This window comes from Pipra filicauda, unplaced genomic scaffold, assembly GCF_003945595.2.
Source record: "Pipra filicauda isolate LSUMZ 115617 unplaced genomic scaffold, ASM394559v2 scaffold323_size1005334_pilon, whole genome shotgun sequence".
NCBI classification, from domain to species: Eukaryota; Metazoa; Chordata; class Aves; order Passeriformes; family Pipridae; genus Pipra; species Pipra filicauda.
In genome coordinates, this window is record NW_024104447.1 from 26,449 (window position 1) to 143,261 (window position 116,813).

At 46.5% G+C, this 116,813-nt stretch overlaps 3 protein-coding genes, 1 long non-coding RNA gene and 1 pseudogene across 14 annotated transcripts; 2 read left to right on the top strand and 3 right to left on the bottom strand.

Moving 5' to 3' along the window:
- The first annotated feature begins 7,006 nt into the window (after positions 1-7,006).
- LOC120323705 lies at positions 7,007-8,383 on the top strand. Its single transcript, XR_005564457.1, has 2 exons — positions 7,007-7,113; positions 7,474-8,383. It is a non-coding gene; the product is annotated as an uncharacterized LOC120323705 (long non-coding RNA).
- ST14 (ST14 transmembrane serine protease matriptase) lies at positions 7,703-28,665 on the bottom strand. Of its 5 annotated transcripts, none has more exons than XM_039383754.1 (19): positions 28,563-28,665; positions 18,093-18,252; positions 17,738-17,865; positions 17,105-17,175; positions 16,511-16,671; positions 16,047-16,082; positions 15,396-15,633; positions 15,128-15,267; positions 14,611-14,708; positions 14,015-14,124; positions 13,068-13,198; positions 12,718-12,822; positions 11,559-11,666; positions 11,049-11,162; positions 10,726-10,854; positions 10,189-10,375; positions 9,783-10,057; positions 9,368-9,504; positions 7,703-8,873 (listed from the first exon to the last, which is right to left on the bottom strand). In XM_039383754.1, the coding sequence occupies exons 1-19, from the start codon at positions 28,566-28,568 to the stop codon at positions 8,712-8,714; spliced, it is 2,496 nt and encodes an 831-aa protein (XP_039239688.1). In that variant the 5' UTR covers positions 28,569-28,665; the 3' UTR covers positions 7,703-8,711. The 5 variants fall into 5 exon arrangements, with proteins under 5 accessions (XP_039239688.1, XP_027596347.1, XP_027596346.1 ...); XM_027740546.2 differs by lacking the exon at positions 28,563-28,665 and adding an exon at positions 26,376-26,566 and having other exon boundaries at positions 10,726-10,851; XM_027740545.2 differs by lacking the exon at positions 28,563-28,665 and adding an exon at positions 26,376-26,566.
- Positions 28,666-35,891: 7,226 nt separating this feature from the next.
- NFRKB (nuclear factor related to kappaB binding protein) lies at positions 35,892-53,723 on the bottom strand. 3 transcript variants are annotated; one of them, XM_039383751.1, is made up of 26 exons: positions 53,674-53,723; positions 52,879-53,020; positions 52,270-52,471; positions 52,063-52,190; positions 50,837-51,011; positions 50,539-50,640; positions 49,946-50,019; positions 49,478-49,562; positions 49,065-49,245; positions 48,756-48,864; positions 48,199-48,325; positions 47,273-47,323; positions 46,224-46,303; positions 46,099-46,139; positions 45,613-45,670; positions 44,713-44,887; positions 44,280-44,386; positions 43,697-43,820; positions 43,313-43,389; positions 42,453-42,673; positions 41,661-41,937; positions 40,771-40,989; positions 39,543-40,322; positions 38,598-38,704; positions 37,712-37,847; positions 35,892-37,015 (listed from the first exon to the last, which is right to left on the bottom strand). In XM_039383751.1, exons 2-26 carry the CDS (start codon positions 52,999-53,001, stop codon positions 36,890-36,892), a joined length of 3,885 nt encoding a protein of 1,294 aa, XP_039239685.1. In that variant the 5' UTR covers positions 53,002-53,020; positions 53,674-53,723; the 3' UTR covers positions 35,892-36,889. The 3 variants fall into 3 exon arrangements, with proteins under 3 accessions (XP_039239685.1, XP_027596312.1, XP_039239684.1); XM_027740511.2 differs by having other exon boundaries at positions 45,613-45,673; XM_039383750.1 differs by having other exon boundaries at positions 45,613-45,673; positions 52,879-53,014; positions 53,674-53,689.
- A 3,518-nt stretch (positions 53,724-57,241) lies between these two features.
- Positions 57,242-100,564, bottom strand: PRDM10 (PR/SET domain 10). Of its 5 annotated transcripts, XM_027740512.2 has the most exons (25): positions 99,250-99,436; positions 92,607-98,577; positions 91,153-91,342; positions 89,227-89,394; positions 87,613-87,672; positions 84,743-84,862; positions 83,580-83,787; positions 82,972-83,213; positions 80,586-80,789; positions 78,598-78,670; positions 77,866-77,983; positions 76,793-76,922; positions 74,541-74,765; positions 72,025-72,036; positions 69,205-69,552; positions 67,310-67,465; positions 66,457-66,636; positions 65,463-65,573; positions 64,033-64,233; positions 63,129-63,272; positions 61,927-62,097; positions 60,605-60,745; positions 59,804-59,972; positions 59,071-59,183; positions 57,242-58,301 (listed from the first exon to the last, which is right to left on the bottom strand). In XM_027740512.2, the coding sequence occupies exons 3-25, from the start codon at positions 91,243-91,245 to the stop codon at positions 58,077-58,079; spliced, it is 3,612 nt and encodes a 1,203-aa protein (XP_027596313.1). In that variant the 5' UTR covers positions 91,246-91,342; positions 92,607-98,577; positions 99,250-99,436; the 3' UTR covers positions 57,242-58,076. The 5 variants fall into 5 exon arrangements, with proteins under 5 accessions (XP_027596313.1, XP_027596318.1, XP_027596319.1 ...); XM_027740517.2 differs by lacking the exons at positions 92,607-98,577; positions 99,250-99,436 and adding an exon at positions 100,372-100,564; XM_027740518.2 differs by lacking the exons at positions 92,607-98,577; positions 99,250-99,436 and adding an exon at positions 100,289-100,564.
- LOC113998121 lies at positions 99,430-114,621 on the top strand (annotated as a pseudogene).
- Positions 114,622-116,813: the final 2,192 nt, after the last annotated feature.

Below are 116,813 nucleotides of genomic sequence, written 5' to 3' on the forward strand. Positions count from 1 at the left end.
GATTTTCCTGTACTGGCTCCAGTTTTCAATGACTCAAGGCCAGGGTTTTCATCGTTTCCCTCAGGAGCCTGGCAGATTGCTCACCATGAGAGATGCTTTCCTAAACCTCCACCTGATCTGTTCCCCTCTTTGATTTCAGCCTTGAATTGAAAGAGTGGTCAGCAAAAAGTTACAGTGAGTTAATGCCGATCAAATGAAGTACTTGAGTACCAGTAACTCTTTCTGGGTCACTTTGATGCAGGTCCTGAATAAAAATGATTGAAACAAAGCTGTCATGGTGTCACTTGAAGGCTGACAAGCACTGAAAAGCACAGACAGTGTAGGTAGTGAGGTCCTTCTAGGAGTTACAGGTTAGTGGAAAGTTTTAGTCTATAGAATATAAATGTACCTGCAACTGGTGGAAACTGGAAAGATTACCCCTGAAATATTGAACTACATGGCCAACTGCAGACATGGCAATTGCTGGTTTTATTCTAGGCTTTGCTTGTGCCTAGTACTTAGTCAAGAAGCTTGACTTTTTTTCTTAACAAGCTGAGGATTTTCCCATGCATTGCTTTCTGTTATGCTGCCTGTGCTGTCAATGCTGTGCAACCAGTAGCTTGACTGTAATGCTGAAGTAATTCTTAAAATATCGTCTGTGAAACAGATCAGGCATGACGGGATAAAGCCCTTTTCCATGAATGATGAGTGGGACCAGACCGTGGATTCACTCTCAAACGGGAGCCCGCACAAGAAGGGAGAAATAAATTCCAAAGCATGGCCATACAAGGGACAAAACTAGAAGCAAATCCAATGTCCACCACTGAGAATTCCAGAAATATTTAGGGCAGGATGGAAAGCCGGTAGTGGTTAAGAGGTCTGTGGTAGGATGATACATCATGGGATGGGAAGCTCTGTCTTTTGGTTAGATTGCTTGGGAAGCTGGTTTGTGGTTTATCTGAAATGAGCAGTGGGCTCTTCAAACCAGGGTAGGGAATAAGGATGATGCTGCACTTGCACCTCTACCAGGGAGATGGAGGGGGGTTAGTTAGTGCTTCCTCACAGGCCCGTGCCACACACCAGTCCTGCCAACCTCCGTGTGCCAAGGGAGGAACTACTGCTTCCTTGGGGAGAAGGGGTTTTTGTGCTCTGACAGCACTGGCTGTGCTGGGGGGGCAAAGAGCATGACTAAGGGTAAGATACAGAACCAAGCTCTGCACCCTGATTCACCCCATCCCTGTACAGCTTCGCTCTTCCCTCCAGGAATGTCTGATAATGCAGCACACAGGGCTGAGATCACCCTTCTGGCAAGTGCCTGCTGTGGTGTGAGACCAGTCATCTGACAGCATGGTGTTACTGCAGTCTCCAAGGCAACCCTCCTCGCCGTTCCCCTTTGGAAGCTCTGTGTATTCCTGAAGCTGCAAGTACAGGAGATGTGAAAGACACCTGTGCCAGTGAGCTCTAGACCAGGAGGCTGTTTCTGCCTTGGGTATTTCCTGCTGGGAGGTGCTGCCTGTCCACCCTTCATGTCACACAGTCTTTTTCTCCTGCTACTTCCCTTCTCTGTGTGCTGTGTGTGCACCCAGCTGTGCTTGCACAAAGTCTGGGCTGCCATGAGGATCACTGGAGATCTCTGCTGAGGTGAGACCTTGCATCATTGGCACGTGCCGGAAAGAGAGTTCCAGAGGAGGGTCCCAATTTGCCAGCTCTGCAGTTCTTAGCAGCACTAAAATACTCTTGGTGTAGTGGGTTTCTGTGGCTGGGTTTTGGTAGCGGGGGGGCTACAGGGGTGGCTTCTGTTAGAAGCTGCCAGAAGCTTCCCCTGTCCCGTGGAGCCAATGCCAGCCGGCTCCAGGACGGAATTCCTGCCGCTGGCCAAGGCCAAGCCAGTCAGGAGCGACAGTAACACCTCTGGGAAAACACATTTAGGAACAGAAGAGTGTTGCACAGAAAGAATTCCAGCCAGGGAAGAGCAGAGTGAGAACATGGGAACAGCACTGCAGACCCCAAGGGCAGTGCAGAAGGAGGGGCAGGAGGTGCTCCAGGTCCCTGCAGCCCGCGGGGCAGAGCAGGGGGGGCAGCTGTGCCCCTGTGCCCATGGGGGAGCCCACGCTGGAGCAGGGGGATGCAGGAAGGAGGCTGTGACCCCGTGGCAGGCCCAGGATGGAGCAGGGTCCTGGCAGGGACCTGCAGCCCGTGGAGAGGGAAGCCCAGGCCCCGGAGCAGGTTTTCCCAGGCAGGACTCGTGGCCCCTGTGGGGGACCCACGCCGGTACAGCTCATTCCTGAAGGACTGACCCCACGGAAGAGTGACCCACGGGACAGCAGGTTGGGAAGAGCTGCTGCCCGAGGGATGGACTCACGCTGAGAGGTCCATCGAGGACTGTCTGCCCACGGGAGCAGGGGAAGGACTCCAACTCCTCTCCCTGAGCAGCAGCAGAAACAACTGACTGTGACCCCCATTCCCGCCCCCCTGCACTGCTGGGGGGGAGGAGGAAGAACATGGAAGGAAGGAGGGGTGGGGGGAAGCTGTTTTCAAGACTGGTTTTTTTCTTGCTCTTTGGCTCTTATCCTGTTAGTAGTAAATATAAGTACTATCCTCACTTTGAGTCTGTTTTGCCCGTGAAGGTGATCAGTAAGTGACCTCTCCCAGCTCTTACCTCTACTCATGAATTCTTAGCTGTTTTTTTTTTCTCTCTCTCCTCTGTCCAGTTGCAGAGGGAGGGTGAGAGAGCGGCTTTAGTGGGTACCTGGTAGCTGGCCAGGTCAACCCACTACACCTGGTAATGAAACAACTCACCTACAGTTCACCATTATGTCCCAGAGTGTCTTCCCTGGGCTTCTCTTCAGCAGTTGTGAGGAAGGTCAGGGGAAAACTCCTTTGCTATTTGTGTGGAAGAACCCCCCTGTTAGGTTGTACATGGAGCTGAGACCAGCTTTGTCTATTTAAAAATGGGCATTTCCTGAACATTCCCGATCTTGGGGTCACTGGTGTGCAGTAAGGGACTCCCATCTCTCAGGAGAAAGCCAGAGCTGCTCTCCTGGCACAGCTGAACCATCTGACAGCTGGAGAGAAGTGAGGTGATGGGAAGAGCTGGCTCAGCCCAAGCATCTCATGTTCCCTGGGGGTGACAGTGCTGCTGACTTATAGAAGTTGCTGTCCCTTTTGCCCCCCACTGTGAGCCCTGGGAAAGTGCTGGATTAGGTGCAAGCTCTGCTTCAGCAGGCAAGTGGTTTGTTTGTCTTTTCTGTGTCAAGTGGAAGCTGCTGGGAACCTGCTCCCCTGGAACACTTCTACTACAGCCTTTCTGTCAAAGTCTGTGCTCCCAAACCTGGCCAGAGTCTCCATCCAGCACCCCTCAGCCCCCACTTGGCTCTCTCAGCCCTGGATTTCTCCTGAGATGTCTCTCAACTGCACCACACAGTTGCTGGCATGTGTTGGATCAGGTGCTTTCCAGGAAGTCTGGCAGCTGCCACGTCTGTAAATAGTGTCACTTGATGGCCCCCGAGGGCTGGAGGGGAGAAAAGGTGTTTCCCTCTGGCTCTCTGATTGATGCTGCAGCACTCAGGACATGGGAGCTGGTTCACCCAGTGACTCCAGGATCTGGGGTGAACTGCCCTCACAGGCTGTGGAGCCCCAGTTTAGCAGCACAACCTAGACTGGAGTCACTGAGCAGAGAAACCAAGCAGGGCTGAGGCATTCAGCATTTAGTGAACCTTCAGCCCTGACAAGAGTTGGAGTAACTGAGAGGCAGATTCTGCCTGGTGGATTGAGATCATTGCTGTTGAAGGATATGACGGAGACAATCCACTTACAGGCCTGGCTGCTGTGCTGGTTTTAACTCTTTCTCCCCTGCTCATCTCCCCAGTAGCAAGTTGGGGAATACGTGTGGGAAACAAAACAGCAGCAGACAGTGGCATGTGAAGTGATTCTCCTCGCTGGTACAGATGGGGCTGGAGAGCAGAAATACCCGTGGTGATTTAAAGGGCAAAGATAACTTGCTGCTTTCTCACTTGCAAGGCCTAAAATGGTTTGGAGGAAGGAAGAGAGAACCTGAGCCTGCTGGTTTGTGAGAGATGTTGGATACTGTACAGATGGGTTTTTTATGTACTTGATTTCTTCAGAGCTCATGAGTAGTGGGGGACAGGCTGTTACTGGTGGGAACTGGTGCTTAAGTGGTCAACAAGCACAGGTGTCTGTGTGAAAGGCTGTTGTCTCCCAGATAAGACAAGTCCCAAAATGACTGTAGAGGCTTTTTCCTCCCCTCTTTAGCACTTCTCAGGTAACATTCAGGCTCTCCAGCCCCACTGGCTTGGCTGTGCATGTGTTGGATAATGAAGTGAGGTCTAAACCTTGCCATGCTCAGCTGCAGGAGTGAACAAACAACACCTGGTGTAATGAATGTGAGGAAAGATGTGATTCAGGATGGTAGTGGGGGCTGGTTTTGTGAGCACAAAGGAGATCTGCTGGTGGAAGGGCCAAGAGTGAGTGCAGGAGCCAGGGACTCACAGGGAGCATCGATGCCTGGGACCAGCCAAGAAGGGCAGGGGGCAGAGAAGTGGGGACTGGCAGAAGAGGAGACAATCCTTGATGCCAAAAGGACTTTTTAAGCACCCAAGACCGCTGTGGGTGTAAAGGTGCCTGGAGTGGCCTGTGGTATCCAAAAGAGAAGGGATGTGGGGCTCAGGGTGCAGAAGCAGAGCCCCAGCCTGATCCTTTTGCTGCCATTCCATGGGAGCAACCAGGGGGTGTGAAAGGTTCTCCAAGCAATGTGTGGGATTTCTTCCTTTGGTTCATCAGCTGTAAATTCCTCCTGGAGATCTGGCATGCCTTCCTGGGGGCTTGTCTCCTTTAAGTCCCACTGGGGAGCTGACTTCTGGGCAGCCTTGCCTGGGTTCACTTCCAGAGGATGCGCCTTTTCCTCCCCCCCCCCCCCCCCCATAACTCCCAGCAGCACAAAACCCTCTCTGCTCCCTGTTTCCTGACCCTGTTGACTGTGTTGGCTTCCCAGAGTGAGAGATTGCCCTCAGTGCGTGTGTTGGGCTCCCTGATCTCTTCACTTTTCTCACAGTTTCTAAGATGACCAGTGCAGTGAGACACAAATGCCAGCCCCTTGTATTTTGTGTGCCTGGGGACAAGCCTGAGCCGCTGCTGGATTACACAAACTCCTGGTCATTGCCACCATGTGATGTGACTCTTGAGTTTGTATCCCCAGTTCAGTGGTGTTTTGCCCCTACCAGCTCTGAGCACAAACTGGGATTGGTTTGTGTTCCTGAAATCCTGTGATGTCAGAAGTGTGCTGCATCAACCTGAAATGCAGTTTCTGGGGTCTGACAAGAGGGCTCTTTTAACATGAAACAAGTGAAAGAGTTTTCTCTGATGCCTCTGAGTGCTGAGAGAGAGGGGGAAGAGCCTGCGAGCTGCTGTTTGCAAGAATGAAACTCGAGCTGGTGACTTCCAGTGGACTCTTGGACCTTTAACTGAGGGATGGGACTTTCCAAACTGATTCAGAACTGCTGTTCCCCCCAGAGTCCTCACTTGGGCACCTTGCAGGCAAGGCCAGCTGCTCTGAGCTGCCTGGCTCAGTTCTCCATCCTGCCTACGCTTGTTTCCCTTTCCTGACCGCTCATTCTTTCTTTCTCCTCCTGGCCCCCTCCTCTCTGGACTTCGGGAGAGGGATCTGGAACTTGCAGCCTGTTCCTTCCCGCTTCCCTGGACCTCCTTCCTCGTGATGCTGCTTCAGGAGCCCTTCCCTGGGCCGAGAGGGACATCTAGTGGGGCTGGAGCTCAGGGACCTGGGGGTTTCTGTATTTCTTGCATTATTTATTTATTTATTTATTTGTAATCCTTATGAAGGACTGGTTCTTGTTGGAGCGGGAACTGAGCTTTCACATAGTCCTGCTGTACTGATGGCCTGGGGGCAAGGTGTACCCAGTTGGTGGGATGTTTCTCTCTTTTCTGGGATGTGTGAGGGGAAATTGTCTGTTCTGTGAGGCTGGGGAGCAGCAGGATCTGTGCAGGGGAGCAGTCAGGTCAGCCTCTCCTCCAGAGCCTGCAGCTATCTCTGTCTCTAAGGTGCCTCCCTGAAGGAAGCAGTGAGGTTTCATGGTTACCTCTTCCTTTCCAGTGTGATGCTGTACAGGTGCAGCCATTCCTGCACCGTGGAGCCTGAGGATGGAGGGAGAAATGTGGGGTGAGTGAGGGGCAGCTGCTGCTCTGAAATCAAACACAGAAGAGTCAGGCATGGCGCTTGCTGCTTTATTTGTGCTTTGGTTGTAAGAATATTTTTATCCATGTCCATCCTTGTTGCCCTTTTCCATGAGCACAAAGAGCTGTGAAGGGAGGGATAGCCAGTTCATAGCTTTGTACTTGGCCAGAGGGAAATGCTGTGGAAGCCTGAGCCCTTTCATTGCAGGTGTAGGACTGAGGATGATGTCGGACAACAGGCTCTTCCTCTGCACAGTAGAAATATTATGATGACAAGAACAAAAACAGTGGGTTTTTTGTCTCTGCTTCTGCATCAAGTGATCTTACACAAGGCTTGAAATTGTCCCCTCGAGTTGTGTTGAAACTGTGAGCCCACAGCAGTGGGAGGAAGGAGCTCTTCACCCCAAGTTCACTGAGAGGTTGCTTGAAGAAGCCAGTGTGCTCTTCCCAGGGAATTGAATCTCAGTTTTGTGTGTGTTTGGGGCTTAAAGGAAATACACTGGCAAAAACAAGGATGAATTTGATGCCTGAGCCAAAAAGGTATTTAGGAAATCTCCCCCAGACCCCAGTAATTCAGGGCAGGTGATATGAGATCCGAGGAGCTCTGCTGGTCTGTGCACTCCAGCACACACAGGGCAAGGAAAGGCTGCAGGGCTGAGCCAGCCCCTCAGAGCCCCCCCTGGCTTCCTCAGAGCCCCCATGTGCTCAGTGCCAGCCTGGAATGGGGCTGTTGGGGAGGAAAGAGGATCTGTGGTGAGTGACACTGCTCTTGGTAAAGCAAAACCTGTCTGAACACACTTCTCTTTCAGATTCGGTTGCACAGGATTCACACTTCTGTCTGGAAAAGCATCTCCTGTACCCTTGCTTGGCTCAACAATCCTTCTGGATGTGGCAGGATCCCCAGACCACGTGTGGGCACAACAGAGAGTGAGTAGACACCGGATCTTGTCCTCAGCAGGTGATGGAACATCCCACTGCAGTTCCCCCGGGTGCAGGTGCCAGGGGCTCTTTACTCCTATGGCACCCTGTTATCCCAGGCCACTTCTGGGGATCATCATCCATAATACCTCAAATTTAGGGAAGCTTTTTGTGGGGCTTGTCTGGCAGAGCTACCTACAAACTGGGACATTGGAATTAAACCATCTGTGCCTTATTGGCTGTGACAGCTCAGTGCTGCAAACGGCTGCTCCCTGGGCAACAGTGACCACATTAAATGCTTCTTTTATGCTGCTGCAGCATCATGTAAGCACAGATACAAAAATGTTCCTTACCTCTGTTTCTCTGCAGAGAGGGCTGGGGCACAGACCATTCTCCTGTGAGCCCTTACAGCTGGTTTTTGTGAGGATTTCTCCCGAGACTCTTCTTCACCACAGTGGAGCTGCTGTGCACAGGGGTGCAGTATTCAAGTGTTTTATGTGGAGCAGCTCCACTTCCTCTTAGCACTGGGGGTCTGTGCTGCTGGTTTCTGACTCAGGAACATTTGCACAGAAGCTCAGGAAGAACCACACAGGCACAGTACTAGAAAATATCCCAGTTTATTGGAGCATCTCACTTCAGAGAGTTTTACAAAACAATGTATTTACAGGTAAGGAAGGTACTAACTCAACTCAACTGGAGTGGGCTCTGCTGGAGCAAGGAACAGGCTACACAGGAGAGAGGAAGGAAATCAGCACATTCACAAGTCACATTTTTCTTTACAAAAGTAGGAGTGTAAGGCTGGTGTGGGCACAGCTGACCCATGTTGTCCTTGCAGGGAGCACTCCAGGACGGATTCAGTGCAGCCTTTGTGCTCTCCACCATCGCTTCAGGTACCTGGAGCTCAGCAGAAGCTGTATCAGCTCAGCCCAGAGTGGAGTTAAGGCACAGTGTGGGGATGCCAGTGGCCCTGGGGTCTCCATCTGTGCAAGCAGCTCTTCCCATGGCTTCCCTCAGGGTGAGTGATGGGTTCTCTCTTTCTGGCCTCCAGCTCTGGACTCAGCCAGGCCAGAAGCTGAGTTGGACAGAGGACAGAAGGAGAAGACCACAGCATGGGACAAGAAGGGGACCCCCCCTAAAACGATGGTAAGACCTCCCTTCTCCACCCCTCACAACTGAACACCACATGTGGATGGCCATTTGAAAACAAATGTAGGACTTAGAATATATTCTGAAAGCATGTTTTTGAACCTGTCCAATAAAGTTTGCCTCTAAACAAAAAGTGTTTGCCTCTTTTTTCTTTAAATTTAATTTTTTTTTTTTTTTACTTCTTAAGTTTATTATTATACGTAATCTTGAATGATGGCTCATTCATGGGAGCTGCACTAGCTTACCCACCAGGGGAGAAACTTCTCCAAACATGAATTTCTAAGTTGGGAACACTAAAGACTGAACCAAACCATCAGCTCTGGTGCACAGGGAGTCCCAGGCGCTCGCAGCGAGGTAGAGGGAGGGTTGAAGTTCACAGTAGAGGCTGTGCATAGCTGGCAGTGCCAAGTGTCTCCAGCCAGCACTGTCCAAGAGGTGTCCAGGCAGGAATCCATCCATCCCTAGAGGCCTGTGTGCTGCTGGATCCAGTCTCGCAGGCTGGTGAGCCGGCTGTACACTCCAGGCTTGTTCCTCTGGGCACAGCCATCCCCCCAGCTCACCACTCCGGCCAGGAACATCCGACTGCTGGGCTCCACACTGACCAGGGGGCCCCCGGAGTCTCCCTGCACACAAACACACAGGAGCATGAGCACCAACCCCCTACAGCGTCCTAATACAAAGTGCTGAAGTCAAAACTGAGCAAAAAATAATCAGTCAGTAAAACTCCACATCTCAAAAACAATTCTAACTCAGCACAATTTTTTGGCCGTTCCCTGAAACAAATATTTAAGTCTGGCAATAAGAGTTACAGGGCCAGAACACAGCTATAAAATCAAGCAGTCTGTCTTGCTAACTAAGAATAACGAACAGCCAGAAGCTGGATGGGGTTGTATCTCCTACTTGGTCAGATGTTTTTGAGTGTAAGTCCTGCACTTTTTGAGACTAAGTCATGTGTCGACACAAGTTGCTGCTGGCACCCATTCCAATCTGTCCGTTGTCTGAATCCAGGAGGATTCACATACATTTGGTGTAGGCTAAAAGTGTAAATATAAGTGAAAATGGCCTGCCTCCCTAACGAATAAACAGCAAAGAGCACTAACTCCAAGTGCTGCCCTACCTGGCAGGCGTCCACACCCCCAGTCAGGATCCCCACACACATCATACGTGGTGTCAGCTGGTCCGTCAGGAGCTGGTTACACACAGTCTGGTTGATGAGCCTGATCTCTGCCTTCTGCAGGATGGAGGCTCCAGTGCCTGTGAGGGTAAGTAAAATACATATTTTGAAGCAGCTCCCACTTTTTTACCCTCAAGAAACACAAAAATCATAGAATCACAGAATGGTCTGGAAGGGATTAAAGCTCATCTTGTTCCACCCCCTGCCATGGGCAGGGACTCCTTCCACTAGCCCAGGTTGCTCCAAGCCCTGTCCAACCTGGCCTTGGACACTTCCAGGGATGGGGCAGCCACAGTTTCTCTGGGAAAACTATATAAAATACGTAAGTGCAGCCCCAAATTCCCACACCAGCGCTCACCTCCTTCCGCGGTCGCTCCCCAGCCAGTCACCCACAGGTCCTTGCCCACAGGGAAGTTGTGGGTGGCATCGGGCAGGCAGATGGGCTGGACGACGGCCGAGAAGGTGACGGGGCTCTGCAGCTCCAGCACGGCAATGTCGTAGTCGTAGGTGTAGTCGTTGAAGAAGGGGTGGGAGATGACGCGCTTGATCTTCCGTGTCTGCACGTTCGGGCCGCTGAGGTCGCCTTGGTCGGTCAGGCCCAGGTAGGCTGTCCACAGGCTGGGGTCCGAGTACCTGCACGAGACACAGGGTGAGGCCCCATCTCACAGCTCGCTGCCTTAAACAGTTTCCTCAAGAAATGCCTCTCAAAATTGGTGGTTTCCTATTGAAATGCCTGAAAAGGGATGGACCCGGCTCTCCTGTACCTGATGCCCTGCAGGGGCAGGAAGCAGTGAGCTGCTGACACGAGCCAGCTCTCCGAGACCAGCGAAGCCCCACAGATGTGGCCCTGGCCCTTGACGTGCAGGCTGACCTGCCATGGCCACTCTCCCACGTCCGAGTTCTGCCCGCCGACAATCCGCGACTTCCTGACGTAGGAGCGGGTCCCGCAGTCTGGGGTGGGGAAGGAAAGGGGTGCTTGGTTACTCCTGTTCTGATTCCATACCTCCCCTCTGTTCCTTGGGGATATCTGACAGCACGAGTGCCCCATTACTCATGTCAGGGAGGGCTGATGCTACATTAGCTATAATATTTACTTCCTAAATACATAAATGTGCAGATATTCCTGTATTCCCCATCTTGAACAACGCAGACACTCCCCAGGTTGATATAGAATACATCCTGGTATTTCCAGATCAAGCCACCGCACAGAAATACCCAGAGGCTCTCTCTGCCACACTGGGGTGTTTCTCTAAGAGGCCCAGCCTAGAATCCAGTGTTCCCCCCATTCCCAGGGCACTCACTGCAGTTGTCCTCGTCAGAGTTGTCCTCGCAGTCCTGCTCCCCGTCGCACTCAGGGTTCTGTTTGCTGATGCAGTGCCCGCTGCGGCACTTGTACGTGTACTCCTTGCAGGGCACTGTTGTCTGACCTGCTGCAGGCAGGACAGAGAGACAGGGGTCAGACCCAGTTCTGGGGAGGTCACACCGCCCAGGAGCCCATCACCTCTTCCCCCCATCTCCAGGACATGCCAACCCCATGAGAGAAAACACACGCCAGGATGCCCAACCACCAAGAAATCCATCAGAGGCTGCATCCGAGGGAGGTGCCCCCACAGTCCACCCTCACCTGTGCTGCAGCTGCCCTCGTCGCTCCCGTCCCCACAGTCATCCTTCCCATCACACTTCCGTGCGTTGGGGACACACTTCCCGTTGTCACACTTGAAGCTGTCGGCTGCACAGCCTGGGGACAGAGAGCAGCTCCTGAGGGCAGGGCAGGAATCCTGCAGCGCTTTGACATACAGCTGTGTCCACTGCCTTCCCCAAGTAAAGCCTCTGCAGCTCCAGCATCCTGTGTCTCCAATCTCTTCTTCTCCAAACTGCACACCACCCCCCAGTTACTCAGTCCTTTCTTTCCCCAAAACCCACGTTTCCTACACCTCTGCACATCCTTCTTTCCTCCAAGCTCTCGCTCGGGGCTCAAGGAGGCTGCATCAGATAAGTCCTTGCCACGCCCCGTGCCTGGCTGTTATTTTGGGTTTCTTGCCCACTCTTTTCCAGCACAGCACTTGCTTCCCTCCATACCACAAGCCCCCACACTCCCAGTCCCCTTTACGCCAGCCCTCAGCGAGTCACTCACTGCACTGCAGCTCATCACTGTTGTCACCACAGTCGTTCACGTTGTCACAAACCCAGAACTTGGGCTTGCACCAACCATTCTGGCACCTGAACTGCTGCTCAGTACAGCCTGGAAAAGGGCAGTGAGAATCACAGAATCATTAGGGCTTCAAGACCATCGAGTCCAGCCTGTGACCGATCCCCACCTTGTCACCCAGACCAGAGCACTGAGTGCCATGTTCAGCCATGTCTTAAACACCTCCAGGAATGGGGACTCCATCACCTCCCTGGGCAGTCCCTTCCAATGCTAGAAATCAGGGGAGAGACCTGCAAAGGCACCTGTGGAGTCACCAGCGACCCATCCACCATGACAGTTCTCCCAGTGGGTGTGCAAACACTCGGGAACCCGCCAAACAGCTCGAGACCGTGCGCATGTACATAGATACACGACGCACTCGGGCTACAGCACAGTATTTCCATTGTTCTGGAGAACCAAACCATTTGGAACTGTCCTGTCTCGGGCAGCAGAGGCTGAAGCTGACATCACTGCAGGACAGCCTCAGGCAACAACTGAAGCAAAGCACTTGCTACAAGCAGCAAGAAAGCACCTGAGAAACTCTGATCATGGGCCACTCTTCCTCAGAAAACTACCACTCCCCTGGGAACCAGATCCCAATCTAGGGGATTCCATCCTCTCTAATGAACCGCAGACCCTGGACAGTAACACTAACTACAGGACAGCTCTGCTAATTCAGGAGGAAAACTTGTTGCACAAAGACACAACTCCATGTATCCCACAGGTTTTCCAGATGTGCTCTGCAAAGCCTGCCCGGTTGGGTAACAAAAGGTGTCCCTTCACAACACCCAGCTCAGCCAAACCCACAACCAGGAGGATTACACAGAAAAACACATTCCCAGCTGAGTGGGACTGGAAATGGAGAGAGATGCCACTGGGAGAGGGCCGGATTAGCAGGAATTCACAGCTCCTAGGCTGGGAAAGGATCCCAAACAGATCCCACATCGAGTGCCTCTCACTGCAGTCTGGAGAACAGCGGCAGCGCTGGTTCCAGGCAGCACCGAGGCACACTGCCCAGAACAAATACCCCCAGAACAGCCACCCCAGGGCATCATGACCCTTCCCATGCCATGCCATGCCAAAGGGAAACCAAGGATGGACTTACTGCAGGATCTCTCGTCGCTGCCGTCCACGCAGTCCAGCCACCCGTCACAGCGCATGCTCCGGTCGATGCAGCGACCCGTGTTGCAGGTGAACTTGCCAGGGCAGGCTGGGAGGGAGAAGGGAGCAAAACCGCACATGAGCCCTCCAGGTGTCCCCTCTACATCACCTCCCCAAAGCACACAGTGCTCCCTGTGCCAGCCTCCAGCAGAACATAGCAGGGACACAATGAGGTTTGCGGTAAAATAAGACAAGCTGCTATGCCCCTGGAAAAGGCTAGGGAAGCACGGAGGAGGAGCAGCTCTGGATCTCAGGGAAATCAGTTTCTCCCCCAGCCCCAGGGTTCCAACTCACGGTCGCTGGAGTCGTAAGACAGGTACTCTGCAGAGAAGCCCGTGTCTGTGTAGGACTGGTCTGAGTGGAACCGGACCTGGATTTTGTTGGTGCTGCTGGCCACTACAAACTGGGAGCGCTCCCCACAGTACCTGCAGGGCAAAGGGGAGTCAAGTGCTGTAGCAAACTTCCTTCCATCCCTGACGTCCCATCGGCACAGAGCTGAGGGGGCAGGAGAGCAGGGAGCAGGTCTGATCCCAGCACAAACTGCCAGGTCTCAGGGTCCAAATTCTGCTGCCACTCACAGTAGGATTGAGCCAGTTGCAAACACCAGCTTGTGACCTTAAGAACGACTGTGAACAAGTTTTTCCACATCCCTGCCTGCCTCAGTGATGTGTCTGATCTCAGATATGCTGGACTTGTGCAGGATCCCATCCCACCACAGGCAGGTGTGACCATGTACACAAGCAGCACTGCAGGAACTCAGGACTGTAGAGGCAAGTGCTGCTACTCAGAACCCTCTCTCTGAGGCAGGGTCAGCTTCCTTGCCCAAAACATTGCAAAACAAGACTAATCATGTCCCTGTGCAGTAACAAGTTGTCTGGCCCAGGTTCCATCACGCTGTGTAACAGCACATGGCCAATACATCAGGAAATGCATCACAGAACACAACGGAACTGTCCTGAGAACAGAGATTTGCTCATTCAAGCAAACCCATCCCAGAAGTTTCTGCCTTCCCTCACATAAGCCATGTGCCATGACAGAATCTGGGGGGATTCAGCTGCAGCTGGGTCTCATCCCCAAGCTTGGGGTTCCCCTCTCACCACAGGGTAAATCCCAGCACCCTCCTGCCTCATCCCATCCTAAAGAGCACCAGCACACTTCCCACAGCAGGTTTAAGGAAAGCACAAAGTTCTGTGTTACTAAACAAAGCCCCTCCATGGGTCAGAGAGCACCCGACAACCCACCTTGTGCTGTTGATCTGCACATAGTCCTTGGTGCAGGAGCTGACGGGGATCCCGGGCTCCAGCACAAAGAACATGTTGAAACGCACCTTCACATTCTTTATAGAGGGAACCTGCAAAAGCAAGCAGAGTCAGTGGGGATGCTGTTTTCTGGAGCAAGGAAAAGGGAATAAGCTTCATGGGAAGAGGATAGAAGATAACTGAAAACAGGAAGAAGTCAAGTTTTCCAGAAGGAAAAGAAACACCTTCATAAAAGTCACTATGAGCCACCCCAGTTGCAGGATCTCTGATGGAACAGGCACACAGAGGGGGTGGAAGCCAGACCTCTGGTCACCAGCCAGTGACTGGACTGCCCCAAAGCTCCCACTCTCATGCTTTTTGTGTGAAGCTACAGTTTTTCGGGGGGCTACTATAAGTGTCACGTGGGGTTCAGGCCTCTCACTGCCTCTTCAGCCTTTGCCCCCAGCTCTGAACACCTCCCTCAGCCATGCCAGACTCAGAGCCTCTGGGCAGCAGCTGCTGCGAGCTCCCTTGGACTGCGTCTGTACGACCAGAGTCATTGGACAGCCTAATGAAGGGACAGAGAGGGCCCACCTCACCTCAATGTTCCACACACAGTCTGTGTCTGGGGGGTAGTGTGCCGGGTAATAGGGAGTCGTGAAGGTGCCACTCTCTCCCTTCAGGGTCCCACCACAGGCTAAAGATAAACACAAGACGAAAACAGGTTAGAGATTCAGAGATGTGGTTTGCCCAAGCCTCAGCTGGCTGTCACCCGAGGCAGGAAGGGAGGCAGAGGCAACAGTGTCTAACAAGGTTAAGTCACCCTCTGGAGAGACCAGCTCTGCTCCAAGGCTTGAGAGAACCCAAGAGATCAATTAGGTGCTTCCTGCATACATCAATCTGCATGTCTAACCCAACCTAACACCTATTTTGGCCTCCTCAGGGACATCATTACAGCAGCCAAGAGCACTGTGGGCAAGGCCAAGATGTGACCTGTTTCCAGGTGCTCCAGCCCTGGAAACATCCCTGACAAACTGACCGCAGCCACACCCACCTCCCTGTTCAGCTGCCCCTGGCAGGGAGAGGTGGGGGAAACAGGCCAAGGGCTCTGCTCACCTTTCATCTTTGGGAGCTGGAAGAACTCAGCCTTAAAGCCAGGGAATCGCCCCTCCTTGTTGGTAACCAATGTGATGAGCATGACGTTCTGGGAGGACAGGAAGGTCAGGTTGTAGGACGGGGCGTAATTCCCACAAAGCCTAGGAAGCAAAGGACAGAATCCATGAGGCACAGCTGCACAGGTCAGCTCCGAGCAGGGACAGGAGCTCAGGTCCCAGCAGGAATCTCAGTGCTCAGTGCTGTACAGGAACATCCCGGGGACACTGACCTGACCAAAGTGTGGGGCTCCACGGGGCTCAGGGAGTCGTAGACCTTGATGTAGTCACTGTCATCTCTGCAGGGCTCCAGCTCCAGGGTCTTGAAGGTGAGGCTGATCCTGGAGCTGGCATCTGCCCTCAGTGCCCAGTAGCAGAGGGCATTGTTGGGGTACGGGCTGTTGGGGAAGCCTGGCGTGGTGAAACTGGTGACCTGCCCTTCCTTGGCGTGGAGGGAGAACATGCAGCTGTCTGCCCGGAGAGCAGGGAACAGTTAGCAAGGTGTCCTGGTTCCAGCCAGGGTACAGGTCATTTCTTCTCAGTAGCTGTTACAGTGCTGCATTTTGGATTGCGAATGAGAACAGTGGCTCCAGCTGGGCTTAAAACCAGGAAACAAGGCAAACGAGGAGCTTCTGCCCTGCCTTTCCCTGGGATGCAGAGACTAATTCCTCCTCTGCCTGCAGGCTGTCCCTGAGCAGATGCCTCTGCAGGGAACATGCTTGCTGGATAACGGTTGTGCCACACTCTGTCTGACCCCACACCAGCTCCAAGGAGCACACTGGGGTCTGCCTTGCATGCAGAGCACCCCTCTCCAGACCCTTCCCCATCCTGCAAGGGAAATCACCACCCTAAAGAGGCCACTGAGATTAAAGAACTGTACTTACTGTCTCGGGCCGAGTGAGCTATGCTGGGGTCCACAGCTGCAGGAGAAAACAGAGCTGGTGTCATCCTTCGGGCTATGGAAAATGCCTGGGCACATAGCTGAGGTTGTCCCCAGGACCTGCACTGATCTGGCCTTGCCTGTGGGGTCTCTCCCCGCAGGCTGGCCAGGGCAGGCTGCTCCTGCCCAGGCTCTGGGGAGCTGAGGGACTGAGCTTTTCCTCAGCAGATGGAGGATTCACCCCTGTCCCTCTGCACTCAGCTCAGAGGAGAACACAGAGCAGGTCTGTGCAGCCTTCCCCAGTCTGTACATCCCATTAAGCCATGCTGTGAAATCCAGGTCCTTACACCCACCCTGAGGGTTGTCTGAAGGCCCCCAGAGGAGGGCTGTGGCCAGCACCTTCCCTCTCCAGTGACATATCCCCCCAGTCCCACGCGGAGGCCCAGGGACGGCGGAGCCAACACTCACGGAAAGCGATGACCGACTCCACCTTCAGCAGGGGGTTTCGCAGGCGGGGGTTCCACCTCTGCACCAGGCTCTGCTTGTCGGCCATCGCCCTGTCCAAGCTCTGCTCCCGGTACTTGGGGACAAGGAATTCGGACCAGTAGTAGGCAATGACGCTGCCTTCGCTGTGGGAAGGGCAGTTGTTGGGTTGAGGGCAAGGACAGACATGGGAAGGCTCAAGTACCACTAGAAGAAGGGGCCAGGCTACTTGATGAGACATTTTTGGATTTTAGCCATGGGGAAGGGAGAGTCTCAAGGGTAAGTTAAGAAAACCATGCCCAGTAAAGGCCACTGCCACCCCGGGGAGTCCCTCTCAAAGCTGCCAGGTACCACCCACTGCAGTTCACTTCACCACACCTTGATTTTCCCAGGACATCTGCCAGAAAACAACACACTTTCGGGTCGCTTTTCACTGCCTATCCTTTCCTGTGTCACTCACGGTGACTACTGGGTGCCTCCACCCACAGCACCCCGGGAATGAAGGTAAATATCTGTGTGATATCCCAGCATTGCCCTCCTCCACTCTCAGACCCGGCTCAGGCAGCACTGAACACTCACCTGAAGGCAGTGATCACTGTCTCTTTGTGGTAAGGGCCAATATCTGCATGATTCCTGTATATCTCCTCCACCTGAAAGGGTTGAAGGGAGGGTTCAGCACGTCTAGAAGTGAGGAAGGAGGAAAGGCTACAGACAGACAGAGCTTCAAGCCCACTGTGGAAAATCAGGGCACATACCCGGCATCCCTGGCTGCAGGAACCTGCAGAGCCAAAGAGAGGAAGAAGGAAAGTTGAGAGTCCCAGAAGAGCCCAGACCCAGCATAGCACAGCCTCCTCTGACTCAGCTCTCCCCACTCTTCCTGGGGGAAGCACAAATCCCTGACTCTGAGGGGAGAGGCAAGACCAGCCACGGCTTCAGCATGCAGGGCAGACACCCTCCTGCCTCAGCTCCCAGCCCTGATTCATCACTGACCCTGGGATGTGCCCTGGCAGCTCCTACGGCACCAGGCTGGAGCTGGGATGCCAAGACCCAGCTCCAAGGTATGTCCCTGCTCCCAACCAGTGTGTCAGAGGGAGCGAGGAAAGCTGAGGGGAGCCAGGAAGCTCCAAGGAATCTTACACGAAATATCCCCATGGCCACAGGGAAAGAGGAAAATTCCTGCTTGCAGGAGGAGGGATGCAAGAAGCCTCTTACCGTGCTTTTCACCTTCTGGGCCAACATGCTGAACTCTGGAGAGCTGGAGTCCTCGTAGGCATCCAGGAATTCCCAGTTCAGAACCCGCAAGTGGCCATTGAAAACCTTCCGGACGGGCGCGTTCCTGTCTGGAAGGGAAGAGTTCAGGGTCAGGAAGGGCAGTGAGGGCTGGGATTATGGCACAGCAGGTCCCCAGTGACAGCAATCGGGGCAGGGGGGTGGAAGTGGTGTCCTCCCACCTCCTGGAGCCTTCCCAGAGCTAGGAAGGGCACATGTGAGCAACACCAGTAAAAAAGCTGGTAACAACACCAGGGTATCACCCTCGATGCCACCACCCTCCTGATGTCACACTCACATTTGAAGTGCCAAATCAGGAGGCCAGTGGTGAGGGAGACGAGCAGGAAAACCACGACCAGGACGGTGACGACCACGTGTCGCTTTGGGCCACGCTTCTCCACCTTCTTGGAGTTCATGGCAGGGAGGAACTCCACCCCTTCGTCCAGGTGGTTCATGTCCTGGGAGAGGAAAGAAGGCAGGACGGTGAGACGGCTGTTCCCAAAGCCTGGTTTGGAACCACAGAGCAGCCTGGAGCAGGTTTGTGGACAGGGAACGCGGCAACTCCCCAGCACTGAGGGCACAGGCAAACCTCGGCGTCGCAGCTCCACAGACACCCCACAGCACCCTGAAGGCTTCTCCTTTGCTTTTCCGCACACACCTAATTCCTTTCTGGACCTAACACAAGGTCACGCGCTCAAGGGGCACGTCCACACGCCCTCCCGTGACCATGGCAGGTCACAAGCCCACAACCTCTGAGATGTGCCTGCCAGCAGATGAAACGGCAGAGAAAAATTCACCGCTTTGCTGGTGGAAGGTGTGTCACTGCAGCTTGTGGGGCACAGCACACTATAAATAGCATTTCTCTAAAAGAAGAAATCAAGCCACTTCCTCCCTGAACATTTTCACAGTGCTCTGTGACATCTCCTGGGCCAACAGCCCTCCTGTGTTTCTGCTTGGAATCTCCCATCCAGCAGAAACACCCATGAAAAGAAACAAACCAAAAATACTAAGCTGAACACACAAGACAGCTGGTGGTCTGCCCCACAGACCACAGGCAGCCAGACTCTCAGGACAAGATGTGGAAGAGCAGATCCCAAAAAGAGGAGGAATGACACCCACATCACACAGCTCTTCCTTCCACCTACCCCACACTGGGCTGGGTGAAGAAGAGGAAGGCCTGTGTGGCATCAGCTGTGAAACCCTCGGTTCCCTGGGGTTTCACTTTCTCCAGCCTTTGGTTCCCTCCCTCCATCCTTGCCCTGCTCATGTACCTGCATCTCCAGCCCAGGGGGAGTCAGAAGAGCTGCAGATCCAGATGTTTTCAGAGGATGCCACACAGCATCCTTGGCACAGGCTGATGTCAGGGGCCCGGACCCACACCCACCCTGGCACCTCCTGTCCTCCCAGAGCTGGCAAACCCTCGTGGGCAGAGCTGACCACATCTTCTACTTTCATTCTGTGCCTCTCTCAGGGAGGAAGGGTTCCGTACCTGCTGCAAACAGCCCAAACCATAGGGATCCCTCAGCTTTCTGCTCACTGCCCTCCCATTTTCCCCTTACCAGGCATCCAGCAGCTCCCTGGGCTCTGATGACAGCAGGGACACAAAGGGCTGACTCACCCAAATCCATGGCAATCACACACCCCCCTGTGCCCCGGAAGGGGTAAGGCTGCCCCACAGACATGACCCTGGGTCAGACACTGCCTGTCCTCTCCCAGCCCAGAGCTGACACAAACCTACTCTAATGGCTCGTGTTCATTTGGTGCAAATGTCACAAGCCCCTACCGGTCAGAAAAAATAGGGACAAGGGGGATATGGCTTCATAGGACACGGGGCAATGGCTTTACACTGGCAGAGGATGGGGTTGGATGAGATATTGGGAAGGAATCCTTCCCTGTGAGGGTGGTGAGGCACTGGCACAGGTTGCCCAGAGAAGCTGTGGCTGCCCCATCCCTGGAAGTGTCCAAGGCCAGGATGGAGTAACCTCGTCTAGCGGAAGGTGTCCCTGCCCTTGGCAGCGGTGGGGGGTGGAACAAGGTGAGTTTTAACGTCCCTTCCAACCCAAACCAGCCTGTGATTCTAGGAAAAACAATCAGCAAAGGGCATGCTGTTGACAAAGCCTTCTGCATTCTCATGCAAACTCAAGCAACCTCACTGCACTTCCCTTACGTGCTTCACCATCTTATCTTTCCCAAGCCTCACCTGGCAGGAAAGCCCAGCTCCCACTTGCACCATTCCCCCACTCCTTTTGGCCTTTTCTTCACCCAACCCCTGTCCTCTCCTCCCACCTCCCACAACCCACCACAGCCCCTCCTCCCTGTGGTATTTGCCCGGGGCCCTTCTCAACAGAAATTGAAGTTACAGGCACCTTACCCTGAGTTTTTGTTAAGGACTACAAGTTTAATCCTCTGCAAACACCAGAAGGCCACCACGACCAGAGCAACAGACCAGTTTTCACATCACCTGCTCTCAAAATCCTCTGAGTTTATCATTTGGCAACACAGGGAAGGAACCTTCATTCATATGTGGGATTTACTGCCTAAAGCTGGGCTGAAAGAACTGTTTCCATCCCCAGAATAAACAGACCTAGCAGGGCCACAGAGGACAATCCCATTGGGAGTACTCTGAATGCTGTTTGGCCTCTGTGATCACACAGGAAAAGCTTGACAACATAACCCAAGGAAACTTTAAAACGGTCAAGATGCAAAATAAAGCTTAAATACATACAGACATCCTAAATAAAGAAACTCTTCAGTCAAAGTCAAGACTATCTGAAGTTTGACATATTGTCTTCCAAACAGCCATCTGGCTCCCCTCAGGTTTCCAGTCATGCAATAAACCCCCCCCCCAACCAGGTAAAGAGAAGAAATTGGCCACAAATCTTGCAAGCACCTCCCCTCTCCCACCGTGGGGCTGCTCCCAGTGCTGAGCCTTCCCAGGACTTCCAAGACATTGCTGTTGGTAGCAGAAAGCAAAGTATTTAATTCCCTATTAACATCTGCAGGAGCCTGTGGCAAGAAAACCACCTCAGGGGCTTAAATGATGTATCTGTTCACACAGCAGCAACTTCCCCACACTTCCTGGGGGCAGTGAGGAAGAACCACAAAGAAAACCCTATTTTCCAATAGAAAACCCTTCTGCTGAGGGGACACTCTGTAGAATTCCCAAACTTGAGTTTCACCAAACTGCCAGAAAAAAACAGGGCTCAGTGGCAAGCAGGAGCTGCTGCTGTACAAGGCCAGGCTGCACAACACTGGGGCTGATGCATTTTAACATCCTCTTTGAGCTAAGGTTGTGTCTTTGCAATGAAAAATCTCTTAAAGGGAGAAACTCATCAGTGGGATTAAATTAGAAGGCAAACAGAGGTTCCCTCTGCCTCCAGCATGAACAAACGCACACAAAACACACGCAGTACTCCAGTGGCTGAGGTGTGACCAAGGAATTAGGCAGGAAAACTCACCATCTGATCTTTCTTTAGACAATTCCTCTGCTTTTCTTGGAAAAAATGAGGATGAAACCTGTGAGTTTACAGCACACCTTTGTTAGTTTGCTCTTGCTCCAAAGGTGAGACAGCAGCAACACCCACAGCACAAGAGAAATGACGGGAGTGTGGGGACTCCTGGGGAGCTTATTTTTGTCTCTCCTCCCGTACAAGGTGCACAAGCAGCCACTGACGCTGTTACCTGCCAGAAATTACCCAGTGATTGGAGGCAGATACGAGACCGGATCCAAAGAGGTTTCCCTCCCTCCCTGCCCTCTGTTTCGTATTCCAGCTCTCGTCCTCTCCCATCCCAAACCTTATGGAGGCCATTATGTTCCCCGGCCAACGCTGACACTTGTGTGAAGCTGCTTTGAGGAGCTCTCACCCACAACCTGGGTAAGCAAGAGCCATTCCTGCAAACTCTCTCCCCACTACCCCGAGGATCTGAAGCATCCCCCAAACACTACTGGAATGCTGAATCAGGCCCTGCGGGAAGGTCTCAGACGAGGCCCCGTGTCCCAACCTCTGAGTAAGAGGCTGAATCCTCCCTGCCCACACTCAGCACGAAAAACACCCGTTTGACCTTAGGACCAGACTTGTCTGAGCCCAAAGTGAGTGGCTCAGCCTCTGCCTTCCTCAACCCCTGTGCTCCACATTCCCTTCACTGCCACCACTCCTGCTTTGGGGAAAAATTCCTGGTCACCATCCTCTGAGCTGGGTGGAGACCAGATAGAATCACAGGCAAGGTCGGCTCAAAGATCATAGTTAAACCAAGAAAATAATGACTACAATGTTAATCTCCTTTAGTTAATGGCTGCTGCACATTTCCCTCACGTCTTCGGAACAGCCCAATGCAGCAGCTCTAAACCAAGAGGAGCTGAACATGTCCTGCTCTCACCTTGTCCATGGTTCCTGCAGAAACCATCTCTAGCCCGAAGTGACTCAAGGTCTGACTCTCTCGCCCTTCTCAAGGAAACTGCTCCAATAAACATTATTAACAGAAAACCTCCCTTGATATTCTCTCTGTCTTAGTCACTGGAGCAGTTACTTCCTCCTGCTCCTCCTCGCTCAGCCCTCACTGGCACTGCCACGGCAGGGTTGGAGGGTTCTGGTCACAGTGGCAGGAAAGCCACATGCCAATCCAGTGAAAGGGTCAGGCAGACACTGCCCTAGTTCTTCCATGCCTCAGTTTCCCCTGGAGTAGTGACTTCATAAGGAAAGTTGGAAAAGGAGCACTCACAGATTTATAGAGCTCTCAGAGGACTCCTGCACACAATTCCTCTATGCAGAGTCCCAGTTCATTCCTGTGAAAAGCAGACCTCCCACTCCTCCTCTGTAAGCCACACAATGTATTTTTAACTGTGCTCTGCCAGACTGGACAAACCAGATGCAGAAGTGACTAATTCTGTCAGCAGGAAATTCAGCAGGCACACAGGGATGGTGGGAACGGCCACACAGTCAGTTCTGGAGATCTTCCCAGAAAGCAGAGAGATCCTCCTGCAAAAGGGGGATCATGGAAACGCTGCGACATGCCACGGAGTAAGAAGATTCCTGGGATGTATACAAAGCAGTGGTCTATCTGGGATGAGCATCCCCCACAGAGGCTAGTTTCTGGCTTGTTTGGCAGTTCCAGCAAGACGATGTGATGTGTCCCAGGCACCCAAAATCCTCACTGCTCCCCTCTCGTCCAAAGCAGCTGCTCCATCTCTCCCTCAGTGTCTGCATCTGTTCACAGGACCCCGTCTCACAGAAGGACTCGACTCCCGACCATTAGTTTCATCTGTCCCTTATCACCACCAGATAACTTGTTTGTATAGAACCAGACTACGAGATTCAGCTTCTTCCCTTGACCTTTCCCAACTCCAGACTCAGCTGGTCTGCCACAGGGCCAAAGCTGCACAGATCACAGAAGGTAGGAGCAGGTGTGCAATCAAAGCAAGTCTCACAGCAAAAAACCCATTGTCTGACACCAATATACACGGTCAAGAAAAGAAACCCATAAAATGCCACGTTGGAGGTGGCCTGGGGAGGTCTGAGATGAAGCAGAGTCACGAGACTCTGTTAGGCTCTTGAGGGTAATTACACCCTGCAGATCCTAGTCCATGTGTCCAAGAGGCAATTCCCACCTCCCTCTTTCCAGCCACACCCGCCTCAGGTGGTGTTCAATAAAAACTAAAACAAATACCACATGAGAAACGAGAGGAATGAAACCTGTCGGCTGATCAAGCAGCTCAGGACATGGGCTCAGAGCTTGGGACGCCCCAGCTTTGAGATCAACAGGGTGGGCTTGTGTGGCAAAAAGAGCCAAGAAAGTTAGATTTTCAAAACCTGAGTTTTCCTGGATCACACTGAAAGCCAAAACATGAGGGGAAACAGCCTATTTCTCACAAGTAGTGAAACAAATCCAAAAGCTGCTGACACACGGTGTTTACAGCAGCAACTCACTTCACCCAAGGAGCTCAAGTACAGCTACACCACTCTTGAATCAACTCCTGAACCAATTCTTGCTGCAAAAAAGATCTGATAAGAATCATCTCTTCACTTGTCCTCTTACTCTTGATAAAGAAATAACGTGAAAGCAGCATGAGAGCGAAGCTTCCCCAAGGCGTATTCGCGCAGTGCTGCCCCACCACGGGCAGTAATGCACTGAAGAAACTTTGCCAATGTGTTATTTTTCATCTCCAGTTCTGTATTAAGGGCAATGGAGCTATAAAATGATGAATAAACAGGGAATATGGGGCAAGAACTCAAGGCCAGAGTCCTGCAGACTGTGTATGTCCCAGCAGGGAGGGCAGGTGCCAACAGTGAAAGATATGTCACACACACCTACTTCACGCACCAATTTTGAGCTAAACCCTCTACAGCATTCGATTGTCTTGTGACCACCCTGAGTCATACGAGAAACCAAATTCCTTTGGGTTTATTACAGAAGAAACTCAAGTTAATGTTTGCAGAGACAGCATAGGCTTGGCTTGAGCCCCGCTCCAGGCTTATCACTGCAGCTGTGTCCTGCATCTCAGCAGCTCAGAAAAAGCCACCACACTTTTGTGTGTCTGTGGTAGCAAAGAACTGTACACTTAAGTCTTAGCAATTCTTGGGAAGAAGTGGGGAATAAAGCTACATTACAGCCCTGATCCGTGTAGCTATGAGCCATGAAATTCCTCCTTACAACACATTGATGTCCCAAGAGCTGAAAGAAACATGCCACAGATGCAAACAGCTTATTTAAATCACTCATATGTCTTTCCCGGTACAGACAGCACTGTCTGGAAAACAAAACTGCCTCCAGCAGCTGAACTAAGGCAGCTGCACCCCAGACGTGGATCAAACGCTCCTCTTGACATTTCACTCACGCTCTTCACCAGCCCCTACAGTTCTGAGGTGGATCTGGCCCTCGAGTTTTCAAGGTTTGGATCCAAGAGCAAGGAAAACACCAGCACCTCTGACAGGGCAAAGCCTCTGCCTGGCAAACCCATCCCTGTAGGCTGCTCCCTCTCCACCCCAGCCCATGGCCCAGATAACACAGGCTGTTATTTGCCTGTCTAATCCGTGGCCTTTGGATGGAAAAGGCACATTCTACCCTGGGCAAGGGGAGAACTTTGCTCCAATACCTTCCCCACAGCCAGGCCCTCAAGACACTCTCGCTGCTCCCTCAAGGGTTTTACAAAGTGAACTTTTGTTTGCTGAGCAAAGGTCTGGTGAACTCTCAATTGGCCTCAGCCCTTTTCTCATCATGTCTTCCTTATCCCTGTTTGCCTTTGGCACCAACAGCAGCCAAACTGGCCTGAGCAGCAGCTCACCCACCAGCCACTACCCCAGAGAGACACTCTGCACCTTCCCAAGGAAGACGAGCAGCTTCTCCTCAGCCCAAGAACTGTCACAGCTCCTTCCCCGACGCAGGAGGAGACAGACATGGCAAAAACACTCACATTTCCTCCACTGTCATGTTTATAGGGGGCCAAGTCCGACAACAGCCAGTCCACGAGGGACAAATTCCTCAGGCTGTTTCCTGCCAGGAGGGCAGATACCATCTTCAGGGAAGTCCTCCTGGATCAGATCAGTCCCTCTTGCACTGATGCAGGGGGAGAAGTGATCCAGAACCAGGGAAGGGACTCGTTCGAGCCCTCAGCCCTGCAACAAAGACACACCGGAGCACAAACCTACCCCCTGCCAGGAGAACAAGGCAGGCAGGGAAGATCATGTCACACAACAGTGTCACCCCGACCCAGCTGGGAACAAGGAGCTCCAGCTGAACCGTATCAGCGAGAGCATCTCCTTCCCACTCCTGGCAGTGCCTACGGCCCTGGCACACCTTGGACAGCGGAGCTGGAGGCAAGGGAAACGTCTCTTGCTGTAGGCCAATTTTCTGATCAGTGCTAGAATGGCAGCTCCTTTGTTGCTGCCAGATAACAACCGCTAAACCAGGCCTTGGAGACACCCAAAGCCTGCAGGTGAGCTGGGAAGTGCTGCTGTCCTGCTTTAACCTAAAACCTGGTTTGAAACAGCTCTGTGGCACAGAACAGGCTCTGGAGGTGCAACCCAAACCCACCAGGCCCTGCCCAGCCCTCAGCCAGGAAGACCTACATAAAAAAGCCAAGACTGTGATTTAAACTCGCTCCGGTCTCCAAACACACTGATAAAGCAGAGGTTAATTAGCAAAGCCCCACAGCCCTGCGTTAAAATGAGCCCTTCCAACGCTCGTACAGGTTCAGGTGGATCTGTTGCTAAACAACCCGGCCCCCACGCTCTGCAAACAGTTCGCCTGCGCCGAGTTTCCTTTTAGTCCCAACCCCAGAGCCCAGTTTAAGGCGAAATCAAAACCTTGGGAGCGACAGCAGCGCCGACACCGAGGAGATCCAACACCACCACAGATGGGTGGAGATTTCCACTTTCCCAAAGCTGGTTTCCCTTTTCCTGCCCCGCTGAGCTCGGCACCGTCCCCCAAACAGCTTCCCCTGCGAGCTGGAATCCCCCCCTTCCCGAGGGATGCGGAGCCGCCCCGGTCAGCCCTGACCGGTGACGCTCCAAGGGGCCGGAGCGAGCGGAGCCGCGGCAGCTCGGGAAAGGCTGGAGGCTGCGTGGAGCCCCCGCCGTGCCCTCACCTGCGGCTGGGCGCTGTACCTCATGCCGGCCCCGGCGGCCGCCGGGCCGTGCTCCATGGCCAGGGCGGCTCCGCGGGGCTCAGGCCGCCATGGCGCGCTGGCTCCGGCCTGGGCACCGTGCCCGGCTCCTCCTTCCCTGTCCTGCCAGGTGTGGAAACGCCCCGTGGGCCCTCCGAGGCTCTGTGTCCCGCTGTAGCTCCCGCCTTCTCCTCCTGCACAGGGACGAGTGTCCGCAGGTGCCCCAAAAGCTGTGCCCAAAAGTCCCGCGTGAGCTCTGCGTCATCCAAGGGACCCTTCAGCCACGTGCTTTGCTTTAGGAAATGAAACCAAAGAAATCTTTCATCACCAGAAGCGGGAGGGCTGGCTGGCACCCAGGAATTCACAGCTCCTTGGGAAAAGCTTTGTGTACCCATGGTCTCATCCCTTCTGGGGTGACAGCACTGTCACACTATGAAACCCCCCTGCAAAGGGGATTTTACTCTGCTGTTCCCAAAAACATCGGTGCACTCAGAGCCTACCAAAGCAAAAAGTTCCCTTTATGCCAGCCTGAAACCTGCCCTCAACCAGGCTGCAGCACTGTAGGAAGGAACCTTCTCTCGGCAAATGCAGACCAGATGCCAAGTGAAGGACAGAGTGTGCTGCAGAAACTGCACGTGTGCCCAAAGGTGGCACCCGGAGGTGGTCAAACATCAGCAACAGCCCCCGGCCCTGTGTGGGTTAATATTAAACGGAGAGGAGAAGGAGGGACCAGCAGCAAAGACCGGGGTTCTGGGAATGATCTAATGCAGGTTTGAAAGAGGGTTTCTAACGCTGAAACTGCACTGGCTTACTCCATCGTTTTCCCCTTCTTGGAAAGATGATTTCCCCACACACGCTCCAATATTTAGGTTTCTCGCACTCAAGAGCAAGTCAAGATTAAAATATCTGGATCAAACTTTCATGGAAAAGTTCTTCCCTTTTCTATCTTATATATGACAATCGAAACCAACATGTGATATGCCCATCCAAGATTAAACTGGCCATCCCACTGCCGACCCAAACCTCTTTACACCAACTGCATACAGCCCTGAAACTGACTTTTTTCCACATTTGAACACTTAAATTTCCCAGAACTCTCGTTCTGGTGTAACAGGAGCTGCCCACTGATCACACCCCGCAGGGGTGTCACTTGCTGGGTCACTTTTGTTTTAAAATGTCTCCTGCAGAGCATAAGTTTTGCAGCCCTTTTGCGGGTGTTTTTTTTGGGGAAAAAAAGAGATGGTGTGAGTTCTGTGGTCCCGCTGTTTGTTAAAAAACACAACGTAACTTCTGGGCTCTTGTAGAAATACATCCTCCACCGCCTTCCCTGCCCCCTCAGCAGCTGCCAGAATCCCACCCACCGCACAGCAGGAAATATCCCTAAATTTAAGGTATTCCCCTTCAAAAAGGTGCTGTGTTAGTCAGCCTGGTGATGTCAGAGTATTCAGCCCTCCCGCTGGTGCCCAGCCCTGCCCAGCACTGTTTTTACAGCCACTCCCTACCTGCCGGACTTAATACCCCCCTGGGTACAAAGCAGCTGGTCCAGGCTGAGCCACTGCCCTTGGATTCTACACATTTCTCCTATTCAGTGTACGGACTGATCTCCACCCGTGCTCCGGGATGTGGCTGATGAGGGCAAGAGGCAGATTCACTCTGGTATCTCCTGCAAAGATCCACAACTCCTGACTTTCCACAGAGCTGTGAAAACTCAGCGTGTTCTGTCGTTCACACCACTGACATTTTACAAACTAATTCACGAGCCCAACTGAATCTTTGAACAAGGGGACGAAATCGCCGTGGGGAAAGACAACAAACAATATAAATTGTGCTAAATATAAATATTATGTAGCTGGGAGGCTGTTGGTTTAGAGTCCTAAATAATGCCAGGATTCCCGTTTCTCTGCTGCAGAAGCACAGGCATTTCCTTCTGTGATTTACAGGCATTTCCTTCAGGCTGTGCTGCAGCAGTTGCAGAGTCACCGTGTTAGCAGCGGGTCCCCTCCTTCTGGGCACTGTACAGCCCTAAAACACAAAGCAACGATTCCCAGCCTGTCTGCCATGTGCTTTTGTGGCGAGATTTCCCTGTGTCCCTCCAGTGGTACTGAAGGATGCTGAGCCCAGCCAAGGCACTTTGAAAATGTAACAAAGCATAAAGTTCGAGGCACTTACCCACATGCGATGGCAGCAGTCAGCGACAAAGTCTCTGCTTGTTCCCACTGGGACCAGTTTATCCAAGAAAAGCCGTCGCCTCCCCCTCCTCACGTTGTCTCAGTTTGGCCACAACAGCATCCTAAGAGCAGAGCCGGGCTTTAACACGCCTTTGGGAGGAAGGAGAGCCCTGAAATCTGAGAACCAAGTCCGGCTTGGTCAGAACCGCGTGCGAGTTGCAAGAGCTAAACCGCACTGAGCTCGAACCCCAGGAGAATCCCAGGGGAGACAGGGATCAGCTGCAGGAGCAGCAAACTCTCGCTGGACAGGCGGGATCCTTCTGCATCAGCTCCCAGCCCTGGGAATGCCATCCACGTGAAAGAAGGGAAGAGCGTAGCTGCTTACATAAGAAATGAAGGCCGGCTGCCTGCAGGGGAAAAGGCTTCTGGTGGAGGCAGTTCCCAGGAATTCTAGCAAAGGAGCACCATCCATCCACACCAGGTTCAGTCAGTGCCTAAAGCTTTTCCTCCCGCAGTGTGGCTCAAGGATCCTGCTCTCAGTGTGACTCCCAAATTCAAATTTCACCGGCAGTGCCCTCCCACCCAGATTCCTGCCAGACAACCCCGAAACCACCCCATCTCAAACGCTCAATCCGGTCCGGCAACTTCCACGGCATTACAAAAGATTGGGAGAGAGATAATGCACACAGGGTGTCCTGTTACTTTGCATTCCAAAGAGTAAATAAAAGGCTGATTCAGTGGGAGGAGGGGAGAACGTCACCCAGCAGCGCTGTGGTTTCCCGCTGAACCGGCAGCCCCCGAGAGCACAGGGGAGCGCTGGGCTCTGCTGATGGGCACAGCGGCAGCAATTCCTGCTCCGGGGCCCCAGGCCAGTCATCTTGGGCTGATTCAGCCTCTCCCTCTGCAATGCAAGGGGAATAATTACTGGCTGTGGAGAATGGGAGCTGTAAAAGTGCAATGAGTTGCCTTCAATAGGCCACACGCTGCTTTTGGGCAGAGCAGGGGTGGTGCTTCCCTTCCGAAGGCTGTTCAGGGATTACGGTGTCATTTGGACGGGAACTTCTCCCTTGATCTCGAATGCTTCTCAAGAGCTCAGGAGTGAGTCCTGCTCACAAAACATGGATCAGAAGTAGCTTTGCCTTGCTGAGATCATGAAAGCTGGGCAGAGCCAAGGGCAGTAGTTATCTGCTCCATCCCGGGGATGACACGGGCATGAGAGGAGGCAAAGGATGTGACTGTGCAACCAACACCCTCAGCCCTCCAACACACCCCAGACAGCTTGCTTTCCAAATCCAGGGGGATCATTTCCCATGCCCTTGCTGCTGGTGCCAGCCACTGACAGCCACAGGACTCCAGAGGGAATCCAAAGCCCTAGGAAACACTCCGAGGATGTAAACTTGCTCCCAGGCCTACAGAGAGAGCTAGGTCTCTTTCTTCAAAGGCTCGTGAAAGCAGAGGACCCCTTTTGTGAGCTCTGAATCAGCAGCAGCAGTGTTTGCCTGGCAGAGTGGCCAGGCCTGACTGCCTGGTTTCTGGCACTGCGTGTTGTGAAACCCGGCTGCACGCTCGGGCACGCCCAAAACTCTAAGTCAGGTAAGGTCCTCTCTGCTAACGAGCTGCGAATGTCTCAACTGGTTTAGCTGGGCAGAGAGATGCAGACAGTGTGCTGGAATTGCCCATTTCTCTTTGGTTTATTAAAACCAAGTAGAGCTGACCCGGCTCACCTGCATTGCCTCCTTGTGCTCCACACAAAGCACAAGTTTCCACTTAGCATTGGTGTTACCACCAAAGAAAAAGCATGCAGCTTTCACTTTTCATCTATTTTCTTTCTTATTTCCCTTATTATTCCCTTATTGCCATTTATTATTCCTCTTATTTCCCTTGCTTTGTTGGTGCAGAGGGCCAGGGATGTGGTACAATATGGGGGTTTTTGCTGTTTTATGGTCCAGCTCTTGCTGTCTTTCAGACAACGAACTGCCTGACGTTCCAGCTGCCCCGGTAGCAGGGGACAGTGACGCTGGGGGGTACAGTGACACTGCACATGCTGTTAATGCACCCACCTAAAGCAGGAGAATGTCAGAGGTGAGGAGCAAACCGTGCGCCCCTGGATGGCGCCAGAACTCCCTGGAGGAAATGTCAAGCTGGAACAAGGACCCCCCTTGGCTGGGTCAGGCTTGCAGACCTGTTCTAGGCCATCTTCCACCCCAAAAGCAGCATCACGGGGTATAATTGTCTGGAAACTCCGCTCCTCTCAAGACAATCATTAAGGGGTCTTTACTTTCTGTGACTTTTCCTAACATCCCAACTACATCTTCCTCACTGCATGAAAAATTGGTAAACTCTGATGAATTCTCCAAATGTCAGGCACTTGTTGCTGGCCCCAAGTACTTGTGGGGCAAGGGTTGTCCATGGGCTGAAGGAGAGCCCTCGGATTCCTTCCCCCAGATGGCAGGGAGATGTGGGCAAATCTGCCTCACCTTGCAGCCCATCCCAACTCCTGAGGGAAGAGAGCACTGCCCTTGAAGAATCAACGAGCTAGGAACCACTGTTCCCACCCATTAGTTGTTGCTCTCTCTTATGCTTGTCTCAGAGCACAGAAAAGCAGGAAAAACATAAACAGGGGTTAAATCCAGCCCTAATTCAAACTCTGTAATTCTCGACAAAACTGTTAAAATCCAGGTGGGGGACATAGTCAGTGAAAACTTTATTCCCATTGGAAGGAGTTCCTGGGTTTGCTCACTCTGAACAGATCCTTTCACCCTGCCCACATCACTTTGACTCACCTCCACAACACAAGTTGAAAAATGAAAAGGGAATAAATCCTATCAACCAGCACTAACTCACATTCTGATTACAAAGGACTCCTCCCTCTGGCCGGGGCTCTCCTGCTCATAGAAGCCTAAAAACACGGGCAAAGCTTTTGAGTTGCCCTTCAAAGGAAGAAAGTGCGAATTTTGTGCCAACCAAACACTTTGGACTTTTGGAGAAATCCTGAGCTTTGCACATTAACACCTTCCCACTCCCAGCTGTCCCAGCACAGGTTGGAACAACAATACAGTCAAGTTTTTGATTTTTGGTAAAGTAGCAGTTTCCTACAGAGGCGGCACGTGACATTGCAATGCTAAAACTGACAGAGAAGATAACTTCATTTTACCAAGATAACTCTCTGTTTTTCACCAGCACCAGCTTTAAAACCCTTTCTGAGCCATTTCAGGGGCCAACTCAAGTTGGAAGTTACTCTTAGTACAGCAACACTGACAGAAGCAAACCTCAATACAACAATTTATGAGGTTATTGCTTGTCATTGAGCTACTCAGGCCACCCCAGCCACGAAACAGAACTTATTTCCTGACACAAACAAAGCAGTGCAAAGGGAGGTCAGTAATTCATAAAGCTGCAGTGACTCGAGGGCTTGTGACTGTCTCAAACCCATAATTTCCCTGTATAACTGAGCACACAGGAACAATTCTCACCACAGCCTGACTTAAAAGCAACTTGCTTAAGCACTTTAAAAGTCCTCAGTGCAAATACTTTTTTTTTTTTGAGTAATCAAGCATATGATATGTATATGATATATATTATATGCTATGTATAGCAGCACATTTTTCTATGTATGTCGTGTAAATACCAAGCAGCCATTGCTTTCCTGAGCACAAAATGAAAAATCTTCTGTTGTTGCTAAAAATTAATTCAGAATGACACAAAAACTCGTTAAAGACATTCACCAGGTTTCAAACACTGCCAGGACCTTTGCAGGTCCGTGTTAAAACTTCAAGAAGTATCAGCACACAGGTAGAACAAAATGATGTTCTGTTTTCCAGGCTTTGACCACCTTGCCCTGGGTCAACACAACCACTTAGTGATGCTCCGCCTGGATTTTATTGGCACGTTCTGCTCCTTCTTTAAGTGTCCTTGTGGAACCTCCTGATCCTGGAGCTCTGAAGGACCAGCACACTTCTGCTTCTGGAAAGTGTTCTCATTTGCTGTCAAAATTAATGCAAGGCGCAGATAAAACAACTTTTACTTTAATGGGAAAAGTACCCTATGAGAATCCAGTTTTTCTTAACAATTTTTTGTTTACTTTTTAACTACTGACAGTTTTTGCTCACTAATAATGTCTCAAAAGGCAGTTAAACACCAAAATATTGAGATGCCCAGTCAAATTTTACTTTATTTCCTTCCTCATTGGCCTATGCCAATTGGAAGTTTCCTTTCTTTTTCACTTCCCTTCAGAACTGGTAATTTACTGTGTTTCATGGACACAGCAGCTTTGATAAAAACAAACAAACAAACAAACAAACAAACAAAAACTGTTGTTAAGAAATCTTTCAACGAGGTGGTAGTGCTTTCTGTCAAGTTACATCTTGGAGGTGACACCCTTTGCCCCTTTAATTAGAGCAGAATTTAAGGCTTTTTTTCTTTTCCCTCTTGAAATACATGGTGCAGGTCCATCCCATTTTCTAACTTACAGATTTTGACTCTAAGTAACACAAACAGCAGGGCTTTTGGGAATTAGAATGCTTTCTTTCAATTATTTTCATATATGATAAATAAGGATTTTGGTCCTGGCAGGTGAGTTATTTTGCTCCAGGTGTTGCAAACTGGAGGACAGTGAGAAAAAAATAACATTAGAAGATATGGATGCAAAGGCTCACCAGGTTGGTTTGGTGAATACCTCCAGACATAAGGAAACAAATTGGTTCTTAAAGTATTTACCTCTGTGTAGCAGTTTTCAGGTCTCAGTGCAGGATGCCATGTACAAGATTAATCAGGTTCAAGTGACCTAATCCACATTGAAGGGGTCACTTGACAGATGCTGTGTCATCCCTAAATTAAATCATTAATTACCACAATTTGAACTACTCATGCAGAATTCATTCTATAGTCCACAAGACAAAGTGGTTATACCCAGAGAGTGATCCACCTGCAGGAACAGGAGGGAGCTCGAATGAATTGACTTCTGGAGGGATCAGCAGCTGCAAATGCAGTGTAGGGTGAGAAATGCAGATTTATCTGTTGAGAAGTTCAAAGCACCAGTTAAGAAAGATGATTCCAGCCTCCCTCCTCTGGATCTACACACATCTGATCCACCCACATAACTAGGACTCAAGTAAACCTCAGACTGAGATAAATCAGCATTAAACCATGTGAAAAACAAGTAACAAGGTTTTGTGTTTACTGAAAGCTATGCCAGTGTTTTCCAAGGTATTTGGAAAACAAAAATCATCTGCTAAAACATGCAGGTGGATGTCCAATTAACCATTCATTTGAAGAAACACTTGAGGTAACCTCTAGGTGTGTTGACTGGGTTATGAGGGTGTCCTACTGAGGTTCATAAATACAGGTTTTCCCCATGGTTTAAATAAAACAGAGCGGTTGTCAGAATAAGGGTTTGAAAGGTGTTAAGTGGCCTGTGGCTGTTTGTATAGCGTGCTCAGTGCTTGTTAAGCAGGGCTTACACAACATCCTCTTGGTAGAAATAAACATCTAATCGGCATGTTTTAGGAAATAAGACTCTTGGATAACTGGAACATCTCACTATGACAAAAACAGGCTGTACTTCTTTTTTCAGTTAAAAAAGGTAATGGCAAATGTAGCACTAAATCTGATGAGAAACTTGTTTAAACATGTCTTGGCTCTTTGTGGTCTCTTTGCAAACACATGTTTCTTCTTTTAAGTGTTATCTCAGGAATGTCCTGGGGAAGGTGTCCTGAGGTGTTTCCCATTGGACCTTGTTAACCCCTTCCTATGATTGGGTGTTCCTGTAAGCCCCTTGAGACTTCTAATTGGTTAACCTGTGATTCTCCCTAACCCTATAAAAGTAACATTCCCAACAATAAACGCTCTCTTGCCTCCTCTCCAGCCGGTGTGCTGTCTCTGTGCCTGCCATGGGACCACGTGGGTGCTGGGGGGAGGGGAGGGCACCTCTCCCCTCCAGGCTCGGGGCCAGAAACCCCTGAAGAAACCCCTGGAGTTCCCTTTCCCCATCCCTCAAGACGTGGGAATGGTTCTTCAGATGGAGATGGAACTAGAACTGGGCTCCCCCACGCTGTGGGTGGGGAAAGGGATCCAGAGGCAAAGATGCATCAGGCTGATAAGCCCTTTAGTTTCAGGCAAGACAGATGGAAAATGGGTAATGGCAGTGCAATACTTTCTCCAGGCCCTCTTCCCCCTTCATGCTGCCCTTGCAGCTCTTCCTCCAGGATGGCTTTCAGGCTCCAGAGCAAGACAGAGGAGCAAACACTACCTTGGAACACAGTTCAGCTTAAATATCCCCTTACCCAGTCCCTGCCCAAACCACTGGAGCCCCTCTCTGCCCTTCAGCCTCCTGGGTAAAAGTTATGTATTAAAAACAAGGGCTCTTGACTTGCAGTAGTTGAAGGGTTATTTTTCAACCAGGTTGTTTTTCAGCTCAGCAGACGAGTGGCAGCTGAACCATGACAGGCTGTATTTTGCTCTTGAAAGTTGGGAGCAAACACATCCTACCTAACCCAGCATCTGCCCATTCAAAATCAGAAGCATCAGAGCCTGATGCTCGTTCCCCAAAAATCAGACTTCAAAAGCGAAGAGAAGGGACCTAAGAGAAGCAGCAATAAATGTTCTTGTTGGCAACCAGTTTAGCAAAAGCAGGATGGTGATGATCAACAGCAAGACTCTTCAAAGCAGCAGCAACCACCTGAGACACACTAAACTCCTGGGATTAGATGCAGGTTTCTTGTTTTGTTAAACTTAATTCTGCCAAAGCCTCCTGTGTCCCGTGAGAAATACAGGAGGATTGACAGAAACTGAAAGGGCTTCACCCTGTGACCATTTTTCAGCACTTGATTGTAGGTTAATATGAACAGAATGTAGCAGGATTATCTTGATTTTGAATTTAGAGGCTTTTTCACATAAGCAATACTAGGAAGTTGCTTGTCTCTTTAATTTCTTAATTTAACTTCCCAGCTAGAAGGATTTAAGAACATCCCCACCTCCCTCCCAAACCACTTTCTGGTGGCTCCTTGAATGTACAAAACAGGTACAAAACCTGACAAAGCAGGACAGCTGCTCAGAAAATCTTTACCACTCCAGATTCCATCCCTGAAGCATATAAACCATAATTCCAGTGCTTGCTTTCACATGCTGACCTCATGTGTCCTGCTTACCCAATATTTACACCCAGACACTTCTTGTGGAGCAAACCACATCTTCAAAAAGAAAACTACAAGAGAAACTGGGTTATAAAGAACCATCTTACCAAGAAGATGGACAATCTTTTAGCCAATGGCAAGCTGGACAATGACTGTACACAAAACGTGCTGCACAGAACTGAAAGGAGATGGCAGAGATCTGTAAGGCGTTCTACATTTTTATTCTTCTCCTGGTCCAACACATCTTCAAGGTCATGTCAGAACAGTCACAAATTCATCTCTGGTATGTGCAAAATTCAAACAAATTTACAAAGATAAAATTGGAAAGGTAAAAACAAAACTAAAGGTGGGGGTCACCGGTTAAAGTATTTCTTCAGAATCCAAGAGACAACAGTTTGGGTGCATTTGAAAACACATTCCAAACTTTTAAAATAAACTGCAGTTTGCTTCCACTGGGTTTATTTGTTGAGGAAAAGAGGATCTTTCTGGTGAACATTCCTTTCTGCTACATTCCCATTTGCTGGCAGACTTGTTCACACAACAGTCTCCTCCTCCCGTCCCTCTCCCCACCATGGTCGCTCACTTTGTTACAGCAAAAACCATCTTGACTCTCATCCTGCCTTGGACAGAAACCTGATGTGGATGTGGGAGCTGTTCAGGAGTATGAGGTCAGAGAGAGGGGAGAGGGATTTAAAGGTCTATAAATAGGACACTGAACATGTCAGGGATCTACATCCAGGTAATGTTACAAACTCTGATGTCCAAGCCACCGTAAGTCACTTGATAACAGCAGAGACAGCCAGACTCCAGCAAAAGGAGGCATCTTTTCCATGGCTTTGAGAAGCCACTGAATCACCCCTCCCAAGTGAGTTTCCCTGCTTAAGGAAGACCAGAGGCAACTGATTTGTCTACAACCCAAATGCACAGAAACAGTATTGGCCAAAAGCCCTTTGGATGGGAACAAAGATCAGGAAGACATTTCTTCATGCCACAGAATCTGGCTTTACACATCTGGACTGAACTGCAGGTACAGCATCTTTTTCTGTGGAATTTCTACCCAGACATCCCAGTGCTGAGCCCAGACAAGCACGGGACAGAGAGCCCAGTCCAATCCTATCCATGACTGCGGTTGGATGGATGGAGGAGGACAATGGGCTCGGGGAGGTTCTCAGAAAGCAATCCATGTTCAGACCAGTGTTCACAGCTGATCCTGGGTCTGCTTTGGAGACGGAGCTGTTGTCACAACCACAGTGGAAACTGCTTTAGTAGAGCCAGAGACTGTTCCCTGCTGGAGATGGGAGGCTGGAACTGTTTGAATTCGCACCTGTTTGAAATAGAAAGCAAAAACTCAACTCGTGTCAAGAACAACCTAGTGACACAATGGCGGCACGTGCATCATGCTCTGGTAAATGATCTGTTTCTGCTGCCAACAAAAACTCCATTATATGAATAAGACCGAGCACTAAAACACCTCAGGAACAGAATCTGTCACAAGATCATTCCATCCACTGTCCACAAGGGATGGTGGCAAGAGATTTCCAGATTAGAGGGGAAGACTTAAAAACTGGTTTGAATAAAAATCTACAGGTCAACTGCTTTTACAAGTTTTCAGAAGGACTTGGATCCACTGGATCTACAGACTTGTTACTAGCAGTTCTCAATGCAGATTAATTCTTTGGAATTACTGAACACTACTTTTCCAGACGGATGGATTTGCACAGCAGTGATGTGTTTTCTTCAAGAAACAGTGACCCATAGAAGCCAAAGCACAAAGCACTATGAAAACTGTTGAGTGTAGAGAAAAATCCTGACAGGATTTTTGGTTTTACAATACTATCAATGCTTAAAAAACATTTAAAACCTTTATTTGGATGGAGGAAATGAATAGGTAATGATGGACTTCATGTGCCAAGCTGTGTGCCTGTTCTTTTGCTGGAACCCCATGTATCAAGTGTAAAGCTCTCATGGAGATGTTAAGTCATAACAAAGCAAACAAAATGATCATTCTAGGTGCCCTTACCTGTGTGGCCTGGCCTTGTTGCTGCAGCTGCTGTAGTTGCTGTGCAGTCAGAAAACTCACAGGCTTGTTCCCAGCAATCAGTTTAGTCCCTGCTGGCATCGTAGTCAGGATGATATTTCTACCTAACCCACTGATGCTAAGGAAAAATAATTGTTGAAAGGTTAGTAAACAGCACAGCAGGATCACAAACCGTTCTGCAGTTGCTAGGAGATCACAGTTCTTGCTTCATTTACTAATGATTTTAAGTAGTGGGGGTTTTTCCCCCCACAAAAGCAGCAAATACAGAAGTGACAAATTTATGCCAATATTTATCATTGATAGAGAAATAATTTATCACACGAATTACACCTCTGACTCTGGACTGAACACATCACTGGGTTAATCTGATCCGACCTGAACCCTTCTCAATGCAGAAAACAGCTAAGCGCTCACTGTTCTGCCTTGAAATATTAACTAAGGGAGACACGATCAGAATTCATGGAAGAATAAACAAGAAGACTTCGACGTCTGAATGCCAGAGGAATTTTCACCGAGGCAGTTAACACTTCCCATGCCTCCTGAATGGAGAGATGGTTTCAGATTATATACGTTTTCCAGTGTGTCCCTGGGTTAATTCTTGCTCAAACCCACAGAACTAATCTAACAGTTGGTTTCAAAGCAAAGAATGTTTTTCTTTGGTGTACTTGCTAGAACCTACATCTCAGGGCACCTAAATAAAGACTATAATCTCATTGCAGACACCATACTCAGTTTCTTGCAGCTAATGGACCTATTACAGACAGCAATTCTATTCCACCCTCTGCTTGCTCGCTCCCCAGGAACCTACTGAACACAGACCTTCCCCAGCCTACCTCTGAAGCAGAACTATGGGATGCAAAGCACTCACTTGGCTCCGAGGTTGCCCTTGATGATGGGGGCAGTCACCACGCTCTTGCCTTTCACTGGCTGGCTGATCACCGACAGAGGCACCGTTATCCGGGCTGGCAGTTTACCCTGGGGAAGTTGAAGACACGTGAGGAGCCACAGGGAGTTCGGCAGAGAAACTGCCTGACAACACACAATTACCACTCAGCTGCTTTGTGGGAGCCCTGGGAGCGCAAACCAACAACAGCTTTGCTGATGAAACCTGTGCTCCATTTCAGGCTTATTAAAATTCACCTCTATTTCATTCACTTCACAGCTGCCCGAGCCCTGAAAACCCACATCATCTTTGCACTACAGTATCCACGATTTTTATCCTTAGTAAATTATCATAGTGTCATTTAGCTTATGTAACTACCATGATACAGTTTATGGTGCCTTCAGCTTTGGGCATTAGAGGAGGACATTGGTAAAAAAGTCAATACAAGCACTTCTAGTTCTGAGTATTCTATGACACCATTCCAAGGGAAATTATTCCCAAGGCGTGAGGCAAGACACTGAGCTGCATGAGGCAGAACTTTAGATACACAAAGTTTATTTCATTCACTTGCAAGAGGGGATAAGAGAAGCTGCATCTGACTTTTCTGGGGCATTTAGCTACAACTCCAAGACCATGAAATGAATTGCAGACCCACATCCAGAACACAACTTGTGGCTGCCCCATCCCTGGGAATGTTTAAGGACAGGGTGGACAGGGCTTGGAGTAACCTGGTCTAGTGGAAGGTGTCCCTGCCCACGGCAGGAACGAGACAAGATTTAAGGTCCCTGCCAACCCAAACCATTCTATGACTCTACCGTACTTAATTTGAGCCTTTGTGGATGTAAAGAGAAGTTTTTGGCCATACACCATCAGTACATTTTGGTGCTCCCCTTTGCCTCCCGCCCCCAGTGAAAGCCCAGCATTACTCACTGCCTGGGACGTGGACACCACAGTGGTGCTGACAGGGACCTGCCGCACGGCCGTGGCTCCTGTGCTGAGGGTGATGGGGGTCCCTGCAGCTCCCGAGGCCACTGCCACTGCCTTGGACACCGTGGCACTCACAGTGGGCAGGGACACAGCTGAGGTGTGGGCTGTGCCAGCAACGCTTACTGCTGAGGATGAGGGCTTGGCGTGAGTAGCTACAGTGATGGTCTGCCCAGCCTTGGGGGGCATCACCCCCAGCCCCTGCACGATCCTTATCGTGGCAGCCGGCTTGGCCTCCGTGGATGCCACCGTGGTTATGGCTTTGCCCTTCTGCTCTGCCACAGCCATGCCCAGGGCAGGCATCAGGCGGAAAGCAGAGCTTGCTGGCTCTGCAGTCTTTAGGTCAGGAGTCACTTTAACCACCGTGCTCCCAGCTGGGCTGGAGGAGGCAGGAGTGGCCGTGCTGGTCTTGGCTGGAGAGTCAGCAGTCTGCACAGGGTTGGATGTCACGTGCAAAGTGGCAGAGATGCCTTTCCCACCAGCACTGCTCCCCGCTGCTGCTGTGAAGAGGTCCTGGGTGAGTTTGACAGTAGTGACCTGGGACTTGGCCAGGGTGGCCATCATGTCCGGGGTGATGCGCAGCACTGTCTGCCCCTTGGCGTCCGTGGTGATGGAGGACGGGGGCAGGCGCAGCACGTCCTTCCCCTGGATGCGGAAGTTGGTCGCTGTGAGCGGGATGCCACCGCCAGCCTGGGCCTTCATGCCAAGTTGTCCTGTAATAGCCACCTGGGAGAGAGCAGAGAAACGGCTCTGTCAAACCAGGACACAGCCCAAGGCACACTCAAAGCAGAACCTCCCAACAGGATGATGTTTGCTCACATCAGAATCAGGGTGGAGTGACACTGGCACGCAGTACACTACTGAAAACAGTTCTGGTTGTGTATCAGATGGCATTCCCAAACTCACATAAAATAGGAAATACCGTGGTGCTGGTTTCTTTTCCAAGCAAGACGAATGAGAGATCACTAAAGAACCTCCACAAACACATCTTTCACCTGTACATGGAAACAGGGCTCAAACACAACCAACCAGCAATGCCTAAATCTGCACAGTCCATAACTCACGTACCACTCCAGCTCACACCCGTGCTCACACCTGCATAACACATCTGTCCCAACAAACAGGCAACAGCGGGGTTGTGGAGCCCAATTCCTTGTCTCTCCCTCCCTCTCACCTGCTTGATGATGTTCTGGCCAGCCACATTCTGGATGACAGTGGTGGAGGAGGTGCTGGCAGCAGAACTGCCCGGGGAGCTGGTCACTGGCTTTACAGCAGGACTGGGGGCTGCAGGCAGCCCTGTCACAGTGAGACCTGCCTGTCCTGCCACAGAGCCTCCTGCTCTCTGCACCTGCACAGGGCTGCTCTGAGCTTTTACTGGCAGAGTCATCACAGCCTACAGAAGACAAGGAGGAAGCCTATGAGCAGAATAACACACTGTGAACAGTCTAGTAATTCTTTTTTGTATTGTGCCTCAGCTTGCAAATTCAGGGAGACCTTACTACTTTCTACAACTATCTGAAAGCAGGTTGTAGTGAGGTGGGGGCTGTGCTCTTCTCCCAAGTAACAAGTGACAGGACAAGAGGAATTGGCCTCAAGTTGCACTGGGGAGGTTTAGGTTGGATATTAGGAAAAATTTTTTCACAGAAAGGATTGTAAAGCATTGGGAATGGGCTGCCCAGGGCAGTGGTGGAGTCACCACCACTGGAAGTGTTGAAAAAAACATGTGGATGTGGCACTTGAAGACATGGTTTAGTGGTGAACATGGAGGTGGTGCTGCGTTGATGGTTGGACTCGGTGATCTTGGAGGTCTTTTCCAATCTTAACGATTCTGTGATTCTAAGTTCTATGGACTTTCTGTGTAGTGCACAATTTAATGATGTCAGATAAACAGGCAGAGGGGTGAAAAACAGAGCACTGAACAATACTATTTATGTAAAACTGTTTCTGTGCTCTTGCTCTGCAGTTACTGCATGCTCCAAGTGTGCACAGAATCCCTGTACCCACATCAGAACATCAGAAGAAGTCAGATTAGATGTCAGAGCTCCTCCACCGCTTCCAACTCACCTGAGGGAGCACTTTGGTTTGCGTGGCTGTAGCTGGAACGCGGATTTGAGGCACTGACGTGGGCTGCTGCTGCTGGGTAACCACTGGGGCCTGCTGGGACACCGCTGGGAGGCTGGACTGGGCAGAGACCACCCGCACCTGTGGCAGCCCCGAGGAGCCTCCGTGACTCACCACGCGCGGGGCGGGCGGTGCCGGCCCCGGCTGTGCCTGAGAGCTCTGAGCTGTGGAGAGCAACGTGCCCAGCTGTGGCATGGTGGGGGACGATACCAGAAGGACACTGTGGACAAGAGAGAGGCACAAGGTCAGCAAAGAAATGTTGGACATTCACAGAATCATTTAGGTTGGAAAAGACCTCTGCGATCATCGAGTCCAACCTTTGCCTGATCCTCACCTTGTCACCCAGCCCAGAGCACTGAGTGCCACGTCCAGTCATTCCTTGGACACCTCCAGGGACGGGGACTCCACCACCTCCCTGGGCAGCCCCCTTCAGTGCCTGACTACCCTTTCAGTGAAGAAATTCCTCCTGATGTCCAACTTGAACCTCCCCTGGCACAGCTTGAGGCCGTTCTCTCTCATCCTGTCCCTTGTTCCCTGGGAGCAGAGCCCGACCTCCCCACCCCCCGGCTCCTCCCTCCTGTCAGGGGGTTGCAGAGAGCGAGAAGGTCCCCCCTGAGCCTCCTTTTCTCCAGGCTGATCCCCCCCAGCTCCCTCATAACTGAATTACACAATTTTGAAATTTACTGAAAAACAACCACCAACATTCCCAAGTGATGTAGGAGACAGAAGCAGTACCTCTGGCTGGGTTTTGCTGGCTCTGCCCCAGCACTGGATACACTCTTGCTGACTGCAGACACTGGAGGGGGTGAAATGGGTGTTGGTGGCAATGCTGGTGCAGTTGGTGTCACAGGCGTCACGGGAGTTGGTGGCATGCTGGAGTCACTGAGGCTCAGCTGGCTGGGCTCTGCTGTGCTGCTGGGGAGGGCTTTCACAGCACCCTCCTTGCTGCTCGACTTCTGCAAAGGAACCACGGCCAGCATCTCAAAAACTGGTACTGCTGCACCCTGGAGTGGGCTCAGCACTTTAACATGAGTTCTGTATGGCTGTGAGTGAGGAAATCAAACATGGCTGACTGCTTTCCCCACCTGCAGTCATGGATCACTTGGGGTGTTTGGCTGCTCCTGTTCTCAGGGAAAAGTGCACCTCAGCTGTGACAAACATTCAGATTTCCACCTTGGTTAATGTGCCAGCAGAAAGGACTTTAGAGAGATTTGGTATCAGTAACAACCAAAAGATATCCAGACCCTGGCAGCTCCAGCGCAGCAAGGGAGAGTGTGTGTTCCATACACTCTGCTGCAGATTAACCTCAAAACTAGATCTGAAAGACCACCCCTACAATAGGGAGCAAAATGAATTCCATTGCCCTTTCTGCTGAGTTAACAAGGATAGCAGTGGAAGCTGAGTGGAGGAGAAGTTCCCTCTTTCCCTCTTGATTTTGTGCACTGGTGCCAGACATTCATATGCATCACGAATTGCTAACTCAAATGTGGCAATTTTCATCACCCACTATGGATGCAGAATTTATGGATTAATTTGAGCCCAATCTCCTTCCCAATCCCCAAAGCAGCTGTGCAAACCTGAGCAAAGAAATCTACCATTTTAGCTGGAGGTTTTGGCTTTTGAAGAGCTTTCTTGGCCTTTGCTGCAGCAGCTTGAGCGTGATGGATCCGTTCTGCAAGGACAAATTAATAGTTAGAGCTCCTGAACACAAGCAAACTGATTTAAGGAGGAGGCTAATTCAGACCTGTAAACTCATCTTCAGACAAGGAATTACACAGCCTTGTAATAATGCAAAGGAAAATACCAAGTAAAATTAGTCAAAAAGGCTAACAACAAGACATAAGAAGTTGTGAATGATCATACACCTGGAGTTCCTGTACATGGGATACTGTTTTTCAAACAGACACTTCAAAGTGACACACTGCTCTACAAGACTGGTTATAAACATTTTCAATTCTTATGGGATCCCCAAGGCTTACCAAACTCTTCCTCACTCCTGTCCCGGTGCAGGTAGATCCACAACTTGCGCCCAATGTCGTATTTCACACAGGGATCTTTCTCATAATGCAATCGATCCAAAGCACCACTGACAACAGTGTTAACCTGGAAGTTCAGAATTCACACATTACAAGATGTCTCTGGCTGGCCTGGCCAAAATTCATGAATAAAAAAGCCATCCTATTTGGCAGAAAACCTGTGTAAGCTGTGAGCAGTGTTAGGACCAGCTGAGAGCAGATGTTGCAGCACAGGATGCTGTTTGTCATCCTGGATTAAATGGAGCTTCCACCAAAGCTAAAAGCTTGGAAAATGGACTGAATCTAAAATGTGAGCAGCTCTGTGACAGAGTGTTAATTCTGTGGCTTTTCTAGCTGTTTTTTCATCATCCAGAGTTTGGTGCAGATTTGCAGCAGCTCAGAGTGGTACACAGTTCTCTTCTGCTAATCAGAGCAGCATAAAATTACTGGGCCAATAAAATTATTGGGCCTCAGACCCTGAATGCTGCCTGGGTCTGTGCAGTGTATTTTTAGGAGAATCCGAGGCCAGACATGACATCCAACTTACCTGAGCACTGGTGACATCTGGAGCTAGGAACTGGGAATCTTTGAGCAGCTCACAGATTTCAGCACGAGTTCCTTCTCCATTAGGAAGGCGAGCAGCAGCATCACGAACTGGAACACAAAGCCAGAGCTTAAACTTCCAGCTGTAAATAGGCAGCTGTATTCAGGTCCTCCAGCAGGTGCATTTTTGGGATTGCTCTATTCCCCCTGCTCTCACAGTGCCTACTTGCTCACTAAAATCTAGTTCCTAAAATCCCTCAGAAATATGAGAGGTTATAAAGGACTATTTTAAAATACATCAACTGTGCCAGCTTTGTGCTAGGAGTGATAAACTTGAGTAACAGCACTCAACACCAATTTAGATTCCTTAAGTCCTTGTTCAGAGGGTCGGGGGAATATTTTTCTTATTTAAAGTAAATTTTTGGCCATCAACTTACCAAGGGACAGGATGGTGACATATGCGGGTCTGTCTGAGCGCAGGAGAGAATGTTCTCGAGCTTTGTTTAAGGAGGTTTCCTTGTCAAACACTCCCTTCACAGGACCAACAACTGACTCAAAGCCATGCATGCGGAAGGTGAAGGCTTTGTGTGGTTGGCTGTAACGGTAACGCTCCTGGGTGGGGGACAAGAGCACTCAGTTTAGCAGGCAACATACACAACAGCCTTATATACTTGTTACCATTCTCTAGAGAAAGCTTTTTTAAATTTAAGGCTCAAATACTGCTGTATAAACTTGTTTTGGATCAAGAAAAGCACAAACTACTTCAAACAAAATACTAAGCACCCCCTAACCAAGGTGTGCAGGTGCAATACAGTAGGTTTATTGTCAAGCAGCTGCTCAGATTAGAGGTGCCAGAGATACAAGAGGATACGCCTTCTGCCTCCCTTCCCCCTTCTCCTCTATTCCAGCAAAATTTAAAGAACCCCCATCACGTGTTTATCCTGTAATTCCCACTTGCATCTACTGCAAACAAGATAACTCAATGTATGGGTGTACTTATTGACACTTATTTTCTGCCCAAAAAAAGAGAAACAAGTCATCCTCCTATGCTGGGGGATGGAAAAAAAAGACAGAAATATTGGCACTACCAACTAACACCACCAATTTCAATTAATTTTGCCCAATACCCACTGGAAATACTGGTTTTGAAGCAGCTACATTGTCAGCAAGTTTTATGTAAGGCCAAGATACCGACTTCAAGGTAGAAGAAAAATACTAATTTTTCATATTAACAAGTTTGTGTAGAGTATAAAACTGCCATCCCACACAAATTCTCCTGTTTTAGTGGACAACTGTTTCAACATGTGCCTTTAAAATTAAGAAGATTCACTTCTTACCTGCTCCTGAAACACCCGTTTCTCCTCTCCAGTGCTAGGCCGGACTACATAGTCAGTCCTTCTGAAACAAAGGGCACCATCAGCTCTGAGCACAACAAGCCCACAACAGTCCTAAAGACATCCCAAAGGATTAGTCACCTCATCCTTCTGCAGATTCCTCTGAACAAATTCTGGAAGCATTTATGGTAACATAAAGTAAGCCCTGCAGAGATCTTAAAATATGCACCTGAAGGCAAGCAAGGACTGTAAATAATCCCATTATCAGAACCTAAGGTAGATTACAGCTTTGTTTGATAATCTATACGAAGTTGGAGAAAATCAGTTGACTTTATGAAATCCAGTTACTGCATTTATAAAATCAAACTATCAAGTTTCCTCCTGATCCATGATGTAAAATTGTTTTATTTTAAGATCCAGAGGTGCAAGGACCAAACCTCCCAGCTTCAGCAGCACTGCAAAAGCTTTCAACGAGTGTTATACACTTACACTCTGGGCAGTGGCATGGCATCAGAGCTGTCTTCATTTTCCTACAGAGAAAGAGAGAAATGTCAGTGTTGGAGAGAACTCAGTCAGGTTTTGTGCTGCTAGGAGGTGATTTTTGTCTGACTCACTTTGAAGAAAGTCTGGTCTTTGGTCTCCAACCAGAGGTGAAAGAGTGCTGCCAGTTCCTTCTCATGATCTTGGTATGTACCTAGTAAGAAATCAGGAAAAATTAGAAACAGAAGTCTTATTTGTTACAAAGCCAATTGCTTGTACCTCCCAGTCATCTCCTGCTCTTTCCCCCCCTCAATGCATGACCAGTCACAAGGCATCTTCCCCACTTCACAAATGCTCCAGTTGCAACACTTGAACACATCCAGGCTTAGGAAAGTACTAAACCCCAGTGATTCTCCTGTGTTAGTACAAAGGATGAAGTTTCAACTCCTGGCACAGCAGGCAAGATGCTGTTTGAGACACAGACACCTGGTTCCCACTCTCCAAAGTAATCCCAGTCACTGAGTCCATGAGCAGAAACACGTGCCTACAAAACCTCCACCTAAATTAGGGGAGGAACCAGAGGAATATATTCCTGACTCCAAATCTCTGCCAGTTTAGGTCTCCAGATATGATCACTAGAATCACTATAGTTAAGAAAGAAAAGCTCTGCCTAGTAGCTAAAGGAATGAACATAAACATAAGACATCTGTTATTCAGTCAGTATGAGCCTGGGCACCTTAATCGTCAGTTTGCTCTTTGGTGTCCACTTTTAAGAATTGGAATAGTATCAGTTTGCTCCACAGAGAAGCATAATTAATTTGTAATTGTAATAATGAATAATTACTCTGAATAGTCAGAAAGTACGCTCTACAGGAGGGAAAATATGAAGGTGTTCAGACCAATTTGAAAGGTGACAGACATGTTTAAGTCAGCAACATGAAGAAACACAGCCCACTGCCTTTGCTGATTTATGATCTGTCTGCTGCTGATACTGATGTCTTATGAAAACCTCGAAACCAAAACATATTTTAGCTCAGCTAAAAGAAAAGAAAAGGCCTAACCATGGAATTAACAGCTCTGCTTGTGCTTCTCTGCAGGCTTCAGCACTCTGAAAAGTAAAGTCCTGGAGAAAATAACAAACCTTTGCTATAGCAGAAACCATAGCAGAGCACCAGGTACTCACCAACCAATTTCCACTGCTGAGTTTTTTCCTTGAATTCAACAAAAGGAGCATCTACAATGAAAAACGTGCATATCAGAAACATCAGCCAATGGTCCAAGCCCGACATCCTGCTGTGGTAATGCAAACGGTCGAGTTGGGCTCACAATGACAGAGCATTTGAAGTGATTATGTAAGTGCATCTCTAACTTTATCCTTGCCCAAAGGGAAGGTGAGCATTTCAGAGTATGAGGGCAAGCACAAGGAAAGAACAGAACAGGATAATAAGCCTTCCATCTCAGCTGTCGGCTGAGAGCCTGTTCATGCTGTGTCTATTCATGCTGTTACTGTGAGTGACTATTCCTGGGCTCATGGGAAGCAAACTTGGGATTTACAGCATTCACCAGCATTATGGAAAACATGCTGCAAGGCCACTGCTATCTACTCTGTCCCTGCCTTTAAAACTTCCCACTAAGCAAATCAAAACCACAGAATAATTTAGTTTGAAAGGAAGGCCTGAAACTTAGCTGGTCCAAGCTGGGCCAACTCCATGTTGCAGTGGATTGCTCAGGGCATTATCTAGTTTTTTATCATCTCCAAAAACAAACACAATGACTTCACACTGTGGAGGAAGAAACTAATCCCTTCCAGCTTCAAACACCCTGCCTGAAGCCATGATCTGAACAGGAGAAACTGTCTATCTATCTAGAGGAATTTCACACACATTTTCACATGCTTGGGAATCAAGCTGGGGCTTATCTACTATCCACATGCAAAACAAGCCAACCACAATCAGGACATGTAAGTTATAAAACTTATCACAGAAACAGTCAGAAATACAATGATTAATTGTGGTGATGAATTAAAAGTTTATTTGAGCTATAATATAAACCAGCACTGATTGGAACAGAAGAACAAGCATCATTAGTATTTTTAACAGCTATTCTTACCTCTGCTGTCACCTGCCAAGTACTGCAAGGCAGGTAAAACCAGTTCAGACCAGTTAGGGGCAAATGAGAACCAGTTATTCAGTGCACTGGCATGAGAAGATTGCCAGTCGAGAACTTTATCTTCAAGCTGAACAGGAAAAGGAAATATTTCATTAATGACCTCACACTTTAAACTGTGACTGTTTTCACAGAAAACAAACCAGCTAAACACATTCAGGAGACAGAAAGATGTTTATGTATGTAAAAAAATGACCCAACCTTTTCAAGTAACTGTAACGTGGTATTTTAAACAAACACTTCCCCATCTCTGCCCTTAATATACAGAGTATATCTAAGCATGATCTATGGAATCAACTGATTAAATTCATGAAACGTGTTAAAAACAGAATGTGGTAGCACTCCCATATGGTTTAATTTCTTTAATATGTAATCTACATCTTAATATAATTTACAGCAAGACAACTCTGGAGAAAAATCACTATTACATAGCTATAAACCCCTCTATCATTCAATGTTCCTTCCTGCAAAGATTCTTAGATAAGTGGGGGGTTCCTTACCACCGAGAGAGTAGCAGGTCCTTCCAGAAACAGTATCTCCAAAAGAAGGAAAAAGAAGCTGGATGATATTTCATTTATTTCAAGGCATGGTTTCATGTCTTCAAGAGGTCTTCAAATGAAAGAGAACACAAGCAGAGTAAATTCTCTGAGTAAACATTCACCTTCATATACAAAGATGAACACCACACATTTCACACGTCCCAAGCTGCACAAAAACACAGCCTGCAACAGTCCCACAAAAATCTGAGCTGTAACATCTGCTGCTCCCTCCACCTGTGCAAGGTGTTCAGGGCCCTCTACAGCACTTACTCCTCTTTGACAGAAGACAGAGGGACGGGGGAAAGATCCTGAGGCATTGGTGGGATTCCATCTGCATTGCCAAAAGAGTCAGCCAAGTCTTCCACCTCAGATTTAATAACCTTCACCTTCTTTTTCTTCTTATCCTCCTTTTCCTTCACCTTTTTCTTGAGAGTCGCGAGGTCGTACAAGGCTTAAGAAAAGGTAAAAAGAACAATTAGAAAGCTTCTTACGATATTTCAATGAGAGTCATTAACTATCTATTTAAACATAAATCCAGAAACGTATGTTGCGTGCATTCATTCATACATAACTCATTCCACCTTCCCAGTCATTGCCACGAATCTTTATTTTCCCCTACAAAAGAAAACCTCTATTTTTTAAACCAATGTATATAAAATTAAAAAGGCAAAGGATCCACTGACCTGCTAAGGAGCCTTTCCTGCCAGCATTCACTCGAGTCATGATGTCCTCCAGAGTCAGGTCTGTCGTGACCAGATCAGGGTGATCCTACACAGGTCAATGGGGCAGAAATTAAACTGGGAAAGGACATGGTGTTAAGATAGTAACAAGGGTGCAGAAGTACCTAAGTATGGAAATGCCCCAAATTTAACCAGGATCAGCTTATAAAGTTATTTACTGCAACAAAAGCTGGAAAGTCTTCTAACTCTGAAATCAAAATTTTTTTCTCTCCAAAACATGTAATTAAAATTACAAAATTCTAACTGGATAAGCATAAGCAGGACCTGCATCTATACACTGACAATAAAACTCAGGTTATGGTAAAGAGCTGGAGGATGGCTGCACACAAAAAATAGCAATCATATTGAACTTTATGACTAACAGATAAAAGACTAAAAGATAACATGCAGTCCCAGACTTTGACATCTTACAGGCTGACGTTTTCGTTTCTCATGGTGCTTCTTCAACATCATCTTCAAATCACTTTCCCCAAGTTCTATCTTGTCTGCAATGAAAGAGATTTCAGATATTATTTGCACAGTACTCCCCTATTGTTACTTTCCAGACTTCTTGGAATGACATTTTCTATCCATTCTCACGTCCAGCAATCTCCAAACTTCAAAACCTAATTTCTCCTTATTTGCATTTCATTCACTCCTTTGTTTCAGTGCTTCCTTGGGTCATCAGATTTCATTGCCGATGCAGCCATGGAAGTGAAAAGAAGCCAGAACCAGCCTGAAGGGTTTGCAGACTGGGATTCCTAAATGTTTTGAACTGGACTATGCTAACGCTTCAACCATTAAAGCCAGAATACAACAGAGCAATTGGTAGTATTACACAAACTGTGACCCTTGTGTTAAAATACTACTGCTATAAAACTGAGAGAAGAACCAACTTGTGTTGACTGCAGAAATGAAGCATTACAAGTTTTCATCAAACAATACATTTTCAAGATGATTTCTTGCAAAGTCTCAAAGTAATTCTCCCCTCTAAAATCTGTATTGGCCCCTAGTTTGGTTCTCACCTGCTGTTTTCATGTCCAAGGTTGACAATGTAGGGATCACTCTCAGGGGAATTGGTGGACTTGAACAACGTGCTGGAGAACTTGGAGGCCAAGAGATTAGTTCTAAAAGAGAAAAACAAATTTACTTGTGGAAGGCTTAGAACCAATCTATGTAATTCTATTACCTCATGTTCATTAGATCACAGCCAGTAAAACTACAGTCCGGATTTCATCGCTCTATCAGAGACACTGTCCCCACATCAAAAGTGTGTCTTTCTCCATTCACACCTCGAGACTTTAGTTCAGCCCAGGGCATTACCTTCTTCATCAGAAGACAAGGCAGTGTCTCCACACTCCTCTTTCACTTCCCTCAGGATTTTCAGGTAGCGCTGATGTGTCCGTCTGTCTCGTTCTTCCGAGTCATACGTCGGTGGGAAGTGCCTTCTCCTCAGGGTCATGTCAGGGCCTCCTTTCCTGGCTAATTCCAGCAAGTGCTGGAAGAAGAGATTCATGTGACATTAGCTGTGTCAGCTACGGTTCTTAAAGCCAGGACAGGTAAGCTCAGCTCAGGTATTTCCAGCAAGGTTCCCATGTGGAGCTAGTGCTGTCAGCACCTCAGTCCTGTAAAAGGGAACCCTTAGGAAGGATCAGTATCTGCCACATACAGGATTTTAAACCCAGGATTTTAAACCATCAAAAAAGCAAGGCAAAGTTTCTGCCCCTTCATCTGCACACACAATAGTACCTGTCATTTGAGAAGAACTTAACCATTGGTGTGAGATGTAGTTTCCTTGCCAAAAATGTAACACAGACATGGAATATTGCCTCATTTAAAGAAAACATTTTACCCCTTATGGCTACAGAGGAAATAATGTATTCTGTATTGTTGCCCAGAAAAGCTGTAGCTGCCCATTCCTGGCAGTTTTCAAGGCCAGGAGCAACGAGGTCTAGTGGAAGGTGGATTCTCTGGGATTCTCTGATTCTATTTCCCATAACACTACAGGGCATTTTATAAGACAGACTTTCACCTTCATCCATACATCCGATATGCTTCAATGTCTTAAATGCAATAAAAGATAAGTGAGCGAATATTTACAACAAACTGATTTCAGTTGGCAGCAATTAGCTCACAGAGGTATCCATAGAGAAAGACTTCCTCAGGGATTTACAGGCATTAGGATCAGAGTTTTGTATCTACATATTTTGTAACTATGCATTTAGCAAATGTACTTGTTTCAGAGTGAGAGAAATGGTTGAAAACAAAGGCAAAGTGACTTGTTAAGAAGACAGTAAGTCATAAAGGGGCAAATGCAGGAAGTGGGGGCAAGGTGGGCATGCAAAAAAAGACACTACACACAACTGAGAGCTATGAGTTACAAAACCCGAAATCTGCAAACATAACAATGGGTCTGGTGTTCTCTCTGGGCCACTGGAAAAAACAGAAACATTACTCATTAAATTCATTAAAGGAGAGACCTCAAAGAGCTGTGAAGGCACCACGGCACGTTTTATAAAGACAAACTGACAGTGGTAGAGTAGACTCACATTGCGGGAGGTGAGGATCTGCTTGAGCAGCCTGTAGAAATACTGCTGCTGCGCCCGCAGGTAACGCTTGTACTGCGACTTGTAGCACAGCTGCCGGTACTTCACCACCTCGGGGTTGAAATGTCCATCTGCGACAGAGACAGTACACACTTGAGGTGTCACTGCTGGCTCAGAACTTCCCCCAAACTCACCCAGAAGCTCACTGACCCCGGAAGAGTTTCTGGGCAATGTGCAGCGGGTTCCCAAACCGAAAGTTCTCTCCCCCAAACAGTGCCAAGATGAGTTTGTTCTGATGCTCCCGGTTGTTCTCAGGGAAGTGAGGCAGGAATTTTTTTAGGTGTTCTTGCTGCGCGTCTGTCAGGACCTCCTGCCACGTGGACAAGCTGACAACGTCAAAGAAGATCTCAGGCTAAAGGAAGCAAGAAACAACAGTGAAGCAAATGCATCCAGGTCCTTGACAATCATCTAGTCCTTGAGGCTTTCTGTGGTGAATTAGCACCAGTCATGAAACAGTCTCATCAAATGCAGTAACAACACAGCATGAAGAGGAAAGGTGAGGAAATTGATACTACTAATAACCAGAAAAGTCATTCAAAGCTTGTAACAGCTTTCTTAAAAGCAACTTCAAAATAAGAATATAACAGAATTGATTCAAAAGATGTTTTCCTGAGATTAGTGAAAGCCCTTTTTGACACCTTTCCCAGGCAGTCAGAAACATCTCCCCTCTTTTCAGTTTGCTCTGTAACCCTCAGAGAGGGAGTTAAACATGTTTTTAATCCAGATTATGAAAAGTTAAATTGTCTCAGCACTACTCACGTCCTCCAGCAGGTCCTCAGGCAGACTGACCCTGGTGGTGCCCAGCATACAGTCCTCCATGATCCTACTGCCATTGCCCTCCAGCTCCAGGGGGTCCGTGAGCATGTGGTCCAGGGAGTCCATCCTTCACCCCCTCCTGCTCCTGCACAAGGAGAATAAAGCCCTGAACAACCAAAAATGCCAAACCCAGACAGACCCACTCCCAGGTGAGGAATGGCTGAGAAGCCACCTTTGATGGGTGGTTGTTGAATTGCAAGCTGTGACATTTGGCTGCAACATATATACATATATAACGAGATATTTTTAATACATATACTTGCATTAAAATGTAATCTTCAATTACAACGCATATTATATATATAATTTTATATAAAAATTTCCTCTTCAATTACAACACAGGTCACGCCAACAGAGCCGTCACAGGGTTGTTTTTTCCCTGAAAAAGCCCTCAGGCTTTTCCAGACAGGGAATACCAGGTAGACTGGGAAGCACAGGAGACCCATTCGCTTCCCACCTGCAGGAACTGCTTTCAGTAGTGCAAAACACCATGAAAATCTGCATTTAAACCCTGAGAGCGGTTTTAAGGCGCAAAACCGAAGGTCAAGTGTGAGGTGGGGTTTGTTTCAGGCTGAACGTGCAGCTGTGACAGGGCCAAGCGGCACGGTTTGCAACAGCCGGGCAGCTCTGGGCTGGGAGAAAACGCATGAAACACGCGGAATAAGAACACGACAATATAAAAAAGGCTTAAACCCTGGTGGGAGGTGAGAAAAGAGAGAAAATCGGTCTATTTCATACCCTCACGCGGCCCGGCAGAAGGCGGAAGGCGGCGGGCGCTGCCCGCGCCTGCGCGACCGCCCCGTGCCAGCGCGCCTGCGCGGGGCCGCCCCTCAGGCCGCCATGGCGGCAGCGGCCGCGGCTCGGTCCTGGGCGCCGCAGGGCCCGTCGCGACAGGCGGGACCTGCGTCTCTGCAAACGGGAGATTTCCTCGAACCCTGAGTGCTTAATTAGGCTGTACGCGCCCCGGGAAGGCCGAGGCGCTCGTACCCGCTGTTCCGTCCCCTCACGGGGACCCTCCACCGAGTTCACCAGATCGGAGGGTTCCGCTGATTCTACAGTAATTGCTGTGATTTGTGATTCCCCTGGGAAGTTTAGGTTGGAATTCATCTCCAACGCTCAGAGGATCTTCTGAAAGAAAATGATTCTCTAAGTCTCTCAGGAAAAAAAAAAAGTATTTGTGGAATTCTGAAGCTGCATATCAGTTGTAGGTTTCTATGGCTTGATTGCAATCCTATTAAGTGGATTAGTCATTGATATGCTGTGCTATTATTAATTGTATTTTAAATTTTAATGCAGCAAACAGAGAGACCCGTCCGGGGTCTCCACACCTTCACCCACTGACAGCGCCCTTGAAGGACTCAGTTAACAGTTTACAGAATATTAATAACATTGTGATGGGTTGAGGTTTGAGGACTGCCAGCGATAGTGTCTGACTGCAAAAACATGTTCAAAGCAATACAGAGACAAGCTCTAATCCCCAGAGAAAGGGAGCTCAAGATAATCAATCATTCATGCAGTTTTTACCCAAGGGGCACTCATGGGGGAGAGACACATTCACCCCAGAATGAATGATCCCAGAAGTTACAATGGAGTCTTCCATAACTTCTCCCCAGTCTTAACTTTTCTTCACATTTAGGTGGAGATCATACATTTTACTCAGTGAGGGGTGGTCATACTTTGAGGGCAGATATCTCAGGATAGTACCTGCGATAACTTTGGGATGGGGACGTGTCAGTCCAAGGATAGGGATTTCAGCACAGTTGCTGATTCAAGAGGACATCTTCCTGTAGTCCTTAGTTTTCAGCTGCTGTGGGGTTGATCAGCTGGAAAATACTACCACGTTCCATCCTCTAAAAGGGTTTCAGAGGCAGAGCCATGGGGTCTCCACCTCCCTTTAGCCCCCCTTGGACTGTGTTGTGGGACATCAGGAAGCAAATGTATTTTTCCCTATAACTTCCATATCTTTATCTACCACCCCACTTCACTCACCCCCCACTGAACACATCTCACCCCCTCCACCCCTCCCCCCCTGAAAAGATCAATCATCACAAGTGTTTAAAAAAAAAAAAAGAGAAAAAGATTTATTAATTTCGGGGGGGGGGTTGTTTTTTACACCTGCCAGGTTGCATGAGACTCTGAACACAACAACAGTCACCAAATGTACAATAAACATACACACTTAAATAAGAGATGGGGCCCAAGCAGTCTGAGAGGTGCACGGTCAGGGTGCGTGGGTTGGGGTTGTTTTCTTTTTCCTCCAGGAAAATACAGGATCTGACCCAAAAACACCTCCAGGGGACAGCATTAGACCCTGAGGAGCCTGAATCCCCGAGCAAAACATAGACCTTGCAGGCAACCAAGAGGACTCTGGAGTTACGTTCCTGTGGGACATGACTGGAGAGATCTTTGGGTTGCTCTGGTTTAAAAATATAATAATAATAATAATAGTAATAATAATAATAATAATAATAATAATACAACCTATACATTCTGCACTGCAGAAATGGGAAAAAAAAATCCATGCAATCATTGTCTTTTTTTTTCTTGCTTGCTTTTTGCCAACTGTGCAATCACTGTAGTTCCTTACTTCGGAAGGAAAATTCATGGTACTTCCATTTCCAGGGATGCTTCTTCCATAAAGGGCATTAGTTTAACTTGGGACACTTGGAATCACTTCAGTTATGGCCTGACTATGCTGCTGAGGGACAGAGTAAAAACTTTGATGAGGAAGATTTGAGTTCAAAAACTTAAAAAGATTTGAGTTTTAAAATGGTTTTCTGTTGTAGTTTTCCATTTTAAATAACTGGTACAACTGTCCTTGTTCATAAACCGTTCCAACAAAGGTGAATAGAGCAAAATAGTTTTAAACCCCACATGTGCAACATTGTTAATGGGAACAAGTCTGAAGTTCATCTATTGTCAAACATTTAAGACTAAAATTGCTGCTGTAGGGCAGTATTGCCCTGGATATTTCCAAGTCTGCTATTTTCCTACTAATACTATTTTTGGCTCTTTATTAAATAAGCAGCAGCATGAAGAAAAGCCAAGACAAGATCTCCCTCTTCTTCTCCCACACCAACATCATCGCAATGCCTGACATTGTAATTCCAAAGTCCTCAGCAATACAAATTCAAATTAATTAGTAGGCATTGTGGTCACTTGGTCACGCTACCACAGTCGATGGGCTCCCAAATCCATGAAATTTAAAGTCACTTATCACTGCACTAAATGGCAGCTCTGGTCCTCCTTAAATTTACCCAGCTAACTGATGCCCCAAGATGGTGGTATAGCAAGAGAAGTGAAATCCCAGGAATAAATTAATCCCCATTTTGGCAAGTCTCTTTAAAGCTACCTCAGAACAGTTCTGAGCTGGCCAGGATTTGCCATCTGATTTCTCTCATCTCTCTTTCCATGCCATATTAACAGATCTGTTAATTACCAAAGCAATACCCGCTACAAGGCTTTGCCCACAAGGAACCAGACCTCCTCTTGTCCAGCCTGAGTGTGAAGTTCTCCTGTGTCTAAGAGCTTTAAGTCCATAAAACCTGATACCACAATCTGTAGTGCTTACTCATGCGTAATCCTCACATAAATCCAAGGGAATACTCACGAACATGAGTCCTGCATTCACACTCAGTGCAGCACAAGAGAAAACAAATCAAAAAAAACCTCTCTAAGTTCTTCTGTCTTAAGGGCCTCTAAGACACAACATCCTTCTTTGTTATTGTTTTATAAATAAATGTATTCTGTTATGCACAGACATTCTGGGATGAGTTTTCCAGCAGAGAATGGAGGTTCAGACATATGTGGTGTATCCCATCAGGAGTCAATGGAGTTCTAGACATATTCTTGCAACTACCAGAAGCATCAACCAACCAACCAACAAGACCTGTGAAGGAGAATTATGTAAGGAAAAAAATATTATACTGCCTTAAAAGATAAACCTTCTCTTTCCCTTTCTCCTGGTCCCTAAATGCAACATGAATTCTGCACACGGACCAGGTCCACCAAAGCAGGCAACCCTCACAGATGGCTTTCTGTGTCCCATAAACAGTGGTCCACAAGCATGTTTCTGGTGTGTTTCCTGAGTCCAGGGCTGGTCTTTTTATGGAACTGTCCAAAGGAATTACAGTGCATTGTTAACAAGGTTATTTGGAAAAAAATCAGAGTAACCAACTCTCCATCCAGTCTTGAAGGGGAGAAACATGTTCACTTTGAGGTGGCCACAGAGATAAGGACCCAGTCCCTTCAGAGCAGTGCTCCTGTACCCTCATCTTCTCCTGGCACAACTATCTTAGGTCAAAAGTGCAGGTTAAGCTGAGCCTTTTATTTTTTTGTTTACAGGCAAAAAAGCAACCTTCCCTCCAAACAGTGCAGGGGAAAGAGTCAACAGTGGCTCCGTAGTACCCTCGGGTGCTACTATGATTTCAATCACTTTGTCCAACAACAAGACTCCCCTTTTCCTGGAGCTGCTGGGTAACACAGGGCAGGGCAAACAGCATGTAAACAGTTCTGGAGGGCTGGAAAAAGGATAATTTAATGGACTGCTTCAGCACATCTTCACTGTTTGATCCATCCCCACACAGGGACACAAGGAGCCACCACTTGGCTGCTGCTGCTCCTTTCTCCAGGCAGTCTGCTCATGTTGAGCTGGGACATTCCCTTTCACCTTGGCTGCTGAAACAAAGCCACAGGAAGCAGTTTTGCCATACCCTGGCAATTTACATGATGTCCTCCTGTTTAAAGGCTCCCGTTAAAAATATACATACAACAATCTGCCAGGATGCCTTCAGCTAGGCAAGCTTTTCCCATACAATTGAAATAAAAAGTTGTTCGCTGGAGACACTTCCAAAAACGAAAAGTAAGGGTCAGCAGACATGCCAAAAATAAAATCCAGGGCAAGGAGAGGTTTCACTTCTCTTGTCCTTTTTGTTAAAAGCTGCATAAAAGCATCCCAGAAGGATTTTGAGCATACTTCATGGTCACTGGGGACTTAAACCCTCTTAAAGCATTAACAAGAGCTCCAAGATTTTAGTTGAAGGTAAGTGAACAGAGATCAAAACATACGGGGCCCCAGGGTACCCCCACATCTGGGCTGTCAGGGAGGTGACAAGACAAGTAGATGACACCGTGGGGCTGCTTCACTCGTGTTCTGCTGAGAAAGTCCTGGGTTTGGTGATGTGCACCTCGCTGCCCCCACTGCCGTTGGTGGTGGTGGTGATGATGTACTGGGTGGTTTGCTGTTGGCTGCTCGGCTGGGACTCCAGGGGCTCCGGGGGCTGGGAAACACCCACCTGTACCTCGCTGGGCAGCGAGGACGTTTGTTTGTCCAGGTCGGGCTGACCCTCCGAGATCACATAGTGAGTCTGCGGGGGAACAGAAATAATTACTGATCATTGTATCTTCTGTGACTTCTCTGTTCTAATAGTCTGCTGGAAGGTATTTTGGGATGAACAAGGAACTTGGAAATGAAACTCTTTCATTTAACTGTATTTGAGAGCAACATAATGCTTGTCCTTTGATTTGAAGGACATTGGCATTTGGATAATTTATGAATTGTTAAACTCATTACACAAAACCCATCACTTCAGATTAAAGTAACGATTTTGAATACAAGTATTCTGCAAGGTGTTTTTTCTACATTCCATATATTCTAGCAGAAATTGCACTCCCAGTGTCCAATACCAACACAGCGCAATGGCCTGCCTGCCTCCTTGTGCTGGATTGCTTACAAGATAAGACAGCAGGAACTCCTCTTATTTTGTAACCTTACAGATAACAACAAGCTATCAAAATGTTCCCACGAGCTGCTCTGAAATTTGGTTTAATACATACAGCTTAATCATAAATATTTTTAAGACTAAGCAGTACCACTAAATAATACTTTGTCCTGCAAATGTGATTAAAAGAACACTTTAAGCTGGAAGGAGTCATACGCACAAGGGCCAGACAGTGTGGGCTCTGTAAATGGCTACACACAGATTGTATTGTGCAATCTGGACCTCTTCAGGTACCACATTATGCTTTACTCTGTGCCCCAGTCATCAATTTGGCATTGCTTTAACCTTCAAGCTGAAGACTTTACATCTGATGTATTATTCTGGATGAAAAAATGGCCATGATTGTTTTCTTTACCTGAGTAACTGCTTTCACTTGCCCCGTGTTGACAGTGGTAACCGGGGTACCCACAGCGGTCTCTGTGATCACGTACTGCCCTTGGGGGATGGTCATCATCTGAATCTCTGATGCTAAAACATAGAAATTGGAGAATCAAGACTTTGAATCAAACTCAAAGACAACTTTGGAAGATCATGTCTTACGTCAGCAAGATTTAAAGTCTGAAACAGTGGGTGTTGAACAGAAATTCAGGTGCTGTAAAGCCCTGTCAAACTCCACAGGCCTCAACAGAATTATGCCAGGTAACACCAACTGCAGATTGGGCAACTCCTGCAGAGACAACACACCCTGTTCTGACCAAAATCATCACAGAATTACCATCCAGAGCTGCATGGACATGAGAAATCATCTCCTGTCACCCTCCTGTTCTGTACAGTTCTTTCAAGCACTCATCCAAATCTGAACTAGCTGCTGTCCAGCATGTGGATTCTTGCTGAGTGCAAGTTCTTTGGAATAAAGGAGCCCAGTATGCCTGCCCAAACCACATATGGAATCAGGATGGACCTACGGCAGAAGAGCTACAACAACCATCTGCATTTGTCTGAAACTTTATCTTCCTGATCTCTATGAATATTAACCACAAAGCTTAATGAGCTCTGAAAACACAATCCTGTTTGGTAGCTGAAGACCTGGGGCACATATTAGTCACACACACTGGCCAGGCAAGTAGTGAGAGTACTGTGGCACTCACAGTAGCTCCGAAAGGAGTTCCAAGTGCTGGGGAGATACGTGTGCTGGACTGAGGAGCCCTGCTGCTGCTGCAGGCCTTGGTTTGGTGTCGGTGTCACAGTCTGCATCTGTGAAGGGCTGAGTTCCTGCTGGGGTTGTTGCGAGGAGGGACTCAAAGGCTGACCTCCAACCTAAAGAAAAAAAAGGTGTAAGTGTTCTTGGTGTGGTAAGGATTGCATAGCTCTGTGCTCTTCCAGACACATCCTTCTTACAAAGGGAAAACACAGGGTGGGTTCCAGAGCACATCAAGCACAAGAAATGCAAAACTCTCCTCCCTCGCCTCTAACTTGCTTCACTTTATGGCCAGTAAGCACAGACCAGGAAAAACAGAGATGCTGTTTGCCCAAGTGAGTCTATGGCAGAGAACGGAGATTAGAGGCTAAATTCTACCCAAGAGAACCAAGAGCTGCACTTCAAATATTTGAGGAATGCCAGTTTCCATTTACATATTTTAACCAAAAAACTCTATTTAAGCTGCAAATTTGTCAGTTCCCAACTATTTATCTCTAATTTAGGGGAAAAAAAAGAAACACCAGAAACCCCACACAACAAACACCCCAAACAAAACCACAACAAAACACCCCCATACATCCCGGGACACCTGGGAACTACTTGATGATCTCAGAGACGTTCATGTGAGAGTCATTTCATGTGTGGTCCTTTAAGTGACATAGAGAAGACTATCTCCTGCCTCAGCACATGCACTATGTCAGCGGAACAGACTGGCAGGGAAAAGATTCCCTGCAAGAGAAGAGGGAAATACCTGTGGTGATGATTGAGTTGCTGGCGATGGCTCTGTGACCTGGATGTGCTGCACCTGGATGGCATGTTGGGTGTATGTCTGCGGGTCATGGAGCTGCCCAACGTCCACTGTGGAGTGCTGGGACTGGTGAGGTGAGGTAGCCTGGGGAAAAAAAATAAGCAGAGGTGCATATTTCAAATTCTTTACAGAAGCAGCCATGTAAATCTCTTCTGGGACACAAGGTCTGGAATAATGAGGTAGGAGCCATAGTGGAGCACTCCTGCTCAAGCCTGTTGAGTTTCTTTGCACTCCTGGGAGGTAAAGTACACTTAACAGATGTAATGGCACAGAGATGGTTTATCTCAGTGATCTCAATGGCAAGGACTTGCCTGAGCTCATACAAGCTGCTTGTGGCAGTGACTGGTCTGAGAACCAGGATTAGCATCTTTCTATAAAATGTTCACATACTTGAGGTCTGCATATCCAATTCTGTAGTTTGGCATAGCTGTGTCAAGGCAAGGGGCCAGAGGCTTTTAATGGATTTTTTGAACAACACCTGCTAATGATACCAATTGCAGTAACTTAATTACAAGTCTCAGATCTTGATAAAATTAAGGTCTTGATAATATTAATAATACTGCAGGAATCAGTATTCATGCTCTTGTATGGTTACAACAGCCACAGTCACTATTAACTGGGGCCTTTATTAACCCAGTTCAAACCTGATTTGTAACGAGGGGCCAGAGAGAACACAGAATTTCAGATTCAAATCTAACCAAATGGTAGTTTCAGCTTTACCCAGTGGATAACAGACTTGAAGGCTACAGTGATTCCTTACAGCTGCCTATCTTGCTCAGTTACTCTAGTTACACTCTGGTTTTATTTTTAGGAGGCTGTTGAGCATCAGGGAATGAATATTCTAATAGATGATATGAAGGGAACAAGCAAGCACTCTCTGTACTCCCAAATTTTGGCTCTGGTTCACCGAGAACAAGGAAGTACAAATTAGTCTTGAACTGCAGAAAACAGGTCACCCACTGACCCACTTTTCCAGTTGCTGGAGCAGACTCGAGCGAGGGTGCCCAGATGGGGAGAATTAAGTCAAGACTGTGTTGGTATGTCTCCAGCAAGCTGACCAAGGTTGGCAGGACTATTTATGCCCAGTACACGATGCTTATGAAGGGAACCCTATGCATTATCAATTGATTTATCTGTAAGAAATGGTCTGCACCACCTTTTGTAACTACTCCTTAACAAACTTCTGAGTGCTACAGCCCCAAGAATGCACAGGCTTGGTGTGGAAGGGGGCAAAAGCACAGCAAGACTCCCAGCAGGTTACTCACCTGGGCCACTTGAACAACCTGCAGCTGTATGTGCTGAGGCTGCTGCAAGCCAGTTGTGGACTGGGACACAGGGATGTACTGGATGCGCTGGTAATCCCCCTGGGGAGTCCGGTAGTCCGTGGTGAGGGTCTGGGATATCTCTGTCATGGCCTGGGTCAGTAAATCTGTTGTCTGAGCAGGGAGAAGGAGAGAGATACAAACCATCTTCACATATTGATGCACTTTTGCAGGGCTGTAGTTCTTTCCTCACACTGAATTTACACTTACCTTGGGCCTGGTCATTTATTTACAAGAGCTCAATGTGTGCAGAGGTTGGGGTCATAAATAATCACCAGGGATCATCCACTAGAGAACCATTAAGGGCTAACTTAACATACCATAATAAAAATAATTATTTTAACCTTCTGACTTAACAATATTCTATTAGACAACAAAAGTCCTGCATTTGTAAGGAGCTGACTTCATTTCCAAGTCAAAAAGTGCTTCGTGGTCATATTCCATCTTTCCTCCTCCAGACTGATACTTTTCTTGACAACTGTATTTCTGAAGTAAGTAAAACCATTTAATATCTAATTAGTGAGGTGTATGAAGCCAACAGCATCCTGATTGAACCTCTCATTTTTCAAGCAAAACAGTCTTTTATCCACTTAGTCTTCCAACAGTTTTAAACTGTGATCAATAGGATTTCTACAACTATGCAGCATCTCAGCACCCCTGAGGGATACATGTCAGATTTTCTAGTCTCAGCTTTCACTTCTGTGGCAGCTGATGTATTAACAAAGATCAGCCACTGGAGATTCATATCAGTCAGTGCTGCACTGTCCAAAGGCCTACAGAGATCTTGACTCCCTGAACACAGCTGGATCCAGTTCCCAGTCACTGTTAAACACGTTCTCTTGATCCCAAGAACTGCAAGTACCTCAGGGGAGTAGTCCCAGTGAAAATCCATGAGATGTGTGTTTCTGAGTTCATTAGGCATGTGTGAATGTATTATATGGAATCAGTAGGTCTGAATGAAAGAAGGGAATGGAGTTGGGGAAAAAAGGCAAATCCTTAAGAGCTCCAGAAAGAAATACACAGACGTGATCTCAAATCATGTCCTAACACAGCCTTTAAAATGATGTCTGCCAAATAAAGTAAGATCACTAATACCAGAGGGCCTCTGCTGTGGCTGTTCCCCTCCCTTGGCCTGCAGCCCTTACCACGACGGTCTCGCCGGTGGTGCTGTCGGTGGCCAGGACAGCGGGGGTGGAGCTGATGACGGCCGTGGCCAGCGGGGCGTGGATCGTGTTCGGGAGCTGAGCGAGCTCCGGGTGCTTCTTACGGATGTGTTGTACCATCTTTGTCTACAGAAACAAACAGTGTTAGAAGGATGGGCAGGAACACTGCTTGGGGCCATGGGAAATGAGGCTGGTTGGGCACTGAACAGGCTCCCCAGGGCAGTGGGCACAGCACCAAGGCTGCCAGAGCTCCAAGAGGGTTTGGATGATCCTCTGGGGCACAGGGTGTGAATCTTGGGGATGGGTCTGTGCAGGGCTGAGGGTTGGACTGGATGGTCCTTGGGGGGCCCTTCCAACTCAGCATATTTTGGGATTCTGTGAAATCCACCAGTCCGGCCAACTGCAGCTTTTAGGTTTCCCTCAGTGAGGCACCATCAAGATTCACACTATGGGATGCTCTGGTCAAGAAACAAGGATCAGAAAGCTGCTGCTGATTAGAGCTACCTGACACTGAAATATTGCCCCAAACAGCACATCCAGTAGCTTTTTACCCCAACACAGCCAAGTATTTGGGGGACTTTTTCTGAAGGTCATCTTTTCTGTGTTTTGTTTCCCCACTCCTCTCCCTTGTAACTGTCAGTGAGCAGTTTCCAAGCCTTTCCATTTGTGATCACACTCTGTTAACTTTTCCATTCCTTCTTTCAAGCTTGTGCCCTCTATTCAGGGAACCTTTTAGCCCTAAAACAAGCAGGCTGTGCCTGCATTGTCAGCACACGCCATGACACCAGCGCTCTGACTCAGACTAAGAGTGATAGGTGACAGGGGCTGTGGTGAAAGAGCATCACCAGGGACAGGCTGTACCTTTTGGGGCCAAAACACCTCGTACCTTACTGCTGTACTGCTTGGAGCAGTGAGGGCAGCACACGGGAGGGGTGGCAATGGTGCCTGTGAGCTGAGTGTGGGTGCTCAGCATGGGATCCGGCTCTCCTGGGCCTGCAGGACGCAGCTTCCGGATGCTTGGAGGCAACTCAGCACCAGGATGGTTCTTCAGAATGTGTGCTTTGCGTTTGCTGGCGCTCTTGTACACCTGCAGGGGAAAGATTTGGAATTAAAATGGTGCACTGCATACTGAAAACAGCTACCAGTTATCTTGATCTGGAAGGTCTGCGTGTGTCTGCGCAGGGCAGTGGTCACAGCCCCAAGCCTGTCTGAGTTCAAGAAGTGTTTGGACAACACTCTCAGGCACATGGTGGGATTGCCGAGGTGTCCTGCACCGGGCCAGAAATTGGACTTGATGATACTGATGGGTCTCCCCCAGCTCAGCATATTCTGTGATTCTCTATGTTTAGTTAAATCCCTCCAAAATTACAACATAATGCATGAACATATATAACCTTTCCAGTGCTTAATCAGTCTGTAAAAACAACTGACTTCTTGTGTAGCACACAGAAGCCTTTTGAGAACATACTGTATGCCACAACCGGACTCAGAGCAGGACAAGGAGGCAAGAGGAAAACCCTTTTGGCCTGGTACTTGAAGATCAAATGTAAGAGAAGCCACTGATCACCAAAGCTGTAATTTGCCCAATGTTCATTTGTTATGAGGATCGATGCCTCCACTCTCCTCACACACAAAGAATCAAACTGTTTTAGTTCAGTGATTGACATAATTTTTTAATTCTTTTTAGGCACAGCAACAAATGAATATTCTGTAATATTATTTAAAACTATTTTTTCTCCCTTCAAACAAAAGAAAGGAGGCATCACAGAAGAATATACTGAGGATAAGGACATATAAAATACACTGCCTGGTAAATAAATGCCCCCATGCACAAAAAGCAAAGGCCAGGGAATAAGAGCGGGAACGCAAAGGCACTGCAGAAACAGCTTCAGGCTCCACTGAACACTGGAATTACTGGCATATGACTAAATGAGCAGCTTACAGTAAAAGGAGTTAGAGACTTTTAGGAGTGATACAGAAACCAAAAGAACTCAGCGTTCAGGAACTACAGACAGACAGGATACTTAATCCTGGGCTGACACAGGACTAAGAGTCAGTGACTGTTTGCTGGATCACAGTAGTTGTTTTCCAATGCCAAAGACAGCAGAAAAGGATAACTCCAGTTTTCAATTAGCGTTCCACTGCCTTGGCCTAAGCGCATTTTGTCTTCGTTTTTTTTGGACAGTACAGCAGAATGTTGCTGGCAACCACCTCAGAAAAAGCTACAAACCCTGCCAGAGATTTCTATACAGAGACAAATTGGCTGCATACAGGTCTGGGACTGAGCTGTCCTCTGAGGGGTGACTTCCCACACACCTTATCACAGTATTGACAGAAGTAATCTCTGTTGGGTTTGATGATGGGCAATGTGAGCTCTGGCACCTCTTCTATTTTCATGTCTGGATGTCTCTTGGATAAATGATTCACCTTAGGAAAAAGAAACACAGAGAACAAGAACATATTACAGCTGAAAACCAAACAATTGCTGCTTCTCCCAGACATGGATAACAGCCAAACCAGAAGTGAATGATGCAAGTCAGCAGCACCAGAAGCATTTGCTGCTGCAAGTGGTATTGTGCACTCACAGTTGGCTGCTGAAGGTAAACGTGGTCTTGCTAGATCTCATTTACAGTTTCTCTAATCAAAATAAGATGGGGAGGGGTAAAATAGCTCGCCAGAACTGTCTTGCAGCTGAGAGTGAGGTAGTGTAAAGGGCCTCTGCCCAGATCACAGCCCCTATGAAACCTCTGCAAACAAGATCTCTTGCTGCAGTACAGCCTTCACCCAGAGGCAGTGACAGGGCATGGCCAGGAGAGGCCCTCAAGAAGGGGGAGAAACAAAACACAGAAAGAGACTAAGAAAACTGAAGCTGTAAGGCTGAATTAGGCAATATTTTCCTCTCATGTTCTGTTAAATACATTACACATCAGTCAGCATTACTTAGCGTTGAAATATGGGAGTGACAACCAGACACACAAGGCAGGCAGTGAAATGTGCAAAGACAGATTTGCTGAGGAGATAAGACACACAGGTTTAAAAAATGATGTATCACCTCAACTCAGCTATAAAATTCGCCCTGTTTCACAGCATCCTGGCTGGATAAGACCAGGCTGGAGAGGGCTCTGATCAAATTGGTCTAGTGGAAGGTGTCCCTGCCCATGGCAGGGGATTGGAGTAAGATGAGCTTTAAGGTCTCTTCCAGCCCAAAGCCTTCTATGATCATTGCATTCCAACCACTAGAATTCCATCTTCCCTCTTTAACTATTGATCAGGATAGAGCAGGAGGCTGTAGGAGCAGCCAGGCACTCACCAACATGCCCCTGCGGCGGAAGCCCATCATGCAGAGGCGGCACTTGAACATGAAGCTCTCGTAGTCGGTGGATGCGATCCGGGGCTTGAAGGTTTTCGAGCGGCTGATCCGATCAGCCTTCTTGGCCTCCCTCTCCGGGTTGTGCATCCTCTGCATGTGCTCCCGCAGCTTGTCCTTCCTCTGGGAAAGAGCAATCAGGGAGAAAAATGTCAGCACCACCCCAGTGACTGCCTTACGGCCTGTCACGAATGTGAGTTTTCAGGGATCTCGCTCCAGCTTTTCCTCTCAGAAAAATGTGTTTCTCCACTCAGAAGTGTTTAGTCCCTCAGTGTCCCATTACAAGCTCAGTGACAAGGAGCAGGCTGCTGCCACCACACTTTACCTGGCTCACAGTCCGCTCCATCTGTTCTGGTGGGATTTGGAAAGGCATCTGGATAACATGCTGACAGGATGGATGCCATGGACACAGGCACCTCTGTCAGGAATAAGATTAATTCACTGGTATCAGCAAGCAGTTTCTTTACTGAACTGATATAAACAATACAACCCAAGCACCTGCTAGTGGAGCTGAATCATGATCTAGTTCTTAATGAGCAGATAGAAAGTTCCTTTGCTGTTAAATTATTAGAAATAAGATCTGTTTGAAATAAGATGCTGGGGTGGCCTTGCCCCTTAGGAATGGATGTTGTAGCTCACATACAACACCAAGCGGTACATGCAACTTGCAGGCAAGTCTACCATGGTTACACATATTATTTGCTTCCACCTTTGAGAACATGAGCTTATCTACTTGAAGGAGGGCAAGAAATGGTGTTTGTTGTATCAGGAATGGTCCAGCCAAGAGCCACCTCACCTTGAACTGCTTGCCACAGGTGGAGCACAGGAAGTCCTTGCGGTCCGAGTGCCGCAGCATGTGGAGCCGCAGCTTGTCAGGGCGGCAGAAAGCTTTGTCACACTCTGTGCACTGGTAAATCTTCTCAGAGTGGAAACTGCGCACGTGCTTCTTGACCTGGAATGGCAGATCATACAAAAATGGAGCTTATGCAAGAGAGAAGTGAGTGGTAAAACAGTCTAGGAAACCCTATTGAAAAGAAAGAAAGGAAAAAGGTTTTGAAGTTGTCTAATCTGTTTTGGTTTAAAAAGTATTTGATCAGAACAGATATCTCAACAAGAGTTTCTATAAAGCCATAACATCTTTACGGATGGATGATTTGATTTCTTCAAGATTGATTCTTGAAGGCATCAGCTATTGCACAGTTGCACTTAATGGGCAGCAAAGGTCCACGATGTTGTACTGAATCACCCTCGAGTGAACACATTCATCTGAGGTTCATTATCTTCCCTTCATTTGTAAGAAATCTAAATGCAGGGACTAATTTCTTTCAATCAGAGAGAATGAGAGTGCAATTACAATTGGCAAAAAAAAAGAGCCTTAATCAGAAGAGCATTTGCAATTACTTCTCCATACTCTGGGACTATCCTTGACCTCTTCAAACATCTAGTGGGGTTCCCCCCTCCAAATAAAGGAACTAATGAGGTTTGACATTTGAAATGCAAGCATTACTCGAGAAACGGATCTCTAATTAAATCTCTACCATATTCTAATACTGATCATACATGGAACAACTTGGTGTCTTTATGTGTTCCACATAAAAGTATTTAAGTAGGCAGCAGTGACTAGACATAATTATTCATATAGCAAGAAGAGAAAAAAATCATTGTTAAATTTCAAAAATAGAACTGAATAGCTGGAAAAAAGCCATGGATCCTTCTTCTGACTTGATCATTTGCATGGGAAAGTTTATGGGGAATTAGGTTGCAGTACAGCATTTCTGAATCATCAACATTTTTCCTTGTGCAACATTTACAGAAGATAAAGGGCTTCTGCCAGGATGGAGTTGTATTAGTAAATCACTTTTCCCCATCCTTTCCTCTTTAGCCTAGTGGACAGTCTATCAGTTCCTATTACTAATACAAACTGGCTTTCTACATTTCAATTTCAGGCTGCTCAGTAAGACACATCAACTGCTTTGTCCCTAGGAAGAATAATGAATATATTAATGGTACATCTCAGTTTTTTTCTTACTGGACATGGAAATAGAATCTTTAAATTCTATTAATGACCTTCCCCAAGTGCTCTGCTCACTGCACAGAGTAGCTGCATTACCCACTGCTCCAGTGCAGTCCTAAGCAGTGTGCAGGGCAGGAGAACAAAGTGCCCAGCTGAAGCCCAGGGGGGAAGTCAGGAAGCAGAGTATCCTGATCTGTTCTGGCATTTCTGCAAGCTGTTTAAATGAATTATCCTGACAAAAACCAGGCAAGGGATTAAAGATGAAAAACCACTGTTTTTTTTTGTTCAGAGTTCTAATGACAAAGGACAAGGTATGTTCAAGTTCAAGCAGAGTAAGGCAAAAGACAATCCCTTTTTGTGCCGTGGAGCTGTGGTAACCAGGGCCTCTGCTTTGGGCATTTCTGGGGAATAAGGGACCCAGCCTCCTGCAGTACAGTGTCTTCAAATGCCAGACTGAAGCACCACATCTGATGACTGAGTGGACAGAGCACTTTAGCGGCATAAGACAACATCTACAAGTGCTTGGTCACTCTTCCTTTTCAATTTCTGACAGATGTGGATCCCTTCATCATGTGCAAAGGAACTCCTGTGCAGCATTTCACAGGGAGAGGGCTGAAAAATCCATAGCCTTGAGAGAGACCCGGAAGGCAGTGCTTCGAATCAGCAGGGCACCTCACCTGGATGAAATCTGGGAAGCGTTTCTTACAGGTGGGGCAGGTGAAATAGCCGTCGTTGACATGGATGGCCACGTGGTCTTTGAGCAGATCCAGGCGGTCAAAGGACTCAGGGCAGAAGATGCAGGAGTAGGTTTTCTGGTCCATGTGGAACTTCATGTGGCTCTCGAGGGCACCACTGTTGATGAAGCCCTTGTTGCAGATGTCGCAGGTCAGGGGGCAATTCCCCTCCCGGCCGTGGAAGCGCAGGTGCTGATCCAGCTTGTCCTTCTCCCGGAAGGCCTTCCCACACTGCAGGCATTTGAAGGGCCGGAAGGATTTCCGGATGAACAGGTGCTGCAGAGCTGCATTCTGAAAGAAACATCCCAGATACCTTTAGCTTCTTTAAGGATAGATTCCACATCCAGATATTCTCAGGATTAGATACACCAGATGAGCAGCGAACCTACACTTCAAAAAGTTATGTTGCATCATATTCTGTCTCCATTTCACAGCAGGGGAGGCTGTGACAGGCAGGAGTCAGGGGACATACCTGCAGTTACACCCTGAGTTAGCAGAACACAGTGCAGAGTTTCCTCTCCATCCCTGATTTCTTCTATTTAGCTTATTTTACAGAAAAATGCCATGCTAAAGACAAGTTCTCTCTGCAGTACAGACCTGGGCCTGAGAAAAGCTGCAATTCCCACTGGTTTTAGGGGATCAGGTCACAAGTTCAGCCACCATAAAAAAGGATGGTGAGCCAGCGCCCTGTTTCCCTCAGGAGCAGGGCTTATGAAATTCCACTGCCCTTTACATCACCTTCTCACCAAAGATCACCACAGAGACGTGCAGCTGGGGTTTAGCATTGCCTGGAAAACTTCTGCTGGAGCATATATTCAAGAGGTGCTACTGTAAGCCTTTCTGTTGTTATGAAAAAGAAGAATAGCGTTTCAAAACATGACAGCAGGGGCAGAATGGCAGGTTTAGGAGCAGCAGGTAACAACTTGTGAGCAGTTCTCCACTCCTACTGTGCACAACATCTCTTCTCAGCCCCTATTTTGTTTTGGTGTGTTTTCCTTCACTCTACCTTTTCTGTGACATTTCCTGATTATTCTCTCTTCCCCTTCTCCCTTTCAGATAAATGTTATAGAGCCATCCCAGTCCTGATCCAGCAGTGTCTGCTGGAGGAACAGATGCTGCTGTACATGTTGCCTGTAGAAAGAGGGAAGTGTGTCCTGCATCTGCATTTCAATACTGGATTAAAATTTCATGTTGGATAATTGGAAAGCTGGAATTAGGTGCTACCTCTGCATGTATAAAATCTCACAGCACACAGCACTCAAAGTACAGTGCAATGCTCTAAGCATTAAGTCTAAGCATTATCTTCTCTTCTCCAAATTAAGATCCATAAATGGTCATTTATCGATGTCTTCTCTTTTCACATGTTACACACAGAAGCCAGAGAAATAACCTGGAGGGCATGGTAAGATGGGATATTAGGAAGGAATTCTTGGCTAGGAGGGTGGGGAGGCCCTGGCACAGGTTGCCCAGAGAAGCTGAGGCTGCCCCATCCCTGGAAGTGTCCAAGGCCAGGTTGGACGGGGCTTGGAGCCACCTGGGCTAGTGGAAGGTGTCCCTGCCCGTGGCAGGGGATGGAACAAGATGAGCTTTAAGGTCTCTTTCAACCCAAACCATTCCATGATTCTAAATAGCACTAGACACTGCTGATACCCCTGCTCACACATGTTCCATATGACCCACTTTTCCCTGAGCTACATTTGAGACTTCTGAAAAAAGATTCCCCTGGTTTCCTCTCTCCTTTCCTTGTGGGAATGTGACAGCTGACACAGCTGACATTTGCTGTGTCCCTTAAGTGCCTGCCAACAGCTGACATTGAATAAGTGAAGTTAGGAGCTCTTCTGCTGCAATGAGGGAACAGCTTGGGAATACTGTGAAATGCTGTGTTAAGGATTAAATTTGTGAGCCTGAAAGGTCTTTTTCACCATCTGAACTGCAGAGGTAAACCTAGACTTCCATTCCAGGAAAGGAACGGGAGAGTTACTCAAAAACCTAACAGTTTCATACAGGAGCTCCAAATGAACTGTCATCATCTCCATTCTCCATTTTACAAGTGAGACAATGGGAAATACAGAGATCTGCTGTAAGTCACCCCAGGAACTGGAAACACAGACATGTGCTGTGTAAAAACTAATACGCTGTATGGAGTCACGAGTACATAAGTTCCCCTGAACCACAGGGATATGCTAATAAAACACATATAGTTGAAGAAATGCACTTCAAGTCCTGAACTGGCACTATTAATTTGCTATTTGATCACTGGTACCTTACCCAGGAGCTGAGTGGGAAGACAGCAGGATAACTGTGTTCAGTCTCACTGCTATCCAAGGGCTACAGAAGGGTGAATTGTTTTACTGCTCTTTGGCTAGATAAGCTATCAACTATAAAAACAGAAAAAGAGAACTAAGTGTTGTCTCATTAACTCATAATATTAATCCAGCACAAACAACTGTGTAAACAAATCCTCCAAAACTTTAAGATGGATATTACAGCTCTTCACCCAAGCAGTTTACTCCTATAATATCCACCTTAAATTTATAATTAATTGGCATGAAAAGAACTAGAGTTCTGCAAAATAGTTTTTCAGGTAACACTTATTTCTGGACAGTGGTTGCTTCAAGAAGAACAAATGTGACAATTTACAGTGTGGGGTCAGTCAGGAAACACTAAACAGGAGCTGGACAAAACAACAATGGAAGGTGATGTTGGTATGTCCCATTGGATTAGATACAGCAAAAACCCAGTGAAGCAAAAACCCAAACCTACCTGCAGCTCCAGCTGAACAGGCAGCATTGAGGGAGAGAAAAATACTTATGTTATGCAATGGACTTGAAAACAGAAGCCTTGACTTCTGCAGGTCACTACAAGGGCCAGCTCTTCTAACTGGAGTTTACTCCTTTGAGGTTTTTGCCTCAGGAAACACTAAACAGACCTTTGAGGTTTACTCTGTAGTTAGTAACTGCCCAAGGGAGTTAAAGGGCAAAGATAATCTTGAAGGTGTTTTGTGACCTTTCCTGTTCTCCAGGGCTGATTAACAATGATGCAGTGCATGGCAGAGCCACCGTGAGAATGAAATGCTTTCAGCAGAAGGGAATAATTAGGGCAGGATGACAATAGGGCAGGGATTAGAAGAGTGAAAAAGTTAAGGGACTTTTTCTAACCTCATCTTACTGGCTGCACTCCCTGTTACACAACTGGTTGCATTTCTTTCAGCACGAAGGAAGTGACTGTGCTTTCCAAATCATATCTCTATCCCTGCCAGGTTCTGGCATCAGCACATAGACACTTTAGATACTGCCCACAACTGAATTAAAAACAAACATTCATTTTGGCTGCGCACCACTATGTTCCTCTAATGTGTTACAAGAGTATCTCGAAGGGTGGGTGTATCTCTTTGCAATGCTGGGGACACAACTGCCATAGTTAAGGTCTGATCTTCAAGGAAACTCCACAGGCTATAAAGCAGAGGCTGAAAAATTAACTGATCCTATCAGGACTTGAATCCTGGGGCACCACAGATAACTGCTTCCAGCTAGAATGAAAACACTTTGCCTTACACCTTAGAAAAGCTGAAGCAATTCCCAAAGAATGATTGTTTTTGATAATTAAATCCTATATGAGTAATAAAGAAGTAGAGCTACACAAGTCTCTGGATTATAGCAGTCAGGACTTTCTACCTTTTCTTTGGAAGTGAATGATGTATACTACACATCTAAAATCCAAATGTTTGCTTGCTTATATTATTAAGTACACATTAGTATAAGCAGGTGCTGTGAATAGCTGAGCTGACTGAGTGTTCAGAGGGTGATTTTTCAGTGCTTAGAAAATAATACTTGCTGGTTTAGCCTTAACTCAGTGCTCATTGCTCACAGTCTGATGCAATATGGAAGGGTCTGTGCAACCATCCGTTTGCCATTCTGCCAGTGCTTCTGGCTTGAAACACCTCCAGAACTCTGCTGAACACGAGCTGTCAGATGCATGGGAAGTTAGGAAGATTTGAGGGACAAACGTGTCACTAAACCACCACTGCACCCTCTTAGCTGTCATCTGTGATGAATTTCCAAGCTAAGTCACAAGACAAGTAACTTCAGAATTTTTGTACCTTTCTTCCCATATTCACTATTTCAGAAGATTCGAAGTTCGTATCTTGGGTTCCAAAGTTCAGGGAAACGGCCAAGACTTTCTCTTCTTACTGAGGAAGCTGTAGCACACTGTATGCAGTCCATTCCCCATGCTCTTTACTGACAAAAACTCAGCATCTCTCTTTGTACTCTGTTCTCTTCCCTTCAATACATTCAGTAAAAATCTCTCAAGATTTTAATCTATGAAAATGAAATTACTGGTAGAACCTTGTCACTCGGAGACTGCAAGCATTTTAGATGGTTAAAAACTGTTCAGTCTTAATGTGCCCAAGCCAAATCCTTCCTTCAAGATGTGCATTTCTGGGGTAACACCACCACTGGCCTTACACGTGTATTGCTATAAAGTGCAAGCAAAATTTGTCTCAACATCTTCCTACACAGAACAACTCAACTATTTCCTAATCCTTTCTCATCCCCTAAAAATGAACTCTTACCCCCATTGCAGCTGTTCCTTTCTTTAATCCAAATTTTATACACGGAAGAAAAAGGAAAAGATTTTAAGCTAAATAAACCCATCTCCCAGTTACACAACTTCAAGGATTATTTGCTCGAATCATTTCCCTCCCACACATAGTAGAGAAAAAAACAGCTCACCCAGCTGACACAGAGCTCAGGCTCAAAGCGTTTGCTGTTGGTACACAAAGCTCTTAGCTCAGGTTTTGATCTCAAAAGCACGTTTTTCTACCCCAAAAAAGAATTTTAATAACTAAATATCACCATTTAAGTGGATCTAAACTGTAGTTGTGGTTCCTCTTTGACAACTTTGCAGTAGCATTCTGAGAGACACAGATTGTGCTGTGAGTAAGTCATTAGTCTGTGCCACAGCACCACAATTCCACCGGCTGTTTGCAGCCACCCTGCTCGCCAGCTCAGTAGTTCCCTGAGAGAATTACTGTGCTGCAATTCAATCAGCTCCAACTGCTGACCAGTTCTCACTAACACTTGAGATATTGGTTCTTAACGTGAGACTTGCCTTCCTCAGTGCTAAGAAACCTGCTAGGAATGAGATGCTTTAGATTTGGAGGCGGATAGACAGTGAGAGGCAGAGCAGCTGCTCCTGGCAGGTGGGTCTGGCATTCCCTGGTTTACAGTGGATGGAGGGGGGGGGCGGGCTGTGCTCTGCCATCCTTCAGTGCTTACCCTGATGCGCTTGGCTCTCCTCATGTCATCTGCTGTCATGGTGCTCTGCGTGGGCCCCGTGCTGCCCTCGTGCTGCGGCTGCACCTGGAGCGCGGGGGGTTCCTGCTGCTCCAGGGCCGGCTGCGGCTCCGGCAGCACCGGAGTCTGCTCCTGCTGCTCCAGCCCGTTCAGGGCGGCTTGTCCGGCCTCATCAAACTGCCCCTTGCTGGAAAAATGCAGCAAGTCCTGAAACCGCAAATCATACAACTGGTGATTATTCCCCCCACCCACTGAGAAACGCTTTGACAACACTCAGCAGACAACAGGATTTCTACATTTTTCATCACAAGCTATGAACAAAACATGTATACCCCAACTCCTACAGTTCTCCTGCCATGTCCACTGATGCTTTCCCACATCACCTTCACCTACAGCAACATTGCTCAGAGCCAGGGAAGCAGCGCTGCAGGTGGGTGACTCTGCTGACCAGCCACAGAAAATCAACATTATCCAATCTTCTGCACTGAGGGCTATTTCTGCTTTAACCAAAGATGATGTTGGGAGAAATCTTACAACCAAAGTGACTAGTGCAGACCAGGGAAAGGAGAGGATTCCTGTCTCGTTGAAACTGTTCGCACTTTGAAGCATTATTGTGTGTCGTTAGTAGTGTCTTCTTTCTAACAAACTCTCTGGAGTGCTAGAGAGTGACAAACGAGGTGATTACACTGTGCACTGTGTTTTTCTATCCAGTTTCCAGCTCTGCACACTCTTGTCCCCCCAGCTGCACACATCACTAACACTTATCACACAAAGCTGTTTTCCTCCTTTTTTGAATTACCATAAAAAGGGAGGGTGTTGTGAGTGGGAAGCACATGCCAAAAATCTACATTCTTTCCCTGTAAGATCCAGTAACTTCTCTGGCATGGAATTCTTCTGTATTACATGAAAAAAATCACACATAGATCCTTATTTGACACCACTTAATGCAACTAAGGAAACTTAGAAGCACAAGCTAGGAAGCAGAGCACCAGAATTATGTCAGCTCAAGGCTGGTGCTGTCAAAGCACAAAAGTGGGTGTGGGAGAAGAAAACCAGGGTGCCAGGAGGAGTGAGACCCTTACAAACCAGGACTGCTCACCAGAGAGACACTTGGTAGAACAATACACCAGCCAAGTGTCCAGCCCAGGTTTAGGTGACAAGTTTCCACCCTGACTGACATTAGACTGTGCTCACATCCTGACTCTCAGGTTCTCAGGCAGAAGTTGTGCCTGGTCTTTAGGGAAGTGGGCAGACCTCCAAAGGCTTAGGACATCACTGTGGCCCTGCTCCACTGCAAAGACACTCCAGGCCTGGCCACACTCCAAGCTGGTAGGACATGAGCCACCTCCAGTCCAGAGGCCACTCACACCCATTAACGTGGGATTGTGCCCAGCAAGCCCTGTCTCCCCAGAGTGAAGGGTTTGGGAGCAGCAGTATGTGTATTTGTCTAAAGAGGGCTGGTAGGTGTCACGTCAGCCTGCGGAGAGGGTCAGCCTGCACTTAATGCAGCATTTAGGGCACTGCAGCAGGAATCCATAGGCAGAGAACACGTTCCTCCCTCTGAGTCAGCACAGAGCCATGACCCAGTGAGATGCCAGAGGAAAACTACCACTCCAGATATCAGCTTTCAGCTAAATCATAAAACAGAGCACTGATCCCTTTTGACACCACTCAGAAAAGGACTTAGTGGTAACCTAAGCATGGGCAGCATCAGAGAATTTAGCATTTTACTTGAATGCATCGTATTGGGTCCCTACAGAATATAACCAACAGCCACAAGCAAAAGAACATTTTGCAATAAGCCTGCCTACAGGAGGCCCTTTGGTTAATATTAAAACATCACAGAGAACCATAGCTCAAACTGATTTAATTCCACCAGCAGCAGTTATAAGAGCAGGCTGATCTCACATTCCAGAAAGGACAAATAGGAACCTAAATTCCCATTACAGTTTTACTGTCTAAATTACTTCTGTGATGCTGCTAAAGTGTTGCAATAACCCACCTCACTGCTAAGTGTTCTGGGATGAAACTTGCTGTAGAAATGCAAGTGATTTTACAGTGGAAGGGAAGTGGTGTGCTCTCCTGCAGAGAATCGCAGTTAGAAAACAAGAATTACTCAGGTTTAAGTACAAAGCACACCCTCAGTTTGCACTAATGCCCCAAATTCTTTTTTTAGTCAAGAGTTTACATCCCACAGGATATTTTTTTCCTCCTTTCCATCTCCAAAAATATACCTGTGTCCCTTCTTCACACTTTTCCCCATTTTCACTGGTTACTTCCATGCGCATGAACTTGGGAGGGCGCCCGGGGCGTCTGCCTGGTCCAAACCTCCTCTTCCCTCGCCCACGACCTCGGCCTCTGGCTCTGCAGAACACACAGTGCCACAGGTTAGAGACAAAAAAGAGATGGATTTGGATTCTCTACTGATTTTATGCATTCTTTCTCAGCATCACTGTTCACCCACTCGACTCTGCAACAATGGTCTCCAGTAAATAATAAAACCTGAAGAAATTCTGGCAGCAGAAACAATATTTTCTGGCTGATATCTATTTATTCTGTGCTTTATAAGAAACCAAAGTCCAGAAGACATTAAATTTATTTCAGTAATCATGGGACTGAGAGGACCACTGGCTTCTAGCAAGTCCTCTGCCATGGCAACTCTCCCACTTCCAACACCCCAGCATACAATGTGTTGGAAGCATTTTCAGCAACATGGAACAAGTGCACAAGGAAACCAATTTAAAACCTAGAGCCACAACATCCCTCCCCAGAAAGCACTTAGCCATTGATGTCAGGTCCTAATTAGAAGGGAACAATTTTGTGACAAAAAAGCAAAACAAAGTGAGAGCCACTCACTACATTTCAGGGAAAAAAAGGCACCAATGCTCTGTGATGGATGTTTGTAGATTCAGTTTTTAATAGGATCAACTGTCTTGCCAGTCCAACAAGGAGCCAAGGCACTAGAAGCCTTGTCCTCAAAGTTCTGTATCTCCATTCATCTGAGAAATATCAGTATTTCAATATTGCGGTATTGAAATACTACAATTTTTTAAGTCAATGGCAAAAAAACCCCAAAAGCCAGATAAGAAAAAAAAATCCCACTGGTTTCAATAGAGTATTTATTTCTTTCAAGCTACTTCTTTCACAAATTCTCTTAACCGGTCAGATTCTGGTGCCACCTTCTTTCCTTCTGGTGCCGAGCTGTTCTCTCTTGAGTTGGTCCCTAAGATCTGTAGGGCAAAGCCCCTTTTCTGCAAGTTTGGGAAAGTACCACAGTGATACGCAACAAAGCCAAAGCTGTCAGTACCTGCTGAAGAAGTCCAGCTTCTCGTCGTGGGAGTTGAGGTGCTGCTGGAGCTGCTCCGAGCTCATGAAACGCCGATTGCACTCGTAACAGGGCCAGTTCTTCTCCTGCTCCCTGAGAACTGTGTTCAATTTGAAATGTCAGTAACAGCATTTCAGCCTCACCAATTAAACACCTCATCTTTTTCCCCAAGCCTCTGTGGGCCATATCTCTCCCCTGAAAGTTGGACAGGCTGCAGAATACCCAGCACTGCTCCATTTGGCTTTGCTTTTATCCCCTCTGCAGTGTGCCATGACCACAGCCCATCACAGAGAGACAAAAATGTCCTTGGACAATTCATATGAACTATCAAATGCTTAAAATTCAGGGTGATTCTGAAATTCACCCTGTATGGAAGAGCACAGGATGGTGTCTCTGGCACAAATTAGGGGAGATCAGTCTAAAGCAGCTGCACATCAATTTATGATGCAGACACAACATTACACCTTGAGTACAGAAACACACCTCTCCCAGCAGCAACCTAATGCTTTCCAGAAACTGAGGCAAAAGGTTAAATTATTGTAATATTAGCATGAGAAGAGTTAGTGGATGTAAGTTCCAATAACCCAATCTAGATCTGGTTTAACTTTTCCCAACCTAGCAGAAATCTGGGAGCACTATACAGGCCATATGCTCTAGAATAAGAAGTGCAACACCCAATGACCATCACGCAGAGAACAGAAGAGCCCAAGTTACCCTTCCTTTCCTCCTCAGTTATGTCATGGATCTTCTGGTTCACAAACTCAGCATAAGAGGCAGCATACCACACCTGCAGCAGGAATAAAGGGAACAGAGCACTTAAAACCAGAACTAAAGGGAATTCATTTGAAAATGGGTTTTAAGCAACACATTTATTTCACCAGCCTCGACCACTCACTTACTGCTCCTTTCATACTCAATAGTAAAGCCTGGTGAGATCAATATGCTCCCGCTGAGGAATAGAAGAGCTTTGCTCAGAAAGCATTTCCATTTAATTTTAAGGTCTAACCTCCCAATATGAATGTTAATGTGGCACAAGACTACCAGTAGGTCTAAAGGAAATAAGATTAATTTCTTTAAACCCAACCGTGTAACAGCAGAGTCCTGTTAGTTGTGGTACCAAGAGGAATGGAAAAACTTTTAACTGGGGGGATTTCACATTTCTTTCCTGCTCTCTTTACATAGACAGTAGGCAGCACCATCCACAGAGACTCATTTAAAATGTTTCTCAGCTTCCAAAGGATTACAGCAATATAGTCCTGCTTCACAAAAAAAAGATCTGCCAGGCGGCAGCATGATGGACCCACTTTTGTTATAGGAGGGATTTAGGAAGCCTTAGAACCACAGGAGGCAGGAAGACAAAGTTTATTAAAGCCTGAAAGCAGATGCTCACATCTAGCTGAGAATTCTTGCATCCTTGCATCATTCCATCTGTTTGATTAAAAAAGGACAGTTTTAGAAGATAATTTCTCAGAGAAGGCATGAACAGATTTTCAGCATGAAAAATCCAGGCAGGTTTTAACTTGCACTGGGCCACAGGCATTTCCACAGTAGTGGTGGGTGGCATTTCAAGGTGTGTGTTACTCTGTAGGAATCTCACTGGCTGGGCAAAAAGGAAAGCCTGGAGCTCCTGGAATACTCACCTGACACGTAATACAGAACTTCCCAGCTTTAACTGGCTGATCCTCACAGTCCAATCTCTGGACAAAATTCGTATGAATCCTCTACATCCACTTGGAGAGGAAACCCCATTACTGAGCTCAGGCAATTGGCTTTCAATTAGCAAACCAATTTTACCCCAAAAGATACTGCTAACACATAGAGTAAGAAAAATTATGCTTCTACAGGCAGGTCCATACAGATTTAGAGTCTGATTTCAAATTGCTTTAAAAACTGCTGAGAAAACGATGTTTGGATACACTTACAATGGATTAATAAGATTTCTAGTGATTCAGCTTCAGAGATTCCTACTCTTAGAGTGTATAAACAGTCTTTAGCCCTGGTTCAGTGGGTGTGCTTAAAACAATTGTTCTTCCAGATAAACTGTTGACATCTACGCGCCAGAAGAGATTTGAAGAACAACAAACAATTTCCTGATATCAAAATTTTTTAGTTTCCCCCAGTGCTCCAATAGATGTTGAAACTGAAGGCCATCTCAGTCAGCCTTGCTGCTTTGAGCTCAAAGTAATGAATACATTTTGAGAGGGAACAAAACCTAACTCACAGGGAAGTCACAATATTCTTTATAATTTCCCACATGCAAAGTTTCAAAAGTTCCAGGAAAGCCAGGTAAAGGGAGAGACCATATTCACTTAAGGCATCAAAAAACAAGTCAAGGGCACACAGGACTAACTCGAAGGGGCATTCAGAACTAAAAAGAGTAAGATTGCTGCAATAAAAATTAGACTGCAGCAGCGAAATATATGCAGTGTAAAGCATGACAGTGAGAGACAAATAATTTACATAGTTTTATTGAACTTCCTGATTTTCTACCTGAGTCAAAGCTTATTAAAATTCCTAAGTTGGTGGCCAACTACTTACTGACTTTAGTGGCATTTGACTCAGACCATCAGAGAAAAAAAAGCCCTAAAACTATTTAGAGCAATATTTTCTGGCACTTGGACATGCAATTATTAGGCAGCAACTCTTAAGAGATTATTTAATCAGTAGAAAACAAGAACCCTGAGACATGAGCAATGTCATACCTTGAGTTCCTGCTTGGGCTCCACGTTTTTGATGGTGGTGTAGTAGATGTGGTGGCCATACTGATAAGCCACCAGGTTCTGCTCCAGGTGGTTCTGGGCTGGACGCACAAACATCATCCAGTTACACAGAGCCTCACTGGAAAGTTCAAACCACAGGTCCTCTTGCAAGTCTCTGTCTTTTCTGTCACCCTTATCAAGAGAAACCTGTAGTAAAATCCAATTACATGTGACTGTAATTAACTGCCTGGTTCAAAAGAATTTGAGTTACTAACAACTGTGCCCATGCAACTGTTACATTAGGGGAGCAATGAAGGCATAGCTCATTTTTTCTCTTTACTAACAGGGATCCTGAAACAGGCAGAGAAGTACTTAAAAATGGGCAGAGATTTAAGCAGGGAGACATGATGGACCCTTCCAAGAGTTTCAAGGACAAGAATCATTCATTAAAAGGGTCAGGCACAGTATGTCCCTGTGGCTATAAATGAGCTGTAGCTTTAGTAAGATACGGAAACATCAGTCAGATGTTTCTTACTGGCAGACCCACTTCTCCTTTCATTTCTTGACTCGTAACATTGCCTCAAGCTGGAAGCAGCACTTCTTTAGCTGAACTTCTCTTGGTTGCTGAATCTGCCTATAGTCACAACTTGCTTGTCAGACACTACCCATCAGAGTACTCCTAAACTGTGGGCCTGAACTCCAGTAAATAAAGGACCAATTTCTATAATGAAACCAGTAAATGAATAGATAAAAGTCAGTCAAATCCATTTTACCCTACATCAAGGACTTGGTATAAGAAAGGGGAGAAAAATCTCTCCCCTCCATCTTACGGGGAAGAGAAAGGAAAGGGACGAAAAGTATTTTGAACTGAAGTTACAGCATGACAAAAGAATGGCTGCAAAATATTCTCAGATGGGGCTTGTAGCAGTGAATCTGATGAGAAACTTGTTTAAACATGCTTCAAAATGGCTTTTTGTAGTCTCTTTGCTAACTCATGCTTTCTTCTTCCCAACACCCCCCACAACAAGTGTATCCCATGCAGGAATGTCCTGGGAAGATGTCCTAAGGTGTTTCATTGGGCCTTGTTAACCCCTTCCTGTGATTGGGTGTTCCTGTAAGCCCCTTGAGACTTCTACATGGTTACTTTGTGAATCCTCCTAAACCCTATAAATGTAACATCCCCAACAATAAAGGCTCTCTTGCCTCCTCTCCAGCCGGTGTGCTGTCTCTGTGCCTGCCATGGGACCACGTGGGTGCTGGGGGGAGGGGAGGGCACCTCTCCCCTCCAGGCTCGGGGCCTGAGAAAACCCTAGTGCTGGAGTTCCCTTTCCCCGTCCCTCAAGACGTGGGAATGGTTCTTCAGATGGAGATGGAACTAGAACTGGGCTCCCCCACATCGTGGGTGGGGAAAGGGATCCAGAGGGGCTGCTGTTTTTATGTCCAGATGCTGCTTCAGCTCATGGAGTGACTCACAGCCTTCCAAGTTATGCACCCTATATATCGTAACACTATAGAGCCAGAACATTCACTAGGATCAGTGCGTCTCCCTGAATAAGAGAGCAGATTTGGAGCTGTCCTAGTTAGGACAGCTGAGACCAGTTCATCACTGGATGGGTGTAACACAAAACTGTGTATTCTATAGCCTTCCATGCCATTTCCCAGAAACTGTTATCAATGAACCATTTACAATATCTGCACATAGAGCCTGACTCCTCAGGCTATAAACTAGGTGTTAAAAGGCCTGCGAGATAGGAGTTGCTCTTGTCCTCACACCCATTAGGAACCCCCTGCCCTGAGGGAGGTACTGAGCATTCCTGCCTGAACTGGAGGATATATAATCTTGGAGTCTTGGGACTTTTTTAACCACTCGTGGGATCCAGAGGAAGACTGCAGATCACCACTCTCAACCAGACTGCAGACCACCACTCTCAACCAGACTGCAGACCACCACTCTCGACTGGACTGCAACCACCACTTTTCAACCAGACTGCAATCACCACTCTTGACCAGACTGCACCAGCACTCTCACCAACAGGTTTTCCCCTCTCCTTTCCTTTGGACTCAGGGGGCCCGAAGAACACCACTCTGTTCATGCCCCAGGGTGCTGGGTTATACATTTGGGTTTTGTGGGTTAAAACCAATTGTTTGTCTGTATTGTATTATTTTATTAAATTGTTATTCTGACTTATAATCTCTCTTTTGAGTGGAGTTCATTTCCCCTGCTGGTTTACCTTTAAACCAGCACAGGAGCCAAAGCCATTTGAGTGTTTCTGAGTTACACTAAGGTAACAAAAGAACATGTCTATCGATCAAGATAAAGTGACAAACTCATGAAAATCAAAGCTCAGGCACAAACTGATCCCTTCTTCTCTCACCACCCCCCCCTTACCTTCAAATGGATGTAGCAATCTTTGAGCTCGGTTTGTCTGACCAGGGGCCCTTCCACAGGCCCAAACTGTGTTCGCTTCGGGATGCGCCGTTTGGAGAACACTCCTCCCAAAAACCTGTCAATGTAGAGCACCAGGGGCAGGCTGGCCCTCGCCCGGGTCAGCACGGGCCGGTTGGGGATGGGGTGCAGAGGGCCGTGTTTGGGGCACACCGAGGGGTGTGCATTATTGCACTCCTCACACCCTGCACACAAAGGCAGAGAGGACACTGTCAGGCACACACTCAGATGCAGCTCACAGACAGCCTTATCTCTCTCTAAACCTCTTTGGCTCAGCTGTGGGAACATTATGCCAATAGTCTGTCTAGATTTTACAACATTAGAGAGGGTAGCCTCCTGCAAAATGAAGAACAAAGCAGTTCAGAGACTTTACCCGAGACAGAATCTTGTCTTGTCAGTACAGCAGCCCAATGTGAGTCCACATTTCTGGGCATAAAGGTGTTTACTCATTACTGCTAAAATCGGAATTGTTCTCAACTCCGTTTATTGATGGAGGAGAAAGAAAAAAGGGGAGGGCAGGCAATACATGAAATACTACTTCAAATGCTTACACAAATCATTGGGATCAAAGGGTCGAGGTGGATCTGGATCCCATTCATCCATGTCAGAGTCTTCCCCATCTTCATCTTCATCTTCATCCTCATCATCTTCCTCTTTTGTTTCTATCCTTTCCATTTGATTCTGCAGAGGTGCTAAAGGGTCAGAACCATCCACTGCCTCCATGGGAGGTAACACCTGGTTATGCACCGGTAATGATGCCTGGGGAAAGAATTCACAAACCATTAAAATTGATTCAGGAAGAAAACTACACTTATAAAGATGAGCAATGAAGGTCCTTGCTAGTCTACCCTTCCTGCTTCCTTTGGTAATGGAGAGAAGGACAAGGGGAAGTGAAGCGGCTGATAAACAACTGCTGAGGGATGTTTTGTGTTGCTGCTGCTGAGGCCTCGCTCAGGACACCTCTGTGTCACTCCCTGTCTCCACTCTTCCAAGAACTCAGTTCCCAGGAGAAGAAACTGAAATCAGGGAAGCTCTGCACCCTCACAGAACTGTTGAAACAAAGTCCAGGCTCTGTGGAAATAATCTAGAGCCTAAAGCTGTATTTTAACTTCTTTTGTACAAGTGAGAAAATCCTGCACTTTGGTACATGATCTTTTAAAACCAATCCCAAAAGCACACAGGCAGAGATAATAAGGGATGAGGTAACACGGGGCCTAGATATAAACTATGGGCCATGAAGGACAGTTGAGACCATTGCATTCTTCCACTAATTTTCAAGTTTATCCCTTTATTTCCCTAAAAAAACAATTAAGTATTTTAAATGCAGTGCATATTTCATCATCCACACAGGTTTCTCAGGTGGAGAAAAAAAATCCTACCCCCAGTAAAGCTGCCTGAAAACACTGTCAAGGAGACCACTGGCAAGTGGATGTTGCTGTGACAGTCAGCGTTACACCTTCTGTTATCTTCACTTTCCAAAACTGAGAGGAGAATTTTAAGGTGGCTGCTCAAGACAGAACCATCTGTACAACAAGTTTCTCTGTATATTAAACACATGATCTCTCCTAAAAAAACCCCACACATTTCATGGTGAGACTATGGAAGACAGTACAAATCTGTGCTACAGTTTCTCACACTCAGCCACGTGCCATCCCCTGAGATGATGGAGCAATGGAATCAGGACATGGAAAAGGAAAGGGTGCCTGGCACTTACTCTATCTGCTTGTGGCCCCTGCTCCAGAGCCACTGGCTGGGGGGGGTCGGCAACGCTGCCGAGCACGGACAGGTTGGTGGGGTTCATGCTCTGAGCAGCAGCAGGCAAGAGCACCGTTACCTAAAATCACAGGCACTCATTTTAGCACTGCACAGTTCCATCAGGCACTTTCACATGGGCCCTGCCCACCATGCACAGCTCCCTCGAGCCCTGCACTCACTGGAAACTACAGCACTGCAATGATCTCGAGGGTTTTAGAGAGGGGTGATGGGCTTGGAAGGAACCTGCAGCTCCAGGGACAAAGGGAAAGGCTTCAAACCTCAGTCTAGACTTTGCAACTTCTGAATTACCTATCACCCATTTTTAAATCAAGGCCCTACCCAGCCTGGGTTCAAACAGCACTAAAAGATGTGAGGAACTCTTCAGCTCCTGGTAAAACCAGTGATTTGGGGTCTTTTTCTCTTCTATGCACAAATTTACTTTTTTTTTTTAAGGGAAAAGGTAAAGAAGGGAAAAGAGACGTCTCCTCTTTTTTGCCTATCTTTCTTTTTCTCAAGCAAACCCTGCTCATGGCAGGGTGTTGGAATTAGATGAGCTTTAAGGCCCCTTCCAATCCAAACTATTCTGTGATTTTATGATCCAAGATCCATTAAAAATGAATCCAAGACAAGTGTATTGACCTCACTGGAAGATCAAACTCTCAAACTAGAGGATTCCAACCATTATTTTCCTCTACATTATTTGGTCACACTATACATTTCTGTTTACATACTTTTTTGGTGCAGTAACAACCAAATTAATGCCTATTACCACACTGTTCTCACACATTCAGCAATAAAACTAAGCAGAAATAAGATCCCAGGAATCACCTTTCCTATCTTTTGTTTCCTGCTTATCTGTACAGGAATTTGCACAGGTATCCCACATGATGTTTCATCCTTCTCTACAGTTGACATCATGTGGTTTCTAGTTTGTGCCTCTGACTGTTAAGTAGCTTTTATGCTAAAATCCAAGCCCCTGCCTCTCTGCAGAGTGCTTAATAAATATCAGATAAAACTGAGTGCAGTGAATTGTGCCAGCAGTGAAGGAGCAGACAAGAAAATCCATAACACAAGGAGACAATCTTAAAACTCCAAATCTAATTGCTTTAAGAGGTATTAAGAGTAATTTATGAAACTGCTTAAAAACTACAGCAAAAAGACTTCAGGGAGCAGTGCGATGGTAAAGAGGACACCAGGATGACAGCTGAACTAAGCTGTCTAGTATTTTCATTTCTGATGCCAAGTGGCAACAGGAAAGGCATTATTATTCCATGGCACAGCTCCAGTCTGCCAGCGAGCAGAGGGTCACACGAGCTTGTACCTACTATTAGCATTGCCTACTCCTAATCACACTTCAAACATACCCTTACTTCCATTTCCATGTCAGGCACTGCACAGAGTATAGGCATTATTTTTAAAAACTTTTCAATTTCTTTTTAAGATAAAGTTTCTTTTTAAAGACAAGGGGAGCTTTCATTGTTATTTTATCATTTGTTATCAGTTCAGGGATGTCCCACGTGACATGCTGATGTAAAAACACCTGCAGAGGCAGGAGTTGCCACAATAAGGGATTAACTAGCCACCAAAAAATTAATATATCTGCCAGGACTGATGTCAGAAAGTGCTGGAAGGGAGGACAGGCTGAGGACACACGCAAGTGCTCTCGCCCTTGTACCTGGGATGGTAACAGCACATCTCCTGTTAGGGTCTCATCAGCACTGCACACAAGTAACCTCTACTTTTAATTAATCATGTGTGTTAAATAAGCTTTAAGACAATTAAATAGGAATTTTTGGCTTCTTAATGCAGGGAAATTGATGTAGCAAAATATTCCAGAGAACCAGAAGACAGGTAACACCTTTACTGTGTCAATCATTATAAACTGTTGAGGCACAGACAGGAAACAAAGTCTTTGAGCAATAAAATTTGTTTTCAGCACACATTCAACCCTTCGCTCTGCCCCAAGACTGTCAGTAAACACCCATTTTAATGATGACTTGAGTGATGATTCAGATCCAACACATCCATTCACACATGCCATTAAAGCAGTAATGATTTAAAGTCCATGACAGCAGAGAATTTCAACTAGAGAGACCTGAAAGTAGCTGTCTATACCTGGTTACCACAACACAGTCCCCAAAGATAAGTAAGAGTTAACAATAAAACCTGTGCATCCATGAGGCACTACAAAAAAAGGAAAATCATCAAAACTTTATAAGCACAGGCTCCATTTTATTCTATTCCCAGCCTACCTCACATTGGCAAGCCCAGCACACCCTGGTAAGGTAAGGGAGCCACTCACTGAACTTCCTCAGGTTTTACACTTCATTTCCTGTGAAGCTTCTAGTAAAAGTAGCATTTGATCCAATTTTTCTATCCCTCAAGAGCCTTTGGTGGACTTAAAAGGCATTTGGATCAGAATCTGTATGAGGACAACTGCAAACCCAGCCTTTCCAGAATGGCATGTTCAGATAAAGTCAGCCACATCTGCTGCTGACTCATTTAAAGGGACACTGTTGAAAGATTTTTCATTATATCTAGGGCAGTAAATTAGAATTTTTGTTGAGCATGAATTGAAGTCAATAAACTCAAAGTCTTAACTTTGAGTCAATAAACTCAGTCTTAACTTTCATTATCATTCATGCACAAGCTGGCCATAGCAATAGTGGCTTTTTGCCCTTGATCAGGATGACAGGACATAACTGAAGACTGGTTTTGGACAATTGCAGGGACAGTCGTTACCCTCTAGCACCACAACAATGTCCCTTTACCTTCCCTAACTCTCCCCTTACAGTTTCAGGTCCAAGATAAGCAGTGTCTCTTCCTTACCTGCTGGGTGGTGGCATCCTGTTGGACATAAGCCACTTGGGATGGATCTGTAAACAGAGTCTAGACAAAGTGAAAAAGGCTTATCAAACCAGCCCTGGTGTTGTTTACTCCCAAGTCACACAAAAATTACCCTGCCACCAAGAAATTACCCACATTTAAGCCTCTGCCAACTTCTAACATGACTATTATCACAGAACTTTACTTCGACTTACCCAAGTGGATCTACACAGATAGAAATTAAAATTGGGTGGTGCTCCATAGAAATTTAATATCATAATTATGTGGCACTTTTCATCTGTATAACTAAAGTGTTTCACCTGGTTTATCTTTTTTAATTACAGAAATCATTTGTCAGTTGTTAATTTGATAGAATCTACGGGATTCTAATTCAATTCAAAATCTCTACCAAAACTACTTAAGGGCAGGATAGAAGATAACTGTGAGGTTTTTCTTCCTGCAAATTCACAAGACTTCTGCACACTTTCTTTTGAGGAGCTATCAGGCACATCCCACATGTAAATTTAGTAAGGGCAAGATGCTGTTTAATTTCATAGAAGATATGCCAACTCCAATATTCTGCAAGAACAGCCCTGATGGGAGCCTGGAAAAGCAAGACTCAGATGAAAACTAAGGATTGACTGAGGTCAGCCTTGCCTACTTTGCCAAAACCTGAGCTTGTAGCAGCCTGGCTCAACAAAATAAGGCATAATACAATTTCCTTTAGCACTGTGATAATTTAATCTCAGTTGCGTGACAGTATCTTTTGACAAAATGATAGTATTCAGAGTTTTGGAGTTAGTTGTCAGTAACTTCCTGGGAGATATACTCCCAAAATATCCTCTCAGGACATCCCACCACGTAAGAGCTGTTTTCATGTAACAGCTGAGGGCTGCACAGGACAGACCGTGCCATGAGGCCCTGCCAGCGTGGCTGGGGGTGTCAGGTACGTGCACTTTGCAGCTCTGCTAATCTCTCCTGTCAGCAAAAACATTATAAAACACCCTCCACAAAGCCAGCCTGGTCCTTTTGAATCTGTCCACACAGAGCCACAGATGCACAGCATATTAACCCCATCCAAACACATGCTGTCAGGGAATAAAAGCTATTTGATATGATTATGCAAAAGCAAAAGAATATAAAAGGTCTATAAAATCAACAACTCTGCAGAAAGACTACAAAATTAGGTTGAATACACTGAGATCCTCTGCAAAGAGACACAACTGTTATTGTAACTATCGATTAGGACAACTGCGTTACACAAAACAAGGACTCTTCCAGAAGGCACATAGATGGCTTTTAGCTTTTTACTGAATACAACAGAGGCAGAATTTCTGGAGAGATTATCCATGTTTTGGAAAACACCTTTGAGTTAATTATAATCTCGTCCACCTTCAGTGAAATAACCAGCATTTCACAATTCATAGCCTCCACATCCTTTGATGAGCACATTTGCACGTCAGACAAATGAACAGCACGAAGTCCCTGCTCAGCAGTGGGCAGGAAAAACTGCTATTTTCCAGTCGTACCACTTGGCTGGTGACTGGCTTTCATCCCAAAAAAGACTGGTTTGTTTTCTAGGTGCCAAACCCGGGCTGGGCTGGGAACCACACGTGCCTGCGTAGCCTCCACGGGGTGGATGTAAACGAGGGTGTGCTCTGAGGTGTCCACCGAGGTGTAGGAGGTGCCATCGGCCGTGTAAACCACCTGCTGGGACGGGCCCCGCTCCTGCTCGTCGCTGTACACGATCTGCGCCACCGCCCCCCCCTCGGGGACAAAGTGCACCTGGGGGGAAAACACATCCTGGAGTGACACCACAGCAGGTCTGGGGGACAACACAGGCTGCCTTGGGAAGCAGGGAGAACCTCAGTTTGAAATTGTCACTGTGTAACACACATTTAAAATCTCATTGAATTATGGTGGCAATATGGAAACCTGGGCACCAACTCCCATCAGTTCCTGGTTTTACTCTGCATTGTAACTCAACTGGTATAAACGGCACCCACCCATACTTAGTTCTTGCACTAAGAACAAGAGAAGAAAAGAGAAGCCTAAGAGAAGAAGTTCATATTTGAACTGGTGTATGTATGGAATTTATTGGTACGTTGTTTCCCTTTATGCTCATGTTCCTTTCTGGATTTATGATAATTACTTCATTCAGCTAATTTCTTTTATCTTATGAAGGGCTAACAGAACTTATTAACTCTGATATTACTTCAAGTTATAGTACTGCACCTCTCAGAGGCAGCAGTAGGGCATGTGAGATTGCTTCTCTCTAGTATGTACATGCAGTATCAGGAGAAAATTCAGCTATTTAAACAGACAAACGTAACTGAAAGCATTAAGCAATGATTCCAAGGACTACTGGAACAAGTTATGTCTACGGCAGCAGTTTAAATCCAAACAAGTTGATTTTGACAGAACATTATGATCATAAATGATTAGTGGCCTACATTAGACAAGTCAGAATACTGAATTCCAGTGGAAATAGGAACACATTTAGCTTTTGACATCCTTTATATGCTGAAAACCTTTTCCAGTGTATAGGAAAATAGGACAGTTAGCAGGAAACCTAGTTTGAGTATCTGTATTCATTTTCACATCAAACACTTTCACATAAAACGATGCTACAGTTACATGTTTTGTTTATTTTGTTTCACCTTTCAGCTTATGCTGCAGGAGACACCTGGTACTCCCCCGTGGCTGCTCAGTGCTGATTCTGTACAATAAATCCTCAAACAAACACTACAGTTTCACATTTGGAGAGCACTCTGCAAATACTAATTAAGCCTTAAAACTGCTGTGTGCAAACAGCAGCATAGTTATCCCCCTTGTAGAGAGAAGGGAACAGGAGCATTGAAAACTGCCTTTCTTGGCAAATTTCAAAGCTAGAAATTACCAGGAGAGGCAGAATTTCTCAGCTTGTGTGTCAAATGCCATGCAGCACCCTCTTCATTACATACTTAAAAGAATAAATCAATTTACAGCCTTTTAGAAATTCCCAGCTGCGTTGTCTCAGAGTCAGAGGGACGAGCTGCACGCATCAGAATCTGACTGCATTAGTCGCCTACAATTAACATTTCTCCCTTCCTCAGTACCCAGATGTCTGACAGGAAAAAATTATTCATTACTTTCCCCAAGGTCCACCCACAGCTCCAACTGATTCGACTGATGCCATCAAACAGGCTGCCACAGACCAAAGATTTTGTTAATATTCATTACTCTGAGTACCCTTTTACTTTCCCACATGGTTATATATACATATATATATATATATATATATATATATTTGGACACCGAAACTTCTAGAGCCACTGGCTGGTTTTATTCAGCTCGGTTTTAGAGCTTTGTGTCTTCACTGCTGTGGTTTGCACAGCTCAGTTTCTGAAGCTTTAATCCAAAATCACCACAAACATGTTTGTATTTCTCCTCAAATAAAAAGCTGAGCTTCCAGACACTAAGCCAGGGTTGGATGGGAAACAAAACCTCCGCATCAATCCCAATCCATCCTGAGCAGAATGAGCTCCGAAAAGCACTAATCACCTGAGCAGTGCTCTGTTCCTGTGCTGCAGACTCAGCCCACACCTGGGAACCTTCCTCTTTCAAGTCCATCTCCTCCCTGCTGGGGTGTTCCATGAGAAGAGGGATCTACTGGAGGAATGTCTAGCTGGAGGGATTCATCTGTTCACTGTGTTTCTGCTTCCAGAGGACAAGGTGATCTTCAGCAACATGGCTGTAAAAACGCAGAGGGCAGAAATGTTAAAACCAGTGTGAGGTAATTACTATCATCGGCTACCACACTTCTGTACCACACAGAGTAAAGCAGGCCTGGCTTTACAAACACTTCCTTTTAGACCCAAACGCCTTAGTTAGGGGAATAAAGGAAGAGAAATCTTATTTCATTTGCCATGGTCAAGTCATGCTGTACAACACTTTCCATGTCCCATTGAGGAAACAAGTTAACCATTTCTACAGCAGCACTGAAACATTACACTGAATTCTTCCGGCACATCTTTCCTTGGCCACAGGCAGACCACGACACATTCTCCACATTGTCCTTCTGGCACCTACAAGCCTAGAAATCAATAAATAATGCAAAAAATGGACCCTAGGCTTCCAACAGGAAAACACTACATTCAGAGATGCATGACCAGTTTGCCTGGTTTTGGGGGAGCACAAAAGGGCTTTCCATGAACAGGCAGCTTTCACCTTGGACAAAACCACAGTCCTGGGTAGTACAAGGCAGTGTTACGACAGCCAACTTCTAAAAAAGAACAATGAAACTCAAGCTCTAATTCACATGAGCCCCAAGATCCCGACAAACTGCTTCCAAGCTTGATTTTATTCACCTCTCACAGTTTTATTGGGGCCTCTCAATCTGCCGTTGGGATCCCAGTAGTGTAATTTACAGCTCTGGTGATTGGTTTAGTCAGTGGTTCAGCACCTTCCCAATCCTTCTCCTCTAATGTCATATTAAATCACAGGAATTAGCATGAGGCTGAGCCCATTTAATTTCTCAGCTCCTCCAATTAAGTTTATTTTATACCCAGTGCCTCTCTGGACCCATCCAATGCCAGTACCAGCCTGTGCTCCAAGAGGGAAGCAGAAGGCTCCTTGCTGATGCTTTCATTCATTTGCATTTTAAATGCAAATTATTTTAGTCATAATTTATCCCTATAAATGTTAGCATTTGGCTTGTCATTGACAAACTGAAAAATAGATAAGGAGGGGTAGAAAAAGCAGCAGGCACTTTCTGCCTCCTGCTAATTTTGCCAGCAAGGACTGAGCTATACAGACCCGAGCACTGACTGTTCCACCAGTCCTGGCCAAGGAGAAATCAACAGGAGAGGGAAGTCTCACAGTAACACCACTGAACTGCGTGGTAGAGGGGAAAAAATGGGAATAAAGGGACAGAAATCTTATCTCCATCGACATTGCTCAATACAAAACATCCCCAAAAAGCACTGAGGAGAAAAATTAAAAACAAATCCATGTACCTGAGTGCAACGCTTGAGCTCAGGATCTCATTAGTACCAGCAAATTAACTGCAGCAAACAATTAGGAGTGATAAACACCAGCCTTGCTCTGCAAGTGTGAAAGCCAGGGTCATTCACAGATAAATATTATTAGATAAATATCATGTCTTTCAGATAAATATTATTAGATAAATATCATGTCTTTATATGCCCCAGAACACACAAGCTCTGATCTATAAATAAATATCATCCATCCCTACACAGCACCTTTTATCCAGCTACTTGTCATGTTATTAAGGATTAAATCAGGGATTTTCTCATACCTAATCCTACCTCATTCACTGACCTCCAGCGATCACCACGGTGTGACACGTGACAGCATTTTTGTCAGTAACACACTCTGAGCAATTTTTATGTAAAATTTAACACCCATCCTGTTGATATTCTTTGGTTGGTTTATCCCGAACAGCTCTTTTCCTTAACTGTCAGTATTAATCAAGAGCCAATTCAGATAATTGCACTAACAATAGCCAGTAGTTTAATCAATTACCTAATTGCTTAGAAAAATAAACACTATAAGTTTCAATTTTGGGTGGCTTGATTTAAAAAAAAAATCTAATTAACCTGTTAAAAAGAATATAATTAAATTAACCAGTGATTGAATTAAGGGAAAGGCACAGTTCTAGCTAATTCCACATGGTGCAACAAGTAGCAGAATTTTTGGCTGACCTTCCCCACCAGCAGACACTGAAGGGCTGAGGGAAGATGCTGACTCACTCCTGCAGACTCATTTTGGCACAAATACCCTACAACTTTAGTGCAAAGGAGACCAAAGAGTTCAGGCAGGGCCTTTAATAGACAAAATGGGGCATTACGATTCATCTCTGGAAAAAAATAGTACCAAAGAGTTGCAAAGGAAAGCAGAAGACAGTCATGTCGTGTTTCTGAAGTTAGCACTCATGTGAAATCTTGGGGGGAAAAAAAAGCAAGGCTGAGCCAACTTCAGGGGCTCGGTGGTGCAGTTTCTATAAATGGTCCTGTTATTGCTGTTCTTCACAGAAATGAAAATAATAAACAGCTCAGCCAATTGTGCACCAATAAGGGACAATATCAGGAGCTGCAGGATTTGCTGATACTTTCAACTTCTGTACTTCCAAATACATCCTAGATCTGCCTCTGGTGTGCATTCCTACCAAAGCTTGGATGTCCATGAATTCTATCAGCATTTCTATAATCACCAAGATACACTGAGAAGCACATTTCCCTGGAAACATAGGTGTGTTGAGAGAGGAGTGCAGGACACAGGCTGTGTCCCAGAGAGGTCCCAAGGACTGGCAACAAAGAGCACAGGAGGCAGGAGCAAGTGTTGATATTTAGCTGTGAAACAAGCCCAAGGGCAGGAGCTGGAAAACATGATGTGGCCCCAAGTCACTGCCACAGAACTGCCTGGAAACACCAACACCTGAGGGAGTTTTCTAACACTGATGACAAAGACCAAACTAACTTTGCTCACTACTCCTCCATAGGAGTAACTAACTCCTCCTGTTAATCCTGCAGGATCTAATTTCTTCCTCTAAAACCTCCTTTTAATACCCATTACAGCTCTGACACCGACAACCACAGCACCCTGAGACTTTAACCACTTCCCTGTGAGTTCCTCTCAGTTTTGGTGGTTTTTCAGCAGAAATAAACATGGAACTTTGGGCATAAGCACTGCCAAACCGTTGGCATGCAGGGAGCACTCTCTGCACTGTTTGCCCATGGATTATCCTTTGCAATTGTTGATTTTTCTCACCATATCTCACACACATGAGACATTTTCAGACAAGCTAACCAAACACCAGGACGAGCACCTCAATGTGAAGCTCTGCTATGACCAAAGGATTACCATATGAATTTGTACAACAATTTGAAACTGAATTGCAGAAATCCTACAAGAAAAAAAGATAATTAAAGATAAAAGGAGCTGTGATAGGATATACTCAGCTTTTTCCCAATATGGAGAAATTAGGCTACATTTTGCAATGATAATCCATGTAGAGATTAGTCAAACAATAAACAGCTTGCCTAAACTAATGTTAAATTTATGTGTTGTGTATGTCACAACTATATTCTCTCTCCTCAGTTCTGATCCACTGGTAATGACACTATAAAATTTAAGAGGCCTGGCTCAAATATTATTTAATACTCCATCATTTTTTGTCGTAACAAGTATTTCAATAACTTGGAGATGATGGAATTTGAAAGATTAGTCATATTATGAGGCACATCACCCAATAATCATCAACAAATCTATCAGCATCCCAATGTTTTCATCCAACCTCATAAGCATCATGCACATGAGTGAAAGCAATGCCAATGTGAGACGGTAAACCACTTACAACAACTGCAAAGACAGCATCTACCTCCCCAAAACAGCAGGCATGCCTCTCCCAGTCCACACTGGGTGATGGCACAAGCTGAAATGGTAGCAGGTATAAATATCTCCCAGTATCACTCCAGTACGTCAGAGTGGCGAGGCAGTGACAGTCCTGTGTGTCACTGGTGTGAATCAAATACAATGCGAACCAAGAACCAGCTCAGCTCCCATGACTTTGAAATATCTCCTCCAGTGGAAGATTAGCTCATTCTGAGCTGTGCAAGTAAATCAACCACCCCTTCAAGACAAAACAGGTTGGTCTCTACACCATTCACATTTACCTTCCTTTTTTCAACACCCTCTGGGACCTGCTGGTGTCACAGACCTCCAATTTTTCCTCTTAGTTTTTGCTTTTTACATCCAATCCAGAACATCTCATTAATAGCAAAGCTTCTCTGCAGCTCCTGATGCCTGGAAAGCACCTTTGTGTCATTGTCTGAAGAGTTCTTCATCTCTTTTGGAAATCTCGCTTGAAAACTCCTTTCGTCCTCCAGGACACTCTCCAGCTCCTCTCTCCTGTTCCTGTGGGATGGTGTTTCCTCTGGAGCTGTGTTATTAAATCAGCAACTTCCCCATGTACTGCATTCAGCTGCAGAGGATGGGAAAGCACTGCTCTAGGGGCAAAGTGGCTCATTCCCTATCCAGCAGAAATGTCCTTCCTGCCCTCAGCATCAGACCCCCTGAGCCATCACAACACCCACGTGTGACACCCCACACGTGCATCCGTGACTCCCCGAACACTCAGGGAGTGGCAGTGAATGGTGCTCTAACAGCAAAGTCACTGCCGTTTTGTGCTCAGTGTCTGAGTGTTTTGGACACAAGTTGAACACAGTGAACTCAGTGCTTCAAAGGAAAGCTCAGAAATTCAGAGAAAAACACCACCAAAAAAACCCAAAAATCAACAGTAACCACATTTTCTTGGCTATTAGGAATGGCAATTTCTCTCAACGCTGCAACTACACAAGAAGATACAGAGACAAAATCTCTGGGGAATTCGTCTGCAGCAACCTCTGCAAATCTCACTAAGGACATTCTACTGAAAAACCCAAGCCGGTGGCTGCCAAACACTCGTTTTTGTCCCTTCTCTGGAAAGAGAAGAATGGGGGAATATTAAAGCTGAGCGAGGGGCAAAGTCCCCCTCCCCGCTCAGGGAGCCATAAAGCCACTGCAGTGTCTCAAATGAGAACCCACTTTACAATAATGGTGCATAAAGCAGATAATGTGATTTACTCCCCGGTGTAAGGGAGGTTTGCCATCACCTGGGATTCCCTGCAGCAATAACAGCAGGGACTATTAGTTTAATCCTCCCAAGACTGAGCTCACTGACCACCCAGCCATGTGCAAAGGCAGCAAAATTGGTACAAAAGGGGGTTTATGACTCTGGGTCTTCCTCCAGCTTTTAATATGAAAATGATTTATTGTGTTCCAAAGGAACATCACATGTGTCTCCAAAAAGCTTTATCCGACACTTAAGTTAATTACCCCAGCTTTCCTAGAAGGCAGAGCGGGTGCATTTCCTGAGCTGCCTTGGCAGGAACAGGCTTTCAGTGCAGCAGGAAGGGTTTGAACCTCACTGAGGACTGAGTCACCACTGCGTCACCTCCTCTGCAGCACCATCCATCACACGCATACATTGTTTCAAGGAACTCTGGCTCTGGTGCTTTTTGCCTGAATGGTAACAATCAGGTAATATATAACCACAATATTTATGTTTTACTGGCAAGTTAAAAATGGAAATCATACATAGGGCTGGGACAGCAAGGATTATTTATTTCCACAAAAGGAAAAATGGCTTCAATTTATTTAGTCATGTAATACAGAGAAGAGCTCAGCCAAACACCAACTCAGTCTTTATTCCAATTGTGCATAACGGATCTATCTATATCCATATCCTTATGGCATATCCATCATAAGAAAAACAATGAGCTGGAAGAGAACTCTTAGATCGTCAAGGCCAGTCCTTTCTTACTGTGTCCAATGTGTCACAGTCCTTTTCCTCCAGGGACAGTGCCCAGGCACTAGAGGTGACAGCATGACCGCCTGATGGAACTATTCTCACAACCTGTGAGGTGAAAGTCCATTTCTACCACGGAATCCAGGAGATAACCCAGCTCCACAGGGACAGGTTAACATTCCTGGGGACTACCCGGGCTTGGCTCAGACACCTACTCAGAGCCGCTCTAAGGATGTTGAGTCCTAACTCTTGTATAACCAAGTTTCCCACAATATCTTCTCCCTCAGAGTGGGCAGAGACAAGTTCATGACTTTCTATATATGCACATGCTCTTCTTTAGTCACCTCTCCTCCCATTTGCTCAATATCTACATATCCACTCCAACTGACTCCTTTCTCCCGCCCTCAGCTTCCTGAATCCGTGACCACGTTCTCCACGTCACTTTTTTTCCCAATCTTTCATCCTCTGTGATATCATGGTGTGTTGTATCACTGCTTGAGGCAGTGACCCTGCCTTCCTAAATTTGGTTTATAAATGACAGAGGGAGAAGTTGATAAAACAAGAAAATAGGGAACACATGTATTTCAAAGTACAAGATGACAAAAAAAGGAAAAGTGTCTGTATCAATGTGTGCTACAGTGCTGCCTACACAGCCTTCAAGAAGGCACACTCAGGGTTTACTGTAAGAAAACAAACTGTTCCCCTCCAGCTTCCTCCTGCCACTTAGTCTCTCATTCTTTCCTACTCCAGCAGCTCTTCCCAAAGGAACTGTCAATTGGAAGGGGTTGTTCCCCTTCCTACAAGTGGATGGTGCTGCTCCCTTTCCCACCCCCCTGCACCTCTCCTCTGAATTAAATCACTCTTAAAATTCAAAAGACAAAACTACCTTGTTTCTGCCTATGAAAACCACACCTAAGCTGGCTCCTGCAGAATAGCTGCTTCTCTGAATTACCCCAGAGAACAAATGGACTATCTGCACCTTAAAGAAGTGAGGACTGAGAGAGAGACATCTCAGGGCTACACCATAACTTCTGTGTGTTTTACTAGCAGGAAATAAAAGCGACAAATAGGCCCCACTTCGTGTTTAAGTCCAAACAAAATTCACCATACAAAAGCAGCCCCTGTAATTAGCTACACTTAAAAGGCCATTAGAATTCAGTTTACCCAGCTGTAAGCAGCTGCAGGTGGTCAGGAACACACTCGAAGTGGCTACTGACTGCAAAGAAAATTACCCTGGCAATGCTCATCCAGGGATTTTCTGTGCAGGGTAGGAGTAAGAAGACACACCACAGACCCGTTTCTCTCTAAAAGCAAATTGTCAATTATTCCATCAGATAATATTAATAACAATGACATCGATATCTCATTCTCTAGCCAAGGTAGTAAAGCTGTCTGGTTTCACACATGTAGCAAAGTGCCAAAACCCATCTCAATTCAGGAGATAAGTTTTCCATTTAAGGACTGACTAGAGCAATACACCCTCTTGTATTATTTTTCCTAGAAATGAAGGCATTAGAAGGCTCGAGTCTGCCAATTATTTTATTGTGGCCACAAAAGCAGCAAAGAATCCTCTTGTAAAATCAGTTGGTGATTCATTAGCATCTCATCTTCTAACTGAACTAAAAGAAAAAAAATAACTGAATTATTAAAAATATACAGAGGAAAGCTTAAGTTCAGTATGGTCTCTATTCCCACTGAAACTCAAAGAGAAATCTTGACAGGCATTTTACACACCCATTTTTGTGCTTGTTCATTCTTTAAGGGCCTGTAAGAATCACAAATATATCATGATACAACAGACAGGTTGGTCCTCAGGTACCAAAAAATGCATTGCAAATACTGACCCTTCATTTGTCAAGGCTATGGAGGTCACTATCTTAAACTAGGTTTAAATTCTGATTTAGGGCCCCTGCAAGAGTCCTCCGGAGGTTTTGAAACGAACAGTGAACAAGAGGTGACCACACATAGCTTGGAAGATCTTGTACAGTGAAATAACCCTATAAAGGTGAGTTTTCTCTTTAGGATGAGTAATTCTGAAAGGCACAGCACCAGAACCTCATTTTTCCATTCCAACTTAATCATTTAACAAGCTCCCACAAATTTTTAATGGAACCGTGGAGTTTCAGGAGAAGGAACAGGACAAGCCACCACCAAAATGCGGGGAGCAAAAGATGCACAAAAAGCTACGTTCTATAACCACATCGCAGACCACAAGAACAGGGGTTTTGGCAAAGACAACCACGGTGGCACCAAGACCAGCACCAGGAGAGCAGTGAACCCACAGCTCCCACCTGCAGCAGCTGCTCTTGCTCACAGTGGGACCCTCATGGACAGAACCACCTCAGGGCAGTGGGGAAGGGGCTGCCTTCCCTCCACACCAAGCCTCAGGGCTGCCCAGCTGGGAGCCTTTCCCTGCTGGGTCCACACCGGTGCCCAGAGGGTCCCCTGACAACCCCCTGGGGCAGGACCCCATGAAGTCGGGACGCCACGACGGGCAAGCCCCCACGGCCCCTCAGAGTGCGGACTGCCAGCCTCGCCTCCCCCACCTGCACCCCCTTATATAACCTACGCGGCCCCCCACCGCCTCACACAGCCAATCCGAAGACGGGGTGCGACGCCCCCTCCCCCAAATAGGCCAATAGGAGGCAGGGGCGCGAGGCCAGCGGCCAATCAGCAGGCGCGCGTGCCCCCCCCCCCCTCCCCTCCCGCCAGACCGCCCGCTCTCCGCCGCCCCCCCGGCCCCGCCTGAGAGCCCCGCGCCATCGGCCCCCCGGGAGGGCGCCCGGCGGTCAGCCGGCCCCGACCACTGCGGGCCCGGGGGGGACGCGGGCCGCTGGCCAGAGCACGGGCAGCGCGGGGGGCACGGGCCGGCAGCGCAGGGCAGGGGAGCCGTGCTAACCGCAGGGCGAGCGGCCCAGAGCAGTGGTGGAGGAATGAGACCCCCGCAGTGCCGGGGGGGGCAAAAAGATGGCTGCGGCAGCCCCCCCCCGCTGCTGAGGTGCCGGGGTCCGGACTGTACCACGCAGGGAGGGGGGGAGCAGGGGTGGGGGCAGCCCCTTCTCTTCGCGCCCGGGGCGGGTGGGGGATCCCGGCTGGGACGAGGCGAGGGGGGAGAGCGGACTGTACCTCTCCCGCGGGGGGGGGGGAAGGGGAATGAGTGCGCCGTGCTCCCCCCCCCCACTGGCGGGAGCCAACGGTTTATCCCGGCCCCGCACCGCCAGCTCTGGGCGCCATCTTGGGTGCGACTAAAACAACAAGTCCAAAACCCCCGGCGAGTCCCCGCGGCGTCCCCGGGCCGCGCTGCCCTCCCGGACCGTCCCATCGCGTTACCTGAGGGGGTCCCGTGCGGGCGCCGTGCCCCGGCCACCGCCGCCGGCCGCGCGGCGGCCCCGAACCCCCCCACCTGTCCTCACCTCACAATGGTAGCTGCAGAGCGGGAGGGGGGGGCGGCCGCCCGGGCCTCATTAGCATAATCTGCCTGGCAACAGGCCGTGGCGCCGCGCGCTGATTGGCTGAAGCGTCTCCGCCCGCCACGATGGGGCACAAAACTGCTCCAGGGAGGGCTCGGAGTACCCAGGTCAGGGGGCTGGGGGTGGGGGTACAGGTACAGGTACAGGGGACTGGAGGACCGGGGCCCGCGGGGAGGGGACGGGACGGGGGGGACCCCGGCCCGCGCTTTCGCTCCCCCCTGCGGCTGCGCGCGGCCAATCACGGCGTCGCTCTCATCCCCGCCGGAGATATCTCCGCCAATCAGGACGCGCCTTTCATCGCGGTGCTCCGCCCCCTGCTGTGGGAGGCGATGTGGGGGCCGCGGGCAGCGCCCCCTGCTGGCGGGGCGGGGCAGCGCGGGGCGCCCCCTGGCGGCGGGGAGGGCCGAGTGGCGATTCCCCCACAACCCACTCCCCATTCCCAAATTTTCCAGGACAGGACGTCCATCCCCTCTCCCCTCTGGATAATGAGGCGACCCCCCCACAGCTCTCCTGGGCTCCAGGCCGTGATGCTCCACACCCATCTGACAGCCCCTGGTACTACAATTACCTAAAATAGTGTCAAAGCCAGCAGGTTTCACCAGAATTTCACTTAAAAGCTGAGGCACGAGCTATTAATATTTGTCGAGGATGAGGAAATGCCCCCAAAAAGGGCTTCTTCTGCCTCACAGGGCCCTAACTGGTGCTATAACTTAAATTTTTTCACACACTTGGGAAGCTTTTTGATCTGGTAGCTGAGTAGATATTTCTTAAACAAGACAATCTCTGTGTTTAGGACCTTTTAAGTTTATTCCAAATGGCTCCATGAACTTTGTGTGCACAAAACCACTGTTCTCTGCAGCGTGGACAGCCACAGATCCTGCAATGGCCTATTGCGGGCAACTGACCCAAACCCAGGAGCACGGAAAGGGGAAATTTGGGTTAGAAATGAGTCACTGCTTTTACAGAACTGGTTCTGCTCATTCTCTGCCCTGGGAGAACAGCAAGAAAGTCTGATCTTGGTGCAATTAAGTCTAATTTTCCATTAGGTCTGTCTTTTTAAAGCCTGGACTAGTATTTTAAATTAAGAGCTGCAGGTGCATATTGAAATCATCCCCTGTTGTACTGACCCAGCCCTTCCATGAGCAATCAAAATTTAAAGGAAACCCCCCAGAGATGCAAATTTTCTAACCTGCGCTTAGGAAATTGACCTTAAAATGTTAGATACAGGTTTCAAACCTGAAATGAGCAGAATTAGCTTAATTTAGAAGCTTTCGGGGTCTTTTTCCCCTTTCACAATACCTTTTTATGCCTCTGGGCAGTTGTCTTAATTTGAATTATGGCAGTTATGGAGTCGATTTATTCCTCTGTCCTATAAAATCAGTTTTGATTTCATTTTACCACATTGAAACATTAGGAGAGCTAATAGTAATACATAAGGCCAAACAAAACTGCTTTATTTCTCGTAAGTCTTAACAGGTACATGTATTACTTTTTTAACAAGTCAGTGTTTTCAGTGTTATATTTTTATTTGGGATTTCCAAGAGCCTCCCTAACATTTTGAAGATTTGCTGGCTCATATTGAATGCTATCCCACGGGTTGTTTTCCCCTCTGAGCCAAATCAGTGCAAGTTTCCAGTGGCTGCAGATGCTGCTCTGATTCATCCCCTGCAGTCTCTGGGCTCTGATGTAATGCCCATTGTAATTCCCATGTTCCACGTGTTGTTGCTGGTGCTCCAGCACAGGCTTTGTTTTCTTTGCTGGCAGAGAGAGGAGCCCTCACAGGAGGTTTATTTATTTATTTCTAATCTTCATGAAATACATGAAACCACCCCTGGTCTGGAGCAGTGCTGGGACCCGCCACCAAATTCTCCTTCTCTCCCTCATCTCCTGGCTCAGCAGATCCACATCTCCATCCCTGCACCACCTCATTTGGTGCTTCAGCACCTCCTCCCATCCTGCCTGTTCTGTCTCTCCCCTCTGGCCACTCCAAGGCTCATTTTCCACTGTTTCCCACTGACTGTTTTCTCCCTCATTCTGTATAGAAAAGTACATTGCAACCCCACCCCATTTAATTTATTCATTAATATCAATTTGCCCTCTTTCACTTGGACCTCCTCACCCTTTCCTTTCACCCACTAAAACCACTCTCAAGTCTCTGCCTTAAAAACAAGCCTCCCACACCTTGACCACACTCCCTAAAGCTCTAAACCCTAAACTCCCTAAACCCCCTAGAAATATTTTTCTTGTCCCATCTATCCCCCTTTGTTTCAGGTTTTGTCGGGGTTATTGGATTTTTCTCCATGACATAATCTCATTTTAAGGAGCACGTAGATTAAAACATGACAAAGAAAAATGCTCAAGTGCTCTAAATTCACTTGAGTTATAGAAGCAGCCACTGCCTCGCTGGCACTGGTGACCTCCCAGCCTCCATCTGTGCATGACAAGTAGGTACTTAGGCCCAGATTCCCAAATTAAACTGCACACAGAATTGGGCTATGGATTGTGGCACCCACCTCCCTCCCCTTGTGCGAGTCAGCAGCTGGCTGTGATTTAAAACCCCAATCTAGGAGATGGAAAAACTTCAGCTCTCTCCCTGTGTCTGTTAAAACCTGCTAAATTATAATGCAACTGAAATGGAATTACTTTTCATCCTGCACAGAGAATACAAAACATTAAGGGAATGATGTGATTTCACTAGTTTAGAGCAAGCCACAATAAATTTAATTGAAGTGTCCTCATGTAAAACACATGCAAATACAGCAAAGTTATCTTAGTTTGGTTCTCAGGATCATTTTGCCCCTAAAAAATTAGTGTTTTGTTTTTTAACATGCTGAATTAATCCCTTTAACTGCAAGACAAGGTTTGACTAAGGGAAGTTTGGGGTCAGTGTTTTAACACCTAATGATCAACATTTTAAGTGATTTTATTTTAAATGAAAAGCATACCATCTCATCCCACACATTCACTATCAGCTCTCTGTGTCTGATCTGTAGTCACATCCCGCAATGTTTATTAATAAATATAAAGCAACACAGAAATAAGCCAGGAAACAACTCTCATCACCCCCCTTAATCTTCACTGGGTAAAAGATGCAGCAACTTTCAGGAAAAGAGAGCTTTTCAGTTCACTGAAAATCTATTTAGCAAAGCCCTGTTGGGGTGTAGGGATGGGAAAAGTGAGTTCTGGCTGCCAAAATGCCTGCAGGGAAAATACTTTGCCACTCACACTCCAATATCTCTTTGACTCCATTCTAACAATATTTATGGAGGCTGCTGCTGCTCATGATGGGGCCTCGAAATCTCAGTGTTTAGGGAAGATAAAAATCAACCAGGAGTTGAGCATTTCACAGGTTTGGATGTAAAAACTGCCTCTTCGCAAGCTTCTGCTGGATGAGAACGAGATTTTTTCCTTCTTGTCCTAGCTGCTCCCGTGCAGCCCCAGCCCTTCTACAGGCAGCAGGTTGTGGTCCCAATCAACCCAGTTCAGAATTCCGGTGCAGCCCAGTTCTCCTCTGCATTGCCAGACTTGTTATTTCTTGAAGCACTTCCCAGAAATCTCACTGGACAGATGTAGTTCAACTTCAAATCCAGGTCAGCTTCTCTTCATTGGGATTCCTGGTGATTTAGTGCACACATTTCTCTGGGAAAGGACCTCAACCACCATCAGCCTTAAAACCCTTCCAGCACCACTCTAAAGGAATCCCTATAGTCCTTGTCCCACATATTTAAATTATGCTGCTATAGTTTGGGTATCTGAGGTGGCACAGTGACATACTGAAGCTAGGGACAACATGGGAACTTTTAATTTTATTTTGTAACTTCCCCACAAACCTCTTGTAGTGTTGAATATGATTGTCCAGATATAATTATTCTGCAAGATTAGCTATAATGGTTGGTTTGGCACAAAATCCAGGGTGGATTTATTTGAACTGCTATACCCAGGAATAAATTCTTTTGGAAATTCTTGAGGTTTTACATGGCATCACAGGGAGCTGCTGAGGCTGGAAAGGGGATTTCCCTCTTGAGTTCAAGAGAATCCACTGCCCAGCTCTGGTTGTGTAGAACTGCCGTTAATAGGAAATTAACTGCAAAATAAACGCAGAGCCTGTTTGGGTTTCCTCTCCATTAAATAGGCTGGAATGACTCAGGCAACTCAGATATTTCAGAGTTTGCCAGAAACTTATATAAAGGTTGGATATTCTCTACTAAAATTACTCCTGTATTACATTATATTGATATCTTTAAAAAGAGAAAAATCAGTGTAAAGATTTTATTTTGAATGAAAAACATACCATTAGCTAAGGCATTTCATCCCATACATTCACTATTCGCTCTTTGCCTGATCTGTACCCACCCAAGTAGCATTTACCTCTTAATATTTAATGGGAAATATAAAGAGGCACAAAATTAAGCCAGGAAACTGGCTTAAAATTCAACAGGCTGGCTTTAAAATTTACAGGATTTAAAAGTATTTTTGATTTTTCTAGAAGGTTTTCCTGTCTCCAGCACTGGGAAAGAACTTGAAACGTATCCCTTCAGTTGCATTTTTTTAAAAAAAAGGTGATGATTATATGACAGAATCAGCCTTACCCTGCCTTTGTTGGGAAAGAAGGGATCTTCAGAGATAGTCCTCCTGCTTCTGAATTTGGTAGATAAATAAAGGAAGCAACGTAGAAACAAGTTCAGTGATAACTTGTGGCTGCTGTCTAAACATCTACCATGTTTTCTTTAAAAGAAAAAAATCCTACTTTATGATGTAATTTAGTACATGTACCAACCCCATACTCTGTTTATCTTGCCTTTTTATAGAGCAGCCAAAAGTAAGTTGCCTAGCTGGGAAAACTCCGTATCCTTTTTCAGTATGTATAGGGATAAAAATACTTATCTGTCAGATGCTCAGTCTTCCTCCTTCCCCAGGGGTTAGAAATTAGAAGTCTGACCTCCTCATGGATGGAGGAGTCGGCAAAGGAGTTTCCAAGCCACCACCTCCTCTCCATCACAGACACCACAGTGAATAACCTGAGCAGGATTTCTCTTGAGAGAAACTGAGGCTTTTATTCTTGCAGCCTTGAACAAGAGACTAAAAACATCACTGAAGACAAGGTTGGGTTTTTTCCAAAGCTTATTCTACTTCCTTGTTCTTGTGCCAACATTTGCATGCAGTTTAAAGAGGGTCTCTATCCTTGCCCCAGTGTTTACTCTCCTGATGTGTTCATAGACAGGTACATCCTCCCGTCAAGTTTGTTTTGTCAGAAACAAACCGCATTTCTTTCATCTTCTCCCGTCCAAAAATTCCTCATTCTCAGCTGTCTGACCAGCTCCTCTGCTCCGCACGGACAACAGGGCTTTTACAGAGAACATTTCATTTTAGGTGATGCAGTTTTAGAAGCTCTTACAAATTTTTAAGTGTAAAAAATGTCCCCTGGGATGTCTTCAGCTCTTACCCAAAAACCTGCATCTCTAAGCTCGTGGAAATATTCACCAGTCACAGTCTCATCCTTCAGTACCTAAAGGAGATGACTAAGACTCATCTGGAGATGGCAGCAGGGCCGTTCAGAAATCCAGGTTCTGAGGCAAGTTCAAGAGAATGAGGCAGGGCTGAGGTCAGAACTAGCATCAGTCTACAATTTAGTGATAAAAATTAGACAAAATCCAACAGTAACTTTCCAATACCAGAGCAACAGGACAAAGTCAAGGGCTGTAACCAGTTAGAACCGACCCCAGGCTGAAATCAAGCACTCCACTAGTATTGCTCAGACAAGGCATGAGGCCCCTGAGCTGGGCTTAAATAGGACTCCTGGGCCTGTGGCTGGAGAGCCCAGGTGAAGCTGCTCAGGATTTATTAGTGGTCCCAGGGCTCTGGCATGTCCTGCAGTGCTCCCAAGTGCTGCAGGGAGAGCTTTGCTTGCAGCCTTGGGTTCTTGTCAAAGTTGTTTTGCTTTGCTTTCTCTGTAAACTTACAATTTGAGTTTGTCTTAAGTTTAGTATTTGTATTGCTACCCTATTTATGAATGGCTTATAGGACTGGTACAAAAAAAGACTTAAAAAAAAGTAGAATTATAGTTGCATTCTTTATTTTTTTCTTAATTTTAAACCTTTATTTACTGTGTTTTCAAGTCTTCCCTTAATTTTTTATCATAGCATGTTGAAAGTTCGATTTTTAAAAAGAAAACCACGGGCGAAATTTTTCCACAGCATTCTGGGATTTGGAGTTTAAGTGGAAGAAAACCACCATTTGCCAGGTGGGTGGTGTTGCACTGCTGCCACCACCTCGGGGTCTGGGGTCTCCTGGGTGAGCAGGCACTGGGGCTGGATTGAGTTAGATGTCATTTTGGATTGCATTCAAAATATTTTTGCAGTTGGATGTGTCCTTCCAGGAGGGAGTTGTCTGGGTAGAAAAGAAGTGTTTGCTTCAGGGGATGATTAGTTTAAGGGAAGGGAATGTTTTCAAACTTAACTGAGTTGGAAGGTAAGTGTATTCCACCCACGCTGGAGACAGATACCTGAATGCCTTGGAAAACAAGTATTTGAGGAGAAGAGAAGGAATCAAATGGAGCAAGTGCCAGGATTTGCCAGGGAGTTGGTGCTGCCTTATCTGTGCAGCTGACAACCCCCAAGGATGTCCCCTCGCACAGCCATTGAGTGGAGCCACAGATTCTGCCCTGGTGCAGAGATGGCTCCAGATGAGAAACTCCTGCTGCCACACACACAGGAAAAACAGAAAAATGTGCTGCTCAGGGGAAAAGAGCTGCCCAGAGCAGGGAATTCTGGCAGACTCTCTGCTGTGCTTCAGGCAAACGGCACCAGAGGAAGGATGTGGATCCCGGAGGCTGTGATGAAAAACCATGTCTGCTTCCCCCAAACCTTTCAGTGAACAGAACTTAATCCAATTATTTCAAGCTAGTCTCATTTTTTTTCTTTCTTTTTTTTTCATGCAGGAAATAATCCTCATTGTTACAGCTCATGTGATGTTATCCAGGTGCACCCAAACGTTCTATATTCCAGGTGTGCCCAGGCACCTGGCCAGCCTGACCCAAAACAAAGGTGGTTTCTTCAAAGCAGTGGATTTACACGGTAAAGTTATGCCACCACTTTGCATTTCTGTTATTATGGAATTGTTCAACTGTTGCTTTGAACTCCTGTAACCCCAGCCTGCACACAGTGGAAAAATTCTGGGTTTGCTTGCCTGAGCATGAGGTTACAGCTCACAATAAAGGGTTTGCTGCAGTTCCAACTGAGTGTTCCTGTCTCCTGCATCATGGCAGGTTTTCTGCCTTCCTTTTGCAGGGATCCCTCTGGAGATTTGTTTCAAGGGTTTTGCTGATAGAGTAGAATTGGTATTTCCCAGGGCTCTACACTCCCTTTGCTTGGGAAGACTGTCTTTAAAGCCAATACGCTCCAGTGGGAGCTCAGGTTGGATCTGGGCTCTTCAGTTTTATCAAAGCATCCCAGATTTTGACCCCTGATTTTCAAAATACTCAAAAATTTGCTGCTCGGTGAATTTTCCTGAATAATAGAGGAGCACAGTAATAACAAGGGCATTTCTTAAAGTCAATTTTGAATAATTCTGATTAAGAGATTTGCCAGCTGCAGGCCCAGCCCCTCAGTAGCCACTTTTTACACTGAAATACCTTTTCACCACTGTGGTAAGATTCTCTTGAAAGTTATTCTTATAGTTGCTGAGGTGTTTAGGAAGGCAAAGGCCAGGAATAGGCCTAAGATGACAAGGTCATTTTTCACTCCTCAGATGAGCTTGATAAGGCTGAATTCATCTCCCTGGTGAGTTCTGTTTCACCCAAAAATAGCCTAAAAGTTGGCTGAGCAGCTTCACATCATCATGGTTCTCCTCACCTGCAAAAGGCTGTAAATGCCCAGAGAAGCTGTGGCTGCCCCATCCCTGGAAGTGTCCAAGGCCAGGTGGATGAGGCCTGGAGCAACCTGGGCTAGTGGGAGGTGTCCCTGCCCATGGCAGGGGGTGGAGTGAGATGATCTTTGAGATCTCTTCCAACCCAAGCCACTCTGTGATCTTCTGTGTTCATCTTTATACTGAATTCCACATTCCAGCACCCCTTCTCTTCCATTTCCTCATTAATTTCCTGCAGAACTTCCAGGACACATGCTGATAATGCCTGTTTGCCCTTTTTCCATCTCTTACCTAGTTTTATTTTCACCTGTTCACTTTCTCTTTATAGTGATTGCAGAAACTGTAGAAAAAAAATGTTAAAATAATAGTCTTTTGTTTAGTATAGAGCAACTGCAACACAGGAAACCACACTGAAGGTATAATTAAGACTAAAAGCCAATCCAGTATTTCTGTGACACCTGCTGGGAGTTTATCTCTTTTCACAGTCTTTCACCAGGTTTTCTTTCACAGCTGACATGTTGGTTGATAACAGAAATAGGAAATAAAAAGGAATGAAAGAGCCCTGTGCTGTACAGACTGCTGGCTTCTCTCACCATGAAATGCTCAATAGTGAATTATGCAATTGTTGAAAAGCTATTAGCAAATACTGGAGTTAAAGGTGGAAAAAAGACTTAACAAGTGCAATATTTTTCCTTCTCTGATTTTAAAGAAACATCTTCCCAGCAAATAGAACAACTTACATAGCCATAAACTCATTTAAATCTTATTTTTCATTGCTGTACTTCTTGGATACTCCTTTGCTAACTGATTTCCTGCCCTATGCCAGATGCTGTTTTCATTCACAATGGAATAACAGTGCTCTGGGAGTGATATCACAGTATCATTGCACAGCTCTTATTGTGACTTCTCAAATTTAACGTTCTGAAATACGCTCTTTGTTGGTTGTGTGGGGAGTTTCAGATCTAGGGTTTGATTGAAGTCAGCCTGTAAGAAAAAAAAAGAAGAGAGAACAGAGCCTGGAGAACTTGGCCAGTTTGCAATGTGCAGAAAAACACGGAAACCAAAGAAGGGCAAAAAGGAAAAATTTGACTATTTGATATATTCTTGTATAGGTGGAGGGAAAGCTTGAAATAAGACTTGTGTTAAGTCCTTGTTTTTTAGGTTTTGAGGTGGTGCAGGTATTTAATTACTGACACTGCCAAGGGATCTACCCTGTGCTCATGCTGGATGATCCAGATGATGCTGGATCAGCACGTGGTGTTGGCCAGGGGGGACACCTGGCTCAGGGCTGCTCTCATTTCACCCTCTGGCCACAGCTCCAGCTCTGCACCCACGTGCTAAAGGAAGTGCACCAAATACAAATAATTTCTAGTTTTTCATCCAGACCCAGGTTTAGGCCCTTCTAAACACAGGCCAGGAACTTTGCAGTTCCCTGTTGTGAACTGTAGTTTTCCTCTCATGCCAGCACAGTTCCATCCTTTGCTGGGATAAGGTTTATGAAAACTGGTGTATGTGTTTGTGCCAGTGTCCGTGTGCATAGAAATGATTCTTTTGAAGGGTTATGTAAAGATATATTTTCCAGAAGACAGAACAAATAGAAGGAATCCAGTTGAGTTACTTAAGGCCTGATCGTGCATGGAGTGGAGCACTCTGAATTTTAAATGCAGATTAGAGCACTTGCATCCCACAGTTCCCTCTAAGGTTGCAGGGTGTGTCTGTGTGTCTATGCATGTGTTTAAGCACAAATTGAGCTAAGGACATAATTATACATGCTTATTCCCCCCCTTAGAAGTAAACTCGTAATTATGAAAAAGAAAGGGAGATGGAAGACATTCCTTTGGCAGTTGGGAAGAGAATATTGATTTAACATCTTTGCTAAGTAGACACTTCTTTTGGATTGCTTTTTAGCCTTCCCCATCAAAAAAAGGAGCTGGCAAATGGGTCTGTGGTCCAGCTGTATTTTCAGGAAGTATGGAAAAGGTCTCATTAGACTTTTGAAGAGACAAGAGGGAGATATTTATCATACACAATGGAATATTGATGTATTTAAATGTGCTGATCTAGGAGATTTTAAAAAAAAACAGAAAATGCAGTCAAATTTTGCCTTCTCTGTAGTCCACTGAGACTGCACCAGGTAATATGTTGAGGAAAAACTTAGCCAAAAGCAGTTTTGAGGTAAACTATTAAAATGCAGATAAATGAAGATGTCTGCTGACCCCAAGGATCTGCATTCATGTGGCGAAGGTTTCATTACTCACACTGCAATGCTTTCTGAAGTATATTTTTGTATCATCATTTCCCATTTTAAATTCAGCTCTTAAATCCCAAAAGGGAATTAACTACCAACCATTTGCATTTTAAAGGGAAAACTCAAACCTCAATAGAGTGCTCTACTTAAGGCTCCTTTTATGTAACTTAACCAATGAGCTGCATCTTGGTGGAGACCTTGGGGAGTCAACCAAGTGACTAGGACAAGGAAAAGCCTAGACTTGGAGGAATCCTTGTAATTTGCTTCAGAAAATGCTGAATATGCTGATATCATTGTGAAGCTCTCCTGCAAAATGGTGTTTTTCGTTATTGTAGGGCAAACTGTCTTTAATGTGGGGGAAAAGGAATCTTCAAGCCTTAGTGAGCTGGGAGGGGAGAGCACAGGCTGTTCTCTCTTCCTGTGTGTGAGGGAAAATCACAGTAAAGTAAAGTTGTAAAATAAAGGGAGCAACTTTGAATTCAGCCTTTTGCAAGACATGAGAAAAGACTGTTGGAAAGTTACAGGATGGGGATTTTTTTTTTTTTTTTAAAGATCTCTCAGGAGCTGACTCATCTTCTGAGAAAATGTGATTGAGGAGAAGAACTGAGGGGGCTGTGCTCCGCCTCGGGCCATAGGTCTGGGGTGGAAGTTGTAGGCAGCCTACTCCTTCCCTTGGAGACACTGGGATTCATCTTCTCCTCACATGGCCCAGTTCCTTTCAGCTGTGTTCTGCTCTTTGCCTTTATTCACCTGACACTGACTTCAAATACATATATTTCTCTATTTCTTATAACCACAGAACCTCTATCCCAACTTCTTGCTGCTGTAGGAGTTTAAAACTGCCAAGGCACTGCTACGTCTCATTTTCTTGTGGCCCCTTAAAAGAACTCTGTTTCAAAGGTTATAAAAACCCTGTAGCACAATACGAAGCCTCTCTCTTGAATGAGTTTATGGAGAGCCCTGTTTGTGTTTGGGGCATTGGAATAAAAAACTTGTAGAGTGAGTTTAGAGGTATGAGTTCCTGTGACTGTAAATTTGAGTATCCCACTGATTTTTATTTTTATATTTTTCCCCTCCCCTAACTCTCAGTTGAGGACCAGGCTGCTGATTAGACAAGGCCCCTCGGTTGCTTCCCAAAGGTGACAGTGCTGGAGGGCAAAGCTGCAGGTCCCTGTGGCTCCTGGAGCACAACTCCTGTGTCTCCAGGGTGTGCATTTCCAGCACCTAAAGTAAATATTCCTGTGTTGAAATAAGAAGAATGACTGGGTGGTTGGGAGCTGTGAGGCTCCTAAGGGTGATTGTAACAGGAAATGTCTTAATATTTGTTTAAATAGAATGATGCAAACTGCAGCTTTCTGTGCTGATACTGGATTAAAGTGAGTAAGGAGGGGATTTTTGGAGTTATTTTGTTTCTAAGTGGACCAGAAAAATAAGCACTTAAAGGTATCGTGCAGCTGATGGAAATCTACAGTTCCCAGTAATTTGCATCAACAGGCATGATGTGTCTCCTAGACATTTTAAATTCCTTGTTGCCTGTTCCTGTGTCATCAGTTCCTTCCTCACACACCCTGTTGGTTGCAAACTGAGTAACTACTCAAACAACTGATGGGGAGAAATAAAAGGTGACTTTGGTGTGCCATGAAAGAGCTTGTTAGCACAGGTTACTCCATGATGCCTGATGGAGCAGGCACTGAATCAGACCTGATTGTGGAGGGAGGGGTAGATTTTTTTACTGTTGAATTGCACTTATCTTCAAAGCTACTGCAAATGATTCCACGTTTATTCAGCAGAAGTCTTGAGGTTTTTATATTCCATGTTTTTCGTTGCTGTGCCATTTGTTAAGATGATTTGGCTTTTAATCTACCAATGAATACTAAATGAAGAGTTCAATCATGAATCAGATCTCTTCTTTTGCTTGCCAGTAACACAAGCCATTTTTATTTTCCATTTCAGGTTTCTTTTACAGTAGAGGACAAAAATAAATTATGAGTGAAAAGAAGTTAAAATTGTTCCTCTTGAGCAACTCTCCTGCATCAACGCTTAATCCTTCCAGTATGTCTGATGTCATTAATCATTCTGCTGTAATATTTGACACACACCTTTGTGGGACAAATTAAGATCTAATATAAAAGCTGCAATAATACTGACTTATGTGGAACTGCAGCTAATTATAACATATTTGAATTTTCATCTTTCATAGAAGACCTCTATAAAATGAACCACCTTTCACACTGATGAAATGAGACTGAGACAGGCAAGCAGATGAGGGGAGAGGGAAGGAACATCCAAGGACAACAAAAGGAATCTCAGCACCATAATGAGCCAATATCTGTGGAAAATATGCTCAGTTGGTGGTGGATTCTTTTTAATTGTGGGACTCTTTTTTTCTCTTTAAGTTTTCAGATGGCTTTCCTACCACGACTGTGGTGCTCAGCTTATTTAACCTGGAGTGGTTTGGTTGCCTTGATACATGAACGACTGATCCTGCAATCTTCAGAGATTAAATGTCACTTCGTCTTCACAGGTGGACTAGAAGAAATAAAGAAGACAGGATGCCATTGCAGGAAGATATTACAATGCAAGAGGGTGAGAGTTTACTACATATTTTCTGCAATGCAGCCTCTCCTTCCTCTCTGCCCCCAGTGTCTTCACTGTGCCTTTATTTGTAGACCTTTTGACCCTCAGTTTTTTGAGTTCCCTGTGTCAGGGTCAGTGTTTGTGTTCAGCTCCTTGGAGAAGCATCAGGCTTTGCTCTGCCTTGAGATCCTGCCAGTGCCCAAAGCCTCAGATCCATCTGGAGAGAGATAATGAGCAGCATAAATTCCCAGTTTGTGTATTAGCTAAAAAGGAGGTTAGGCTCTGCTATTTCTGCATTTGGGATCCTCAGTCTGAGTGTAGGCTCATTACTCTATTGAATTATATATCACAGGTAATTTCATTTCCTGGATAGTGAATCCTACAGATGTGCAACTCTATCCCAAAATGGATTCCTTATGTCTCTCAGACACTGCTTTTGCCTTGGGTAGTCTTCAGAAAAACAGTTAAATTCACCATGATCACTGGTTTTGCCCTCCATCTAGAAATGTGAGGAAATCATAGAGTTTGGCACATTTTCTGGATGCTGAGATTCATGTGCAGGGTGTTGAAGGAGCAGCAGCTTCCTTTAGCAGCCGTGCTCTTGTTGTGCTGGCTTTAAGCATCCTGGATTACTGTATTTTTCATTTTCCAATGCAATGCCTCCTTTTTCCTATGCTGGTGCTTCAGCAAAGCAGTAATATCTCCAAACCTAACTGAAGGGTTATTTTGAAGTTTGTAGTTCCAGGAGAGTGGGGATTTATGCCAGGATTGTTTGCTTAGCAGTGTGTAGACAAGGATTGTGCTGCTAGAGATGAACACACCACAAACTGCTCTTCACGTCTACCCACTTGAAACATCTCAGCCCACCTGTGTGGAAGCCAAATTAATGGCACTGTTTCAGGCATGGAACAGAGCAGTGGGAAAATGGCCATAGAGTTAAGGGTTCATAGATACAATGAAGGGTAGATTTTCTCCCTTCCCTGCCAAGCCTTTTTGATGTTTTTGAGCAGAAATAGAAAGGCTTGTTGTCCACCACGATTTACTGTGTCACTTCCTTTTCACAGATTCCTGTGCTGCTTCTCCTCACACCTGCAATTATTCCTGCAATTATTATTTATCGCTGTTTTTATAGTATGACTCCACTTGCAATGCATCTGTTCTTATTTATTTTCCAGCCTTTCAGTTTCCTAAACTTCACTGTATTCCCATAGAAATCACCTTTCTGTTTCTAAGCTCCTGTCTGCCTTGTGTTATCTCTCAAGGCCTGGAAGCTCTCTGTGCCTTTTTTGTTGCCCTCTTTCTATGGAACATCTTCCTCCTCTCTGTATATCTTAAAGCCAATTTCTCCTGCAGTTGCCTCCATCTCGCTGCTGCTGAACTTCCTACGTCTTGTCCCCAGCGTGTTGTCCTTTGAGTCACAGATGGAAGGCTGGGCTGCAAAACTGCAGGAACCCTGGACTTCCACACAGAAATGTTGCAGCCAAATATAGATGACCAATTCCAGAGCACGTTGGCAACCTTCTGATGTTATTTCTGGATTTGGAGAAGTATTATTTCCCACAGGCACTTACATAGCTGGATGTTGATCACGTTTTAGTTGGCTAATAACAGTTTTGCACTGCTTTGTGTCCCTCACACAGCCCTGGTGACAGGCAGAGGGTTTTTTCCAAGAGTTGGGGCAGTTAATTGTGTATAATTTGTGCAAGTTGTACACTGTATTTTTTCTAGAAGCACTGTTTAGTATTTCTTATATTGCTGAATTGTGTTCAGCAGTAATAATATTGTATGATTGCAATACTCCAATAATAAGTAAAAAGGAGTTCTTTACTAAATCCCACCACATGCTGTAGTAGTTTTCTAACTTTAGTTTGCATTCTACCTCCTAAAACCCAGACTGACTGAACCCTACCTCTGCCAGCTCTTCCTTGCACATACTGGCACACAGAGCTAATGCAAATGATAGGATCTTCCATTTAAATCTTCAGTGAAGATTTTTAATTAAAAGAGCTGTATAATATTACAATTCACAGGCTAGATTGATTTTATGATTTTTTTTTTTTGTGGAGTTTAAGAGAATGGTGAGACTATTTGAAGACTTTCTTACTTCTCTGAACTCGTTCTCCAGGTACTGGCAGGATCTCATCAGTTTGCTAAAGTTGCTGCTCCCAGAGACTTTAATGGTATACCAAATACATTTCCCTATGACTTCTGTTTGCTCCTTTTATCTAGAGTTTAACATTACCCTCTCAGAGCACATTTTAGCAATCATAAATATGCTCTTTCTGTTTACACACTCATGGTCTTGCAAGTGCTAACGGGCAGAGATGTTCACTTGAGAATTTCTTACAGAATAAACAGTAGCAGCCAAAGGTGAGGATGAGATTCCTAGTGCTTTGTTAGCACTGATGTCCTGGGGATGGCACCAAGAGCCCTGGGAACAAGCGTGTAAAATGGGATTCTTGGAAAGTAAACAGCAGGAAGGGTGTTCTAGGGAATGCTGCAGCATCGATTCAAACTGGTGCTGTCGTCACAGGCAACAGACAAGTACCAGTGCTCACCTGGAAGAGATCTGTACACTGAATTAACCACAACCATTGAGAGTGCCAGCACACCTGCATAAACCCCTTCTCCCATGTTGACAGCAGTCATCTGAAAACAGTCTTTTCTAAAGCCTTTCCATGCTGAAGGCCATTGGGTATTTTTTCCCAGCTGCTGGAATGCCATTTGCATCTTGCTGTATCTCCATCTCCCTCCCTCCCCTCCTGCAGTTGTATGAATTTAGTTGCATCACCAAGGAATGAACAAGATCTGGTGGCTTAAACCTTTTTTTTTCTGGGGCCTTTTAGTCCTGGGAGGACTGATCTCTGTATGACGGGGAATGTGTTATAGGATAACACTTGGAATCAGGGCTGTCTCAGTCAGGGTTGTGAACGTGAATTAATACTCACCAAGCACTACGTAAATATTAAAAGTATATTAATTTATATAGCACTTTAAATACTATATAAATTCAACCTCCAATGAAAGCTGCTATCCAAAGATTTATAAAGAACTTGTACATTTTTACCTGGGAAGGAAGAAAAATCCCTCCTTTTCTCAAACAAGGGAAAAGCCTAACTCAGAATGTCTTGTTATTTACTCATGTATTTATTTTACACAATAAAATATTTACATTAAATGTGTCAGTTTTCAAAAACAACTTGTTACTTAATTTTTCAACTGAATTTGGCCAAGTGGAAAAGGAAATTAAATATGCCAGAGGACTGCAGTAAAAGAGATATAAGAGTTTTCAAATTGTGTGAGAAAGAGACTATAATAAATGACCAGTGGACTGGTCAGCTGTTTTAATTAAAACTGGGCTTATTGATCTATCATAGATTTGCCCCATTTGCAACATTTCGGCAATATTCCTATTTCAGAAAATAGCACTTGGAAGAGACATTAAAGAACATGGAAGCTGCAAGTGGAAAGGTTTTATAACTATGTGACATTTTGTACTATGGTCTTTTTCCATCCTATATTAGAACCTCACATATCTTCATACAAAAAGGCATAGATTCTATAGAATCTATAGGATAGTCTATCCTGGTCTGGTGGAAGGTATCCCTGCCCATGGCAGGGGGGTGGAACAAGATGAGCTTTTCCAACCCAATCCACTGTGTGATTCCATTATACTGCTTTTCTAGCTTAATTCTTA

Excerpts from the sequence above, each read along its gene's own strand:
- ST14 (XM_027740545.2), bottom strand. The coding sequence starts at position 26,432 with ATGGAGCACGGCCCGGCGGCCGCCGGGGCCGGCATGAGGTACAGCGCC. Across the intron at positions 13,199-14,014 it reads GTGCAGATCAACAGCACAAG|GTACTGTGGGGAGCGCTCCC; the intron begins GTGGGTTGTCGG and ends TTTGCCCTGCAG. Across the intron at positions 11,163-11,558 it reads CAGTGATGAGCTGCAGTGCA|GCTGTGCAGCCGACAGCTTC; the intron begins GTGAGTGACTCG and ends CTCTGTCCCCAG.
- NFRKB (XM_027740511.2), bottom strand. The coding sequence starts at position 53,001 with ATGGACTCCCTGGACCACATGCTCACGGACCCCCTGGAGCTGGAGGGC. Across the intron at positions 48,865-49,064 it reads CTGTCTTCTGTCAAAGAGGA|ACCTCTTGAAGACATGAAAC; the intron begins GTAAGTGCTGTA and ends TTTCATTTGAAG. Across the intron at positions 46,140-46,223 it reads AAGACCAGACTTTCTTCAAA|GAAAATGAAGACAGCTCTGA; the intron begins GTGAGTCAGACA and ends CTTTCTCTGTAG.
- PRDM10 (XM_027740517.2), bottom strand. The coding sequence starts at position 91,245 with ATGGAACACCCCAGCAGGGAGGAGATGGACTTGAAAGAGGAAGGTTCC. Across the intron at positions 83,788-84,742 it reads AGGGGCCACAAGCAGATAGA|GCATCATTACCGGTGCATAA; the intron begins GTAAGTGCCAGG and ends TTCTTTCCCCAG. Across the intron at positions 60,746-61,926 it reads AGGTTGTTCAAGTGGCCCAG|GCTACCTCACCTCACCAGTC; the intron begins GTGAGTAACCTG and ends TTTTTTCCCCAG.